The sequence below is a fragment of the Anopheles marshallii genome, chromosome 2 (assembly GCF_943734725.1).
Source record: "Anopheles marshallii chromosome 2, idAnoMarsDA_429_01, whole genome shotgun sequence".
NCBI lineage: Eukaryota > Metazoa > Arthropoda > Insecta > Diptera > Culicidae > Anopheles > Anopheles marshallii.
This window is the reverse complement of record NC_071326.1, coordinates 77,323,426-77,451,631: the sequence shown is the minus strand read 5'-3', so window position 1 is coordinate 77,451,631 and position 128,206 is coordinate 77,323,426. Positions and strand designations below refer to the sequence as shown.

At 45.9% G+C, this 128,206-nt stretch overlaps 2 protein-coding genes across 2 annotated transcripts; one reads left to right on the top strand and one right to left on the bottom strand.

Annotated features, from left to right (window-relative positions):
- Positions 1-4,836: 4,836 nt before the first annotated feature.
- Positions 4,837-7,628, top strand: LOC128708687 (transmembrane protein 145-like). Its single transcript, XM_053803666.1, has 5 exons — positions 4,837-4,935; positions 5,008-5,157; positions 5,231-5,957; positions 6,022-6,300; positions 6,361-7,628. Exons 1-5 carry the CDS (start codon positions 4,837-4,839, stop codon positions 7,626-7,628), a joined length of 2,523 nt encoding a protein of 840 aa, XP_053659641.1.
- A 6,937-nt stretch (positions 7,629-14,565) lies between these two features.
- On the bottom strand, positions 14,566-102,005 carry LOC128710260 (ecdysone-induced protein 75B, isoforms C/D). The gene is made up of 5 exons (XM_053805306.1): positions 100,853-102,005; positions 59,649-59,737; positions 36,405-36,549; positions 20,143-20,378; positions 14,566-17,412 (listed from the first exon to the last, which is right to left on the bottom strand). Exons 1-5 carry the CDS (start codon positions 102,003-102,005, stop codon positions 14,566-14,568), a joined length of 4,470 nt encoding a protein of 1,489 aa, XP_053661281.1.
- Between the last annotated feature and the right edge of the window lie 26,201 nt (positions 102,006-128,206).

Genomic DNA, 128,206 nt, shown 5'->3' with positions numbered 1-128,206 from the left:
ATATATAAATATATATATACACCAACTCAATAATCAGTAGAACGTAGGGATGTGCGCTGCTTAGTGAATAGCACGATCGAGGCGTCCTTCACGGTTTATTACACAGATCGGCCAAAAAACAAAAATAACACCGAACGATATCAAGCCACGCAACGGAATCGCAAATGAACGTAGAAAAAGGACGAGAATCAGCTCTTAAGATCAACTCTCTTAGCAACAAGCAACAAGGAAGGAGTTAGGAAGCGAAAAGGTGTGCATAATGACCGAGAGCAAACGAAACAAAACGAAGGGTCCCAAACCAGCAGCAGCAAAACAAACAAATCAAAAACATATGACACAACAACAAAAAAAACAAAACAAATCGACCGCAAAGTATAATATAGAAATGAAATATTATATCAACTGTGATAATGTAATTGAAAACAAAACAAACAAAACTCTAAACAAGGGATTCACGCGGAGGATAGAATGCACAATGCAGCAGAACTTTAAAAGCGAATCGTGCGCCCCAGGCATGTTACTGACCTGGTTTGGGCGTTTGTCGGTTCGGTGTCGTGTGGCATGTTCGCTGCAACCCGATTCGGAAGCAAACTTGAATCGTTACACCTCACGGGAAGTCCACAACCACAACAAAAAAACACATCCCAATGTTATTCTTTCCCGACCTTGTGAATCTCACTCGATGTAAGTTAACGCGAGATTGAGTTATGCACCATCACCTGCGTCAGCAATTTGTAGAGCTGGTGTGTTGTTTGCTATTTTTTGGGCCGCAGTAAGGAAACCGGAAAACAAAATGCTAAACTGAAAATTGGACTACTTCTGACGATGGTAAAAACAGTACACGGAGGAGCACACAGGCGCATTTAACAACAGCTAAACATTATGCATTACACATATATAATAATAATAGTATTATATGAATTAATTTACTGCCTTAAACAAAACGTAGCTAATAAACGACGAGTGTGTGTGTATGTGCGTGGGACGGTGAGAGAACAAACGGCCATGAAGAAAAAGCCAGTTGCATTAAACAGTGTACGATCGTACACAAGCGCTTGTTTGATATAGAATATGGAGGGGAAACACAAAAAAAGGATACAGATTTGAAAGTTTTGAGCGTTCAATTTTTGGAACATATTTCGGAAACTTTTGCATGTGAAAGAAGGGACGAATCAAACACACAAAAACCAAACGAGTGCTGTAAACGATCAAGGCAAATCAGGCAAACAAGGTGCGCAAAAATCGACAAGAAAAGGAAAAAGAAGAAAACTGAAATGCAACCATAGTGCATTGTCCGCAATTGAAACAAAAGCATAATAAACTAACCACAGCCATAGGGAAACTGGAGCAAAATGGCGAATGCAAAGGGAAAATGAAAAGAAATCAGACAAGAGACTAAACAACCGGAGGAAAGTCAGCGAACACACAAAGGAGTAAACACACAAGAAAGCAAGTAAACTCAAGAAGACTTATTTTACATCATGATTATTCTGATTGATAAGTATATTATTACCAACCTAGTGGATGTATCGTATAGGGACCGGCATTAGAGCTATAAAAGGGACAGCATTAAGCGTTCGGGAAGGCTGGCATACAAACATAAGACAAAGTTCTCGAGGGTAAACAAACAAACTTTATGAGCGAGTAGAGACACGCCATTCTGCGAACCGGTCAATGCGGGAATGGTTGCAATCGTACTGGCAGCACAAATAGGGAAAGTGGTAGTGTTAAGAAGCCATGCTTTAGAAAGCCGACAAAACGTAGCAGGAAAACGGAACAAATCAAAAGTAAGCCAACAGACCGACAGCTCATATATACTTGCATGCGTTTAGCGAAACCTTTAATCTTTACCATTAATTACGAAAAGCGAAACTAAAACCAGCCAACAAAACTATTTATGAATCCTAATCATAGTGCGCCATTAACGAAAGCCATTACACCCACTATCAGACACGTACACACATTTGATACGAATAGGAAAAAGGGGATGATCAGCGTGAAGGAGCACGAAAGGTCTTGTGCCGTGGCCGACACACCTTCCAATCCAGTCATAATCCAATCAGTTATTAAGATACTACCTACCTTTAAGAACGTTGCATAGTCCGCATAATTCTATACATTCTCTTGCCTCTCTAAACTAGAACGCGCGTATATTCCCCAAGAAAAGAAAAACAGTCAAACACATTCAAACAGATCACACTAGCACACTCACAAAACTGGAGGTAGAATGAACGAAGCACAAAAGGTGACTTTTTAGTGTTTGTAAGTGTTTAAGTACGTTGGATTTAAATTATAATAATTTTCCTTACGGTAAATATTAGTTTTACAAACCTGTTCATAAACGTCTAATGATTTGAATCGATTTACTGCATGCCAAAGCCTCCATCATGTTGAAATGCCATTTTTATCTGTTTCGTGCTTAGAACTATGTGCCATAAATTGATTTATATTGATTTAAATTTACACACTCACACACACACTGCCTGTTTGCATGCAAACTTTGTGTAGAGTTCGAATTTCGGAGGTAAAAGAACAAAAGCCAAACAAACGAGAAGAACGAAGAACAAGTATATACGAAAACTGAGGAAGAAATCATTCATGAGGGCCCAACATTGATTGACTATAGTAGCGTTACTGGTAGTGAACGAAATGGAAGGAATAGCATAACTTGCGTGAAAGCACATTTACAAACACCCAATACAAACAAGCACACATTACAAAACACATGCATACTCTAGCGCAAATTTAATCTAATCCCGAAAGTAAATTAAAAGACGACAAAAAAATGAGAAAAAGTAAGCCATTGAGCGAAGGAAAACATAACCATAGAAGTAAAAACAAATAAAAAAGAAACAACTCTATTCTCTTCAATCTTTATATTTTTTTTCAAAAGTATTTCGCTTTCTCGAATCCGCTTTTCTCGCGCGCTAGCGTTTTCTCTCTATAATCAACCGAAAACAAACAAAATGGAAACGAATCGTTAAAACAGAACTATACCTACCTAACGAGAAGTCTGTAGCAATACTTGGAACACTGAACCAAGAACCGTGTGGACGTGTGCGCACCAAGCAAACAGAGAAAGTGCGGTTATGGCATCAGCATAAGCAAAAGAAAGGGAGAAAAAACAAAAATGCAAAAACAAAAGTGTTATGAAACATATAATGCAGCCAGTTCACTTTAGGTAAGTAGCGATTAACAAAACCAAAACAAAACAAAATACGGCGTAGAAAGGAAAACATGTAGTGTGTAAGCGAATAAACTAGTAGAGAGAGGGAAAAACGAGGAACAAAAATGGGAGAAAAGGGAAAAAATAATCAAAGAGATGCAAAACAAAGGAAAAAAACGTTTTTTGGGCCATAATATCGATTAATGATGTTTCGTTTGTTTGACCGTTCTGTTTTTTGGAAGTAAGTAGCGAGAGTATTTCCTCTCCGCCCCCCCCCCCCACAGAATGCTGTGTAAAAGTCGCAAAAGCAAAGCAAAACAAAAATGAAAAATTAGACGATAAACGCAAATTAACAAAAAAAAACGCAACTTTTTAGATGATAGTTTTAAAAAAGGCGTACCGTGGGGGGATGCAGTAATGCAGAAAGCATTAGGAAACGTAAAGCAAATAATGGATAAACCATCCAAAACACAACCACCCACAAACAAAAGACAGCAGAAAAGAGTAACACAGAAAGGGGAAAGCACACACAAAAGACAAACAACTGAGCAAAACATACGAAACATACAGTTCGGAGTGGAAAAAAGCGGGCAAACCGGAAACTCCGCGCAGTACAGTACGGATAATAAACTAAACTAATACAGGTGCAGCGCCACGGTGGATAACAGGCAAACAAAACCAATCCATGACACACGGAATCAATCCTATCTCTTACAAACATAAGTAGAAATGCAAAATGAAAACTCAAAACAGTCGAATAACCCAAGGAAGGAAGCGAAAGCGAGCGAAAGGAGGATGGAAACATAACAGCCACAAAACAAAGGTGAAACAAAAGTAACTAGAGAAAACTAATAATGAAGCAACAAAACAGCATCAACATGAACATATAGTAATAAATAAAGAGAAACAAAACAAAATGAGCAGGTTAGCAGTTTTCCATTGAAAAAAAGTAAATAAAACACAGATTTTTGCGTATTGGTTTTCGCGGGTCCAAAATGTCCGAAAAATATCTTTGTTATCATTTTCAATAAATGCGCCTTTTTTGTTCAGTTTTTTTTTTAAATTTACATAAAACGTGTAATTAGGGCTTAAGGTATAGTAGTGCGAAAATCCGATAGACGGCGCTAGCCTCAAGGTGTTTGCCTATATGACGCCTTCAGTATCAAAAATAGTAAGAAATAATCTAAAACTCTAAATTTAATCTAAACTGAAAATTTAAACTGATCTAAATTTGAATAATTATTGACTTTTTCTATCATTTATCAAACGAAAACAACATGCAACAACAATGGATGGGGAGCTGGAGCAGAGCTGGCATACACCTACCGTATACATCGGCATGTTTGTCGTTGCCCCTGGCAAAACGCAGTAATCAATCGTGGAACGTGTACGCCACAAGAAAACAACAACGTTGTTCCCTAACAACCGTCTCAATGGAAAGAACGCAAACAAATCACAACACATCGGGGGCTGTTGCGACGATGCGTGCATGTTGTGTGTTCTTTGCGCCACTTTGCCAAAGCATCCAAGAGCCTTCGGTAAAGCGGTACTGGTTATTGTTGAGTGAAAATCGCTATTTGTAGTTCTTGGTGGTACGGTATATTGTGTTCATGAGGACGTGTCACACCCCAGATCAAGCTTGTGTGTCTCAATTGTACAGAGTGTAAGCAATGTCGTTGCTAAGGATAGGTATCGTGCTCCTATTCACCAGCGGATGGGTACCGATTGGTCAAGCAAAGTATGTCGAAGGTCATCTCAAAACATCCGACGTAAGTGCCTAAAAGGTTCCTGCATGGATACATTCATTAATATCGCCTCTTTTGTCTCGGTATACTCTTCAGAACTGGGCATTCCTGGCTAGGTTTTGCTTTCTATCTGGCAAAGGAAGGTACGAGTACCTGATCGAGTACGAAAAGAAGCTGGGCGAATTGAAGTTGCTCCTGTACTACGATGATCGAACACAGTGGCCTGCAATCTACAAAACAGACAAGGCAAGTTTAAATAAATTCCTCCCATTCGAACAGGTACATCCTTAACCTTGTTACGTTTTTTTCTCATCATCAGACATGTACCGAAAAACTGTCCGTGCTACACCCGGAAGACAATCAGATCGTAACGCTTTCCCCGCGTACGCCGTACAATCTCTACTCCGGCTGCCATCTGCGTACACCGACGGCGAAAGAATCACCGGACGATCCACTACCGAGAGGTAGTGGCATTACGACGACACGCGCACCACCAAGCGGTCGAGGATCTCCAGCCGGGCCGGGAGCGTCAGGAGGCGACATTAAACCACCGGACGATGATGCACAGTACTATGATCAGTTCCTGAAAACAAGCACCACAGAGCCAGAATTCGCCTTCGAAGAAACCACCGGAGGCAATGGGACGGAGGACCCACCGTACGAGATACTACTCACATCGTCGAGCTCCATTCAAGGATTCGTCGGCGATAATGGTGAGGTGAACTTGCTGGAAAATAGTACCGATTATCGGCTGCTGGTCGAGCAACTATTCCCGGGTGTGGATGTTGCGGTTGGGGAGCAAACCGAGCGGCCCACCAATGGAACACGCCTGCGACGTGCAGCACCGACGGGAAGGTACGAAACACGCCTCATAGTGAGCTGTAGTAACTTCGGGAGCTTTACAAGTTCGCGAGAACGTTGGTGGTATATAGCGGTCGCTAACTGTGATGGAGCTGGCAAAGGGCTCGACGTTAAGTACCGGTTCCGGATGACAAACGGTCCACCGGGAGATTTTTGGCATGAGCATTTCTCCGCCGATGAGATGTGTAAGTACACTGGCTAGACGCCTGGTAGGAGGACTTCTGTGATACGATTGCTCCTTTCTTGCAGACATTCCTCCCATTCTGTTGGCCGAATCCATCGCGTATAGTATGCTGCTGCTGGCAGTATTCATCTGTGCCGTTGAGCTAAAGGCACGTCACCTTTACCATTGTACCTATCGTCTGTTTACGCTGAGCGTGCTGTTGCAGTGGTTCGGCATATTGTTGCTGAGTGTCACGTGGACCAAGTATGCCGTGTCCGGCATCGGTCCATTTCCCAACTTTGGCGGTATCTTCACGAGCGCTAGTGAGATCTCATTTCTTCTACTGCTGCTGCTGATGGCGAAGGGTAAGCAATCGATCTACTCCTTGAGCTACTGGAACTCATCACAAGTTGGATCTTTTTTAGGTTACACCATCACAAGGGCACGGCTGAAAACCTGTTCCACGGTTAAAATTACCATCTTCATCAACCTGTACGTGGTGGTGTACGTGTCGCTGTACATCTACCAGGCGGAAGCATTCGACCCAGGTGAAGTGCTGAACCTGTACGAATCGCCGGCCGGGTTCGGTTTGGCCGGACTGCGATGTGCCGGTTGGGTGTTCTTCATGTACGCGTGCGCCGCTACGATCAGGAAGTTCACGGAGAAAACACCCTTCTACTACCCATTCACAATGCTCGGTTCGCTGTGGATACTGAGCGGACCCGTCCTCACGCTGCTCGGTGTTAGCGTGCTCGATCCCTGGGTACGTGAATCGGTCATGCACGGTGCGCTCGGTATGGTTGCTTTTGCCGGCCATTTAGCGTTTCTCTGGCTGACGTGGCCATCACGTGCCAATCGCAGCTTTCCTTACCATGTGCGCACGAATCACGTGGGTATATCGCACGGTGAGGACGATGAGGTCACGTACCCGAAACATCCCTACGAACCAACTACGCTGGTGCATCATCACAACCATCCGCTCCAACATCAGTATCCGATTGCTCCGCCGGAAACGGTGCTACAGAATGGGCATGGGAATGGTTTCCTGGTGCCACTGTCCCGGGGCGATGGCCTGTACGATCAGTACCTTCGCGAGCGCGACATCTATCACAGTACCTCGACACCGCTCAGTTACGTATCGTTCCCGGCACCGGCATCAAGGGAGAATGGTACCACAAACGGCGTACATAGAGCGGAACCAACACGCAACGGGACCTCGATAAATAGTCCGGCTATGAATGGGAATGCCTTGAGGTCGGAACAACCCGAACCAGTACGGTCGAACAACCGAAACTCGCTGGCACTGGAGGTTGAGGCGGATCTTTCCGGTCATCCTTCGCTCGAGGTTGCGGAACAAGTGTCGAGTAATGCACCGCTCAGTGGTAACGGATCGATCGCATCTGTACCGATCGAGCGACAATCATCCGGCGGTGGTGGAGAACGGGAAGAGAAACGACCGTTCAATCCCTTTTTGGCCGGTGCTAGCAGTGGCGGCCTCGGATCCGGTGAAGGAAGTCGCAAACCGAACAAAATTATCCTACCCAGCCTGGAACACGGTCAGCAGCAGCAGACGGCAGGTCCGGTAATAGTGGGAACCGAAGCTGTGATAGAACAGCCAGCAGCAAATGACAGTGGTGGAGGTAGTAGTAACACCGTCCCAAAGCATCTCTTTGCGGCAAAGCGAGATCCGTGAGGGCGGAGTGTCCAACAAAAGTGGACTAACCTGTCTGTTATCGCACATATGCGTGTGTGTGTGTGTGTTTTGTGTCGTGATTTGCCACCTGTATTCACACTCTCTTTCTCTTTCTGGTTCTGGGTTTTCAATAAGTTGCGTGTGGCACAGCACCTGGCAGCACTGGTTTTTGTGCGCTGGTCTAATGTTGAGGTTTTTCGGATACGTGATACGCGTTTGCCTTACGTAGCGCAGCAATAAAGATGCAGAGGTGCAACTCGATTAGATATATCACACATCTGGAATTGTTGCTCATGGTCTTGAGAAATTCACCCCAGCGATCTTCGTTTCTAACTACCGAATCTTTAAAACTTCGGGCAAACCCACTCGATCAAACAAGTCCGTGCCTACTGCGTTGGAGAAATTTCCCACAATGTCTACTAAGACGGTTAACCACTATTGTTACCTTCAATACCATTTTATTCATCTCGGATGTTCATCGAAACTGTCGAAAGTTTCACACCGCTTGTCACGCTCCTTACCGCGTGCTATTGAGCGATTCTTCGAGGCAACTGCATTACTCAGCCATTGCTCCATCTTCTTAAACTTCCCGAGGTACTCCGGCGTGATGTCCATCCTAATTCCAAGCTTCAACATATTGCGCACCAACACATTCTCCTTGAGATGTACATTCATCCCCGAACCGAACATATTCCGCAAGCAAGTATACTGATGGTTAATAGCCCAACTGTCTAGCAGCAGTGTTTCATCTGCAAACTTGATTCGAATTTCAGGCGTTACATCTTCCTGCAGGTAATGCAGCACGTCCCGGAAGATGGAACGTTGCAGTTTGCAAGCCTCTTTTGCCTGGAATCGATATGCGTCTTTCGAAAGGCCTTCAATGGTATCTATCAGATCAGGGAGATCATTATGAAGAAAGTTTGTATCGTGTTGAACGCTCAATTCGTACACCAAGGCAAGTGTCTTGCCGCTTGCAGTACGTACTGTCAGGCAGGTACTTTCAAGCATTCCAACGAGATAACTTGTAGACAGCAGAACACCATTGCTTATCTGCTCAACGATGCTTACGGGCGTTAGGAGTGTCAGTAGCAATGACCAAGAATTCATCACCTTCGCGTAAAGATCACCATTTTCACCATGTTCAATGCTACTGTTTTGAAGTACCTCTTGAAGCATTGTCATTAGTGCCAAAATTTCTACCGCGTCATCTTCACCAAAGAAGAACAATAGTCCCAAAACAGTGCAGCATTGTAGTCGTGCGTTGGAAATGACCACGCTACAATCTTTCACTATAGGTATCAAAACCGGTTTCATCAGCTTCACGATTTCAGTAACGTCCTCTATCGATGCACTCTGGACCATCAACAGTGGAATGACATTAGCAGCGCATATTAGTTCTTGCTGCTGTCCCTTTCTGAGTGATCTTTCTATAGATGCCACCAGCGCCATCTTACGGTTAACGAGCGAATCAGGGATGTAGTAATGCATCTATATCTCACTCATGGTGTCGTATGCGTTGATACGCGTTTGTTGTCGCTTACAGGACACATCCTCGAACGCTTGCACCAATTTTTCCCGAAGTTCAAACTTACCGGACGCCATTTTGGTTTTTGAGCAATTTCTGTTCCTTTTACTGTGAAATTCTCATTCAAAGGTGGGAACCTGTCAAATCACGCAAGGTCAAAGCCTACTAAGGCATGTTTCGGATTAAAAACAGAGAAGAAGCGAAGTAAAACACAGCCTAAAACGAATGGTTCATATTAAATGCAACAATGAAGCAATATGTTAATACTTTATTTTCATTTCCTTTTCACACATGTTTGGTTTTGTTTCATATCATTGTTTTTTTTTGTTCCGTATTTCTCAAAACTATACTTTATCTGCAATTCTGTAATTGTTCTTCTCCCCTTTACTTTATATATGTATTTTTTTGTTTCTGTTTTCCTGTTTTACGGGTGTTTTCAAGTTGCTTTGTTTTATTTACTCTTTTTTGTTTAGTTTTGTTTCACAGTGTTGCTCTCAGGTGAAATGATTTGTTCCATGCCGGTCGTTTGTTTTGTTTTATTGCATATTAATATTATTTCCTGTTTCTTTTTTCTTTTTTTTTCTTTTTCGTTCCCATTTCTTCATTATTATCAAACACTACCTTCTGCGTGCAGGTCCTTCCACGTAGTAACATTGTCTTTCATTGTTTTGTTTGTGTGTGTATGTTTTTCTGTATGTTATGAAGTGTTTGTTTTTACATTTCGTCTTTTTTCCTCGCTTTGTTTCATGCTTTCAAAATGGTCTCTGTTGCTTCTCGTATCTAATAATAGTTACACAATATATCCCTATTTTATAGTGCCTTAACTGTAGTTTTAATATCTTCCTCTTTACCTTCTTTCAGTTTTACATACATGAGCGTGCTCGTACTGTATCGCTTCTTCGATTTGGATTGTTTTTTTTGTTTCAATGGGATTTTCTTCCAATCTCAACAAAATATGCTGCCTTATATTTGATGCTGAAAGAACCTTATAAAGTAACAGTCTCATCATATCTCGTCCCACAAACCGTTTGCCGTCTGTCATCTCGAGTTAGTAGTACAGTAATTAGCAGCAGCAGTAGTAGTTGTGTTCCCTTTTTCCCACCAAACCAAACCAAATCAATCAATTCGATGCTTCTAACGCATCTGTTCTGTTATTTTTTTCTGTTCTGTTGTTAGTGCCAACCACCTTCGTTTTTTGTCTTTTTTGTTTTCTTTCCTTTTTCGTTTCACTTTTTTCGCCTTTGTCTATAGTAACAATTTTTTCTTTCATTTTATTGCCCTGTTTTCATGCCCCTGAAAACGTAAAACGCACACCCACTTAGAGAGAGAAACATATCACTTTTGTTTTTCAATGCTTATGGTTTTTTGCTTGTTTTATTTGTTTGTTGTATTAAAATCAGTTTATTTTAATTGTCTTATAGTGTATAAATAAAAAAACGCACATTTAATCAATTAAGGAAACTCATTTTCTCTCTCGCTTTCTCTTACTCCCTTTCTCGCTTCGTTTGCTGCTCTGCTAGGTTGTTTGCTGTTTACTTAAAAATTAAAAGTAAGAAATGGTTCTTTTCCGTTTTTTTGTGTTTTTTAATTATCTTCTACACATAATCCCTTTTTGTGTGTGTGTGTAAGTGTATGTGTGTTGTTTTGTGTTTTTCTTTTGATTTGCTTTTGCACCGGTATGTGTTCTACTAGCAGCACGCACGCACACACACACACACACACACACACACTCATACATTCAGCAACTCTTTTTCATCACTTATCATTTGCTTCTAGTTGGGAGTTTTTCACTTAATGGTTTGTAACTTATCTTAAAAGGAAAAACAAGGAAAAAACTCTTAACACAAACCTAACCTCACTTACACGATAGGGGGAGGGGCTTTCTGTTTTCTTTTTTTTATGCAAAAATGTACTTGTTTTTCTTCTCGTTTTCTTTTTACAAACACACACACATTTTATTCGATCGTCCTCGCGCTCATTTTGTTTGCCGCTGTGTTGAATCAAATTCGAAGCTATCCAGAAGAACAAAATCGTAAAATTGAGCTAATAAGGGAAACAAAAACAGAGGTAAAGCAACAAAGAACTGAACAGACAATAAATCTATACGAAAGATAAAAATAATGGAAAATAAAACGATACAAAGATAATAAAAGCAATTGGGTCTACACAAGTTATATAAAGGCCTATTAAAACAAAACGCAGCAACAAACCAGACTTCTCGTGAGTCTGGCTTTCACAAGCAAAAAAAAAAAGATGTCAATAAATAAACTACAATGTACGTAAACACTAGACACAATCGTGTGTTATGCAAATTGAACAATTATAGAAACGAATTAAGCAAAGAAAAAAAAGGCATAATGTGAAACGATCGTTCTTTTTCTGAAAAAGAACCACAATTTGATTAATGTAACCCTAGTAAGAGAAAGGTAAAAAAAAACAAACAGTAGATAATAAAACTAGCTCAAAACAGGATAAGAATATGAGAGTAAAGGATAAACGAAACAAAACGAACAATGGGTTTTTCCAAAGTTCTAAAAAGGAAACAAGTAAATTAGAATTTAAAACTTGACTTCAACCCTAACCTTTTACACGCACACACACACTCACTCATTCGCACGACAAGAGCCGCTATTTACATATACGCACAAACTCACACACACACACACGTAAATATATCTCGCACTTGTTGGAATTAAAATTAGAATAAAATTACAATAATATATTAATTAATAAGAAATGATGCGCTACATTAATATGCTAGGCAATCGCTATCTCTCACTTAGCTGATCGATCTCCCGATCCGGCTACTAAAACTGAGGGGAAGTTCACCTTCTCTTTGTGTGTGTGTGTGTGTGTGTGTAAGTGCGTGTGTTTTTGGAGGGGTGGAAAAAGGGAGTTTTCAAAATGAAAATGACTGCAAGAGAACAGAAAAATGCTTAAGCAAATCAGTTCAATCTCATTTCTGCTCTCTCTTTATCTTTTCCCTTTCCCACTCTCTTTTTTTCCTTTCCACATTCACTTGTGTTGTTTTGTTTGTTTCATTGTCTTGTTCTTGAGTGTGTGTGTGAGTCTGTGTGTAATAGTAATAGTGTTTGTGAATCTTTTCATTGCTTTCTTTTTTTAAATTCTTCTTCTCCCCGTTTCTGCATCTACTTTCCTGTAAGAATCTCATTTTTATGTGTTTTTACTTATGCCTTGTTTACCGTTCTCTTCATAGCTCTTGTTTTTTTTTCTCTAATCTTTCCTCTCTCCGGCTCTTTTCCTTTTTTTTCGTATCACACGCACACATGCTTACTCACACACACACACATACTTTCATATCTGGTATTTTTATAACGTTTCGTTAAACTATTTTTTTCTTTTAATCTGCGGAATTATAGTTTTTTCTTCTTCTTTTGTATAATTATTTGTTTGCTTATTTTTGTTTGTGTTTTCTTCTTCTTCTCGTTCCTTTTAATCTCTTGGTTTTTTCTTACTTCCTCTCTCCCTCCGCATGCGCCTGTGTGCGGCTTTCGTTTTGTTCTGTTTTTGAATATGTTTAGTTTTGTTTGTCACCTTTTAAGCTCCGCTCCGCTTTGCTTTTCTGGTTCTTGTATTGCATTCTTTCCATCCACCGCACGTTCACTATATCGCTAAAGAGCTATTTACAAATAACGTATTTCCATTTCCCTTTTTTGTTGTTGCTGTTGTTGTGTGTTCAGTTTGTATGTGCCTTTCCAGAGCTAGGGTATTTGCAGTTAACATTGTTTGCTTAGTATATTTCATTTGCATTTTCTATTCTTTACCTTTCTTTTTGTTTGTTTTGTATTCTATTTCATTCAATTGCTGCCTTTTTCGTTTTACCTGATTCTGATTCCAGTGTTGCATCTTCATTAGACTTTGTTTTTTCTTCCTTTTTTGCTTTGTTGCCTACTCACCAGCGCTGTGCTTTTAAATCATCATTTCTTTTCGTTAAAAAATCGCTATTCCATTGCATTGACAAAGGACATAAATGACAATTTCTCTGATCCACTGTTCTAAATAGTTTTCTGTATTTCTTCCCTCCTTGTCTTCTCTACTCCCATTCTCTCTGCTTCTGGCGGGTGTGCTTATTATAATGTTTGCCTTTTGTTTTGTGAGTGTCTTGTATGTGTCTGTTTCAAACCGCTTCCACAAGGGATAATTGGTAATTCGTGTGTGTGTGTGTGTGTGTTTGAGTGTATTTCTACTTCCTTATACATATGTTGCTCTTGTGCCACGCTACGACGAGGGAAGGGGTTTGCTACTGTACACATTCTTATCAATGAGAGTGAGTTGCGTGTGAGTGAGTGCGGAGGGGGTTTGTGTATTTCTGATGTCTTGTTTAAACGGTTCAATCTGCCGCCTTTGTTTGTGTTTTGTTTTATTCGCTTCTCAGCTTTATAGTTTGGCTGTTATTTAATCAATTTTTCTCTGCTGTGTGTTTTCTTTTTTTTTTGTTGTGTTTTAATACCGCCTCGCGCACACATACGAATCGAGCTGCTCGTGTGAGGTTTCTTTTTCCCATCTTCTTAATTCTAATCTCTTTTTTCCCACCTACAAACTATTTCTATATAATGCTACAATCTTTCATCACTTCCCACACACACACACACACACACACACACTTGTAATCACACTAGGATTTCTTTTTGCACCGATCTTGACACCGGCCTAAGCGCACCGGAGGAGTCACCCGGTGAAGACATGCGCTGGTTAGTGCCCATGCCTTCCCCTCCCCCGCCATGGAGAGCCTCCGGGCGGCTTTTAGTTTACATCATTGAGTTACTGCTGTCGACTCGCGCACGCACACACACACACACACACAGCCTGCCTGATTCTCTTGTCTGAATTCCTACGAACGGGTATCGATCGGTCGGTGGAAAGCTTTCTTTAATAAAGAAGAAGAAGAAAAATATCGAGATCTATTAAGAGGCCACACATTGTGCCTCCTCCACCACAACCCACCCCCCATCCCTAGGCTCATCTCCGCTTACTCTGTTTTATAGTGTTGGTTGTCCTCCTAGTGCGCCAGCAGTTTGTCGCTTTAGTGCTGTTTTTGGCTTCACAATTGTATTCTTCGCTCCGTGTGGACACGCACACGCACACGCACACCCTCACCAACCCGTTTTGGTCGAGAACACTAAAATACTATAATACAAACCACCACTTTGCTGACTGTTGCTGACCGCGGTTCTTGTATGATGTTTTGTTTTGTGATGGGGTGTGGGCGTTTGCGCTTTCCTTTGCGCACTGTTAGGCTTCTGGCCGCTTCTTATCTTTGTCTTAACGCATTAAAAATTTGTACAGGATGTGTAGATGTCAGTTTCGTCTGCTTGCCCTCGCCTTCCATCGCATCTGGTCTGCCTCTTGTTGGTTACTTCGGTGTTTTTTTTTGTGTGTTTTTGCGGTGTCTTACGCCTCGAGTAGGATCTTGTGGATGGTGGGATTGGTCGCGGTGGCACTACTGCTGTTGGGGCTACTGCTGCTGCTGGTGGCCACTACGACCGTGGTTGCAGCCGCTGCCACCGGTGAGATGGGTGACGGTGACGTGGAGGAGGAGGACGAGGACGCGGTCGGCACCAGGGGCCGTTGGACGACGGACACCACGCCGACCGGTGCCGGCGAGGGTGACTTCTTCGACAGGTTCAACGGTTGCTGGCACGGATCGAGGGAGGTGACGATGGTGCTACCGCTGCCGGTCCCGCTGCTGCCAATGTCGACCTTCAGCTCGATCAGGCGTGGGGATGGTGTGAGCGGTGGCGCAACGACCACCGACGATGGGGACGCCGGTGGTGCCGGTGAGGTCATCGTGGAGTGGGGCGACTGGAAGTAGCGGATGCTCGTCGACGAGGAGGAGGACGGCGAGGCCGCGGACGGTGGTGACGAAACGACCGAGAGGGATGAGGAGGAGGACGATGAGGAGGACGTGTCCGGCGGGGTTAGGCTGCCGGGGGAGGGTGTCTGCTGGGCACGGTGCCCGGTCGTGGTGATGACGCTCGCCGCGGCACCGCCCCCGTGTATGACCTGCTGCCATCGGCCGGCCGTCGCCGACGTGGAGGACGAACCACCGAACGGACACCCATTCGGGGCGGACGACGCAGCAGGACTGCTGCTCGATGACGAGGAAGAGGTGGTGGAGGAGGAGGACGGTGCCGGAGATACGGCGGACACGGTCAGATGGGGCGAGGCACGCTGAAACACCCCGCTAGCGGTCGGTCCGCACACCAGCAGACCACCCTGCTGCTGCTGCTGCTGCTGCTTGATGTAGTTCTGCTGCTGCTCCTGGGCGGACTCGCGCATGATGTAGTTGTGGATGATGTCCGTGCGCTTCATCTGCTCCGGCGTCATGCGCGGCTCCTCCATCAGTGACTTGGCCAGCACGGAGTGCGTGCTCGAGAGGGACGAGTAGGTGTGGTGATGTTGCTGCTGCAGCTGTCCGGCGATCGGTGGCTGCGGACTCGACCTGGCGGAGGACGACTGCAGGAAGCCGGAGCCGGCGGTACTGCTGCTGCTTTGGTGGGACTGTGTCTGAGGTCGCGTTAAATGCATGTGCAGCTGCGACTGATGGTGCTGCGGTGGCGATGGTGCCGCCGCCGTCACTACGGACGACTGCTGCTGCGGCTGTACTGCGGCAGGTCTGGGTGAGGAAGAGGACGCAAGCACTGTCGCCACGATGGGCGAACTGGAGGCGGAGGAGGAGGAGGAGGAGGAGGAGGTGGCGGATGTCGTCGAAGAGGATGCCGCTTCCGCCTCACTCTCGCGGTGGCGCATAGCGCGGAACTTTTTGTGCGGCTTGTACGCCTCATCCATCAGGCTGTTGGTGTCGTACAGTGGTGGTGCCTGCAGCACACGCTTCAACACCGGCATATTCTCGACGCTCGCATGGCGCGCCAGCGATTGCTGGTGGTGCGCCTTGCCCTGGTTGTTGGTGCTGCTGCTGCTGCTGTTGTTGTCCTCCAGCGTTGGATCTTCGAGCGATGACCGCGGGCTGGAACAGGACGACGATCCGCTGCTGACGCTACTGCTGGCCGGCTTCGGATGGAGCAGCAGGTGGTGGTGTGGATGGTGCGGCGGTTGTTGCTGTTGCTGCTGCTGCTGCTGCTGTTGCAGCTGCTGTTGCGGTGACGGATTGTCGTGCTTTTCGTTGCCCGACTCGATGCCCGAGTCGGTCGGTGAGTCGAGCTTGCGGTACCGCGACACGTGATGATGGTGATGATGGTGCAGATGGCTCGAGGCAGACGAGGCGGACGACGCGGTAGAGGAGGAAGAACCCACCGACCGGATGACCGGCGTGATGGTGAGCCCGTTCTGTGCGAGATGTTGCGCGGTCCCACCGATCAGATCGTCCTCCGCCGACGATCCCGAGCTCGCCCGGTGCCGTATGATCGGGCAGGCCCCGGACAGGGTGGCGGCCAGCAGCGGGGCAGCGGCCGAAGCCGCGGAAGAGATGCCCCCGTTGTGGTGATGGTGGTGATGGTGCAGGTGGTGGTACTCGGACGACGAGGAGGACGATGACGAGGAGGACGTTTCCGTCGATTCCGTGCTGGACACGGAACTCATCGGGCTTTTGGCGATCTCCACCTCGACCTGGTTCCCGTCACAGCTCCAGCTGGCCGGGCTCTTCGCATCCAGCACCGCACCCTGATCCTCCTCCGCCGACCACATCTGCTGCCGCAACAGCTCCTTGTGCTCCGTCCGGAACACCACCAGCTTCTCCGTGTGCAGCGTGCTGAGCGTGCGCAGGTCCGGCATCGTGCGCAGCAGCTCCTGCATAAACTCCGGCTTGTCCGGCCGGTTCTGGGTGATGACCGTCTGCAGGCACGCCTTCAGCTTCGTGTACATCCGCTCGATCAGCTCCACGTTCCGCAGCCCGGGCCGATCCGGCGTGATCAGCACGATCGCACAGAACAGCCCGATCTCCGCGTCGGTCAGATGCATCGAGTTCATGCGCTCGGCAAAGTTGAACGTCGAGTCGACGAGGAAGCGCGCGTTCGCACCGTTCTGGATGGTGTCGCGCCGCATCACCTGCCCGTTCAGGCAGATGATCGAGTTGATCGTGGTGTCGAACATGCAGATGAGCCGCACGAACAGCGCATCGAACAGACCCGCCTTCAGCAGCGTAAACTTGTCGTCCTGCGTCAGCAGCTGGAACCCGGGTATCATGCCGGCGAAGTCAATCACACCGCGGATCACGTGGGCAAACCGCTGACTAAACTCCTGCTCCGACTGGAGCTCCGGGGCCGGGTTGAGGGGACACGCCTGGAATGAGGAGGGGGGAAGGGCGAAACGGAACGATTTGATTAGTGCACATCCAAATCGGTTTTGTGTTTGGCAGATCTTAACTACTTCCAAGTCGTCTCCCCAATCTGTCACTTCAATCCAGTTATGCAAATCATCTTCCCGACCTCACGACACGCCCTGCTGCTAGACATACAGGGGAAGTTTCAAGGTCCATCCGCCCAGCGAAATCTTGGAAGATGCTTCCAAAAAAAAAATCGCCATTACCGTTCCCAGAGCTCTTTCGACCACGCACCGCGAGTCGCACGCTCCAATATTTGCCACAAAGCAACCCACCGAGCTCAACGAGTGAGAAAGACAGAGAGAGAGAGAGTGAGTGTGAACGGTGTTGCTTTTATTTTTTTGGCAAACAAGCTACTTAGATGAAGCTCAATATTTGTTCGGTTTGCCGCCTTTCCAAGGTCGACGAACCTGGTGAGTTCAAGGTTTCGCAACGCTACATTGTGCTGTGAATGAAGCCACACGCATGAGCAACAGAGAGAGAGAGAGAGAGAGAGAATGATGTATACGCAGTTGTCACGTACGGTACGGGTGATAAGCGAAATAGCAGACAGATGAGCCGTTGACAACACAAAATGGAGGACACTCCAGTAGGCGCTGCTGCCTAGTTCTTGTAATGCGTGAACACGCACGCGGCTACCTAACCACGCTACCTAACCACTTTGAGGTTAGGTAGCGAGACAAAAAAAAAACGCGTTTTTGGGCAATAAAAAAACCACGCCAAAAATATGAAAAGCCACCAGCATTATCAGTCACCGAACCCGGCAGCCATCGCCGCGCGGCTGGGAAACCGATTACGGCTACGGGGCAGGTTATTGACTTTCTGCTGCTGCTACGATGACTTAACACGATTTGTTTGAATTGGTTGTTTCAGCGTTGTTGCAGTGTTCTTTACGTGCCTTGTACTTTGCAACACCCCTTAGCACATTCCGCAGCACGGTGCGGTGCGATTAATTAATCTCAGCAGGCGGCGACTCGCAGCCCCGTCCTCTGCCGTTCACTCATGTTGCTAACCTTTTATCGGTCGTTACCGGTCACGTTGTCACGTCTGGGTGCCACAAAAGATGGCACGCAGCCGTTGGCGTGTTTGTTTTGTACGGTAGTTTTTTTTTTCTTATTCCCCCCTCCCCCCCCCCCTTTCCCCACCCTCCCTGTCTTTCTCACGTATTCTTTACGACTCGATACGATTGTGTTTCCTCGTGTGCGTCACGGTCACGGCATGAATTGTTGTTAACGGTGCCTGAATGTTTCCTCTACCCCATGTTTCTCTCTCTCTCTCACTCCCCGTCTCTCTCTCCCTGCCGTGAACTTCAATTTTCAAGGACAACAACAGAACCGTTACCGGGTGTGTGTGTGTGTGTGTGCGTGTGGCGGACTATTTGCGCGACACTGGTAGCGATTCCCTTCTTCCTCTTCTTCCTCTTGCACACACACACACACACATACACAGTGGGGTTTAATTGTGTCCACATGGTAACGTTTGTGCCTGCGCCTGCAAACGGGTGGATGGACAAGATGGAGACGCATGGCTGCTGACGACATTGAACTGGCTGCGTTGCGGTGTGTTCCACTAGCGAGCTACACGCGTTTCGCCACATTTGTGTGTGTTGTGTGTTGGCAGCACTCAAATTAATTCTATTTCCGCATTTTCGTACCGCACATCACCGTTGCTAAACCATTCCCGTTCGGTAACCTTCCAACCCCGCATACCGGTGTGTGCGTCACGCAAAAACCCACCTCACCACCACCCCACCCGACACGTGCGGAAGGCGAAGGGGTGGGGGGGGGGGGGCTTCTCTTATCGGTCATAACGGGGGGTAGAGCAGCAGCAACACACCCGTGTGCCCGTTCCAGTCGCTCCGAATTGCCCCTGGGCAATGGCATTTCTCGGAAAAACGTTTCGATCTGGCATGAACCTGAAACAGGGTCGGGCGGTGTTGCGGAGGGAGCGGAAGTAGGGGGTGGTTAGTTTTGCGATTGAAGCAACAAGATTTCGTCCCCTTACCCACCGACAGGGGAAAAAGAGAAAGATGTGGACGAGGGTGGTGGGGGGGGTGGGGGTGGGGGGTGTAGTGTGGTAAGAGAATATATAAACAGCACACAACAGGAAGTCGATCGTTCTCGGGAGGTACGTAAACCACCCCGCTTGTGTGAAAGACACACACACACACGCAAACAAACATGGCACACGAGCGAGCGATTAAATTAGCGAAACACAATTTCAAGGTTATCGCGCAGTCTGTTTCTTCCCCCTCTCCTCCCCACCCCCCTTGTTACTCCCCTCCTCCCTCAGCCGCTCTTCAAACATTCCATCCCGCCGTCTCTGCTTCCCACACACACACACACACCGCCGGGGGGGGGTTTGGGGATTTTCTGTTATCGTTTGCGAAACCCCACTCCGATAAAGTGAGCGAGGGAGAGAATGAGAGACGATGAGTGTGTGTGTGAGAGAGAGAGAGGGTATCAAATGACAATTTGTGCGATTTGTGTTCTGGTGGTGAGATGATGATGAGGAGTGCTCTGAGTGCTGCTTCGCGTGAGTTCCGCACACACACACCGGCAAATTCCAATGCCGTTGACCTTGAGAAAGGTTCCCTTCCGTTCTGTTCGCCTTTTTTTTTCGGGGCGCGGAACATGCAGTGCGAAGAACTTTATTCCCGTAAAACGCCGTACGGCCAAAAAAAAACTTACCAAAGTTGGCATCGAGTAGCTCGGGCAGTCGCGGGCCCGCTGACGCATGGCGGCGACCTTTTCGCGCGTAAACTCGCACGTTTCGATGTGGGCCTGCAGTACGCTCGCCAGCAGACGGGGCTGATCGTCCAGCTCGCTGGCAAGGGCCCGCTGGTTGCCCCGGTTCTGTGTGCTCTGCTGCATCGCGGCCAGTATGCGGGCCTTTTCCCGCTTCGGCACACGTCCAAACCTGACGGCTGTTGGGCGGGGGGAGGGGAGAAAGAAGAAGAAGAAGAAGAAATTAGATTATTGTCGATTTCCATGGCAGCATTGGCAGTTTGTCGTCCAAGCTCTTATATTAGAAACAATTGGTACTGTTGTGTTCCGGTTCCTCATGGTTATTGACCGTGCCGTGGGTCGCTCGTGCAGAACGGACCAAACTCCTAGCATCGTTTCCTATTCCGATTACCCTTGCTGCACACGTGTTCCGTTTTCCATACGTGCCGAGGGCATTCTACTTCCGCTCCGCGAGACATCCGGACCATAGTTGGCCCCGCCGAGCAAACAGAAAATGCACTGAACGTCCCTGACCTCTTCCTATGGTGTGTGTGTGTGTGATGGGGGGAGGTTTTTGTCTCTCATCAGTAGTCTCGTGGACATTGAGAGTGCAGAAAATGCAGACAGGCAACAACAAAAATGGCGGAAGACGTCCTTCACAACACAGTCCATGATGTGTGCCATGAAGGCAACAGTGGTGTAGAGGCCTCCTCTACACCATTGCCTATTTGTCTCTGGTTGAAGGTTAATATTTACCGATAGTTATAATCGATCTATCGCCACCACCACCAACAATCGATCGATGACCATGGAAAACATACGATTCGAGTTCTCGCTCTCTCTCTCGCCCCGCACTGCTACGAAATACGATCCGCGATCGATCACAGACGGGTCAGTGCCGGTTCCAAGTGCGCTGTGTAGCTTCCGCATCAGTCATCGGTGTGCCCCGTTCTCCCCGCTAGGGAAGCAAGTGTGTGTCACCTCGATTTCTCGAACAGATACACACACCGTTGTGACCTCAAATAATATTGAAACACAGCGTGAAAAGGTCTGCAGACGCAAACCCCCCCCCCCCCGTAAAATCGCATTTATTTCACGTCAATGGACCACTACTGTCTCAAAGCGGTCTAAAACTTCCGTGGCGCGAGGCTTGAGCTAGTTGGGGCGAATATTGAGGGCGCAAGCTGGGACCTCCGGCCTCCTCAGCCAGACTCGGATTGGTGATCACACTCTCACTTTCCGAAACGCTAACCTACTTTAAACCCTCATACTCTCACTTTTTCCACCCCTTTCGGGGTCCCGGGAGTCGTCCGCCTGATCCGCGGGTGTGTGGCTATGGGATCATATGAACTTTTTTTCCGGTTTTACGAATGGCGGTGCTTGTGCTACATTTCTACCACAACAACGCACACGATCGAGTGTGTTCGTAGGGGTCGAGAAAAACGAGCACACAGCGAGTGGAAGGTGTACCACCCTTATGCAGTTGAATGACCCCGTTCATCCTTTCTCCAATTCACACACGCACACATGCAGAAAGGGGAGGGGGGAAGGCTCGTTATTAAAAATAACACCTTTGTTTGCCCTTCTTCGGAGATGTATTGGGCGAAAGAAGGGAAACGAAACCTCACGTGAAGCTCATTAACAGTGTGACATTTGTAAGGTTCCGTTAGTGTATGTTTTTCTGTTTTGTGTGGTTTTAGTTTTGTTTTTACTTTTAATTTGTTTTAATTTGTCTACTTACTAGTTTTTTTTTATATCGCTACTGTTTTGTATTAAATAATTGGTAATAACTCACTATAAAGTTGGTTTACTCTTCTTTTACATTTTTTTTGTTGAAATTTTCTCTTCCTCCTCCTGTGCCTGATCCCAATTTGCATAGGCAACTGTCTGTGACTGAAGCTGTTTCACTTTCTGTTTTTTCTTCGTCATTTAATGAAAGAAATGCACCAAATGCCAGACAGTTGATCGCGCTGTTGCTGCTACCAGGCATGATGGACTCTCGTTAGTAGGAGAAAACAGTCTTCAAAGTCGCTTGTTTCCAGTGGAAAAAAAACCCCTCAGCTGCCGAAACACGCGCGCGCACAGCTGATGTCGGGGTAGAGAAAGGCACCCGTCGAAGAAAAAGTAGGTGAAAATCGTGGCCAATTCTGCACCCTCCCTCCCCCCTCCCCTTTTCCATCTGGCGGAACTCCTCACCCGACCGACCGAACGAACCGAGTGGAAAAGAAAAGTGAAATGAACCAACACACGGGGGGGGGGGATGGTAAGTTGGTGTGGTGTGGTGTTGTTTTCGTTAAAACAATGCAGCAAACAACATCGTAGCACCATTATCTCCTTTATGGGGTTCCGAGTGGATCGGGAAAAAGCAAACCGGCACACGCGCCGCTGCAGCAACAGTACCATCGCAACGTACGGGTTGCGAAGAAAGCAGCAAAAGCGAACGCAGAGCAAAACATGCTCTCTGTCCCTCCAATGAAGAGGCGGTTTCTTTTGGGGCCGCGATCGAGTTGAGAGAATGCACAAGCAAAGGAGAGTGTGCACGGCCTGTTGTAAATGGATGGACGAAGATGAAAAAAAAAAAACGGCCCAGTGTACACAACAGAACGGGAGGGAAAATAAAAAAGGAAAAGTGTGTTACTTTCTTGACACCGTATCATTTGGGGAGGCTGAGGGAGAAAAGGTTAAAGAGATAAAGATATCGGTGTGAATAAAAAAAAATAAAATAAAATAAAACGTGGACCCATTGCGGACGACGGGCCACAGTGTGAAAAGTGAAAAGTGCTATCGGTTTCTTGGGTTGCTTATTTATTGATACCATTTAAAAACTTTTTATTGTGAAAAAAATAAAAAAAATATAGAAGTCGCTTTTTTAAATTAGTAAGATAAAGTTTCAGATATATAACTACTATATTGAACCCCAACGAGCATGTAAAACACCAGATCCGATTAAAACAATCGCCTGATCACGTCGAAACGAAGCACGAAATACAATGGACGAAACAAAACAACAGAAAAAGGCACACATTACGCCCCATTTAACTGTCAACCGAACACCTTTCCGTTTTCCGTTGTACAAGAGCAGAACAATTGAACACAGCGTGTAGGTGATGATGAGTGTGGGCGACAAAACAGGAGAACAAAAGCAAACAATCGCTCGAAAGTGAAGGTGAAAGTTGAACAGCCGCAACGCGCGTATTGAGATCAGACGCACACACACACACACACACAGTATCATTTCAGCGGTTCAAACCGAACTGTGTCGCTGTGTTTGATATTGTTTGTTAGCATTTTTTTTTTCTATTATTCACCAATTCAAATACAATGACCCTGGAATGGGAAAGATTCTGGTGCTTTCGTGGAGCATGAATCTATTCTTTTCTGATTTTTTGTCGCCACCTCTCTCTTTCTCTCTCTTCCCCCGGTTACTCTTCTGTGTGCTATTTGCTCTGTTAACCTCCAGTGACCTTTTCGTTTGCATATTTCCGCCCGATTTTTTTTTGCTACTTGTCCAGCTTACCATAGAACATCCACTTTCTAGCGGTTCGGAACAATGAGAACAGTCTCTTTCTCTCGTTCTCTCTTTCCGGTCAATTTACAATGCGTTATACGCCCGATTCACTGTGGTCCCCCCCCACCACCATTTTGTGCGCTCGTGCCCTTGACCCTAAATGAGTGACAACCTGGCCCCAGTCGCCGTCGTGTGAGTGTCTTTGGCCCCGCACAAGCTTGGGTGGCTTCCCACCCACCAGCCATGCTCGCCCCCTTTCACGCCCTGACAGAAGGGCAAAAAGGGGGAGGGGGGCTATGTGGGGAAATGGTAAGAGTAAAGAGAAAGCTCTTTAGAAAGCCAACTAAAGATCGTGTGCACTCGTTCACTCGCGCCGACGATACTCGGGCGCGATACTTTCTCTCACCGCGGTGGTGCGCCGGTGTGCGCGCTTTCGCTAAAATCAAACACAAAAAAGGGAAATATACGCGTCCACACACCAACCACTGCCCTCACCCTCACCCACCCGGGTTGGTAAGGTTATTCCCGGTGACAATGTCACGGGCAAGCCCGGGGTTGAGTGTAAGCCATTTTGAAAGGTCACACACGCAACTGCTCCATCGCGCGCTACACATCTCATCCCTTATTTACCCTTATTTATTAAGGTTAGATAGTGAAAAAAGGGAGACAGAGAGAGAGAAAGAGAGAATAGCGTGTATATGTATTTAGACAGCTTGTGAAAGCGAACACTCCATAAATGGTTCCAAACAAACGTCAAAACCAACCCCGGAGACCCGGAGTTCGAAGTGGAATCAAGGTCAAAGATCACATTAATTCTGACATCTCCCCGAGTTTCCCCGGTTCAAGAGAGCACAAACCGTAAAGAAAGACAAAAACCAACCGTATTTGATAGTCTCAACACTCACTCTCTCGCTCTCGCTCTCGCGCCAGTGTTCGCCTCAATCAATGTAATATAATTTAAAATGAAATTAAATAGCAACAAAAGGACACAAAAAAAATGGTCAGGATAATGCGCAACGGGTTTTGCAAAAAAAAAAACAAATGAGTAAGAGCAAAAACCGAACGCGTAACGCGACACCTACGTGCATTGTGATAGGAGACAACTCCCTTCAGGATGCCCTTCAGTATTGGTAACTCTTCGGCCATTTTGGGCTAACTAATATAGCGGTGATCAAGCGATGGTTTTGTTTTGTTTTTTTGGTTTTTCCTGTTGTTGCACTTTTAATACTTTGGTACCGTTTGGTACTTTGCACTTTCACTACAGAATTCACTGCTCGCAACCCCGTTGGCCGTTTTTCCTTTTTTTCCGCTCCGTTGCGGCACACCACTGTTTTGCCAACTTCTATTTCCTTTCCTCTCTATATTTCCTTTTGTTTCTCTTTCACTTTCTTTCACGTTTTGTCGGCTTTCATTTTGATTTTCGGGTGGGTTTTTTTTTTGTTTGAACTTTTTTTTTTACATCACTTTCATATCGTTTGCACTTCGGTTTGGTAAAGCTTCACTCTTGCCGAACTGCTGCACGAAGTAATTAATCCTATTGAGGAGAGGGAAATTTTTGGAATACACGATAGAACTTGCACTGCCATTTGCTGCAAATGTACAACACTTTCGCCAAAGGGCGCAACCACCGAACTAAACGCTTGCAGTCGGGCGGCTTTCTTCCACACTGTGATAACCTGGTACGCAATCAATCAATGCCCCGGCACCACGCGGCAAAGCGGGGGATGGCATTGAGATAGCAAAAACCCACCGCACCCCAGGCCGTGCCACACACCGAACCGAATCCAACCCAAAATTTCGCGTACACGGTCACGGTCAAAACGCGCAACCCTCGGCGCTACAAATGCCGACCACCGTATGCGCAGCCGGGACACCCATCTATATGTCGTCTGTCTTGTGTGTGTTTTTTGTTGTTTTTGGTTTGCTTGTGTGTGAAGCACACGGAGCACCCGCGTCCGCGTCACCGTCCGAATGGTCGAATGACCTCGAACTTGTACTCGCTGGTCGCTTCACGGTGGGTTTCTCTCGCTCGGTCGTGTTTCGTGTTTTATCGGTTTATTGTCACGCGTCCGTGTGTGCGGCTGTGTACAGCAAAACACGCATACTTTTAAGCGTGCCAGAGCAAACCGAGCGACACTGTGATGGAGAAACCGAAAAAGGAAGAGCACTAATGGTACCGGCCAGCCACCCACCCACCCAGCGGTGTAAAAAGGACATTTACAACCCACTCTTTGCAGGGTTTTCCAACTCAGTTTTGGGCAGGCTGCACACATTTCATTTCAAAAGCTCATAGATTTTGACAGCTTGCAAGCCGTGAGTTTATAGCCCGCGTGTTGAAAGGTTGATTCGAATTAACTGTTTGTTTTGTGACAATTTTCCCATCATTCATTCTTCTTATCATTCTAACATACGGAATCGATATTAAGTTTTATTTCAAATGTCTTTTTAAACCCATTAATTTAGACGTTTCGGGGTTGAGCGCACAGCTCCATGGTTTTTCTGCTATCCACTTAGAAAGTTTAGTTTATGAAATCCATTCCGCAAAAAAAGGCTTCCGATTGTAATAATATTTGAAATCTTATCACTTAACAAACAAGCAATTCAAGTAATCAATCTTTCCACTCGGAGGTTATAAACTCGTGCCCTGAAAGCTGTCAGACGTTAATCGATCACGATCACAAATTCTTCTTCCTGCCGCTAACAAGGCACTCGAACATGACCAGCCAGTCACAACTAAATTGAGCAACCCTGCATATCCTGCCATCGTCATCATGTATCTGCAGCGGAGCATTTTATGTACGATGGTTGTGCTCTTTCTCATTCTCTGTGGAATGTCGGTCCTTGGCCGACCTACACACACACACACACACGGAACTACCACTCACAAACACACACACACTCATACACCTGGTAGGGGGTTAAAAAACACCGACTGAACTGTGCGGCGTTTACGGGGAGGATATGATGACCTTCGCCTTGCCACCCATTCAAAAGGCCAAATCATCACCATCCAAAGCGCCACAGCCAAAACCGCAACGCGCTTCCGTTGGCTGCAAAGTGCCGATATGCGCACTTTACGGCGTTTCTCGCACCCACTGTGTCACTTTGTTGCACATTGCCAATACATTTTCCAGCAAACACTTTTATGTTTTCGACGGCGATTTTAAGCAATCTGCTTCTCCAACTGTTTCCCACCTGTACCGCAGGATTATTTGCAACTATGAAAAGACAATTCACCTTCTGGTTGCTTCCTCCAAAACCTTCCTTTTTGCACAACACATCGACGCACAATATTTGCACATTCGCTCCGGCTTTTGGGAATGGTTTTCCTTTCTTTTTATTCTCCCTTGACGTTTTAAACCCGAAAACACAACACTTTTTTCCCTGTTTGGATCCACCAAAACCGCACAATGCAGGCAGCAAAAGCAAAACAACGCGCTACGGTTGACTCGTGAAACCGTCTCGTGCGTGTATGCCCAGTTCCGCAACAGCAGCACTAAGGTGCACGGAACAACGAGCAACAACACACACACACAGAAAAAAAACCCGCACGGCCAACGGCACACACAAACGCGCGCGCGCTCTAAGGTACGAGGCGCTTTTGCTCTCCTTTTTCGCAGCAGCCCGGTTCAACGTCTCATCGCTCACTGGCGGGCCGGCCACCAGCTAGCGTTTGGTTTGGGGGCGCCTCCACCGAAATAAAACCGTGCGGCACTCACACCGGGGCGGTGAGTGCCGCACACCGAACGCGCGCGCGGCGCGTTCAACCGGGAAGCGGCGCATTGCTGTGCGTGTTGCGGTGTGGCGGCGAGCGAGTTTTATCAATGTCACCCACACACGCACACACGACGTTTTGAAGGATTTTTTTTTTTTTTCGTGCCGAGCTAATGATGATGGACAATGAGCGTTTGTGGAGGCCACCGGCATGACCGGTACGGCCGCGTGCGGGCTTCCGTTCGGGGCAACTGGCTACTGCTGCCTGCTGCTACTGACCTCAACCATCTCTCCACGTGGCTTGCTTTGGCATGATGGGGTCACTCATCCCGATCGAGTCACTCATATTTATCTGATATCATGATATTGGCACTCAAACAGCAAAACGGTTAGGATTGAATGAAAAATTGCATTTTGTTTAACTTTTTCTTCAAAAAACGTGATTGATTTCATTTGTTTCTGTAACTGTTTGTAGTTCCAGCATGGGAAAATACCCCATGTTTGTTTCCCTGGGAGGATGAGATAGAAGGAACTCAGCGACGCTCGCGCGTCAACACAATTTTGTGTCGTGCGCTGTCGTGGTGTTTGGCCTTGAACTTATCCGAATTGAATGTCGAAACGCCCCAAAACATGTACTACGGGGAAGGATGGGGGAGGGGAGGGGGGTTTGGATGGGAAGAAGAACACCGAGGGAAGGGTGGGTGGTATGATACGGTGCGCGCAGAAGCAGCACTTTATCGCACACGTCAACGGCATCGAATGGCAGAGCGGGAAAGAGATGCTTGTATATGTTTAAAGTGCAGCAGGAAGGAGAAAGATATTAAAATCTTCTTGCTCTGTGTGTGTGTGTGAGGTAAGTGGGAAGGGTATGGGGGGGAGGAATTTATTTTTACACACACGTCCATGACCCTCCTCTGTATCTAGCCCTCAACCATCAACCCCCCAATCTACCCCACACTCAGCAACCCAAAAAAAAAAAACCAGGAACGCCAATGAGCCAAACTAACACGGGAAAAACTATACGTGTTCTAGAGGGGAACCCATTTCCCACCGCATGGGGATTTTCTCTCGCCTTTCTTCCCTTTGCAACCGCAAATGGCAGTTAGCAAACCTGCCCCGTGTGCTGTTGTGTGCCACGTAAATTAGATTGGAAAATTGCGCGCCTATACTTCGTGGAAAAAGGCACCCCCCCCCCCCCCCATCCACCACCCCCTACCCCCACAAACCCATTCCTCCCATCGGAGCGCAAGGTCAATGGTGGTGTGGCGGCATACGTCTATGGCGTTTTAGATTTCCTTTCGCTCCCTGTGTTGGCCCGGTGGAAATGGAAAATGTGATGTGGAAAAAAATAAAAAAAACCCCGAGTTTTCCATCCACTTTTCTTCATTTTTTTTGTCTATTAGTGACCGACCTTGAATGTGGTGGAAAATAAGGAAACAAAGCGAAACGATGAAAAACTATTTTTCCACCACCAGAAGTGGCAAGGTGTTGCGTTTTTAATGGTGGCGGTTTTTAGGGATTTTCCTTTCCATTTTCTCCATTCCGTCGGTTTTGTTTTGAGGAGAGCTTGCACGGCCGGCAGAGTTTGTCCTTGAGGTGGAGCAAAAATGGTGAAGGTCGACCTTGCAAACAGGGTCCGTATTGGTGGACAGGGTGGAGACGATTCAAGACCGAGGTGGCTCTTGGTGCTAATTTTATCCACCAAGAGCGATAAGCGCCTTTTGCAAAAGAAAATGGAAGGAAAACCCGCAAAGAGCTTGAGTTGCGAAACTAATACAATGTAATTACAATGTAAGCAAAGGAGTTGGTTTGCGTTTTTTTCATCTCTTACCGACATTTTTCAACTAATGGAGCCGAAAAATAGTCAGCCTAAATTGTTTTCCTATCAGAAGATTCACGTCTAATTCAAACAATTGCAACAATTGCATCAGAAGATCTGGAAAACATCAGCGAATGGAGCAATGCTCAACCTTGTAGTACGTTTTTTTTCCTTTGTATCTTCCCTTATTGCTCATCCCCAATCCATCCAGAACGCAGCCACAGTTGGATACGCTCTGGAATGGAGCCGCCTGGCCCGTGTCCTTGACTCGTGATAACCTTGATTCACCCTCGCTTCGCTATCTCTGTCGCTTATATTCTATTCCGTACCTGTTCTTGCTCTCATTCTTTCTCATTTGCATCTCGTTCTCGCTATGTGCTGCGCTCTTCACGCAATGAGTGAACGTGACTTGTGCGAGAGAGAGAGAGCGAGAGCAGAAGCACTCATTGAGTGAAACTCAATCGATCACTCACGGAAAAGCTTGCCGCGGTAGTACCGAAAGCTTACGCATAGAGGGCGCTTCAATCGCGTGCTTTAAACGGTGTATTGCCCAACATACGCGTACGTTTAAATTGTTTTTGGAGAAATTTGCACTTTTAATAAACAAACGAAGCAAATAAATAGAAAATTATTGTTAAACAAAAAAAAAACTAAACTCATCTCGGTTTGTCGTGTTGTCTCATGTTGCAAACATAAATATTAAGTGTTCTATGTTGCACGCTGGCCTGCCGAGAACCAGCACGACCAAAGAGAAACCCGTTACAGTTCAACGACACGCTCGGTCGGTTCGGTGTGTTCGTGAGTGGGTGTCGTTCTGCTGCCAGAGTTCAACGACATTCGTACCATTTTCTTCGACTGCTACCGTTTTGCGCGATGCCGGGAAGACATTCCGGATACGAGTCCCCCCCCCCCCCCAACGGTCAGTGACTTGTGTCGATGGTCTCGATGCTATCGACCCCTTCAAATGTGACCGAGATTTTCCGGGGAGGAAATTCGTAATAAAAATTCCACTCCCCGACGCGTGGTGTGTGAGAGTTAATTGAGCGATTGCCTAATGAGCATCCGAGTTCAGTGTTTACGGACGCATAAAATATGCCATTTATCGATCAGAACGCCCACCTCCGTGTAGGCTTAATGAAATTTTGCCATATTAATAGCCTTAATGACACACATGGATGTTTTATTCCTTCCATACCATGGTGAGTCGTTTAGCTCCTTGAAACCATTTATTTTGAATATATAAATATTGCTTTGCATCCTGCTTCCCACGGGGGATTTTTTCTAACCCCTAAATGTAGGCTTTGACAAAAATTTGCTTTCGCTTGAAAATTCTCCCCACCCCATTTGGCCGTTAAGTACAGCAACACCACCTAAACAGCCAAATACATCGATACGGGAACGTGAAGAAGCGATGTCTTCTAGCGTGAGAGCGCGTGATCGTACGCGGGCAAGTTCATTGACCGACGTGTAGTTGCCGCACATCGGGTTACAAATCATAAAATGACCTACTTCTGTGACGCGGTTAAGTCTCCGTACCGCCTCTTTTTAGCATTAGGAACAGTGGCAGAGTGGCGATGAATCGAACCTGCGTTACGTTACGGAGAAGAGCACAACTTTCCGTTTCGTTTCACAAATAAAAGTGTGAAAATTGATGTTAACACAACAACATTTTGGCATGACTTTAGTGGGGGGGGGGTGACATGTGTTTACACATTGAAAATAAAAAAAAAGTTTGTAGGTTGTGTGATAAAAAAGTGTACCAAGTGTATTTGTATAGGGAATAATTTCACAAGTTTTCACTTTCTGCAGACAGAAAATCTCTACAAAGTGCACTCCTAACATCCAAAACAAACCATTTTTAATCATTAAAGATTGAGGAAATTAATAATAAAAACTTCCCTTTCTAGATCTTTTGCATTACTAAACAGCAAATAAAATGTAAAATTAAGTAAAAAACAATAAATAAAACGTTAAAACATATATTTATGACCGTGCGATAAACGGTTTAGTGAGCACACGGGCAACAACTTATCGATCATAAACGTGAACCACCCCGGAGTAAGTGAAAGTATTATTCAGCAGCAGCAGCAGCATATGCGCTTTGCGGTCGTTGGAAAAAGTTTCACTTCCTGCTTCGCAAGGAAGACGCCGTCGGTCACACATTTTGCACGCACGGATGGGCTTTCCCTCCGTGCCAGGCAGTGCGCCGCGATGTGACGATGTCGGCCAGAGACCGAAAAAAAGGGAAAGTGAAATCGTGTCTATGTTTCCCGTGCGTATGGGGTGAGGTGTTTTTTGGGGGGCGGGTGAGACACATTTCACACATAAATGTACGTTTGTTTCAAGTGTTTTTTTGTGATTGATGGGCTTTGAAGCTGTTTAAAATTTTACACAAATTTTGAGTTTGCAAAACTTTAAGACAATCTGTTCCGGTTTATGATACATTTTAAGCGGAAAGTACATCCTTTGGAGCAAAGCAATGCAATTCAGTGATAATAATAGAACATCATATACTGGTGAATCATGCAAAAAACGGTAAAAACAGTTCGTTTAAATTGCCACTATTTGCTTATTTGCAGAAAAAAAGCACCACAAGCACCACAAGCGACTGTCTCATTTCAGCGAAATGGGTCATGATTTCCTTCGTTTTTTTGTTCCTCGCTGCTTCCAATCTGCAAAAAAAAAACAACCGAGCGCCTCCACCACTATATATATGCACAGGGCTGCGTACTTTGCATTGACTCATGCGCTCGTGCCATCCCGCTCACACCCCCGCACGATCGCGATCGTCCGGGCGCTTTTTTCGCCATCGGTCCGAACCGTTCATTAGCTTATGCGGCTCAGCGTACACGCGACAACGATGACGATTGCTCAAGCATTACCACCCTCGAAAACCTACCCCCATCTTCTCCCTTTAATTTGCCTCCTCTGGCAGACCCATCCACGAACCCCACCAGAAGCGGAGCGGATCGGGTGGTGCTCCAGATTGTCGTCCGCTCAACAAAAAAAAAAAGCCGGGAGAACATCACGGGATGGAAGGCGACGAGACCTATGAAACCCGAGGACAACGACCATGCAACCTAATTTTCAGTCCAACCAGAGCAACAAGGGGTTGGGAAGGGGACGGCAGAAAGGAAACAACCGTCACCCTCTAACCAATGGTGGCGTCAAGAGCTGCAAATCCACTCCCGCGTTCGTAGACGGAAGGAGGAAATCAAGGAGAGAGAAAAAGAGAGAGAGAGAGAGGGATAAACTCCGGAGAAGCAGTGAGAGGTTCGCCGTCTGCGCGACTGTTGCTGTCGCGCCTGCTGTGTCATTTGCTTTGTGCGCGACTGCTGCTGCTGGTTCGCATGAATTGTAAAACAAGTGAACGACCTGCATGACCGAAATAAAAGTCAACGAACCCCCCTGGGGTGGAGAGCCTGACGACGAACGACGGCGATGACGAACCCGTCGATTAGCGTTTGGTGCGAGCGGGAAAGGGCGATCGTGATCGTTGGCCGGTCGGGCCGCGGCTCGCACAACAGCGATGCGAATGCGAGACAATGGCGTTGCGCGCTGCACGGGAGGAGCAAGGGGGAAAGTGGGGAGGCACAACACAACAGTTATCGGCAGGGGATGCAAAAGCCTTGAAACTCGCATGAACCAATTCCACCCTTCTTTTTCTGCGGATGAACGTGCAACATGAACTTTGCGATTTCATGTGTGTGTGTGTGCGGGAATGAATTGCGAAAATGAACCGGATGCGGTGAGTTAGGCGAATAAAATTTAATAATACTAAATTTTTTGTATACATTTTTTGATTAAAATTTTGATAAATAATTCGATTTAATTTAAAAAGTAAACAAAAATTTCCATCTTCTAATTGGAACTTCACTGTGTTCGTGTGCGTTCCGGGACTAATCCGATCGCCCGTTACGATCACTCGATGGGAACTCACACACATGCAACCGGCCCCCTGCTTGTGTGCCCGGTCGTGGAGCACACGATGCATGGCAACCCCAATGGAGTAAAAATAGAAAACGAAAGTTTTCCTTCACTAAACTCCGGTACGGTTTGCAACAGAGGCCACCGGCAGGGGGGGGCTGCGGTTTGGCGGTGTGCGTGAGATGAATTTGGCACAGAGCGGGAACGAGCCGTGGACAGTGTCCCGATGCTGGTGCTGTCTGCACGATGCGTCACTTATCACCTACTGTGCGCAATGTGAGACTGTAGTTGATTAAAATTCCCTTGCGCTGGGACAGCAAAGCGGATGCCTGCCACAATCGAGTTTGAACCGCGATTACGAAACACATAATTCATTCCGTGCGCGGCGACCGACGGCGCACGGAAAGGCAAACGGAAGCGATTTCGCCACGGTGATTGAGAGACGGAGAAGAGATGCATGTCTCGTAAAAGCATGGAGATAACAAGGTAAATGGTGCAGAGTAATATACGGCTCGGTAGTAATGATAACCACTGCGTACAACACACATTAAACCCATCATCAATCTTCTGCTCAGATTAATCAAAACGAGCAACAGCAGAAAAAAGAAAATGCCTTACTACCAAAATAATGTAAAGTAAAAAAAAAACAACCCCTCGGTACGGAAGGTGATAATGAGCCTCCTCCCCACGCTGGTTCGCCCGGTGCCGGTTGGAGAGAAAGTGAAACTCCATCCCAATCTCCACAGCCCCCCCAAAAAATAAAAAACCTTCACGCACATCAGGCTCGATCTCCTCGACCCAGTAAAATTCCGTGCAGCGGCTAATAGGCAAAATAGGGGATGGAAAGAAGGGGTGTTGCGTGCGGGACACACATCGGTCGAGGCAACTCGGTCCGGGGTGAATGCACTCCGATTTGGAGCGGAGGTCGTTCATAGAGCGAGAAGACATAATATTAAGCGCGCACGAGAGAGAGAGCAAGAGAGCTCATAGTAGTAAGGGTTTCTCTTAGTGAGCCAAACAAGGCATCCCACCAAAGCCACAAACAAAATGGAAGGGTGTCTCATGAAGGAGTGATCGAAATGGGAGAGCATGAAATCTATGCTCCTCTGAAGGGGTAGCGACACGATGGATGAACCGTACAGCATTACCTTGAAATGGTGCGAGCGAGACCCTAACGGGGGGGGTTCGTCGCTTACTCGCTCTGTCAAGTAAAACATGGCCGAATGAACGCACATGGCAAAAGGAACGGTGAGTGTGAAGCGAGAGGAGCGCAAAGGGCGGGAACCCGGGTAAGCGGAGGGGGGGACACAAACTAGGCCGTCGTCTCATCCCCTCTCCCGCACCCCTTACACCCGACAACCCCCTCGCGCTTTTCTCTCTTTCAAACACCCTCATCCCTTGTTTGCTCACCACGAGCGATGAAGCTAAACGGCGACTAAACGACACTCGCTCGACGACACCGATCAGCTCCTCTCTCTCTCTCTCTCTCTCTCTCTTTCGCTCATGCTCACCCCGGTTAGCTAGTCCGTATGTAGGAGGGGAGGGGGGGGGGGGGGGGTAGGTTTGCGAGTTTATTTTTCTGACCTAAATAAAGTTCAAAATGATTATGGCCCAGTTAGACGGTCGTTGAACTCGCTGGCGATGGCCTCGCTCGGGCCTCGCCACACACACGGGCGAGTGAGCAGGCGCACCTGGGGGCCGGGTAAAGAGCAACCGAGATGCAGCAACACCCCACACACGCAACGCGGGCGCGCGTTTTCGCTTTCGGTGTATGACGTTATGGCGTTCGTCTTCTCGCTTGCGTCGCAGGGCGACTGTTGCGCGCATGCGATGCGAAACAGGCGGTTGGGAAGGTAGGTGAGGGGGGAGGGGGGGTGTGTGGAGACGGAGGGTGTGCAAAGGTATTTTTTTTGTGCTGCTTTTTGCATCACTCTTTCCCTCCCATTTAAGGCACTTTTGTCTTTTTTACGCTCGACGCTCGCTGTTCGCGTTGCGTTTCGCTGTGGTCCACACAGTTGCAGCAACAGCAGCAGCGTGGCCCTGAGCGTTTTTTTTTTGGTGTCGCCTGGCTACGTCCAGCATCGTTCTAGGGCTGCTATTACTCGAATGATGTGTACCTTCGCTTATTCTGGGTACTTTCAGTTCGTTCGCCTAAAAGGAAGAACCTGACGAGCAGATGCAATCTTCACAACTATCAGTTCCAGATCAAACATTCTGACCTTCAAAAAAGGCATAAAGATATCGAGATCATCATTGAGAAGGTGACCCCCATTCCGCTTCTCCAATGGATTTTGGACACAAAAAAACAATTGAAGTCATCACCTTCAACAAAGTTGAGCCACTCCCTCCCCACAACTGGACCAATTGTCCGAACGCCACCGTCAATAAGCTTCCCTTTTAAACGATTTGCCGAAGATTAACGCACCCGCGGCGGACACAGCCGCGACCCAAGCGGGACATAGATAACGAACCGCACGGCAGTAAATTATCTCAGCATGTCCGCATGACACCGCCGGGTGGGGGGAGTGAGCGAATTTCTGGACAAAAAACCACTCACATCCATCCGCAGAGCGAACGGGAAGAGTAAGGGTAGGAGGCACGAAAGGAGGGCGCGAAAGACCCTCAAAAAAGTAGAGCACTGACCGACCGGCTGGGGTGTCCTTCACACCCGAAAATTTCGGACCACGATGCCAAAACGAGGCGGCGCGCGGTGGCGGAGCGCGCGCGTCCCTGACAGCCATGTGCAACACACACCATTTTCGATCTTCTCCAATTATTTTTTGTTTCGGGGTTCGCTCCGTCTCGCGCTGGTGGATGGATGGCACCTTTTTAATGGGCCCCAGCAAGTCTCGCATTCGACCTTCGCGTGTGGAGAGGAGATTTTGATGGCGCTTTTTTTTTACTTCTGTTAGAGTTATTTGGGGGGATTGTTTTTTTGGAGGGAACTGATGAACACTAGGGTCTGCTTGTAAGCCGTTTGGATGGAGGAGTCTTGAGCGGGAGTAGTGCAAAATGAGCTCGTGGTTTGTTCAAGACGTTATCTAGCCGGAAATTGACTTGATGCAATGACATTTCCAACTTACTGGCTTTTAAACATCCAATTGAAGATATCTTCACGTCTATTGTGTAGATCAGTTGTAGACCATTTTCCTCAACTTCCATCGCTTTATGTTCGAAAAAGGGGACCCCCTATTCAACCAGTACCAATATTGAGCTAAGCTTGGAAACAAAGAAAGGATTGCCATAAGGTCGACTTACCGTCACGACTCATGCCGACGGCGATGCACTTCTTCAATCGGCAGTACTGGCAGCGGTTGCGATTTATTCGCAGTATGCTGCACTGCTGATTTTTCGTGCACGGTCGGTACTGGATCTTCTGCTGTATCGACCGTCGGAAGAAACCCTGCGGAATGACGAAAAACAGAGGGGGAAAATATTAATTAGTTGTGAGGCTTCGCGTTGGGCTAAGTATTTTGAATTAGGCATTGGTCATTGTAAGGAAAATGTGATCGCTTTGGTTTATAATCGTGCCACTTCCGGCTCCACTCGCGCTAAACGTACGTGATCTTCGCAGAGGTTCTCCTCAAACTGCTGGCAGAGATCGTTGATGAGATGGTCGGACGAGCAGGTGCAGCGGGAGGACGCGGAGGACGACGACCGCTCGCCGGACGATAGGCCGCTGCTGCTGCTGCTGCTCTCGTCGCCGCTGCTGTTCGGTTCTGGTGAGGCCGCCGACGAAAGGGACGATTCCCGGCTGCGGCAGGAACTGTTACCGCTGCTACTGCACAGGCTGCTCGAGCTGCTCGAACTGCGCGCCTTTTTGCTTGCCAACCGCCCCTCCAACCCCACGGCCTCCTCCTCCTCCTCCTCCTCCTCGTCCTCCTCGCATCCAGCCTCGATCGCTTCGTCCTCGTCCATGGCGATCGGGTCCGGCTGCTCCTTCTTTTCGATGGCACAAATGACTACACGCTGCTGTTCGTCCTGCTGCTGCTGCTGCTGTTGTTGATGCTGTTCGTCACCCTCTAACCGGGGTGCCAACACCACAACGGACGGTGGCACTACCACCTCCTCCCGCTGCTTCACACCGCCCTGCGCCGTCAACCACTCTTTGGCGATCGTTGTCTTTTTCCAGGGACAAAAATCAATCTTCGGCGTGATGGCCACCACCGGTTGGGGGGCGGTGACCGCCGGCGGTGTACCGCCGGGGGTGGTTGTTTTCACAGCGTTGAGTGGTGCGGATTCGAGAATTTTGACCAGCGCACTGTGACTCGTTTTCAGACTCTTGGGCTGAGGTAGCGATGATGGTGGTGGCGGCGGTGGCAGCGGTGGGGCAGATTCTTGCGATGGCGGGGTAGGAACCTGCCGCACGATAACGATCGTGCTGGCCGCGGACGGTGCCATCGTTTGATGTTGCGTTTGCGTCGTACACTGTCCTTGGGTAGTGGCGCCTGCTGTTTGCTGCTGTACAGCGCTGCATCCCATTTTCCCTTCTTATACGGTTTGCACTTGATTTTCCCTTACTTTCCACCCTCCACTTGGTTGGCTTTTCCCACCCTTTCGGAACGCTCAATTCACGCACAAACATGCACACCGCACACGGGGGCTCGCGGGGTTTTATCTTAATCCAGCGCACCTGGATCGGGAATAAGATGCGTAACCCTGCAGCTTGCCGTACACACTCACACACGCACTCACGCACGCACCCACAAGCACGAGACGAGCACGGTGGTTATTCCGTTGTGTTAGCCGTCGAGCACGATGGAGACGCCCGGTGTTTTGTGAGGTTTAGAGTGAATTTTCCATCTTCGTGACGTTACTGGCGAGTGCTGGCAGGGAGGAAACTTTTGCACCGATGCAACACACGCACACACATACGCACAACATTGATTAAATGCACTTAAAAATGCGACCGGGTGCGCTTGCCGGGCATTTGATTTTGAAAGGGGAGGGGGAGGTTTCGCTTCCTTGGAACTTATTTCCCGGTGCACCGCGGTGGAAAAGCTTGGGAAATTGTTCTTTTTTCTTTGCAATCGCCTTACTCTGCCCACTATCACCACACAGCACAACTTCGGTACCAGAAGGGACAAACACTTAAAATATCACCCTTCCGACCGATCCCTTTCGTCTCCCAACTCGACGAAAAGAAGGCGCCCTTTTTAGGGGGGGGTGATGAGTGAGCTGCAGCACTTCACTTGGCTGGAAACGAACTAAGCTTACGAAACGGCCAAGCTGCACCTTGTGCCGGGAACACCAACGGGAAACCCTTGAACGATTGTTTCTTTATCACAACACAACTTTACCCTGCACAACGTCCCGCCGGGAGGTGGTTTTCCTCGGAACAAAAACAACACAATCGGGCCCCTGACACTAGTGACCGATGATGGCGGAATTTGTAGGGGGTTTTGGCTTTCCGTGTACTAAAACCGCTCTGCAAAAGCTTGCCCGCCGTTCCTATCTTTTTTTCTTTTCTTTTTGCTGTAAGCCAGCTGCCCGCTAATACACAAACCCACCACGGGACGACGACGACGGAGTTACGAAAAACGATGCTTTCGCAGGCGCGTCCAGTTTGCGAATGAATATCAAACGCTCCGTCCGATCGTCAGTCGGGTTTTCGGTGCGAAATGAACACCAAAGGGGTCCCCGCCCGATTCGGTAATATCGTTACCGTGCGTGCGAACGAGCGAGATACACTCTCTATAGCTCTTTCTCTCTCTCTCTTTATTTCATTTCTCGCTCTCGTACGGTACGCCGTTATTTTTGCTCCTCAGCTTCAACCGAAAAGGGACGACCCCAACACACACACACACACACACGCGCGCCCGTGTACACGCAACCCCCCTAGTTCAACGACCTGTCATTGCCGATGGCCCCCCATTCGCCACACACCCACCTGCTCCACTAGCATCGTTTTCAACTCTCTCTCTCTCTCTCGCTTCACATTTTCAGCCACAATTCACTTCGGCCTCACGCTTACTCGCTCACGCTGACGCCCAAAGCTCTCTCGCTCTCCGTCACGGGCGCCCCAACGTGTGTTGCAATCGAGTGAACGCCGAACCGACCGAACCAGATGAACGTCAGGTTTCGGAGCATTTCGCAGGGAAAAGGTACGTGACGTGCGCCAGGGAGGCACACAGTTGGTGTGTGGTGAGTTTTCTCGCGCGCGCGAGTACGAGAACCATTAACGGGGTGGCGTGTGACGGTCCGGAGGGTGGCCGTGTTGGTTTCGTGACCTACTTTTTGGTCATCCACCCCGAAAAAAGCGACGGGGCCACACTATGCTCACACACGCAGCAGTAGCAAACAAGGCCCTGGTTCGGGCTTGGGTGCACGAGAGTGAATGAAATGGTGGGCGTGCTCGCGCGTGCGAAGGAGTAAGAGAGAGAGGGAGACAGGTCACTACATAACGCATACACGACACAAAACCCCGGGGTTGGCACGTCGAAATCGGTTCGTAGTACTACGAAACTATCATCGGCGCGCCATCCATCCAATAAAGCTGGTCGCATTGTATGTGTGTGTGTGTGTGTGTGCAGGGCACTTTTTACACACTGGCCAGATATTTTTTTACAACTCCGGATCACACGAACCAGGCAGTGTCGAAAGGGAGCGAGATAAAGACGCTTTTTTTTGCATTTTCAAGCATTTTTCTCACCTTTCCTTTCCCAAAACCACCCCTCCCACCGTCAAACTAAAAAAGGGATTGGTGGTGGGAGGGGGTGGAGGAAGTGAGGGGAGTGTTATTTTTCTTTTTATTTCTTTCTTCGCCGGGCAATGAGGGGGTTTCGTTTTGTGGAACCGCGTCATCGTCTTTTGCTTCGGCCGGGAAAGAAAGTGAGAGGAATTTGAAGCGAGGCCAATTATGATGAGCCTTCACACACACAGAGTGTGGCACCTTCAACCAGGTGGTGGTGAGGAGTAACAGCAAAAAAAAATGGCAAATGGAGTAGAAAAAAATTCGCGTACGTTTGCCAACACAACAAACCACCCCTCCCCCCTTGTTCGGAAGCCGGGAGCCGCTCCTATTACATGAGGCCATTTTGTTTACCTGGTCTTTTTTTTTTCTTCTTTAAAGTTGCACCGAGGTGAGCGTTTTATTGTACGACAAAACCGCACGAAGAGGCCGGGGGAGGGGGGAGGGGGGAGGCGGGGTAGTTTAAAGGAAATCGTGAGAAAAGTTTTCCTTCCAAAATGGTACGAAATTTGAGCAATAAGGAGGGTAAAAACCGCCCAATGGAAAGTTGATGCTGATGGGTGGGGAGTTGTGGGAAGTCAGCAAAAACGGGGGGGGTTCGTCTTCCTGTCACTTTTTCCAAAAGGAAAGTGTGTCTATACTTTTTTTTTTTGGGGGGTGGAAACCAATAAAACAAAAGTTTTGTATTCAGTTACAAAAATTATTGCGAGGGTGAATCATTGCGAATTCGAATGAAAATCTGTCGAAGTTGCAATCTTTTTTTTTTGCCAAAAAAAAAAAGGGAAACAAAACCACCCTTTCCCGCGCGCGTTCGATGATAATGGATGATGAATCAAAAGCAAGCAGCCACTCAACATTTTTTGGGAGGCTTTTTTTTTGTTGTTTACGTTCCTGTGTGCGCGGGAATGATTCAGCAGCGATTAAACAAAGAAAGAAAGGATTCGCATCGGGCATCGGTGACGCACAGCGAGACGGTATTGGGTCAACTTCCGGCAGGTTGGGTATTATGTTTGGAAATTTCTTTGTTGAAGGGTCTCAGTTAACAAGTTTTGTGTTTACTGTTTGGTTTTGTCAAGATAAATGCATTTAAATATATAATTAAACGGGTTTGGTGGCCCGTCACCCAAAATGTGGGTGACGCTGGAAGAAACTATTCGTATGCACTTTTCGTGTACATTAAAAATGAGCAACAAAATAGTAATTTAAAGCTTTTTTTTATAAGTAATGTAATTCGTACTGTAAAGTATGTTGTTTTTGTCGCAAAATGTTAAAAAAAAGCTTCATCTTTGGTGGTGGTTTGGGTGACAGCAAACAGACACTGTATTGTTATAGCCCTTTACAAGTACTTTTACGGTTAGAATCATTCATATATATGCAGCCAAGGAAATAAGTGTAAAATTGTCGAAATATAAATAAAGTTGTTCTCTTTCGTGCATCTTAAGATGCAAATTGCGATGGCGAAACAAGTGAAACTTGTTATAAACAATTTAGTTTACTAATTGCCTGCTCCCCACTGAAGGCGCTAGATCTTCATACATATCAAACTAAACAAAGAAGATGTCCACGGGCCGAGAAGCGTGTTTTTTGTTTCTGCGCACATGATCTAAATACATCGATTATAAATCGCTTTAGTTTGTCTGCTTTTCGCAATCCGTGATCGTACCGCTACTAAACTCGACGTAAACAATGAACAACACACACACACACGCGCGCGTGCAACTGATCGTCGCCAAAGAAGATGATCTTCCACTCGCGAAAAAGCATCACAAGTGGACTCGAGCTGCTCTCGGGTCGGTCGGTCGGCCGAATCGGTCAGTGGCCTCCGCGAGAACGTGCACATACGAGTGAAAAAGAAAATAGCCCAGCAAACAGAAAGAGCACGACGACGCCGATGACGGGCGACGACGTCACCGACGGATTCACCGTAAGCAAAACCGTCATCGACCCCCGGTAATGCCGGGGAGCGCCCGGGAAACGAACGCGTACGGGCGTCGCAACAGTTCATTGGCCTCGGCGAGGTTCTGTGGCCGGGTGGGTGGACTTGGGTGGGTTGCGGTGGTGGATGCGAAGGAGGACGACCTGAAACGAGAATTTACGCTCACCTCAACCGCATGCTCGTCATCAGCAATTGCACACATTACACACTTTCGTACCGAAGTGCGGGGGGGGGGGGGGGGGTGAGCAGAATGCTGAATTCTGCACCAGAGGGTGAAACTTCCGCCAAAAAGAAAAGCTTCTGCTGCACACATTGACCACATCATAGCCAGGGGGAATTTGACACTGACTCACAAAGGAGTGCCATTCCAAAACTTTTGGGGACATCTTGCATCAGGGCATTGTTATTGGTTTATTTATTTTAATGTTAATAAATCCATTCACATGAGCAGTTCGGTACGGAAATTCCAATAACGAGAGAACGACCACGACGCTGGCAGTCGGGAAAGAACCATGCGTCACCATAGTGTGGTCCCGCGTACGGGAAAAAAGGTGAATGAACGGGCTTATACACAAAACAGGCCTGCCCGGCACATGGTTCTCGCTCGCGACCCACACCCACCCCCCCTTCCCGTTAACGGTCCAGCCAATTGTTGCAAGCACGACCAGGCAAATGTGTGACGTCAGCAACGGAGAGCGACACCGAACGCGGGAGAAGTTTGCCGAGACAGGTTCTCAAACCGTTTTCACGAGCGAGAGAACACGTCCAGACCGGGTCGCGCAACCCCTTCACGGAGGGGTGAGTACGGTAGAGGCCGGTAGAGCAAAACGCGATTTCCTGGGTCCAACCATCGGCGTTATGTGGCTGTGGACGGTAGATTTGCATATTTTACCTCGTCCACAACCCCCCCCCCCCCCCCCCCCCTTCCCCCCTTCGCTCGCGTTTCCCCAACTCCGCATGGCCATTTTGTTCAATCTCATTCATCTTCCGTCACGAACAATAGTTTGCTGAGAGAGTTCAATGACCGTTTGACTCAAAAGGGTGTACGTGCGTGTGTGTGTGTGTGTGTGAATGTGGAGAAGAAGCCCGATCTGGTTTCGGTCGCGCGATCGTTCCTGATCTCCGTTACGTTTTCCCGTGCGTGTATGTCACCCTGTTGAGGGTTTTTGTTGTTGTTGGATTCCCAACTCTTCTAACCTCTCGCAGAATGTTTGAAGTTTTCCCGATGGGGAGTGGAAAACTTCGGAACGCTCCACAGACCACGCTGATGAACTCGGAGTGCTTCGGCGTATGGAAATTCTTATCCCCCACGGTCCCAGGCTGCTAGGACTTACCAGGGACTCCGGTGTCTGAGTGTTTAATTAGGTCAACAGCACAAGCCACACCGCCCGATACGTCGCCGTGTGTGCACGTTCGTGTGCTCGGCGGGGTGGAAATATGACCAAAAAGGGTTGGAAGGGTGGAACCGAATGGCGGAAGGTTAAATGAGTTCGTTAGCAGACCTCAGAACCTTGTTGGCCCACTTGCCACCCGCTCGTCGGGTGGGTTTTTTTTGTGTTCTTCGTTCTCTTCCATAGTTCAATGACATTTTGGTTGGAATGGCTAGCGGTGCAACATTACAGTTCTATTGCCTGTTTTATACCTTCTTCCGATTACGATCTGCGTTTGCTTAAGTTCACCACTGTTTTGGCTTGATTGTTTTGATTTAATTCTTATTTTTTCTCTTTGTCATTTACATGGTAGTTATTTAGTTTTATCTTTTTGCTACTGTTTTTATCACTTTTTTAATACTTTTTGTCTTAATCTCACAAAAACTAAAGAATTGCTTATTTTAATTAAAAGTTTTTGTTACCATCCGAAGCATTTCCATTTTCATTACTTATATTTTTCCTTTTTTTTTTAAAGCTTCATAATTTTCTTTTTTCGTAATTTTCTTTTATTTGTTTAGCTTTGTTGATTATATTATTTGCTTTATATTAGTTTTTTGTACTTCTTTATATTCTTTGATTTGTTTTGTTTTGTTTTGTTTTGATTATTGTATTTGTTTCATTAGTTCGATATTGTTTGTACCTGTTTACACCTTCTTCACAATCATAGAAGCTTTTCGAGTTGTACTGTTCAGTTTTTACTTCTTTTTGTATGTCTTACTTGTAGTTTTATATTTTTGGTAATGTTTTCTCTTTGGCTATGTTTTCTTCTGTTGTATTTCTTTGCCTTTTCTTTATTTGTTCTATTTCGTATCCGTTTGTTTGCTACTATTATATTTGCTTACTAAACTTTTTAAACGTAACATCACAACTTTAATGTTTCCATTGCATTGCACCAGGTACGCAACGCGATGAATGTTTTAACCGTTTCGCGCGTACTCAACGCATGCAGCGCGTAAACCTGCGCGTGTTGGTGTGTCAAAGGCTGACTATTTACAACAACGGCAACAACAAAAAAAAAACAAAACCAGGAACCTGCAAAGAGGAGAAGCAACAACAACAAAAAAAAGGCCGCAAATAGGGTTATAGTTCCGTGGCGCGCACGACAACGGTCAACGAACTTTTCTCCGAAACTGAAAGAGAGTGCTGCTGCCGTAGTTGTTGTTGTCTTGCGCAACAACTTCAACTCCCTTCCCCGGTACCTTTCACTCTCTTCCTTCCTGCTATGAACGAAGAGCGCGCGCGCATTTTTGTCCCATCGCACGCGCAAAAACGCGCGCGCCCTGGGCTTACATAATTTTTTTCTCACCAACTTAGCACCCTCCCGGTCACCCCGGGCTCGCGATCAAGTGTGGTGTCCGATCGTCTGTAGTTTCTGCGCTCATGTCCGGGTCCGGCGTGTTTATGGTCAAAATGCACACACAGCGAGGTCCCCTGGAATGGGGCCGCGTTTCAGTTGATTCCTCCCGCTACTGCTGGCAAACCCCCTGGAGCCACCGTCCTCCAACTCTCTCCCTCCCTGCTTCTGGGGTGGGTTTATGGGGACGTTACGCTAAACTTTATGTCCGCTTAGATGTCCGCCCGGTATGTGTGTGCCGCTGTTTTTTGTCGCCCCACACACAACATTCGTACGCAATTTCGAACAGGCTAACGGGTTGTTTTGTGTTCTCTGTGTTCCACATTCTTACACCCATGCCCTCCCATGCCACCAGAATTGTTTGTTGCGGGTGTTTATGTGCAAAAACAAAACCAACAAAAAAAAAAAAAACAATGGAAACAACAAAAAGGACAAACAAATGTTTGCTGGAATGAATTGACATTAGAGAGAAAAAAAAATGGGGGCCCCACTTTAGTACGCAAACGTGGGTACTATGCTGCATGTGACAACATCATGTTGTGACCCAATACCTCCACAGGGAACACAGGAAGGCTTACGAATTCATATACCCGCCACCGCCAGTAACGCTTTCCCGCTCCGCCCTTTTTCTGGGACCCTCTGAACTGCTGAAGTTGTTTTGGTGCTCAGTGCCCGATGACGGGTTACAGTTAGAAGTTAGACGAACCGCACACAGAACTGGTGGATAGTTGGAAGCATGATTCTGCCCTTCTCCAGCCTTGTTTCCTCCCAGCAAGGGGGGGGGGGGGGGGGGGGGGGGTGGCGTTAAGGGGCAATTTTTCACACTTTCGGCATTGACGTTAGAATGTGCTGTGAAGGTACAGCGTGCAGGGGGTCATTGGCCTTTTCGTCAACAGTCCGTCCGTTTTGGGGGGAGTGATTCACGTATCGTGAATCAAGTTCGAGGGAAAACTGGTTCGAGAGATTTCGCCCAGCTCAGCTGGCTAGAATTGGACGTTTGAGCTTCGGTAATATTGGAGATGACTAATTTGGAACGAACGATAAATTTAGTTTAAAAGATTCTGCTTTTATTATCTATGAATCAAAGGACTAATAGGTCTCTCATAGATAGGTCTTTATCTTGGGAAAAGGATACAATTATTTGTTATTTAAAAACTGATAAATACCTATCAAGAAATTAAGCAAAGACATACACTTTTTAAAGTCCAAATTTTATCGATTTACATTAAATTGGTTTGTACAGCAGTACAGTAGCACAATAACATTGAGCACACATTGATTTAACGCCGGTACCGTCGGCCCAGAAGTAATGCAACAATAAACGGGCGCCAGAATTGGCCAAACAAAGCGTCAACACCGCCAAAACCATGCCGCCTCGGATTCCAAAGCGCAAACAAACGTCAAAATGGTGGTAAACAAAACCAACAAAGTACCGAGTGCGATACAAGCGACGAACCGCGACCGCGCCGGAAAGGGAAAGGCGCGCGGTGCAAAGGTTGGCTGTTTGGAGCAAGTGAGCAAGAACAATACGCGGGTGAGTTCACTGACACCGGCGCTGCCGGCGGCAAATGGCAAACGAAAATGGAGAACAACGAAAAACAAAAAAAGAAGGCCGGGAGAGGTTAGCACATTACACCTCGCCGTCTGTCATCTGTCTGTGACGGAGGGTTTGAGCGAGCAGGGGTAAGCAAAACACCACCGCCATTTATCCGTTAGATATACACATTCAAATGACAAAAAAGAAAAAAAAAACATGAATGCTCTCATTTTGATCTGCCAGAGTGTCACAGTTAGTGGCTTCAGTTGATTCAGCTGTATTCTCGCTTATCCTTGCCCAGACGTTCCATCAGGATCTCTCTATTTCAGAGCCCCCATCGCCACCAGCGGGGTGTCCCATAGTTCACTGGAAGCGGAAAATCGGTCACTCTTTGTGCACTTCAGACGCCAGTTGCATTCGCCCGCTTTATGTCTACGGAGCTGTTTTGCAATTCCGAGCGACGGGGAAAAGTTCGAGAAATGGCAAGAATTCGTTAGCATCCCTCCAGACGTTTGCTTTATTGCGATCTGCAGCACGCTGCATCCTTTGTGTGCATTTCTTTATCTCCAAACGATACTGAACCGGTCCATCCTAAAATGGGGTCACTTTTTGGAGGTAGCAGGTTTACACCGTAAAAGGCACAGAACTTGAAGATGCTCGCAAAAAGAGAGATGACTTCTCTAGAAGAACTGGGAAGATTTCTCACTTTATTACCGCTTTGGGTACACTTTACCACAAGGAGTTCCCCCCCCCCCCCCCCCCCCCCCCCCCGCTTGGGGACGGTGATCAACCCTAGCAAAAAAACAAAACAAAAAAAAAACCCGGACAAGTCATTGCCCTCCACGCCGTGCACGTCGTCGATGTTCTTGTGGAGAACAGAGAATGAGAACGATTTCGCTCACGGTACGATCGTTGTATTGGTGAGGTGTTGGACAGATGGGGGGGGACGTGGGGGAGATACGGCGAGATAAAGCGCACGTAAGATCGAGAAGTGGGATTTTAGTCCGCCGACCTATAATTACACACACTCGAAACCTCCGCTGTCTGTCCCACTGTGCGTGTATGTGTGTGTGTTCACGATCGCGTCCCAACTGCCGGATCGGAAAAGAAAAACCCGGTTTTTGCTGGCGTTTCTCCACTCGATTTCCTGCTTCCCCGATCCCATCCTTCCACAGTGGTGGGTAGGGGGGGAGGGAAAGGGGGAGGGGGAGTAGTTTATTTTTGGTCAAAACATGTCCCACTCGCAAACGCCAACCAGATGGCCACGGTGTGTGTGAGAGAATAGAAGGAAGTGAATGACCGATCTCGTGCGCTTGGGGGGAGGGGGAGGTGGGTTGTGTCCGCAATCGACACAGCTTCGACACGCGCGACGTCATTTCTCTCCAGCCGAGCCGGGATCGATCGGGACCACGATCGGGCCCGCCATCGTGCGGTTGCAATTTTACCCACTGCTCTCTTTCTTCCATTTTCTTTTACTCGATATCTCTCTCTCTCTCGCTCTCTTTACTTGCTCTCCCGTTCACACACGCGAGCGTGTCAGTTGGTTACGCAAAAATAACTGATTGCCCACAGTGCTTATGATGATCGAGTTGGCATTTCCGCGTGATATCTGCCACCTTTCTTCTTTCACTCCTTTCAACGCTTGCAACGTTGCGCTCGGTCTCTGTCTTTCTTCTTGCTTTTTTTCTATCTGCCTTTCTCTTTTGCTCCCAACAGCGTAGTGAAATGTACAGTCCTGATCGTAATATATAATTCACAGGCGGACGGAAACGGTCGATTCGGCAGCGGCTCTGACGCTGGCGACTTGATTTCGCGACGTCGTTGTGTGTATTATGCAATTGTGTTAACTACTTACTAACACACTCGGATGACCCGCGGGGGGAAGAGGAGGGGGGGAGGGGGGAAGGGGGAGAAGTAAAACTAGCAGCCTACGGTACCGGAGCGTCCATTGACCTCACGCCACTCGAATACGGGGCGGTTTCCGATGGAGCTCGTTCAGAGAAACAAGGCGAGTAATCACGACGTGGTTCGGGGGGTTTTTTTTTCCTATGCGCGGACAAAATTTTGATTTCTTTCGCCTTGGTGTGGCCCTCCGCTGCTCAACAACGCTGTTTCGATCGTTCTTCGGTTGCTTGCTTTCCTTTTCACGCACTTTAGCACGGTGCTGCTTCGTCTGTTTTCTGGTTCCTGCTTTCGGTATTACCCTCGGTACACGTTTTTTTTTGTTTTAATTTAGATGTTTTGTTTGGAGGTTTTTCTTTTCTTTCCTTTTCGTTTTGTTTTGATTACGAGCATTAGAAAAGCAGCTCGGAACAATAAATGAAGGAAACGAGAGAGAAAAAAAGAGAGAGGGAGAGAGAGCAACGCAAAAAAAAGGCAGCATGTTGTGTAATGTGGCCCCGGGTCGGGTAATGGAAACTTCCACCGGGTGGAATGTCTGTTTAGGAGTTTTGGTTTTGTTTTGATTTTGGATTTTTGGCCTTCTTTTTTTCGCTCCCCCTTCTTGGGGCTTTCTCTCTGGTGTTTTTTTCTTCTCTCGCCTCTTTTGGCCGCAGAGGTAAATGAACGCATTAAAGCTCGAAAATTGGGTGGGATTTTTCCTACTTCTCTTTGCGCTTCCTTTCCAAACATCTTACGAAACATGGCCGTTTGCAATGTGGATTACTACCCTTAATTCCCCGAGGGGTAGTACTTTTATTTCTTTTTTTTAATGGGGTCTGTTTACTTTGTTTAGGGTTTTTTTTTACTTATTTAGGAGCAAACCGCGATAGTTTTTCCTTCTCGCTCTTTCTCTCTTTTCATACTGTGCCTACTTCCTTCCTATGTTTTCTTTCTCGAAGCTGTCTCTCTCTCTCTCATTTGGAGCTGAAGATGAAAATCATCGACACTTTCTACCCCGCGCTGCCGAATGGTTAGTCTTTCGCTTCCTGCTCTTCCCTTTTCTGCGTGCCGGCACGGATCAGGTGAGAGATGCAAGACCCTTCATCACAAAAGGTTGTTGAACTCCACCACCCATTTCGTGAGTCGTTTGTTATTATCCATTTACCAACTTTGTTACTTGCACTTTTCCCTATTTCCGCAATCTCTTCGCGCTTGTTTTCATTTCCATTTCTACACGAACCGTTGCGGTTGGTGGATGAATTTTCTTCGTCTCTGTTTTTTTTCTGCTGCTTTCTAGATGTTACTTCCAAAAGGTAAAACAAAACGTAAACAATGCTCCATCACGCACGGGCGTAAACAATTTCGTAACCACGCGCGTACCATCACCACCACCGCGGGTGTAAAGTGATTAGATAATTTATTGTCATGTTTTTTTTGTTTTGGACAAACTTTTAATTAACATTTCGCATAAAATGTCAGTCACCTCTACTGGGTAAGGGGAAAACTTTTCCAAAAACTGGATTCAACCACCGTGTTGATGATTTATGTGTAAATAGTTCCAAAGAGTTTGACTCCCAGCCCGATGAGTCACCGCCGAGAGTTCCAGTTTTGCTGCGGTAATGATAGAAACTGGAATGTCCACTTTTTGTTCGATCCTGTTCTGGAGTGGCCACAAAACTGTTCTGTGATTCATACCTTGGGCCTGCTACTTTTTGTCCCCACTGGCGGGTGCTCGACATTCGAGGCTTTTGACCCCAGCGTTCGATTTGCTGTTCGCCACTGCTACGAGTTGTGTATGCAAATGAGCCCAATAATAACTACCAAAAAAAAAAAGGAAACCCAACAGAAATTACAAACAAATTCCCCCTTTTTCACAATTAACAGTTAAATGACAGTTACAGTTATGCGCGACGACGGCCGGGTGGAACATTACGCCACAACGTGGGTGTGAGCGATGGTGGGGAATATTATGAAATTGTTTTATTTTCGGCGATGGATTGTGTTTATTCATCTTCCCTTTCGTGTAATGCACTGCACCCTCGTAAACGTACACACACGCACATGCACAACAACACAAACGTCATTAGCATTAGTGCAAAGCATAATTTAAATTCATCGCTTGCCCATCAACAAAGCGGGAGTTGGAACGAGGGGGACGCGATGTGAAGATGGGCGACGACAATGACGGCACGTAGAACAGTTACGAGTCAATAGCCTTTTTTAACGCAAACGCACGCGCTTGCTTCACGGCGTACGGTAGCTAAAGGAAAAAAAAACTAAAGCACGCGGGAGCCAAAGTAGCCGAAAAGCGGGAGGGGGGGCACTCGCAGGAATGGGGCGACGAACTTCAGAACTTAATGTGCGATGGCGATCTAAACAAACTGACGTATCGCGCTGGTTGTTGGGCAATTTTGAGGCCTGATTATGATAAATTGGAAGCGATCTGATAAGAACAAGGTAGGATTATGACAGTTAGACATCAACCTATGGGCGGGTTTCAATATTCTTCAAATTTGTAAAAAAGGTCATTATGCGAGAAGAAATCATATTATATTTGTGTGGTTTTATTACATTCTCACACTTTAGCCCACTTTGCTTTGGGGTATTTCCGATTGATGATCAGTACATGTGTCAATTCGACACAAGTCACACACGATATGTTGCAATACGCTCACACCTTAGTCACACACGCGCATAAAGGAAAGCGCGAGAAAGAGAAACAACACTCGTCCCGTACACTCCCACGAAATGATTGCGAGCGCTCATTCCGTATTGCTCAATCCGGCGCTCTCACCAATTTTAAAACGAGGTCTCTGTTTACAGTAGTGCGCCACGTGCTTTTTTACCACGTACCATGCGTCTCCATCAGGTTTTTTTTTAATCAATTTTTTACACCCTTTCGAGTGCCATAGGTGCAGTGATTTATCTTCGAAAGCAATGTTAAAATGGCGCGAGAGCTTAATAAATTTGTTAAAAGGCTTCAGTTGGAGTTCATCGTTTGAAGATCAAATGGCTAGTATCTGAGAGCATCGAATGTTTAGTGAACTTTTACAGACAAAATTTAGTTTTGGGTGTTTTAGGACTTCTTTCATAGTCATTTTATAACATTAAATCTTTTGTGTTTATGTCTTTTATATGGAGTTTTAAAAATATTTTTGAAATAATCGCGTTTTAATATGTAGTTTCCAATTGCTTAAGTATGTAACTAACATTTAAAAACTCATGAATAATAAAACTCAAATCGTGTAGCTCGTTTTCCATATCGAATGAACGGTTTCATTCACATTGCTGCTTTGCCGGGCCGCTCCGGTTTCCCTCGTAATTTCTAGAAACGACTCGACCGTCTGAGCCCTTCGAACGCACACACACGCGGCCGTGCGTTCTCTTCTCGACGCATTTTTCGTCACCATATGGTGGTGGTTCTTGCCATCGGTCGCTTGTAAAAAAAACGCTCACCAACACCGTGTTGAGAGAGAGAGACCGCTCCGGAGCAACGCGCTAGAAGCCAAAACAAGCGAAACCCCTTCCCGCGCGCTCGGATAGCATTGACACATTAACAGAGCAAAGACCTTTGGCGTTCGTTTCTTGTGCCGTGTGTCTCGGGTCTTTGGGTCTCTTTGTGCACCGACAGTGTGGTACGGGTGGGGAGAAGGAGGGTGGAAATGTTGGTCAACCACCCAGCAACAAAACGCACCGTCACTCATACACGCAGCAGCTAAGTTAGTCGTCTTTGCGGTGTACGTTGTTGCGTGTGACTGAGTTTTTAGCGAGCCAACGGGAGGGGAGGTTTGCCATTTTTGTTGTTGTGTTTTTTTTGCATCGTCCACCCAAATGCAGTTTTCGGTGGAGTGTGGCCATTGTGTACATCTTTGTCGCGGCTTAGTTGTTCGGGTTGCTGTGATGTTATTGTTCCCTTTTCCAGCGTACAAAAGCATCGTGAATATAATGGGAAAATTATTTTTTTTATTTAAAATTCAAGATTCTACATGAATATATGACTCTGTCCCTCGTAAGCATATATCGAGAACAATCGAATATTCTCGAAACACCAACAAATAGGGCGCCAAAAAAAAGCTACCTGAAAGATACCACAACGTGGAAAAAATAAACAAACAATCGATGAGCAAGTGCAAACAAAATTTTTACGCACAACTTCACAACACGCGCTACGTTATTGTTGTCACCAACCATGGGCCAAACGCATTCGTGACGCAATTTCGCCTTTTGTTTGTTTTCCCCGCTAAAACAGGATGTTGAGTTTATGCTTTGCAAATGTATGGCATGCTCCTAATTTATTACTTTGTTTTTATAGTTTACTTGAACTGTATGCTTTTAGCTACCAGAGGGTGGTTTTTTGTAAAGAATGACTAAAATGCGCCAAAATAGAGGGCCACCTCCAAGGCGAAGATAAGGAAATAAACATCAAACGAACGATAAAAAATGAGATAAACCGAACGGATCATCGATGACCGACATTTAAGCACAGCACAGTTCTCGCTCCAGCCCGGCGAGAAGCAAACGTCGCGATGCACTTCGACGCTCCGTGCCGTTGCTGCACTTGGTTTGCTGCGGTCCAACAAAAACCACCCCGAACGCGAGATAAGCTTCGCACAAAAAAAAAAATGCATCCATGATCATCTCATTCCCGCAGACAAAGCAGCAGAGAGCAGTGCAGGACCCTTTCTGCTTGTACGGTGTATGATAACGGCGCATGGGACACGCGAGGGACTTAAAGGGATGGAAACGAAAGCAGAAGAAGAAACAAAAAAAAACCACCAAGCGACGGCGCTTCGGTGTCGTTGGCCTCAGTAACCCACATGCAAGGTTGATGACCTAAATTGCTTGCCTTCCCTTTGAATCGTTCTCGTTCTCTCCCTGCTCGCAGCCTTTCCCGCGTCCTGCGGCCGCTTCCCGCTCGTGCCCATCAATTCCATGGTCGTCGACCTCATCCATCACGAGTCGAGGGGGGGGGATGGGATCGCCTTTTTGTCCCGTTCTTATTCAGCCTTGTTTGCTGGAAATGAACACCCGGCACCAGTGTTCATGTTCTGCCATGCTCGTAAATGGATTCTTCAACCCCTTGTCCGACATTCGGTTCTAGGTCGCGTTGCATCCAGGGGAGCAATGAACCATACAATAACATTATTTATGCGACTTGTGATTGCACATTAAAAAATGTGTACTACTAAAATACATTCTTTAATAAATTTCCACTTGTTTGTTTATACTTTTTATCAGTGGTGCTACTGTTGGTAAAACGTTATCACCCTCAAAAAAAAAAAATGCAGGTCGGACACATCCGGCCACCGAACAATGAATGCGCGACAAAATGAAGCCGAAATGAACTTCCTAGCGCTTTTCTTTCGAAACAACGAAAACGAACGTCCACTCCGTAGAGAGACCGCTAGAGCGAGTGAGAGAGATAGTTAAAGCGAACGTGTCAGAAGAGTGGCGAAGTTCTTACGCCACACGCATTTAAAGGGTCCGGAAGGGAGGAGGGAGACACACGCTCTCGAATGAACACCCTCGCGGTTCATGCACGAGTGTGTGCCCCGGATCGCGTAGTAAGAGTTCAACACTCTCAGCAGCAGTACGAGAGTGTGCAACAGAGTGAGAGAAAACTCACCCCACTGTTTTTTCCTCTCAAACGCAGCCATCTTTGTTTGTTTCGCGCTCTTTTGCGCTCACACACAGATGGGAACGTTTTCGCTCTTTCTGCTTGCAGTCATACACTCACGGAGTGGAACGAGCTGCTACAAAGCCACAGCTGGACGCATAAAATGGACGTCATACGACGTCAGGGTGAGAGTGAGAGAACCATCGGGTGAGTGAACGCGGCTGAGCGAGATACTATGATATGAAGGGTGCGAATAGAGTTTAACACCACCCCCGTCCCTCACTCCAAGGGGTGGTTTTGGGTGGTGGGTGGTTGGTGGTGGCCTCATAAAATCTCAAGGCCAATTCCCCTCCCTGCTTCCCATACTTCTCATTCTCACCCCTAGATTGTCCCACACACACACACACTCTTCCTCCCTGTCTCTCACACTGCTTTCTCGTTCTAACTCACAAAAGGAACAACGCTCGCATTGCTATTCTTTTGTGGGGGTTGTAAGATGCGAGAAGAGCGCGTGCGATCGACGACATTTTTAAGGTTCTCTTCCAACTCGTGCGGTGCGCGCTCCACGAGGTAGACACACACACACACACACACACACACAGAAACGCACGCGAAGCGAACGTGCAGAGGGTGACAGATAAAAGAACGAGGCCACTCGAGTTCATTCAACCCTGTGGTTCAAGCTACCGGGGCCCGGTGTATGGAGTTCGGAGATTCGTTTTGTTTTTTTTTGCATACGATTCGCAGTCCGAAGGGTTTTTTGTTTTCTGTTTGCAACCATCACACCCAAGAAAAGTTCTTTTGCGGCTCACCCTCGCTGTAGTAGCCGAAAAACCCCGTGATGATAGGGGTTCTTCACTATTGCTTTTTCATTAATTAAATAAGTGCCGAACGACGGAAGCAATGGTCCATCGGGGCCGTAAAAATGTCGAAACACACACACACACCGAGCGAGATAAGAAGGAACACATTAATTGACGCACAGTTTATGCTGTTGGCGCTCAACTCTTGCTACTAAACGCAATGCGGTGCGGTATAAAGGTGGAATGATAAGTCGCTCCCCCTCTTCCCTTGTTTAAAAACAAAAACCATCCCCAAATAAGCATATCTTGACGGTGCGACGAAATTCGCATCCGCGCCATAGTGCGGCCAGGTGAATGACCCGGCCAATCGGTGGCATGCGCGTTTTACCCTTAAACAAAATCACGAGCAGCCACACACACACACATGATACGAGACCGTTTAACGACTAAAAGAAGTTGGCCAGTACGTCAGATAAAAGGAGCACGCACCGTGTGGGAGGGGGGGGGGAAGGGGGTGGTAGGGGGAGTGCAGCAAACAGCAACAATAACTATGAAGCTTGAAAAAAAAACCAGGGCTCCCGATTTGAAACCGAGTCAGTGTGTCACTCAGCTGCTCCTCCCACCCACCGGGGCCCGTGAAGCTGTGGCATGGTACGAGAAGGAAATGAGTTTGGTGCAAAAATACCATACAGGAAGCGAGAGGCAGCAAAGCAACACGACACGCTTCATTTACGAAGAAATTGATGAGGGAACCTCATTTAAATGAGTGGAATATCTCATTTCGGTGTGGTTTGTTTTGACGCAAGCGGGCGCGTGTGTGTGTGTGTGTGTGCGCGCTTCGCATCGATGCGAGAGATATGGGTCAAATGATGGGTCTATTTATATTTGCAAGACAAAAAAAACACGATGCTTCAAACAACACATTTCAGCGAGCTGCGAGCACGCACGGGCTGTGTCGCGCCAACCGTTCAAAGGGTGGAGGGTCGGTTTTTATTTTAATACGCCATTTTTTTTTTTTGTAATCATATCCACCATTTTTTTTTTTTGCATAATTACAACAGCGTGAGTGAGTGAGTGGCTCGCCGTTCTTTTCACTCACGTGGTGAGAGTGAACTGGGATGAGAGAAATGGCGCCAAACTGTTGTCAACTTTGACACTTTTGACAGTTGGACTTTTTGAAAATTTAATTGTCTAATCGGACCTCAATAAAGGGTTTACTTTTGCGAAATCGTTTGGTGGCAGCAGCAACCAAATGCTGTCTAGCACACCCACCAAACCCCAGCAAACTGTTAGACCAAAACCTCCGCACGGTACCGAAAGTCAACCGTTGTTTGCGTCACCTTGCAGATCACCAACTCCAGGTGTTCAGTCTACCCGGCCGTGTGTTGCTTGTCCTTGACAACCGCAAACACACACACACACACCCGTACCGTTACAAAAGCAGGTAGGTCGACGACTTAGGTGTACGGGGCCGCCCGTATCGTTCGCCTCTGCAGCTGGGTGCGCGTCGAAATCGGGAAACTGCAACGACGAAATCGATCCGTGTGGCCATCTCGTTGGGCAGCGCTGCAGCTGGGCCACGTTCCATTGCACCGTCAACCCGCGAGCCCGTACAATGCAACATTGCACAACAAAAGCGCAGCCCGAGATCGTATCGCTGAAGGTGGTTCCAATCGTGGCAGAAGTTGGAAGTGTTACGATGCTTATGTGGCGGGCTCTCGAAACCGACTGGATGACCTTCGCGCGTTGGCCCTTTTTTTCCGGCACTCCAACCCGCAACGGCCCTACTCGGGAGTGCTCTGTTTGGCGTGTCTCGTAGGCATCCGTATTTCTCTCAAAGAAACGTCAGCATTGTTTGGGACGTTCAAATAATAATTGAACCTCTACAAAGCTCCCGCATATCCGATGGTTCCCGCGAAGGTCGCATGCAGTTTTGATGGGTGAAAGGATGAAACTGGCACCGGTGGCAGCAGAGAACTAGGTCGCCGGGCCAGGTGTTTCGGCACCGCCGCACCAAGGTTGATGCCCAGGCAGAGTTCAACAACCGAGCGCAGCTTCAAGACCAACTCTTTCAACAGGCAGCCCACCACCAACGGCGAGCGCCAGACTGGAGTCGATTTATGAGCCCCAACCTCCCTCCATCCTCTTCTCGCCTTTAAAGTCACAATGCAGCAAAAACCCTTCTCTCCACTTCATAATTATGAACCACACGCACACACACACCAAATGTGCCCTTGTACCAGAAATTGAAATTCGAAAGGATTTTTCTCGCTTCTTGTACGAAAAAAAAAACCAACCCACCCGAAGGAGAAACACGAGCGACAAATTCCACCGTTCCATAAACTATGCAGCTGTTGATTGTTTTTTTTTTCTTCTCCCCTTCTTCTTCTTCTTCTTCTTCTTCTTCTTCTTCTTCTACAGTCCGCTCCCGTTTGCGGGCTGGCCCACGCGCCGCTTATGCTGAGCGAAACCCCGGTGGGAGGTTTGGTGGGAATTACAACACATCCATACAGCGTCCTCCCTTCTGTGTGCCACACGGTGGCGAAAAGAATTCACGCAACTTTGGCTTCGCGACTTAACTTTCAAGGACATAAGCATTCGAACGGCCCCCCCCCCCCCAACGGGTTTAGTGTGTGCCGACGGGGTTTGCGGGGACTTACGAAAGCCGAGTGCAGTCGCCGAGATAACAGAGCGACACAGCGGTGTGTGGGTGAGCGGGATGGCGAGCTGTGAAAACAAGGCCACTCGCGAAGCAGAGCAGGACGGCGACTTGGAAGCTCCGAACGGCACTCCGAAGCACAGAAGTCAATAAACTCACCGCTTCGCTAAAAGGCCATCGGCCACGCGGCCATGAAGCGCAGAAGGGGACGGTGCGTTCGACTACTAAGAACGGAGCTTTGAGCACCGAGAGCGAGAGCGAGCGCGTGTGCAGATTCTAAAAGCACACCAAAAGCTCACCATTGCTGGAAAGCTTCACACTGGCGCACACTGTCAGCTTGTATGTGTGAGTGAACGCGGGACTGAGAGAGAGAGAGAGACTGCTAGGGGTCACTGGACGTATCCAATGTTAGATGTCGTAAAGTGAAGAGGTTGAAATGTCAAACCTGTCAAAAATGGAACCCACGGTGCCAATGAGTGTCTTATATCACCCTGTCACCCATCGTTTCAAGGGTAAAGCGACACTTCAAGCTGACTTTAAGCTCAAACTGTTTTGGTTCCTTTTTTCCTTTGGGCCAATCTTTTGCAGCCTCTCTCTCTCTCAGCATTCGTAATTCGTATCCGTGGCCGAATGCTGATCCAGCTAGAACTGTTTGCTACCCCCGGCGAGTAGCCCCGTGCGGAGGGTGGAATCCGGTTCTTGATTCTTCACCATTTGCTTTCCCACTTTGGTCCGGTTCTTGCGGCCTCTCACCGTGAGCAGCAGTTCGAGCAGCGTCTTCGGGCGCAACGTTACGACCGTCCGCAGTCATTGACCGATCAATGAAGTTTATCGGCCTTTTGCGCGGTTCACTCGGGTGGCGTGTCATTCGGAGCACCCGGTGGCCATCAGGCGGGAGTTAACTCGCTGACGGTTTCTTCGAAGACCTGCCGGTGGCAGAGGGAACTCCTATCGGAGGCGCCCGTGTTGCCATCATCCCGCTCGAAACCTCGTGCACCTCGAAACGTGCTCATTCTAACAACAGTTACAACTCCCCACGTCCATCTAAAAGGTGCTACCGAACATAGAATCATGCAGCAGTAGGTTAACACAATAGCCAATGTTATTCTCTATCTCCATCTTCCTTTCTCAACCACCGAACACTCGGTGACTCGGTGGTTTTGTGTTTTTCATTCTTCATTTTAGCTCCATTTCCACCATCGCACCTTTATGGAGGGGGGATGAGGTTCTAAGGCAGAACGAAGATGGCTTTGGGTCAGTCACCTTTTTTGCTGCTGTGCCACCACGAGTCGGCACCGCCACATACCACAGCTGACCGGCTGTATGGTAAAGGGCAAGAGGAAAGAAGGGCTTAAAGCAAGAGCAAGAGCAGGCAATGACGATACGTACACCCACTCCCTCATCAGAAGCAGCTGTTATTCTCGTTTGGTAGCTTTTCTTGTGCTGTTGTAAGTTTTTTTCCGATTTCTTTCTCTTGCTCTATGTCTTTCACATTCTTCTTCTACGGTTGATCGTTCTTTTCACCTTTGTTCGCACGTTTCGGTGCTGTTTCTCTTCACTTATCGCTTCTTGCATAATCATTTCTTTACTGTTGCTCGTTACCTTTCCACTCTCGTTTCGTTCCCTAGCTGTGCGCGTTTATATGTAGCTATTTTTAGATTAACTCGCCTCCGTTTAGAACCATTTTCTATTCCGCTTCTATTTTCCACAGCAATTTTCCAGTTACGCTTGCTGCTTCTCCATCAGTGCGGGCTTTCGATGATAGTCGTGTTTTTCTTTCCAACCGTTCCTGTGCGCTCTTTCAAATCTTTCGTTTGCAAACTGTGCTTTTTTCTAGCTGGTTTCTTCCTGCTTTTCTTCTCCTTTTTTTTTGCAGTAAAACCAGAATAAAAAGGTCACTGAACGAAGAACCTGCTTCCGGGGGCGCAACACCGTACGAAGGTGAATGGCTTCGGTAACCTGTGTGTGTTCCCTTTCGGTTCAATACTTCAATCTGGCACTGCCTTCAGGGGGAGTAACACACAAAACCGGGGGGGACCTTAATTTATGAAACCTTGCTCCACCTGGGGAGGGACTTCACGATGTGAATGAACCCTTCGGCACCTGGGCTAACACGGGCAGCGAGGCAGAAGGCTTCAATTCGGTGCCACCGGCGCCACCATCGTGCATTGGAAACGTTCGGAAATTTCGAAGGTTCTTGACCATCGGACCCCGCTGATTTCCTCTGTTTTTTGCGGTTACACTGAAGCCTTTCGCATGTGGCCTTTTTGTTGAGGTTAGCGCGAGTGTCTTCGCTAAAGGGGGTTTCAATCGTTAGCACATGTTCATGGTCGTAAGAGAAGGGGCGATGGCTGGTGCTGAAGGTGTTTTATTTCATAGGGCCGGTTGAAAATGCCACTTCCGGCGTGGTTTGGAAATTCATGGCGCGTACATCCGCACCATACAGTGAACTTTGGTGATGCTTCGAGAAACTTCTTGCCCATTCCGGAGCGTTCGTACAAATCTTACCCAATAAACCGTCATTTTCATGCGCCAGCGATCACAATTTCCTTACCTTACCTTCGTTGCTATGTATGAGATAAAATCGCACTTACCTTGCATCCTTCGCAGGAATGGACACCGTAATGGAACCCGGACGCTTTATCACCGCACACACGGCATAGGACGGTTGTGCCATCGAATTCTGGGGGGGAAAGAAATGTCGAAACGTACCATTAGTTGCAGTTCTTCGTGCCCGATATCGTCCAGAAACTTGAATGACCGATAAGCAAACCGGGTGAAGGCCACTGAACTCGTCCGCTTATCGCGCACGAAACGGAAGATAAACCCGATAGCCCTAGCAGGGGTTTTTTTTTTTTGGTTTGTTTTCGGGGTAGATTGCAAAACAATCCCTCAAACCACCCAAATCTTTCCCCGTGACGCAGATCACATTGAGGATGTGCAGTCAGATTGTGTTCTTGGTTTGTGCTGTTTTTTACTTGTTGCTCATGTATGTAGCAAAGCACCGACTCTTATCGATCAGCGTCTGTAACAAAGCCTCTGTCCCCTAGTGACCCATATTGTTATGCGTATAAGCCTCTTGGGCGACACCGGGCTGATCAATCGTCCGGGTGGATAAGTATGCTGTCGAACGAAGCGGCCTCATCACGCAAGCGTTTACATAAATGCGCGCTCGATGGCTTTTCCGGGAGCAAGAAAGCAAGAGCGAGAGCGAGAGAGAGAAACCTACCACGCGGTCAATGTCCGACGTGTATAAGACCCGGTGGTTTCTAGTGGAGAAAGTTGCTAATGACGATCATCGGAGCAACGATCCGATCGTTGCCCGGAGCCATTGCGGCAGAGGTTCGCTTTCGGTGGATGTTTTTTTTTCGCGAAAAACATAAAACCAAAACAAAACCACCATCCGAACGAGGAACTGAAGGGAGAGATAGAGTGAGAGAGAGAAAGAGGGAGCGAGATCGGTAGCTAGTAGGTTCAGCTCGAAGCGCTCAAAGTTGTGCGTAATTATACAATCGTTGTATAATGCAAACCAAAGCACAACCTGAAGCTAGTAGCGTCCGGCTTCCAGAGTGAATTCGAGACTTGCTTTTCTAATCGACTTTTGAATAATAAACAACAACGCAACAGTGCGCGGTACGAAAACCGAAAGCATCGCAAAAGAAATGGCTTTCGAAAAGTGCCTCCCCGGTCCGGCATTGCAGCATTTAGGGGCGATCGGGCCCGAATGACCGAGCATCACCCTCGTGTGAAGGGTGAACTCGGTGGAGGGCTGGACGAGAAAGTGAGTCGTTTTGTTTTCGATTAGATTTAAGTGCATAGTAAGGGGCTTTTGTAATTGACGCTTGTAATGGCGTGTGGTAGGGAAAAAGTAGTAAAACTTTACTTTAAATACGACGCTGCAGTAAAATGTGCCGTAAAATGTAGCATATAACACAGTAAAAAGGGAAAACAAACGTAATAAACTAATAACGTTTGTGAGAGCGTGAGAAACCGCGAAAGGAAATGTAAAGGTTGGTAAAACATATCAAACATGTTGGAATTTCAAATAAAAACTAGTAAAAAAATAGTAAAACATATAAGAAATAAAAAAATTGAAAGAAAACACATAAGTAGTGATAAAACTAATTAAAACCAGTTCAACATAAAGTCCAAATGTATCAAAGAGTTACAATAAAACTGCACAAGTTTGATATAGTGTCAAAAACAAAGTAAACATGACAATAAAAACGAAAAATTGAAAACAAAAAGCACAGAACTAGTGTACTAGCAATGAAAAACTAGACTAATAATAAACCAGCAAAAGTGAAAGAAGGTAAAAGTTCGATGTAAAAAACTAAAACAGGAATATTAATAATGAAAAAGGAAAAGAACAATTTAAATTAAGCAAAAGTTTTAAAAAATGTAAAACATTACAACACAATACATTTGTAATAAGAATAGAAAGTACCATCATACCGAACATAAAGACACACTTATAAAGAAGCAAAGAAAGTAAATAATGATAATTAAAGACGCTTCCATTGCATCACGTGGAATCAACAGTACGGTTAATTTAATTCTCCTCTTCTATTTACTTTCATTTCTTCATCTTCTATCGTGTTTGATGGAAAGATTGATAGCCAAGAAGTGGATGAAGCCCTACATTTTCTGTTACTTTTTTATCATTCGACCGAAGTTTTCTGTGTGTTCCGAGTGGCAGAGCTTCGCTTCTTCTCACTGGCCGAGGTTAGTGACTTTCTTTGCCCACTTCCCACCAAACGGCGAGATGTTTGGCTTCCGCCGTTCCGTTTTCGGTTGATTATTCGTGCTCGTTACGTTTCGATTCCGTGACCGGGATCCGCAGCCGTTTTGCCGGATCCGTGATGGTGGTACGTTGTTTTTTTTTTTGCTTTGCTGTTGCTGCGCCGTATCGTGCACTTTCTTTTTCCTCGAGTGAAACCAATCGAAGCGAATGGAAAACCCAAATGCCAAGTGTGAAGAAAAAAAAAACGGAGCGAAGGAAGTGGGGGAATAGTTTCACTTTCACTGATTATCGGTCGAACGAGGGAGATGGAAAAGCTCGCCGGCTCTAGACATGGTTGAATGACCTGGCGGATGCATATCATAGACATGGGATACCGAAAGCGAAAGCTTTTCGGCGGTGCGGGATAATCTTCTGCTCGATAACACTTCCCTCCCACCCCGGGAGGGCAGTGTAGCATCGCTCCAACCAGGCCACACCGGCGGAAACTGGTTCATTCGATCATTCACCGTGGGGAGGAGTGCTTGGAAAGCATACCGGCCGTTGACCCGGACGGAACCAGACCGGAGAGTGTTTTGTTAACACTTTCCCTTTTACCTCCTTGCCAAGCGAGCGCAAATAGCGAACGATCTGAATGAACATCTAAATTTTGTACTAAATTTGATGTGTGCATTTGATGTACTAAAAACCCTAATAATGCTCAGAAGAATATTTAAAATATGACATTTTGCAATCAAAAGCTTCCTGAATCAGCTATGGAAATTTAGCAGGAAAGCAAGAAAAAACAGCATATAGCAAAAGACATGTCCTGCAGAAACGAAAATGAATTTAGTACTATAGTACTAAAAATCCTAATACTCGCAATAAATGTATTTAGAAACTAAAATAGAGCCAATATAACAACTCGAAATCACTAACTGTGAGTTAGGTTTTGAGTCATCTAGAAAAGTCTAGCAATTGTACGAAAGACGCGGCCGTTTCCATCACTTCCGGGGCTACCATCACTTGGTCCCGATGCAACCCACCTGGTCAACCTCAACTTCTCGTGACACAGTTGTGTTCCCAAACCCCAGCGTTCCTGAGCCTGATAAGCTTGTGATAAGACAACCCGCGGCTCGGTCCGCCTAGTGTTTGCGTAAGCAACCAGCTGTGTACTCTGACTACACGGAAAACGTGACATTGCTTTGTGTTTTTACGCCCACACTTGGTGGCCAGTTGGTGCACACTTCAGACAATAAGTCCCCGTGGTACGGACGGCAGGGCGAATCATCATCCGGGCGGGATTTGATGTCGCTTGCTCACTTCGCAAGCACACCTTGCTGGGAAGAAATGAGGTCATAGCGAGGATTTCCTGCAAAGTGAAGTGCAATTAAAAATGTAAAGACGATTGCTCCGACGATAGCATCGGCGGGACCTTAAGGTGCCTAATAGTTTTAAGGGAAGATTATCATTAAACTGGTCCAGGTTCAATATTTTCTGACTTTAAAATAGACCTCTGTCCAAATGTAATAAAATCCTGTTAAGAACTCACAAAACAAATAAGATTTCCTCATTTAAGAAAAGGCACAAAGAATAAATTAAACAAAAGAAATTGACGCACAAAAAAAGGAATCTGAAAATCAAAAAAACATGACCCCAAAAATATGTAAAAGACATATTCATTACAGTAAAGAAAGATGTCTATCGAAAGTAAATGAAACACTAGGAAAGTCTCACGGTTTCGTTTCCGTGCGTACCACCGCACCAACGCAAAGGTCGTTACACTGTAGCAGTGGAGCATTAGACCGAAATGGGATGAGCAGCTTCTTCTGCAAACGCCCGGGCCAGCCATTTTGCGTCTGTTTCCACCCAATAATTGCATCCAAAATGGCACACCGCACCGAATGGCTGGACGGGGGCCAAAGTTAAATCACGTTACCCCGTTTTAGGAGAGGATGTTGTTCGGGTGGAAGTTTCACTTTCTGCCCGCCTGAGACGGTCCAAGACGAGAAGGGGGGAAATGAAGCGGAGGGGCGAGATGCATGCGACTTTCTCGCCCAACTGATTATTATTGGCTGAGTGAAGGAGTAAGTTCGTTGACACCGTTCATCCCAAAAGGCCAACCAGCGGCACTCCACTAGCGAATGGAAGCAGTAGTAACAGTAGTAGTAGTGGTAGTAGTAGTAGTAGTAGTAAGGCTACCAACGTAGCATTTATGCATCGAAACCGAAACGACGGTCGAATAAATTCGAAATCCCATGTCCTCATGTTGAAGTTGAAAGGGAAGGGAAATGAGGGGAAACGGGTGGGGTGAGACAAACGGTGGGGTCTGTGTTGCTACATACACACGCACCCACCAATCATAGCGAAACGAGCGAAACCAACCAACTAGCCTACTGTGAAGTTCGTTAACCCAGTGCTCGAATTATGCGCCACCATGCGAACAGTCGAAGGCGAACAAGAAAGCAGCATAAAAACGGCCCACCCCTCCTCTCATTGCGCTACGTTCGGGTAAGTGACTTGTGGCCGCTCGTTATGTGGACGTTTCGAAATTACCCTCCCAAGCCGCATCTTCCCCCCCCCCCCCCCCGGGTCCATCTCTTGGTTGAAGTTCCACGCACCACGCGGTGCAGCTGCTCTTTAAAAAGATGCACTCACTGTACGTCGTGAAATTCCACACGACAACAAGACAACTCCCCAACCCCGCAAAGGACAACGGGACCGGGAGTGCGTTCAGCGGCGCTCAATTGGAAGATGCTTAATTTTATACCGGCTAGACCGCCACACCGCCGAGCGTAGCCGAGGGTGACGATGGCAACTGATCACCTCCAGCACCGAAGGTTGAGCGTTGTGGTGCGGTGACGAGTCGTTCACACATATACGGGCGGAGTGATACGTACCGAATGTACGTACATCGCACAAAAACACGCGTCGAACAGGTTCAACATCCGCTGGATGCGATGAAAGTGAAAAGTAAAAGTTTCCGCACTGTCCCCCGGGGGTTTGCCCTCTGTGTGTCGCTATGTAGATGGAGTGGATGTAGATATCCTAACGATCCTCATGTTAGAGTGAGAAACTCCTTTAAATGGAAAATTTTAGGACTACTAGCTGGAGGAGCACTTCGAGAAGTATTGAGGATGAATGTCTTATTGGATTTTTGACATCCAAGTTACTCTCGAACAGTGACTGCGACTGCTCCAAGATTAGACGTAAATAGCTGAGCAGGTATAAACTTCACAAAATGGATTGGATTTCTATAGAATTACCACCTCCAGACTGTGAGATTTCACCCAATAAAAAAGATCCACATAACCGAACCTTCCTTGATTGATTTTGATACGCTTTTCAATAGCCGAGGTACCTTCCCTCCATCGCGCTAATTACATGTTGCCGCTTTTTCGCGCACTGCTAATAGACAAATCGTGAAACGATGAGCGCACGATCTTATTCTCACGTGACTCGGATGTCACGGGGCACACAAATCTCCCTTTCAGCCCGGGGTTCATTGTACCGGGCCGTGCCGGGAAAGAAAGTCGAACGCCGGAGCCGAAACGTTTTCACTTTCAGCCATCAGGCGCGGGCCAGGAAATTTCGGAACGATTCGAACCGAAAAAGACGAACTGGTGGGGAAACGGGTTCGTTGACCCGTCCCCGCTAAACATAACATCCTCCACCGAAAAACGCATCCCAAACCACCCCTTCACGCGGCCAGCGTCTTCCCACCCGTTGGCGGCCGTTTTGTTTGGTCGAAAATAAACAGAGTCAGGCCGCCGGGTTCCCTTCCAACGCGAACCAATCGACCGACTTCGAGGTCAACGGACCCTCCGCTCTTGCGGTGTGTATGTGCGCTCGCGAGAGCATAAAAGCCGGAACTATGCTGCACCGGTTGTGTGTTGGTTGTTTTTTTTTTTTTGGTCCGTGTGTCTGTATTTATGCTTCTCCAAAAATCGCCTGGAGTGCAAGCGAGACGGCACGCGAACGAACGGTGGCAACTTTCGAACTTCATCCGCCGCTGTCTATGCGCGGCTGTGTGTGAAGCGCAAAGTCGTCACCCGTCCACGTTGTCTAGGTCATGAGGTAAAAGCGCTCCGCATGCACAAAGGGCACATGGAAACGGTCCCTTTTTTTTCGCTGCCATCTACCACGGTACGGTTCGGTGATCCATTCCATTACTTTCTCGAAATCCCAACAAACAAACAAAAAAAAATATGTCGAAAAAAAAGGGTGAGAAGAGGTCACCCTCGCGTTTTGTTTGAGGATTTCTTTTCGTGTTTTAACGTCGAGCGAAAGCGAAATCTTGGGTCGTCGAATTTATGCTTTACGTGTGCCTTCGAATGTTTGGCAGGCAGGGAAGGGTGCAATCACACTTTCACTGTTGATTTCCCCCATAGATTTCGTTTAATGGTAAACACCCGCAAGTGCGTAAGACACCACACGTTCGTGAAGGATGTAGAGGAATACATTTGTATAAAATCGAGCCGAGGAGAGTATCCCAGTCTAATTAAAACTGGGAGTTGAAGATTTGAAATCTCCTCAATATGACTCTTTTCACTTCTACCCTTAATCGCAGTGGCACTTGTAATGCTTTAGTTATGTGCGTGTACTCACAAATTAAATTCTTCAGTTTATTTTCTTCAAATGGATTAAAATAAAGCACAACACGTCCGAAAATCCGTGAACTCTACGCGCAGACTCGTCTGTTCACACAAAGCGTGCGACGCTGATTGCAGAAATTTAGGCGCTTTTCTGCAAACCGTCCGATTTGTGGCTCACTCGGGCGCTCACGTGAGGTGAGCGAGTTCAAGGTTTCTCACTACCGGAGCGTGATTGTTTCAAAGTGATAGCGAAACGTGTGTTTTATCGCACGCCAATATACGTTTTTGTGATTAGAAATATTGCACCTGAAGGCTGCCACAATGCAGGTGACCGGGGGGGGATTCGAAACGGACCAGAATTGAATGCATTAATGTGAACCTGTTGCTTTGCGCCGAACGCAATCTATTAACTGGTGTGTAAATAAACATGTTACAAACATCTGCTTTCAATTCAGCTCTGCTCGTAGTGTTTTTCTTGTGCCGGCGAAATCAAGTAAATGAAAACGCCACCGCAAAACTGCAACAGAACTGCCCTTTTACTTCGAAAACCCAGTCAGAGCGTTCCAACGCCAGACGACAGCGTCGACGACGACGACCCCGCATGCGATGAGAATGCGATGTGAAACGGAAAAAAGGTCAACGACTTGCGCCAGCGAGGGCATTGGCATGAAAAAGGCGCGCACATGGCGCGCGTGAGGCCCACACCACCATCATCAAAACGCTCCCGCCACACTACCCGGAACCGTCGAGCTGCACCTTCCAAACTGCGAGCAGTGAGCAAACCGAAACGAATCGTTCCCACTCCCTCTGGCGCTTATTAATGTTGCTTTGGTGAAGAAGCCCGGAGCGAAAGGGAGTGGTGATCATGCTCACACTATCCCTCCTTAGCATTGGAGCGTTGTAGCAACATTAATTCTGCTTATTGAAGAAAAAAAAGAACACACACCAACGGCACTCACTATTTATGCTTTACTGCGCGCACATCATGATTGCTCTCACCATGAACTCACGCTGCGAGAAAGAGAGAACAGACCATTGCGCTCTATCACACTCTTTCAATGCTGTGTTTTCTCTCTCACGCACTCTCTCATCTCAGCGTCACTCACGCTTTTCATAGTGAGAAAGAACTCACCCACTGTGGCGGGCGAGCGAAAGAGAAGGCCAACTCACGTGAGTGCGTGAGTTGAGCGTACAGTGCGAGCATAAGCGCATGATGAAGGGCAATGTACTGTTTTGACCGTGTGCCTGGTGTTTCACCCCTGTACCATCCTACACACATATAGATGTACACTTGCGTACATTCCCAATGGCTTCCGACATCGGACGCTCTCGCTCTGCATTTGCCGCTCACTCACCTCCAGGGAGTTACACATTCTAGGTTCTTTTCTAGCCAAGGGCAGCCAGCGAACAACAGGGGAAAAAAGGTCAACAACACATGTGCGATGTACAGTTGCATAGGGGTCCTTTCCCCCCTCCCCACCCTCCCGTTCCCGTCTATGCGTTTTATGTTTCCCCCTATATTTTATTTTGATTAAAAGGGCATTTTTCACCGATTGACTGTAGCAAATGGAACACTAGCAAGGGATCGAGAGAACACATGGGAAGCTAATGCTAATATGCAACTGCACACACAACCACGAAGGGAAGGTCAAATTAAACGTGATGAATTAGGGACAAAAGCAGGAAGACGAGTCAGGTGAACCGGCACACATAATTATCGCCTGTCTACCCTTTTTTTTCGTGCGTGTCCTCGCTCCTTGCTGTGCTCTAGGTCTTTAATGCTCTCTCGCTTTCGCTCCATAGCTGGATGTACTGAACTTGACACCATTTGACAGCTGCAGTTTTTACTTTCCAGCTAGGTTTGACGGGGAGTAGCTTTGCATTTCTATTCTACGTATGCTAATTCTGCTAAGAATTGAACGATAAAGCCAAGCCAATATCGCTTATTAGACCGTAAAAGAGTCGCAATGACTAATAAGAGATGGCTAATTGGGAGGAACTCAATCCTTTATCCGGGACTATGTTGGAAATGGTTACCTATATTTAAATCCGGTTCCCCTTTCGGGCCGGGCGAGCTGGGTGCGTTGTTAACGCCACCTCCAACCACGCCATTGCTCGAGCTGGCAACACTGTTATCCATAATGACGGGCGGTGTCGTTGGCGGACTGCCAGCGGTCGTCGTGGTGGAGGACGCTGACTCCTGCTTCGGCACAACGACTACCACCGCCGGATGCTGCTGCTGAAGTTGATGCAGATGATGCTGAGGGCCCCGCCCGTACACCGACAGCTGATGGTGGTGATGGTGATGATGCGGGGACGGCGGTTCCAGCGTGTCCTCCGACTTGGCACTGGCGGCCACATCGGCCGCAATGCTCTTCATCGAGTGCAGGATCTTCGGGTGGCTGGTGTACACCGAGGAACCGCCACCGTGCACCGCGTGGTACGTGATCACCGGTGCAGGTGAGGCCGGATTCGGGCCGGCGGATACCTTCGGTACCTGCAGTTGCCGGTCGGCGGGGGGAGTCCCCGCGGGGGGCCCATCCGGCACGCTGCTCGTCGCGATAGCGCTACTCGTGGCGACCGCACTAGTCGTGATGGTGGCGGCCGCATGGTTCTCCTTTATCACCGAGCTCGGTGGAGGAGTTGCACCCGAACCGACCGGCACCGGATAGTGCGGCGGATGATGGTGGTGGTGCAGCGCGATAGGATGGTGATACCCGTCCGACAGCATGGCCGCAAACCGTGGCCGATTGGCTTCGCAAACTGATGGAAAATTTTCCGCGTTTCCCAACCCCTGTTTCGCGCTTTCCACGCACTCGGGCGTGACACCACGGTGTGGATGCAACTCTCGCTTTTCCTTCGTCTGCTTTCTTCCACTCCGCGTTCCAAACACAAACGGGCACCGGTATTGTTTGGCACACGGGGCCTAAGGCTAAATACTGGAGAGGGGGTGGGGGGGGGGGGGGGGGGGGGAAGTTGGTAGCGAGCGCTTTTCACTTTTCAATTTTCACCAACCAAACCGAACCGAACCGAAGACGGCAAACGCAAGTGGGAAAACACATTTTTGCCATAACCTTCTCTCCCTCTCTCTCTTTCTCTCTCTTTCTCTCTCGCTTTTGGGGGCGCCCACCCAGGTGCACAATATCTTCACTTTTATGCTGCCACTTTCTTTACCCCGTGCACCAAAAAACGGAACGTTTCACTATTTGGATGCGCCTTTTTCTTTAAAAATGGATTTCATGCACATGCACCGAACGCGCGGCGATAAGGCAATGCCACGCACCAAGGCCAGATAGGGTAGGCCGTTTTCTATATTTTCAACTTCCCGGCTATCGTTAAAAAAAGCCGCCCAGGATGACCACCCGTACACCAGCAGCAATCACGTGGGAGATGTTTGCCGTATTCCTTTGTAAAACTCCCCTTTTTTGAGGCACTTTCTTCCAAACTCACACCCAAACACACGCCGAACACACGCGCTCTAGCACCAAATCACACATAATAAAATGATACGAGGAAAACCATTCAGTTTTCGTGCAGTTTTGGGCACTTTTCCACCTTCAGCAGGCTGTCACTTGTCACCAGCAGCCGGAAAACTCCACTAACACCGCCGACGGGTTTGATCGGTTGGTACCTGCCCAAATCGCGCTGTGTGTGCGGTGCACCACGGTCAGGACTCAGTTTCGGTGCTCCGTGTGTTATTTATGAACTTTTCTATTCGCACAAAAAAAACCCACCCACCAACACACTCCGCAGCACAATGGTGGCAAATATTGCAAAATATTTACGCGCTCCCGGCACGAATAAAACACAAACGCCAGACGGTTACGTACGGGTTTTCTGTTTTGCGAAAAAGGAAGACACGGTCGCGCGCGCGATGTTCGAGACACGACCGACGCCAATGAAAGGAAAATCGTTAATAAAAGTCACTCACTCGCGGCGCTTCCGAGTCGAAACCGTAGCCGTCGAAAATTGAAGGTCATGAGCGCGCACCGCAAGAGTGGGGAGCGCCAGAGCGGCAGCGTGAGCAGTGCGAGCGAGCGAGACACCACTACAGCGGTGAGCTGGTGCGAAAGAGCTGCACAGCGCCGCATTATGAAATGTGTGGCGGTGTGCGCACTGTGAGTGACCGATCTTTCTCACTCCGCAGGGGGAAACATACGGGGTGAGAGCAAAAACCTCATCTGAACTCCCCCCGGCGAAGGGTGGGATTTTTTACCGGAATGGAGTATGGGAAAAAGGGCGATCAAATGGAGTAATTATGATTTTTGTTATTTCTGTTTCAGTTTCAGAATTATTGAAATTGTTTAAAATATTAAAAATATAAACTATTATAGTCATTTAAAAAAATATATATAACAATACCCATTATTGCTATCGTTGAAGTTACTTGTTTCGATCGTCTTCAATTCAACCTTACTTTATCGTGTTGTTTATTATCTTATCAATGCTTTACAGTTTGTGTTAATTAAACAAAGAATCGAATCGAAATTGATAAACAGAGACAACATATCCTTGTACGTTTCATTCACCTCAAAGCCACGCGGGGTAAGGTAGATAACCGGACAAATCCTTCGGCAAACACATTCCCAAAACAAACTCTCCGGTTTTGGGGCACATGTTCACCTTCCCGGTGACAAACACACCGTGCCAAAAAAAAAACCATCATCCGCGCCGAGAACAGTGCACGCGGGCGCGAAGAGCACCGGTGGCTTCGGATGAATAATGTACCCCGTCACGCCGGGGTTCGTCACCATCGGCCGACTCTTGAGGTCAGGAGTCCCAACCGTAGAGCGAGCGAATTGGGGTAGTCGACCCGGTGAAGGGCTCGGTCACGGTTATAACGCCACAATGCATCATAAACTGCGCGGAAAGCGAGAGAGCGAACGCGACAGAGTGAGAATTTATAAAATAAAAAAGTATCTCAATTGGTTGCGATCATGTTAAAACGGAACGACCACCGAAAAAAAAAACGACTTCTACCCCCTTCTCCCCCCCCCCCCCCCCAAAATTTAACAAATAAAAAGTTGTGTGTGTGTGTGGGGCGAGAAGGCGAATGGGAAACGGTCGACAAAATCTCCTCCCTATGAAAAGAACAACCCCTCACCACCTCCCCCTCTTCAACGGTCTATGTTGGGGGGGGGGGTTTGTTTTCGCGAACTTCCTTCTACCGTGTGTCAATTCCTTTCGCAGAACAAGGTGAAGGTGAAGGCGACACACCATCATACAAGTGGCCGACTGTAGTGGTCACAATGGTGATGACTCTCCGGCTGATGGTGGGTGCTAAATGTGTCCGAATTCAAGGGCAGTAGTAGAAATGGGTGCGCGCGGAAAAATAACGAAGCGTCGCCTCCTGCAAGCGAAGAACGGAGGTGGAAGTGTTCCAATTAAACACGCACACCGCCAATTCGGGGTGATTTAGCGTTCAGATTTGTTCGCTTGTGGCACACACCCCTTGCCGGGGATGTAAATAAAACTAATATAAATAAACACGATTACATGGGGACGCTTGGTGGACGCGATCAGCAACGTCCGCAGACCGCCTGATGAAAAATTTGTTATTTTTTAAACAACACAAGTTTGACAACAAATGGCGAGAATGAGATTACAACACAAAACGGATCTGTTTTGCTTTGTCACTTAAATGTTTGAAGGCCATCAGTCGTACTGCTTCATTGGTCATTAATATCCCATTTTTGCCTGTTCTCGATCGTCGGATTCAGTTCCACGCGATGAACTACGCGCGCAAGCCAGGTGGCGGTTTTTCTTCCTCCAATTTGGGGGGAGGGAGCTAAAGAAGTTAGGGGTAAGAACAAAGGGTGGAGGGAAATGTGCTTAAAAATACAAAACAACAGTGTGAAGCACACTAACACACTCAACTAAGCTTGATTAAAAATAAAGCGAACCAAACAGAGAAAGATAGAGCGTGGAGAGAGATAAAGAGGGATGATTTGGTCGGAATGATTTTTGGTCCAAATAAATTTGCCTTCACCCAACCAACCCCCCCGGCTCACTCTCCACAACAACCCCCCGCCCCAACTGCCCTCCCCTTCTCTCTTCTCTCTGTACCACATAAAGGCAGATGCTTCATATAACGGCTTCCATATGATCATCATCAGCAAGACCACGAGACGCACCAATACAACGATCAAATTTGAATGAATAAAGAACGAAAAAACGGAGCCCCCACCAACACACAGCCGCACATAAATTGGTGGTCGCAATTTTTTGCCATGCCATTTTTTTTTGTTGGACAACCCCACACGAATGAAACAAAAAAAAACAATCAGCAGTGAAACACAGTAAGAGAATGAACGTGAGCATGAAAGAGAGAGAGAGAGAGAGAAAGAGGGAAACAGTCGAGAATTTCAGGTTCAAGGGCAAACATGCGACGCAAGCAAAAATTCACATCGCACACACAAACACATCCAGTTGGCTGACCAGTTCTGCGTGCGTGTGCCCAAATGGGGCGGGGGGGGGAAGGAGCGTGTGGGGGGGAGGGGGGGGCGAATTCAGTTTTTTTTTCCTGCTGTTGTTGGTTTTTTGCACACTTCTTCGGCAATATATATTATTGCTTCTTGACGCAACGCGGCGAAACGATTCAGAATTAATTAACCCGCTAAGAGAGCTTCGTCAAATGTGTTGCGATTTTATGGACGTCTTCATACGTACATTAGTTGCTTTGCTTATTTGACTGGTTTTATTTGTTCGTTTTTAATGCATTTTTTTTTTTTGTTTATTTTAGGCCCAGTTATTATTGGGGCAGATCGCACTTTCAGTGTAAGAAAGCTTAAGCTTTAAGACGGCATCTGTCAAATAATACAGGTATCAGGACGATTGAAACGATCCTTTGTTAATAAAGTCATTTAGATGTTATTTTAAAACATCATGAACATATTGATTTCATGTAGTGCTTAAAGAAATGTCAAAAGATTATCCAAAGCAAGGTAAATTTGTTGCTTTCTATGTAATATGAAAAAAAGGATAACAAGATTAAGTAATAGGCAAGCTCTTCATGAAGAGTTTCGAACTGAAACATAATAATTTATAACAGGATAACAAACATTCAACTTGAGCACTAATCATTGGCAATCGTGAAATTGTGAATTCAGCCCGATGCTTTAAGCATGGCACAAACAAATCCAGGCATTATAACTATTCTCATTGGTTCATAGACTGGTTCATTGATTTATCTTGAAGTTTTTTATACCTTTAAAATTCCTAACATTTTCTACTGGCCGTTTTGTTAGTCTTTTTACATTTTTGTACACTTTGTGTTTCCATTATTATTGTCTTGTTTTACAATGTTTTTCACTATGTCTTATCATTTGCATACATCTGGTTTCCTTATCTTATTATTATTTAACCTTTGTATAATCTACATTTTACCAAATTTACGTTTTTGCTAACATTTAAGCTCCATTATGATATGTTTTTGCGTACTTTATATGCAAAGTTGATTATCTAGATGTTGTTATTATGATCTTCTTCGTCGCTTTTACCTTTTCCAGCCTATTTTTCAAGTTTAGTCATACCCCATTTAGGACTTCAGGGGAGTGGGAGGCTCATTTGAATGACACGCTCCGCCATTGGTTGAAAACGTGAAATGATGTAGAATGAAATTTGGCGCTTGAAAAGGACAAAAGCACACACAAACAAACGCGCAGACACACACTCAACGATCGAATAGGCCTGTCAAAGAGGTCAGGGTCAGTCGGTGACTTGGCAGTGTGACCAAACACCCTTCCAAAAACGCAATTCCGCTCGATGGATGGCAGATTTGTTAGGTCGGTGTTGTTGCCCACTTCCCAAAACCCCCCATCGCACGCATGTACGCACGCAATCTCACCAAATACGCACCAACAAAAAAGGGGAAGTAGAGAACACGCACATCAGTACATGTTTTCTATTTTTATTGCGTACCGGCCGGTTATTCTGGCCCGTTTTAAAATCATATTCAAATCGGATTCGCGACCGTTGCGTATTGCCTTGAACTTCGAAAACACATTCTCCGGGGTGTTTTTTTTTTTTCTTCAATGTTTCGCTTTTTCTCGAGCGTTTCTCCGTTTTCAATTGTTGATCGTTTCCCTTTTGTCGGGAGGTTCGCTTTTGCGCATCGGGGCGGCTGTTTTACGCAATCCTGGCTCGATGGAACGGCAAGAACGTGCAATCGTGCTTTGCGCCTGGGACGTAATTTAAACGCACCGAAACGGCAATGGAAGAAAAACATAAACAACACAGCACGAAAAGAAAGCTCCGGCAACGGAAGCAAGTTCTGTTCTTCGTTTTTTGGCCATTCGTTTTGTTACGTTATAATTTTCCGCTCCCTTCATTATACCGAGAGGCACCAGCACATACGTAAACACTTCTTTTAGTAGCTTGCTTTTGTTGGTTGAAAAAAAAATATAATAATACAGAACGCTAACATTCCACCAATCTATACAAAATATGCGCAAGAAGAGGAATGCAGCAAATAAAGAACTTTGCTAGAAGAACTTATAAGAAATAAAGAACTTAAAGCAGAAACGAAAATAAAAAAATTCAGTAATATTAGCTATTAACAAAAATATAACAAAATAAAACACTCATGTACAAAAGAAGAATATTTGAACACAAAGCAAGCATACAAGCAAAACATAATACTTAATAAAAGCTAAATAACACATGATAAGAAACACCAAGTAAAAAAAAAGAGAAAAAATCCATAATTGGAAATGGCGAACATAATAAAACGTCAGACGAACTTGAAAACTTGAACTTGAAAAAAATAAATTTAATGTACTTCATAAAACTTTGGGTAGTTTTTACTCTCGAAAAGTAGCAAATATTATAGTTACGCTTTTTATCATTCCCAAGGCAGTATTTAAATGCAAAAAAAAAAAGTTCATCAATATCACAGTAGCGCAAACCATGAAAACCTGACAAGTAACATGTAACAAACATCACACACAATGAAAGGAACAAATGTAATGCGCAATTCCAAATTGAAAACTTCTAAGAACAAAAAAAAAGCATAAAAGCCACGAACTTGAAAACAACAAAGAATAAAACAAAACAAAACATAGAAGCAGCAAAAGTGGAAAACAAGTTCAACGAAACGAATGCAAAGAGGTCAACACACCGCACCGATGGGGTCCGAATGCGAAAAGCGTTTGTGGGTAGCGGGGAAAAAGGAAGAAGCATTCCCCTCCCAAACGCGTTCTCCACGTTTCCGAAACCACCAGGGCAACAAATATGTGTGTGTGTGTGGTTTGTTCTGTACGTTCTTTTCCCAAATCCGCTCGGTTTCTCTTCTTTCCTTATTTCTACATTTGCATTCACCTCATGGCCCCCGGGAGTCAAGCAAAGAATGAAGCGCAAGAGCCAGAACACAAGCGCACGATCGCTTCGTCCAATTCCCGGTAACACGGCGCGAAGTCATTCTCGAGTGAAAAACGCTGGAAAAAGGGCACAATTTTCCCCTCTTCTTTTATTATCTTTTTTAATGTTCTCGTTACATCTTTCATATTGCGTTCTTGTGCTGTTTTTTTTTCCTTTATATTGCTTTCCATGCTCACTTTATTGCTCTGTTTCTGTTCGTTGATGTTATAGCCAGTAGTTATTTTCGCTTCGGGTTCAGTTTAGTTAGCCGCGTTTTCTTTAATTCCCGCTTTGCTTTTTTCCTCACCAGGCTGGCCCCCTCCTAATAGTGGGTAGCCGCTTCCCGTTGACTGACTGACTGGGAACACGCGGGTGACTGACCTACGACGACGATTTTATTTCACCTTCCGCGCGGTCGAATGCCTTTTGCGGTTTTGCGGTTCTCACTAGCGAGCGAGCGAGATGGTACGATAAAGGCGAAAGAGGGACAGCAGTGCTGGGACTGTTTTAAGTGAAGATCATGCTAAAGATCTTCCAGCAGAGCGAGGAAAAAACATGAGAAAAGAAGAGAGAGAGAGGGCGAAAGCATCTCATCTCACGTTGCGAGATCGTTGAACGATCGTGAGTGTTCGCTGTTTCAGCGCTCCGGATCGTGGGTCGCTCACGGTCTCATGACAACGCTACAGATCGCCCAGATAACGAAGATGAAAATATATTTTCTTTCCAAACCGGCCAGCCACATTGCATTGCAATGCGGACGAGTTGATGGAAGAAAGTGAGAAAGGAAGATGTACGGTCGGTTGCTTCACTCTCTTTCTCTCTCTCTCTCTCTCTCTCATACCGATGGGAAAGTGATAATGCTCCGGTAGACCACCGCTTATAGAGATTTGTGGCGCTGGAGATCACCATTTTTCCAAGACCGTCCGTGGTGGTCGGGGGTTGTAAGAGAAAGGAAATCCCACCCACCGAATCCCACACGGCCTCTTCACTCCATTCCGCTTTCGCTACCAGGGCAATACGATCGGGAAAATCGTTCAACCGGCGCGGATAATTGGACGGTGAAGGTTAAGTCATTGACTCTCGCTTTTCCTGCCTCTTTCTAACGAGGGAGTCGGAACATGGAAGGGGGGTGGTGATGGTGATGAAGAAATTTTAAAACGTTTGAAACTATAACTAATCGTAAGGGAAGTTGGAAACCAGAGCAGCTTGTAAATTATTAAATTGTAGGAAGCATTGTAGGAATTTTTTGAAAACATTTTTGTTATAACGTAACGTAGGAAGTAAGAACAGTCAAGTGAGAATAGAAATAAAAATCAAAATTTGAGTTTTAATGCTGAAGGTTTATTTTTTTTAAATTTTTTTTACAATAAATATACAATAAACCGAAAGATAAAATATCTCTAATTGAAATAATGTAATAGCAATTTAATTATTGAAACAAACTTTAAGCAGAAGTAACGTCCATTTGGGGACAAATTCCAACTCTCACAGACACAGAAAGTTCACTAACCGACATTTTCCGTCCCCACCAAACATTTCACCACCACGTTAACCTCCCCGAGTTCAAGCAACAAAAGTAAAACAACAAAAAAGTTCATTGGCTCCGTGTGTAGCAAAACAACAGCATCAAAACTAGTGCAGCTTATCTTTTCACAGCGGTACGCATCGAAATGGTTCAGCGGTGAAGAAAATAAAGTCTGAGACACACGCACTATTTTTTGCATTTCGCTTTCCTTCTGCCTTTTTACCCCTTTCTCATTTCACCTTTTGGCCACGCTGAACGACAAAAGCGCACACTGAAGGAAAATTCATTTCCCAACGCACAGTACACGAAGTTTTTCGGCGTACGTTTGTAATTTAAATCGTGCAACGACCCATAAGACACGCCACGATGTACAGTGTTCCCGCCGGTAAGGAAAATGTAAGTGGAAAGCAAATAAACTTTTAGATAAGCAGCGGGATGCGAAGGAAATATTCGCTTTTTCGAGCAAAAAGCGAAAATGACGGAAAGAGAAGCAAACAGAAACGCAATTGCGGACGCATGGGATGAAAATTTTACACCAAAAATGAGCAAGAAGAACAAGTCATAAAACCAAAACACACACACACCCACAAACCAAGAAGAAAGTAAGGAAAGTGGACACAATAATAATAAAAAAAAAACGTACGGCATCAAACAACAAAAGGGAAATAAAAATGGGAAAATGCAATCAAATTGTCACGGGTCCGCACCCCCTCCCGTGCCGGGTGAAAACTGTGTGAGTGGAAAACTTTGTAAAAGCGAAAACTGCACCTCTGCATGCCTTTTCCCTCAACACCCCCTCACCCCCTCCCCACCACGCTCTAGTGTTTGTTTGTTGTTGTTTTGTTGCTTGGGTTTTGGCGAAGAAAGTTTTCGACCACTAGCGGCGCTGCAAACTGTTACGATTATGACGGCATCGATTGTTGCCCACATTTTAACCATTAGCTTAGCCTGCAAAGCTGAACAAACGGGCAATGCAACGGTACCGGTGGGCCACCGATTGTGGGGAAAACACAATAAATGGTTTCGATTACTGTGCCCGTGCCGTGAAAAGCTGCAATCAATTTGAAGCGATTTGAAAGTAACCGCGTGTGGGGGCGAGTGGGTGGATGGGAAAAAGGGAAACTATCGCGCTATTGAACGTATAATGAGCTTAACGAAAAACGTGTAATTTAATTGTGAATTTGAAAAGCGAGAGAGAAAGGTAAAGATACACCGCACACGATTAGTTCGGGGGTGTTCTCGAGAGTGAAACTTAAGATGTCTACGAGACGTTTGGAATTTAATACAATTAATTTAACGGGTAATTTGATTTGATATGCCTATCGGATTATACTCTGACACCAGAGACATTCTTCAATAAATATTAAAAAACTAACGCCAATCAAATTGACAGATCAGTACGAAACGTTGACAGTGAAAGTGAGAATATATCTCATAGCTTTACATGATATTCTGGAGTAACCTTCCATAATAATATCCATAATAATCCATAATAATGAAAAGCTGCATTTTTGGCATCCTCCAGATGCATTTCATCACTCTTGAAAAAGAGATAGCCCCACAACATAAATGTCAAAGCTGCCATAAAATTCCTCAACAAGACGTTGACGTTTAGATTTCCATCACGGCACGGGCTATATTAGATGATTTAGGGGTGTGCCACTGCTTCCCCATGCACCTACCCTGACCGGGGGAGGAAATAGAAAAAGGAGCCTCGGGGAGCCCAAAACAACACTCACAGCCACATACGTACGAAACCATCATCCGGCAACGAACTCTGCCACTAAGGTGACCAGGTCTTGGCTCGGAGCAACACCTCGCTAAGGTTCCCACTTTTTCCCATTTTCTTCTCTATTGCTTCGTGCCAGGGCCAATGACTTGGGCCCCGGACACTGCACAGCTCCGATGGCTCGCGGAGTGAACAGAGGTCAATGGCATGCGGTAGGCCTATGTCGGTGCCATCGTACGACGAGAGTTCCGAAAGTTTCGTTAGAAAATTTCCACATCAAGCGTCACGAGCAAGATGCAAAATTTCTTCATTTTCAGTTTTTCACGTTTCTTTTTTAATTTCTGTGCAAAGAAAAAATTGGTTTGTTTTAACATTAAAACAAATATTAGAAGAACTAATGTTTTTGGTTTTTGGATAATTGAAATTTGTTATTAACCTTTTTAATATTTCGAGTTTCCAATGTTTGTATGTTATTTTTGAAGAAATTACCTTCTCTTTTTTTATTTTGTCTGCTATTCCAAATTTTCTACAACTTTGGTTTTATTTTTAACGGTTTAAAGGAGTTCATTAATTAATTTTGAATGAAACTATTAGTGTATTTATTGGATTTTGTAACTATCATAAAAAGTCGTATTAATTTTTATTTTATAATCAATTTAGATGTATTTCTAGCTAAATTTTATATTTTTTTATTTTAGTGCTGTTAAATTATTCATTATTATTTTCATATTATATCATGATTTTCATTTTGAATGATGCAAAAAAAATTATTAAGAGTTAAGATAGAACTCGAACGAAATATTGATATATTTTTTTGCCTTTTCCTTTACATACGCTTATTTAAATTTCACTACAGAAAAATCAGAGCAACGATACAATAACTTCTTACTTCTTACCTTTAAATTGCCCCTAGTGAGACTTAGAAAGGGATAAAACTCGACTAAACCTACTTAGAAACAGTAAGTGAGCAAAGAAGATCCCACCCAACTGGGATGACGCAAAGAAGTGCGGTGGAAAAACTATGAAAAGGAAATTGTAAAAGTAAATAAACTGTGGTACATTAACCCGCAATCAAGAAGCCGCTTGAGAAGATCGTTGGATTAACCTTTCTCTCTGTCGCACTCACCAGCGCCAGCGAACCTAATCGCCATCTTGCACCGTTTTGTCGCTCGATCCGGCTTAGCCTACGACGACGACGACGTAAAGGGAAATTGAACACAGCAAACGCAATGAAAGTAAAGGAAAAAAAATGAAACCAAAACACCAAACCGAAGCTACAAACGGTTGGACCCCTTCGGCGAAGAGTAACGAGCCCCATATTACCATGGAAACCGCATTAACCGGAGCCGTGCGGAGAAATGTAAGCTCACTTAACACTCCCGGCCCCCTCGCCACATTCCCAGCTTCCCATCCGTGTGCGGTGCGGGTGAGTGTCCGCCAGTGAGTGACCGGCTAGGAAGATATGCAGGGAAAATGGAATGGAAAACGAAAATATCACAACAAAGCCAGATATTCATCCTTCAGCATACTTTCAGTGCACCGGGCCGTAACGATTGGGCACCGGAGACGGGAAAAAAGTAAAAGAAAGAGAGAAAGGGACAGGGAAAGCGAGAGAGTGAAAGAGATGCACCATATCTTTCGCTCTTTCTCGTGCTGAGCGACAATTCGAAGTCGGTTGAGTGAAAAGAAAAGAAAGGCTCTCTAATTTGCTTACTTGCTTTCACTCTTTCACGCTCGCTCAGCGGAGGCCAGCCACTTCCACGATGGCCGACGGGGGCTATGACCTTGGTTTCCTTTGAGCTCACCCTGATTATTATGCAGTAACGGGGGTTGAGGAAAAAGCAAACAAGATGATGGTTCTAAAGCTCGGCAAAGCAACTTTAAAAAAGGGGGGATTTATAAATGTTTTCATTTCTCTTCCAATGCCTTAACTCCTATTTCAATCCCAACACTATTTATGCTTCATTTACCCTCTCTCGTACAACGTGCAGGCAGTGTTTTCGATGTTTGCAATTCCAGATCAAGACCAAAGTAAGCCGCTTTGTGACACATTTGTGCACGTGTAAACATCGGGCGCCCTTCAATATTATTTCCTTGAAACCATTACCCCGTTTTTCACGCCCGAGAAAAGCAATAAAAATAAAGCCAAAATATGTGTACCTCATTATAACACAGAGAGAGAGAGAGTGAGAGAATTCTTTGGGAGCGGAAAATCGAACGAGGCATTAATCAGCGGCAAAGGGAAAATAAATTACCCCGACGAAAGAACAACAGAAGATCAAACTTACAACCAGCAGCAGCAACAAACAAAAAAACAGCCGCCCTGCACAAAAACGCACACACCGGTAAGCGCCAGCGAACGGCATTCTTGTTCCGAAGTCCGAACGCTCCCTCTCCCTCCCCCCCTCACATCCTCCCCCGCAAGGAGCCCGATGTGGGTTACCAGTTTACCCGATCGACTTCCATCTCGTGCCGGCGCTGCTGCCCCACGTGAAGAAGTGGAGCAAACGCGCGCCCTGGTGAGATACTCTCTAGCGTGAGCGGTCACTCACGCGCCGATTTGGTGAGCGACACACGCTGAACCCGCAGCCTACGTGCGTCTCCATCGATTTGCACCCCCGGCATGGCCGCACTCCGCACATTTCCGTCCCGCTCCCCCTCCCCGCCGCACAAACCCTTAATTCGTCAATAGATACAACGAGTGCGAAATACAAACAACGGAGAGGAGCAGAAAAAAAAAGACAGTGGGAGGAAGCAAACCTCTACGCGAATGCCGCGGTCTCTTGGAGCGTACGGGCGAGTGTTGCGACTGAGTGTGCGCACCCGCACGAACGTGTAGAAACAGGTGGGGGGGGGGGGGGGGGGGGGCGGCCCGGGAGAGCGACGAAGTCAATGACCGACTAACCTTGAATTCATATCAACGGACGCGCACTCGACGACCGAAGCTGCTGCTGCTGGCGTAGTTGCGTATTTTGTCCGATTTGTTTCAACCCATCCCGCTTTTTCGCACTGCGACCGTGCGCAGACCGTGGCGTTGATGAGACAGAAGGGAAGATATTCACGGTTCGTGCGTGTTCTTCTTATTGCAGCACCACTACCAACCAACCCCCCCGGGGTCGCATTGGCCACCCGGGTTTTTGTGTGTGTGTGTGTGTGCTGTTTCGCGGATCGCATTACACCACGCGTACGAATTTCGTTCGCTGACGGTTGCTGCCGATTCTTTCTCGCACCGTCCGTCTTTGAGCATCTTCTTCGTGGAGATGATTTGATGTTTAGTCGGTTGGTGGAGGCTATCCTTTTTAGTGCAGCGGAGGACATAGCCTCAGGAAGTTAGACAAGCTCGGGAAGGGGGGAAAATCAATAAGCAAATTTTGCGTAACGCTTTGTTGGAAAAGACCTGACGACAATAACAGAAGGAGCACGCAAAATTATTTAAATAATCTGTAATAAACAAGATAAAAAAAACTTGCAAAGTATAAAAGTGATAGAAAGAGTAGAGAAAAAAATGAAGAAAACTATAAAAATAAAAGAAATGTAGTAAAAGAAGACAAGAGATACGAAAGAGATAAAAGAAGACTAAGCAATAAGCAAAACATCACTTCAACATTTAGAAAACAAAAGTTGAAAACATCAGTGAAACAAAAATACAACAAACAAAATGACTCCACCTGAAGTGGACAGACGAAATCCATCCCTCGATTGCGTCACACCGAGCGAATTAACCGAATCGCAACCACATTAGACCGAAATAAAAACACACACATGGTCGAATATCATCACTTTGCATCTTTTCGCATTGCGCTTTTGCCAGCCCCGGTATTGCAGGCCTCGAAATATCTCCGCTCATCGCATCACGGTCGAAATAGGTCACCAGGAGCAAATTTGCTGCTGTTGTTCTTATTTCACACTATCAATCCACATCGATTGCACCCAGAAGCGCCAAGAATTGGACCGAAAGCGAAACAGCGAGAGAGGGATAGTGAGAGAGAGAGAGAGAGAGAGAGGGATCGAGAATGCTTCAAATATCATTTCTAAATTTATACCAAAACACTGGCCCCCTAGCAATGTGCTGACGGTGCTCAATAAAGCAACGAGGATAAAGAAAAAATCGGTAATGAAGGTAGTAGTGGCACAGCAGGAGTTGGCAAACGGTTTTTTCTCCTATTTTTGAGGTTATGATTACGTGAGGTATTTTCGCAGGTTGAAGTGACACATGATGCAGAACAGCTTTCTGGTATGGTATCGATTTTCCTTCCGCTTCTAAATATCTCAGTATGCATACCCTACGGATCTACCATAGGTCACTACTCTCCTCTTTTATCGGCCGTTCTACCGTCGAAAACGGTAGACGATTTATTGAGCTTTGCTTAAGTTGGCTGCCCTACCCACCTTGAACGGTTCCGAACCACGCGATGAGGATGGCGGTCATCGAACAGTGTCAGCAGGAGTCCTTCGCCTAAGACTCTGCCCCGCACAGTCGTTTCGCCACCGAACGACGCCATTGCTACGGTGTCAGCTCAAAGCCCCCAATGTTTCCCATTTCCGGAACCGGTTTGATCGATTCCATCGAAAGTACGCGCCGGGCACGATCTTTCGCAACGGTTCAACTCTCCGCAAGGGTTTGCGTCCTAAGCACCGAACGGCAGTGACTTCTTGCCCGGACACAGGTGTGCCGACGCAGAACTGTCAGTGCGGTAGTAGGTTGGCAACAGACCCTGAGTAATGCCGGATGACATTTAGGCTGCGTACCGTCTGCGCGGCGAAAAACAAAAGCCCCGAGATACAGCACAGCGAGTTCGCAAGGAGCAAGGTCTTCTTGCGGTTTGGTGTGTTTTGTTTCAATCACGCGTCACCTGGACAGCATCACGGTCTCGCTCCAACACACCTCCACGACTGTTCGAAACGAACGGCCATGAACGTGAACGTGAACGCGAGGCGAGAACGTGCGCGGCACAGATACAGGCAGCCATCATGCTTACCTTTGCGAACATCAAAAACACACATACACACACAGTCAGTGGAGGTAATTCGCATTGGGACAAACGATGACGTACGTGGTAAAGTACACTATCATCCTCATCTCTCTCTCCCTCTCACACACACTTATTACCCTCGTGATACACTAGCACCGTTTGGGACGGTTAGGCATCGGTTTGTTTGACTCTGCCGACTCGATTTTTGGCACACTGGCAAGGCTTCAGTACACGTTCGGGTTTCCGGTTTTTGCAGGTGGTATAAAAGTTTCGCAGCACGAAACCAAAAGCAAAAAGAACAAAACAATGAGGCAACAAGAATAAACAGAAGGAACAAAATAATGAGCAGTTGTTGCCAAAAGAAAGCAATGCACATCAGAACAAGAACGTAGCAGTTGATAATCAAACAAAATCGTAATTTTGCTTTGTTTTTTCTTCTTCTCGTGGTTTTTTGTTTCTTTTATTTTCAGTATTATCACTAGTTCGTACTTTCGCATGTACATTTTATGTTTTGCGATGCTTGATGTTTCATTTTTTCGTTTTTCTTTCATTCTTTTCTGTTCAATTTTTCAGATTTGTTTTTCTTTTAAGTGGTTCTTGTTATTGTTTTTTACAGTTGTTACAGTTACAAATGTTTCAGTTTAATTATTATTTTTTTCTAACTTCACTTTCAACTCTTTTTTAACTTTTTATTTTCAATGTTAAACCAACTTTTCACATGCTTCAAGGCTAATTGTACTGTTCCGCCAAATATATGTAAATTATACATTTTTTCTTATTCTTTCACAGACCCTTGTAACAAATAATGCAGCACGCTGACATATTTCAGAACATGCCCCGAGCTCATTCTGACTCGGGTAAAATTGGGCAAAGCTTTTAAAAAGCATCCAAAGAATAAGTCAATAATTATTCCCCAATTATGTCTTCCCTCCGGTCGTACCAGCTTCGTACCGCACGCATCACGCTGTGACGTCAAATTGAAGTGCGGGAAAAAGAAAAATCTCAAAACGCTCCCATTATTAGTGACAATGTTAGTGCATCACACGCCAAGTGGGCAGAACGAGCGTACCAGAATCGGCGAAATAAACGATCGTACGAAAACAAAACCTCTGTGTCAGTGTGTTAAATACCAGCGTGAAATGACGAAACACACTGGTACAGCAGCAGCTGGAAAGCATTAATGGTTTAGCGAGCAATATTTAATGGCCGACCCAGTCATTTGGTTCCCCCCTGCGACGGTGACACTCATTAACGTATATTTTAAGAGTGAATAAGAGCGAATTAGAAATGAATTAAATGCCGGTTTTTTTCTCACAAAAGTGGATGTTACACTTCTGTAAGGACAAAATTTATAATTACTATATTAGCAAATGATTGTGGGTGGTTTAAAACCCCTTCTATTTAACACAAAACATATGCATTTTAATTAAAATTTACATAAATCTTATAAATGAGAAATAACAAGAGATGACATTGAATTTGACAGATGGATGACACAAGCAAACATTCATGTCGATTCATCTGTATGACAATTCACACTTGTCCGGCCTGTGATCTTCTGACTGATGCGAAACTCTCCCCTGCTCATCGCTCTACTCAAAGTCGTTGCCTCAAGTCTAGATTCGCAGTTTCGCCCAGGGGGCTCGGTGAGTGTGTGTTTGTGGCTGGCAGTTTGACCTTCCGCGCGTTTATTGATCCTCCTTGCCTAGCTCTCTTTCTCCCTCTCTCTCTCTCTCTCACTCGCACGAATCAAACTTGCCGCTAGCTGCATCCTTGTTTGTGGCTGTGTTGTCCGTACGAGTAACTTCCCGAGTCTAGTAGAAGAGGAATGTGAGCACAACGGTGGCCCCATCTTCCTAGCGACGGCGTTTGATTTCCTTTGCTTGCTTTAGGGCCCAACGCCAACTGTCGGTTCTCCGTGTGAGCAGGATGCAAAAGCAAAAATTCGCCAAAATAAGAAAGAAACAGATTTTTTTTACAGATTCGTCGTTTGGTAGCTCCACCGGAGCAAATAGGGGCCGACTGTGGGGACACTGTCCGGGGCACGACGTAAAGGTTGATTATTATTCAATCGATTGTACGGTGTGTGTTTTGTTTGTTACATCCACCACATTCCCACCATTAAATGCCACCCAATTACTCCACCTCCTCTCCGGCACTCTTCTGTGACCCGCGTGCGGGCAAAGCAACGCTTATCTTATCGTGCCGCCTTCACCTTCGCCTCGGCCAAATAGTCGATGACCGACAACACGAGCGACATTGAGGGAAAAAATCGGCGCATATTGTTGCGTTCATCGACCAACGGAAAAGAAAACAAAAAAAAACCGTTGGAGGATTTGTCGATTTTTCGATTTGCCTTCCTGATGTCACCGACGATAGCTGGTTTATGAGCTTTACGTATGCGCCATTAGTTGCCGCATGTCCTTGGGCGTCGGTGGGTGAGGGGTGGGAGAATTGGTGGCCTTTTGTGTCCGGGCAAACGTTAAACACTCCAAATAAATGCGAGAGAACCCCGGAAGCGAACTCATGCTCCGACGCGTGGAGCCGTGTTAAGCCGCACACTGTGACATTTACTACTACGGCCACTAAAGGCCCGGTCGGGTGCTCACGGTGCGTCACTAGCTCACTATCGAATATGCGGCTGTGTGTGCTCCAGTGCCACACATTTTCGGTGCTAAGTAAATAAACGGTGCAAACAGGGGTGGAAAAAAATAAACCTCTTCCCCCTTTCCACACCATCTCTTCCCGCATCCACCCCGGAACCCCGTAGCATGCGGTGGCCGTGCGGGGAGGGGCTGTGTCTCGGCTGGGATGTAGGTGAGAAGGGCAGTGAGTCTGGTGATTTTTTTTTTCGTTGCTAATTGAAAACGGTGGGTTGGAAATGCGAGAACCGGTGGTTGACCTTGAAATGCGACGCAAAAAAAACGTATTTTAAAATTAAATTTAGAATCCGTTCGGCCAGCTGTGGGAGAAGGAACGAGAGAGATATAATGCGCAATTTCGAACGAGTTTTGTCTTTTGCATGCTAACAGTACAGGAATGATCGTGTTTTTTTTTTTTTGGTTGGTTGGTTGGTGACCCAAGCGACGCGGAAGGATGGAAGTGCTCCCGTCGCGTAGCATCTGAGCCGGGCCAGGCCGATTGGCACAGGGGGCAGGAAGTAAAAAACGGGACACAAACACTGCACACATTTGCCTTTGTGTCACCAAGGACAATCATTACGTATTATGCCACCCCTCCCAAAAACCGGGAAGGGGTGAGCCAAACGCTAATATCTGAAATGTCACGACTTCTCGTCGCGACACCACCTTCACCGCGCTCCACGCCGATTACTCAATTACAACAAGAAGAAAAAACTGTACACAGATTGGTTTGCTGTATGTCAAAAAGTTCTATCGATATTGTGTAGGTGTGTGTGTGTGTGTACTGGCTATCAGTACCCCAGTGTGGGACACAGTTTATCATCTTCCATCGCGCCACCCACACCGGACTGGGTGCACCGTACGATATGAGCTGCCTCATCCAATTTCAAGGGCAAACATGACACGCACATGTGTGCGATATGAGCAGCAAATAATAAAATATAATTCAAACGGCCTTGTGGCCTTCGTAATCTCAACCCCCACCCCGGGCCACAAACAATCAACCCGGACATTTAGATGTGGAATGCTAACGCGTTCAGGGTGTTATGTACAGAGTTGGATGTGTGCGGCAGAGTAGTTGCAGGTACAGTTACTGCCAGGGTTGATGTAAAAGTTTGTCTCGATTTTCGACACCTGCGATTAGTAGATGCTAGAGGCAAAACAACACATTTTTTGACAGCTGTCAAATCCATCCTCTCAGGGAAACGGTCTGTCCAAAAGTAGCCCAGCAATAAGTCTTATTATCAGCTTATTTCTCCGATAATTTGACCAACATGGACACAAATGACATAAACCAACAAAAGTGCTGATGCTGCTGGTTTACTGACACGGCACAAACATTAAACCAACTTATCATGTTACCTACTGCCCTGACTCTTATATGCTTGAGCATCGCACGTTCGAGCGAAACAAACACATCTCAGCCCAAGTACATATTCCAATGAGTAACAGGAGTCGGGGATGAGATTCGGGAATCGAGGAGGGAGCCTTATTTCTGATAACGATAACTTACAATCTACCAAACCATCTCGCCCACCGTCACCCAGGCTCCTATTACCAGCTGGCGTTATCGGGCAGAGAGAGAGATAGAGAGAGAGAGAGAGAGAGAGAGAGAGAAGTTGTATTTGTGTTTTGTCCTATCCCATTACAATCCAATTCGTCTTCATAGGCACGCTGAAACAAGGGGAAAGGATGGTCGGAAGGGAAAAACCAAAAGGGAGAGAGAGAGAGACGCCGAGTGGGATAAGGTGGATGTCAACGACCGAGATAAAGTGCTGAACTTTCTCAAGGATACATCCCCGCAACGGTCCGAAGAAGCCCCACTATCGGCCCGATTTCCTGACCTTCCCCTCCCTGTTTGCCAGTCAATGATCCAGCGCAATGCCACACATGGGGTGGAGTGGTACGCACGGTACGTTTGTACGAGGTCTAATGCCACCTTCACAACACTGCACTGCACAATGTAGCCGTCGAACGTCAGCAATCGGGCACGGCAGATAAGCAGCTGCGGCTCGAAGAGCATCGAATGCATTCTTTTTATCACCCTTGTTAGTTGGTGGATGTTACACACGAGCCGTTCACCTACTTTTTAGCAGCACTTTACACTCAATTATTGTGTGTTGTACTGCATGCGAGCTCTACTGGTAGCCAACAATAGAGGTTTGGGAGATAAACGAAGTCAGATATTTTGGCATAAAATTCAGATGAAAAATAATGCTGTGCTTAGTGCATTTTTGAAGAAGAGATTCATTCATACGAATCTTCAATTAGAAGTCATTCAAATCATGAATCGACTCTCTAAAACCTCAAGAATCTGAAAAGATTATGGAATTCATGAACTCTTGAAGCTTTATGTAGTCTGAATATGCATCATTGAGGACTTAAGAGTATTTGAGGTTTTAAGAATCTTTGAGGATTAATGAATCTACGAAGATTTCTAATTCTTGAAGAATTTAAGTATCTCTGAAGATTCTTATATCTTCAGAATATAGATTTGGAGTAATACTCTTCGGATGATATGTGCTGGTGTACTAGGAAAGCAGGAGTGCTGGAAGAAGTTCACAGTTGTATTTGACTAATTGATTTATTATTGAAAAAGAAATTAAGCATATTGTTTTTCAATCTCTCAACATTTGAATTTGAAGGTTTGAATTCGGTTACCAGAATCAACGATGACGTTGAGATGTTTCTAATCGTGATGTAGAATTTGGACCTTAATTAATAATTCAACCACAATCTAAGATTTACTTCACATTTAAGGAAATGCTTCAATTTACGGAGTAGATGATGTCTGCTCCAGGCTTCTCATTTTAATATTTCTTACTTGATTTCCGCTTCAAAATTTATATAAAGAAAGTTGCATGCCACACACTTTATTGCTATCCATCGCAATAGAAAGCCAAAACTGCACTTTCAAGCAACGAAACGACCACAAAAGTTAATGTCTCGTCTATACGTTCGCCATAACATACAAGAGAAATGGAAAGAAATATATAAAAATAAAAAAAGCGATACTCTAAACAAACGCCATATCCCCAGTAAGACAAGGAAACCCAATCTCAGGGAACAACACACAACAAATCCACTGACCAAGTGAAACAACAATGTAATAACACACTCCCAAACTGCTTCCAGTAGCAAAAACTCACCTTAAAAAACAGACGCCTTTTTAAATGATTTTTTTCTTCCACCCCGAACCGTGTGGGTTCATCACCCTCTGTGGGGTTGGGAAGGGAAGAAAAAACTGGGTTCATGTACCCCATTTTGGATGCACGATCGTCATCATCGGCCGTCGGAAGGTGAAACCCACGATCTACTGCTGTCCGGATCACCGAATGCAAAAGCTCCCCACAACGAAAGTGTGTGCGCGAGAGAAAGAGAGAGAGAGAGAGTGAAGCAGTGCTAAAGGAAGACAGAAAAACAGCCGGAGCCGTGTGCAAGCTGCAAAGAAAGCTGCGAAGAAAGTGCAAAAGCGAACTGCCGAAGAAAGGTAACACTTTCGCTCGTTGAAAGTGAAGGTTCGGTTTGATCTTTGTTTTTTTCATTCGCTGCTGCTGCTTGGGAGAAGTATGCGAGAAGAAGCAACACGTAGCATAATGTTGCGGTGCTATGCAAGATTTCTTTCTCCTTTTTTCATCTCTCGAGACCCACGTGAACAAAAAAAAAACCGGGGGCTTTAAATGTGCGTCTGTGAGGTTTCTTTCTATTTTTTCTATCGAAATTTTGGATTCAGGCAAAAAAGAGACACAAATGCCACGGTTGGAAAATTGGACAGACGGGAAAATAGCAACGAAAGTGAGGTTGCTTTTTTTTGTCAGGGAAAGTCGAGTCTGGGGAAAATCAACTAGAGACACACGGTATGTCAACAGTCATGAAGAAGTTGTGGAAACAAATGTGCCCAAATTTTATTAATAGTTTCCCTCGCCACATGGCGAATTTATTCAATCACCAACATCAGCTCTGGTTCGCCACGCAAACAAATGGCTTCATTCGTATCGCTGCTCTGTCCACGCGGAAGTGATCATATTTAATCACCTTCGGTGGTCGATTCTTGTGCTAATTGGAGGCCATTTTAGTGTCGTGTTCGAAATCGAACCCCATTTTCGGATGGCTCTCCAATGGCGGGTGATCCACACTGCCGAGATCATTGGCGGGCGTCTTCAGCGGTACGTAAATTTGCGCGACCAAAAATGCCAAACCGCTTTGGCGGTGCTTGGCGATGACCGTGAGCATTTGTGCGATGGCAGCAGGTTGAATGAACCTCCGGAAAAGGTGTACCCAACTGAAACCCGACCGCCACCGTGTTGCCAGATCGTTATCATGGAGATTAGTTTGCTCCGTTCGCTACTTAGGTTGTTCGCTTTTTTTTTGTTTTTTGGGAGTTAGATTTGCACCAACAAAAGTAAATGAACATAGGAGAGATATTTTAAAAATTTTTTTGGACTTGGAGTTAATTGGAGTATAAAATTAGATTAGTTTTTTTCTCTATATCAAACAGGCATATTAAAAAGCCTTAAATAGCATGTTTTGTTTTGCAAAATGCGCCGTAAAAGATGTTTTTGTCACACGTATTGCATAACTTTAGGGTAATTTAACCAGAAAAGGCTCAAGTGATAACACGCCTTAAGTTATGCAATTCATGTGCTACATTTAAGGGTTGGAATCAGTCGTGGATTATTTACTCTTTTCTTGGACCTGTCATATGGATATGTAACTTCCTTCTTAAGTCGAACATCTGGAGTGCGTCACACTTTTAAGACGCATGTGAACTAACAAGCCGGCTTGAAAACAGAACTCCCCCTCCAATACACACAATAGAACCCCCAAAACGGGAAACCTGCTTTAACCATTTATGTGCTGCTCAGAAAAGATCGCAAGATTCGACAAGAGCCCGAAAATTTGAATTGTCTCCAAGAAGCTTTCCATCACCGCACAGCGTCAAAAGAATGGAGGAACAAATTAAAAACCCGTTCGGATTGTGGTTCGACTGTTTGCTTTTGTGTTTGATCGCAAGATATACTAACTATAGGGATGGAAAAGATCGAACGAAATGGTGGAAATGATTTTTGGCCCATATTAGGCGCGTGAGACCAATGGTGGAGTTGGTGGGAAGGTGTTCTTACTGGCTACTACTTCTTCCAAAAAAAAACCTTGAACGGTGAATCATGACTTAAGCGCGATCGCCAAGCCAGAACCAATCGGATGATTCACGCAATGCTCCACGTCGGACAATCGTTTCCAGTTGGAAGAGAATATTTACTATAAAACACAAGCGTGTCAGAGAGATTGCGAGAGATGCGCGTTATAATGCACAGACGAAAGGGCACTGGCACTGGCTCATTGCTAACCGTCCCTCAACCCCTCAAAAGGTCTTTATCAGTTACTGCTTACTCATGGCAGGAGGCCTCGCATACTGAACCCGATCTTACCGCACTAGAGTCGGTCATGAACCTAATTCAAGCTCAGCGGGCGCAAATAAAAAAAACTGGGTAGACATCCTTCCCTTCTGTACCGAACGTATACTGCTGCAGCCAGTACGTTCCAGCGAGCGTCATGTGCAAAGTGCAAAAATGTGCACCAAAGCTGCGTGTACGGGCTGGCGGGACGGTGCAGAACGACAATGCTGGCGGGCGAGAGCACTATTTCCATCCCACCATAGTGATGATCGCTACGATTGAGTGCGACAGAAATCGGTTCCAGCGAGAGCTATATGTTAGGCACACTCTTCTGACTTACTGCCCAGTTTTTTTGCGATCGAAGCGGTGAGTGTGCGCCCTTTGCAGGGGTGCGCAAGGGTGCGGAAAGGGGGATGAAAGACACGATCATTTCATCTCGGTCATGAACCTTTTTAGCATGAAGTGGCTCCGAACCACGGGGAGAGGTTGCATATCTCGTGTGGGTCGCCGTCCACCGCTCGTGGTACGATCTCGCGACCGTCTCAACCACGGCAAAAAGGGTTCGTTGACTCATGGAGGGAGGGCCCCACGCGTGCGAGGTTCGCCTTTGTGCCGCTGCCCTACTACAGCCATGCGTTCGACACAAAGCGATGCAGTTTTAGAAAGAATCGCGCTGCTTTTGTTTTCCCGTGCCAACAGTGTGCAAATGATGTTGGCATTATTTTGCAACATTATAAACCCGTTGCGTAAAATACGGGCACGCATAAACGACACATTGAGCGGCACATAATGCTCGTGTGCGCATCAGTATTCGTCTGTGCGAGCATAGTTTCTAAGAATAACCGAGGCAACCAGAACCAAGCGGTCCGCGAGCGGCACTATGAATACGTGATGCATCTTTGCACGCGAAAAATGCATCTTAAGAATGCAACGCGTGATCTGCTGGCATGCAAATTACCGTCAGGGAGCCAGAGAACGCAGCGCAAAGAGCAACGCGGCTAAGCGTTATTTGCTTATTTCTCACGTTTTGATTTGTGGACGATTTAAATTGTGTGATGGAAAAGGTTGTTAAAAACAATTGCAATATTAAAATGCATGTTTGCATTATTGTGTCTAATTTAATTTACTGCTTCATAATAAAATATTTTACAGAATCACGTAGTATACGCCGATTCAGAGATGAATGAGATATAAATTTAGAATTTATGTATAGTTTTCCACTTGGAACTCAATTCTCCGTACGTTACTATTCAAATATATTACAAATTAACGTCTAATAGCAGCGCTTATGAGCTAAAGTGTTAAACTTAAAGCTATTTCTGGATATTTTCCAAGTTAGATTGGAACTTGTAGAGGAAATTTGTAGAATGTGGAGATTTTTTTCGAAATTTGTCTCAAATATTATTGTTCCTACAAAAAAAAACTTCCTTTAAAAGAAATGGATATTATTTCGACAAAGTTTCAGAAAGTACTAGAAATTCCCCAGATATCCCTATAAGGTCCACTTGAGCCTGAGAAGGACTAAGAAATAGTTTCCTGTACCTCGAATTCGTAGAACTCTTATATTTTCCTAACTAATAACCCATTATATTTCATGGATTTGAAATCTTTAACCAAAATGGCAGTTGCTAGGATTATCCCAAAACAGACAGCTATGAGTATTATTTTCATTTAGACATTTTCAAAAGATGCTTCAGATAACTCTGAAGAATAAAAATTCCATTTTTACGCTTCATACTTCTTCAGCATTTCAGTCGAATTTTGTGAAGTTAATTTCTTCAACTCAATTTTACTTGTATTTTGCATACTTTAAACATCAAAATGATTCACGAAATGTTATTGACAATCTCTTTCAATTTTGGTCAATGGTCATGGTCAATTTTTGACTTTTAAAATAACTAGAATAACTTAAACTAATAACTATTGATAACTTTTTATTGCTAAGTGAAGTAATTTTAATGCAATTATTTTTTTTTTAATATTGATTAACCTAGTTTGAAGCTTATAAAATGACGAAATAAAGGTAAACATTTTATTTTCGAGTAGCCTGATATGAAACTTTGTATAGACTTTAAGCTGAGATGCTACATTCACCTTGAGGGTATCCTTCGTACTGAGTAAATTAGTATTCGATACGTCAATATGTAATATAAATGACGTGTCAAACGATATTCGAGCTATGCAGATGTGTATATGAATTAACTCATTATCAGTGTGTCCCACACTTCTGTTAACAATACTTAAGTAATCAAAAGAAACATAGAAAATAAAATGTTTTCTAATATTTTCACATAAAATGTCACAAACATTCGATATACCAAACATTATTATCTAGAAAAGAGTTCTCCAAAAGAAGCTGGAAATTGAAACTGACAAACTCAACATTCGACGACAGCAATGTTAAATGCTGCAAAACAAAGAAAAAATATGTGCCAATTAAGCGAACGATTTATTTTCCATACAATCGACCCACGGAGACGAAATGTATATCACTTTCACTCGGGACCAAAATGGCAAATATTTATGACCCAGTCTCCTCCTCTATCACTACGTTTCTCCTTTCCCTTCCTCTACCCCTTTCCCTACTAGCATAAAGTTTTCCACTACTTTTCCCAACTGAAGCAACCAAACCATCGTAATCGGGTTGGTGAATTTCGCCTTCATTTTCAACGTCCAGTGTCCTATTTTTCTTTAACATTCGCTTGTTCCTTCATTTCTTCCAACTTCAATTCAATGCCCCCAACGTGGAGATCGCGTGGGTGACGCTGGTAGAGACCTTCACCGTGTGCAACGATGTTCCTTTCCTTGTTTTTTTTCTTTTGCCCTGGAATAACCACCGGCAGTTATCTTGGAGCGTGATTTCGAAACGAACCAGTGAAATTGGCCTTGGTCGGCGCCGGTGTCGATCGGTTTTACTTTCCAAATGTCACCTCGCTGTGTGGTGCACAGCGTTTGTTTTACTTTTCTTCTGGCTGAGCTAAAGGAAACTCTTACCAGAGGTCAACCATCTCGGCAATGTTTAAGGTCTTTGGCAGCAGAGGACTGTAGAGTGTTTGTAGTAAGCGCTCTTACCTTCTGCCGTGCTGCTAACACTATCCCGCCTGTTTGTGAATGGCCGTTCGGGATGCATTTTAAGCAAAATCAGTGATAAAAGTCACACACCGAAAGAATTTCCTTCGCCACTGCTTGCTGCATTTTTTGTCCACCTTTCTCTTTCGTGGGTTCGTCGTCACGCGTTCATCTCCGTCTCCTTGGCAACGAGCTGATCGAGTGGAGGTGAAAGCATCAACTTCCCTCGGTCGACGATCGATTGATAGCTTGATCGAAAGCATAATAATGGCTGCATGTGTCGAACATGCTGTGTGCAACAATTACACGATGAAACCACGCAACGCGATGGCAAATGAACTTTAGGCATGAGGCGGGACACATACACAACTTCCAACTCCACACACTTTCACACACCTTCACGTGTGTTCCGTGTGCTCCACCACGCAAACGACACATTTGCTACCCATGACCCACTGGCTTCCTCACCCACCCGATAGTTCAGAAGACATTGCCGTACCACACACACACATACGGTGCTCACAGTCAGTAACCCTACCTTTGCGCCACCATATTGCAACGGGTTTCCTCAATCAAAACGATGAAACGCGTGAGCCAAAACTGGTGGGAGACAAAAATGCCACCAAACTGACCGGCCCAACGTGTCCGAAACTTGGGTGGAACACTTGGTGGCCGTTCAATTTCTCTTGCGGTTCATCGAACTTCGCACCGCACACTACCCCTCATTTGGTGGGGGGCGGTTTCCTTCTCCCCTTTATCGCACACACACACACAAATACTCATTCAACCCACGTCCAATTTCTTCTTCCCGTCTTACCCTTTACACTTTTTCGTTTCGAGTATCGAAAATATTACATTCCTTCTCACACTCTTTCATCGTTTCTCCTTCTCTTTCTTTCAGCTCTTGCATTTCACTCTTTCTTTTTTCTTTCACTGTGCACTTCTAAATGTTTCTTGTATGGTTTTACTCATCTTTCTCTTTTGTTCGACAGTCTTAGACATTTGTATCATTTCCTTTTTATTCAATTTTCTTTAATTTTTTTTTAATTTAATGTATTTTTAGTAATTCCTTGCCTTAGTTTATATCTTTTTTGAAGTTTCATATCTTATTAAAATTATCGAAATTAAAATCAAACAACAAACAAATTGGCCAAATTAAGCATGTTTTAAACAATGATCAATTAATCAAACATACAACTATAAATAACATGCACAGCAAATTTCAATTATGATTTTGAAGGTATTGAACATCGTCTTTGATTCCTAAAAATGTTGAGGAAATTACAAAACTTTGTATAATTAAAAAAATAATAAATAGTAATTAATTTGTACATGCCTTTAGGAAAATTATTAGTTAATAAAATACAATACATTGTACTGTTGCTTTCTATAAGCCCTAAAAGCTCCAAATATTTACAAAAATATTTAATTGAACAACTGAAACGTACTTAGAAACGTTAAAAATTAGAAGAAAAGAAGTGACATTGCATTTGTTAATGATAACAATGATTAAATACTTAATGATAGAAAATATAAAATTTTCATCAAACTTATAACAAATCTTGCAATGAGTTTTTAACTGAATAATTAGTCTTTGGAATAGTATTATCCCAACATAATTGTATGTCCACGGACATCCGAGCTTTTCTGGAAGCTTTTTCCCCGTTCAAACCAATCCACCATCAACCGAAGAAAAAAAGAAAATGGCTAGTGTTAACGCCCGTTTGCTTCGCTTCCCATTCGCATTTCTGCTGCGAAGTTTTCCATTTTCTCATTCGCTTTCATCCAGTTGCCGTCGCCCATTTTCCCCACATTCACTGCGCCAGTGCTGCCATCTGGGAGCGAATGGCGGAAAAAGTTTTATCCACAGTCGCTCCCGTGCCCGTCCAACAGAGGGCGCTGTACGGCTCGAGTGAAATCAAAAACTCCACTTTCTCCCGTTTGCACAATGGCTTTTGCTCACGACGGATTTGTCGATAGTGGTGCGATAGGAATACCTTCTTCACTTATTTGGCTTTTACTTCTTTAAACCAAGTAACAAGCGTGCAAGTTTATCACAACAAGACCGGTCGGAAAATTTCATTGACACAAAAAAAGAAAACAGAATGGAACGAAAGACCAACTTCAGAACGAAGCAACGACACGTGCAGCTTCAAGCTTTTTCTCGCCTAGTGGGAGCAATTAATCTACGAAAGAGGTGGGGTGGAAAACACTCTCGCACGCCAACGGAGCAATAAGGCACCGTAGGTACGAATCCTTCAATCCTCACGGTAAAGGTCAAGCGCAACACACAACAAAGCAAGCGCACGGAGCGTGCTGCCAGCTGTGCCAGCAAACGAGCAAACGTGCAGTAAAAAAGCATCATCGCTCCGCTTCACCTTCTACCCAGAGCGCGTCGGTAAAAGGGCGAAATGTCAAAACAATCGTCCCGGCAGCAAAAGGGGTTCCCCAAACAACATTTCGCAAACAACATGACCTCGACGGCAGGCGCAGGAGTTTTGCTGAAAGTTGCCAAAATATTGCTGCCAAAAGCGTACCCGCGGTGCTCGATTGTTTTTGTTTCAAACCCTTTAGCACCTCGACCCGCGGCACCAAAACAATACCGACTGGGTAACGGTGGATGGGTGCCGTGTGTTGTGGGGCTGTGGGCTTTGACAGAAGGTCCACGCGCAGCACAACAGACACGTTGATATATTAATGCACTTTCGTGTGGGGGTGGGAAACCGGGTTGCTCTTGGTGTCTTTTTGCTCTGCTACCATCACACCAGCCACCAAAAACGCACGATTTATGCGCAAACCGCCCCTTCGTTTTTGGGGTGGCGTGGTGCTCAGGGTGACCATGCTCGGGGTCGTCACGAAGGCACGCACGAAAGCCACCTTTGCCAGGCATTTTGTTCCCTTTCCGAGCCCCTTCCCTTCCTCTCCCAAGGTCACCCCGCACACCCATCTGCACCATCGGAGCATTAAGGCCACCCAAAGTCAAAGTGAAGGCCATCGTGGTTCGGCTTGCTGCTGCTCCAATCCAAGTGGGACTAAGAATAATCCTCGGCCCACAAAAAAAAAGGGACAAAAGCAGCACAGGAGATGGTGCCTGCGTTAGAAAAAGAAACACTGCGCCACCCCACGATGGTGAGCTACCCTGTTGTCTAGGGGGTAGTGTCCCTGGAAGTGAAGGCGCATGATTCGAAAGAAAGGGATGAACGGATCTCGGCACTCCTGGCACACCACCGATGGGGTTACGGAACAAGGAAAACCCCATCGCAAACACGCCAAGGATCAATAGCCATGGTGGTAGTGAGCGAGAAGGAGAGAGAGGCAGAATGTGTGCGAGTGTCTGTGTGGGTATGAATGACCCTGGGGTGGAGGATAATTATACATATTCCAGCACCGAATGCCGGGCTCGATCCGGTCCGGTGGTACACTGCACACCTTTCGTTCGTCCTTGGTTTGGAAAAAAGTTAATTTCACCGGCACCGAGGTGCTTAAGGGTCAACGCCGCAGCTTTTCAATCACGGAATGTGTTGGGAAGCAACATTTTGAAATCGGTTTGAAAATTAATAAACTGCCCACTTTAACGGTTGATTGCGTAAGTTTCGTTTGTGCTATGAAATTTCATCGTATTTATTACAGAACATTGAATCTGTGCGTTAGAGATCATCTGATAAAAGAGGTAAGTAATCGTGTCCGGCTACTAAAATACCAAGTAAGGACATCCTTTATTTTAATTTTGGTAATAAATAGTCTTTTATACAGTGCTATTCGAAATTACAGAGCCATTAGGAGTTTTCGATGTTTGTTGTAAAATGTTGACGAAAGTTTTAAAAATGTTTATTTTCTCAATAATATCAAATAATTCTAATGTTTCATCAAATGTTTAAGAAAAACTCATTTTAATTATTTTGTTAATATTGGTAGCGACTTATTATAACCTCTGCCTTTAGTTGTTGTTCTTTGTTATACACTAGGGAATCCCATAAAGAGTGCTAAAGTCGGATCCATCCATTCAAGAGTACTTCTGTCGAAACTAATAGGCAATTGTATAGAGTACTTTGTTGATTAAACTACGATGTATAAACGGACGAATAAATAAAGTTGGGTGTAATTGTCAATTTGTAAATATATTCCATAGGATCAAGTGTTAAGAGACTCAAGAAAGATTGATACTTGACTGGGTAATAATGTATTGAAGCAATTAACTCCCTTAAGTATTTCTTAACCGAGCATACTCGGGATAAAGCAATAGATGAGGGGGATATCGCCTTGATTAATTTGTACTCTCTGCAGTCACTATAGGACTAATAATACGACTAAGAGCCGTTGTAATTATATTAAATAAATAAGAAGTATCTCTTTTAAAGAGTTTATCTAGCGTATGTAAACGCTACTCAAGCCTTTCCAATTGTCAGAATCCCACAAAATGTGCATTCGGGTTCGTGGAACTCTTTTCTCGTGCTCCACTTTATTTGGGATTGTTGGTTCAGAAGCTGCTCAGACCAATGTCCTCAGCTAACCAATCGTTAATGTACTTGTGATGGCAACCTCTGGTTTAAGATTTGGAATTGACAACAATAATACCAAAGATCTTCTAACTGAGCACTTTGAAGAATCCTATTGAATTCGCCGAAAAACTTGGTGGAGTTACCGGTACCAAGGAAAACCATTCTACTGATGAAGATAGGAGGTAGAATTCCCAATCTCCAGTAGACATTCTAAAGGTATTGAAGGTAAAGAATATTAATTATTTGTATGTTACCAATCATTATTCTGACGGTACAGCGCGAAGCTCAGCAAGTGTATGTCCTTAAGTCTGAGGGTGGGTCTGAGGCCAATCCTTGGTCTAATAGTTGATCTATATTAAAGAATTGGCATAATATTGCTCTTTGAATCAGCCTTGTTTAGCTATGGAATAAATCCCTTTATTAACTATACAAATTGTATAGAGGAGTCTCATATAACGAGTTTTTCGAGCATAATGGGCAAAACACTTGAACAGATTATCCTCGTTTTAAGAATGCGAACTGAATAATTAATTGTAGGAGTTTTACTCCAGGGTTTTCATTGCAATGAATGTAGTTTAGATACAAAATATTAATTTAACTGAACTGTCGGTAAAATGTCCTATAACAGTCCAAAGGACTATTTATCATATTAGGGTGATATTTAACTCAGAATATGACAGCACTTGCTTGTAATAAAATCTTGTGGATACATCATTTTATGTACAGTTTTAGCATTTTATGATCTAAAATTAATCTTTACCAGTCATAATCGATATAAATAAATGCATAGATGTATATTACAATCCTCTAAGTGCACAAAACAAAAACATTCCTACTGACGTAATTCATCACGTCCGCCATTTTTTGTTTTCTTTTGCAAAATTTGCAACCCCAGCAACACAAAAAGTCCCACTCTAAGATTATGCACAGAACAGCAAAAAAAAAAACCCCCGCATTTGGCACATCACGTTCGTTAACGCGCGCCATTATTAAATACTTCCGCAATCGTATAGGTGAGACGGACATCATCACCGTCACCTTCACGGTGTACCGTCCTCCTTTGGCGACGTGCCGCCCTGACGCGCACACCACGATCGGCAACGGTGCTTGAGCGTGTTTGATCTGCTCGTTAACAGTTGCGATCGTTTGCGATTCCGCACACCGATTGTGACCGAATGGAGCCGCCTGGTGCTTTGCCGCCAGAGAAGACACTGAATTCTTCCGCGTGGCCATTGGATATTCCACAGAACGCCGAGCTCGCTATTTTCGCTTTGCATGCCCCGCTGTACTTACCCAAATCTGGCATCGAGCTGGACGGTTCCTCGTGTCCGCCGCCGCCCTTGGACAGCTTCAGCGGTGGCGGCGGAGGTGGAGGCTGCATTGAGGTTACGTGCCCGTGCTGATGATGATTGTTACCGCTGTGTTGCTGCTGCTGCTTGCTGCTTGAAACCGTCGTTGTAGTAGAGGTAGCCTGCGTTGCCGGCTTATAGCTGGAAGCACGCTCGTTCGACACGAGTATCGTGGTCGTTGTCGCGATGCTGCTGGAAGTGTGCGGATGCTGCACCACCGCCACCCCACCACTTCCGGCAGGTGAAAGGCGTCCTTGGTGGGTGGTGGGTGGAGGTGGTGGTGGGGGCGAATTGTGGCCACCGTTCGTTACGATGATGCTGCTGTGTTGTTGTTGCTGCTGGGCCCGGTAAGATCCACGCGAAGATCCTTCGTCCAGCAGGACCACGTGGTCCGGGTCCGGCCGGGTCTCCTCCTTCTTGACGTCACAGCGCGGCGAATCTTCGTGGCGCTGTTGCTGCGGGGACGCGGCCGCAGGTTGATAGAACCGGCCGTCCCTTATCACGTGCACGCCCTGTCCGCCTCCCCCCACCAGCACCCCGTTCTGTACCGGTAGGCCGTCGTCGCACGCGTGCTGGTGGGCCTTGGACACGATCTGTATCCGCGCCATCATCCGGTCCGCTTCGTCGGACGTCCGGCGCAGGGTCAGTGGGGGAGGCGACGGTTGTCGGGGTGCGGCCGCTATGGTCGGGGGCGACATTGCCGATCCCCGCAGTCCGAGGGCCAGCTTGAGCGTTTTCTTCGGTGGCAGATGGGAGACGGGCACCTGCTGGAGCGTGGACGTGGGCAAGGATGGGGGCGTGGTTGGGGCCGGCGGCCTTGAACCAGCACCGTACACGATGCACTGATTCTCGCTGATGACGAACGTTCGCACCTCCGGCCGGCCCGTCTGCTTCTTATCGTCCGCATCGCACCCAACCTGACCGGTGTGACACTCGCCCATGCCTTCCGGTGGCCTTCGGTCGGTGTCGTGTGCACCGTTAACGCCATCCCCATTCGCCACCCCGCGTGCATCTTCCGACTTTATCAGGATCGTTCGTTCCACACCACCGGTCGCTCCGCCACCACCCACGGGTCCGACACTTCGAATGCACTGCATTGCCTTCGCAGGTCGAGTAGGGAATTTTCCAAACCGAAAATTTTCCTCGGCTTTTTTTTTTGCTTTCGGGGGTGGGAAAATGTCACAAACACACTGCGCCGGAAATGGACCACATGGACCAAATTGGGCAATTCACGTGAACTTCACCAAAACTTCCCTTTTCCCACAAATCGTTTCACCTGTTGCCTTGCGAATGGTTCCACCACGAAACCACGTTTTTGCTTTCTGTTTGACGAATTTTCCTTCACTTGTCAGTTGCACATGTTTTACTTTAATCGCACTTGTTTTTTTTTTTTTTTTTTGAACAATTTTACTTCTAACACTCTATTGCTTCCGTGACAGCGAACGGACACTCATAAGCCACCTAGCGGGGAACACTAGAGCTGGGACACACTTACACATGGCGCTGCATCTGAACACCCAATCGTACACAGTTGTAGTAGCCCGAGTGGCAACATTGCCAACATTCGATGACGCACACAAACACACCGACATCACTTCTGAGCACTTCGTTTCACAACACTTCCCCCGCCTGAGGCGATTGTTATTCTACACCTGCAGGACTGCTCACTTTACAAAACCTCCTTTAAATGGGGGGAGGGGGAGGTTTCCTTTGCAGTAAGTTTTGCAATGACTTTCCACTCATCAAACATCGTCTGATGCACTCACTAGACCACACTCACACACTGTCACGCATCCTAGAGAGACTTCCACCGGTGAAAAGATGCTGGCCGTTTTGGAGTTTGTTGTCCGGCAAGCGGCACACAGATGACACGGAAGTTGTAGGGGACACACACGAACTAAAAAAAAACACACACCAACTCAAGGTCTACTTGGTCCCGCACACACACACACACACGTTGCCGTTGCGAGGGTAGCAACACAGTCGCAACGCACACGTACACACATTAGTAGGCGGCGGTGTTCTTGTCACTATGTCAGGTGTTGTTGGTGTTGTTGTTGCAGTGCGCATTGTTACTCCGGCCTGCCACAGCACGGTACGGACGTTTGCAGAACATTGCTGTGAAAGAGTTGTGCGAGGCGAAGGAAGAAGAAAAAAAACAGAACAGGGGAAGGTGAAAAATTATACTATTTGCTTCACTTTCACTTTTTTTTTTGCGTCCCCCCCACCCCCCTTCAGCCCTCTTGGCAGATCTTGAGCTGGACTGTGTGAGTGCCTTTCCGTGTACCGACGGGCCATTTGACAGTTCGACTCCCGTTCGCTGATTGCCTACCTTAATTTCTGATCCTTTACCACAACAAAAACGGAAGATTTCTTTCTGCCTACTGCGGTTGAATGTCATTCGAGAAAAAGAAAGGTATAGAACACTTCTTCCCTTTTCTCTCTCTTTCTCATCCGTGCTCTCGCAAACACACACCACGTGTTATGGGGTTTGTTGTTATTTTTTCCCAACCCCGACTGCTGGCTATTGCTTCGCTGCTGCAATTGAATAATATTCGCAGCAGTGTTCGGGCCGTGTCGCAGCACAAACTAAGCATTGCACAGCAACATTCACCACACCGTACCAGAGAGCGCTGTGGAACGGTTTTTCTTTTGCGTCAACACAACAAATCGAAACCCGCGCGCACACACACACACACACTCAGCAGGGGGTTGATTATGGGTGTTGGGAAGAGGTGAGGGTAGCGGGACGTCTCACCGACAATCTCGCGGCCGAGTTCGCTTGTCAAACGCGGCCGAGTTCAAGGTCAACATTTTCGGCAATTCAACTGTACGCCGGTGGGGCACTCACACCACGACGGCGAGCTACGGCCCAAGCGGCACTCACAACGGTGACTCTTCCGCATTTTGTGGTGCGAGCGCGAGCGGGACCGCACTAGCATGCGGGTTGCGCGAGCGAGAGCGGGAGAAAGACCGTGGCCGTGAAATTGAAACGCGCGCGTTCGTCGCCGGTTGGCGGAAGGAATGGCCGGCGGTGGGACGATGAATGAGTGAGCCCCCGGTGCGGTATCGCTTTCCCTCTCTTTTTCACCCGCTTTTCATCCCGTTCTTGCGTGGTGCAATAATATGGGTGACGCACTCATTCGCTCATTTCAGTTTTGAATGAGAGAGGAAGAAAAAGAGGGAGAGGTAGAGAGAAAGAGAGAGAAAATATTACAGCCAATTTTGCTACGCTAATATGTCCGATCGGGTGGCGATTTATTTGGCCTACTGCCTTGCAGAAGCGCAAAAAAAAACAAACGCAAAGCAAAATCCTCCCCTTCCCGTGTGCGCATCCAGCCGAGTTCGAACAAGCAGGTTTTGTGTGCTTCACACCCATCCTGGCTGGCGCTGCCGGGGGCATGGGATTCATGCAAATTTCCTGTTACACCCCGTTACACGGTACGAGCGGTTCCATCGATCTTCGCGCGAAACGGGTGCTCTGACGTTTGTGACGCGTGTGCAGGCTACAAGGCCAACCTGACCGCCATTGCCATGCGGGGCACACACCGCCGCCGTGTTCGAGGCAGTATTGCTAAAAACCTACCCTACCCGGATTGTTTGAGTGCCTGCCCGTTCCCGTGCAAGGGGGAGGTGTTTGCTGTGTGCTATTACGCCGTGTTGTGCTCGTGTGTTGGTGTCGTTCCCTATTGTGACGGTGTGTTCAACCCGGAACATTACGGCACTCACGGGTTACCCAATGGCCTACTCTGGTGTGTTTGGATGGATGTCTGTGTGTGTAAGTAATGCGACTACACAATGGCAATTGTGTGAGCAACTCCGTAACCGAGACTGCAGGCACAAACCATCCACTTTTGATCATCCATTGCAGAGCATGCGAGCTGTTTGCATTTAATTAAATGTGACATTTGTGCATGGGAGAATATGTGTTAATATTCGCTTTAATCATCACATCACTTAGCATCGATGAGATCTCGCTGGACCGAAAGCGCACGTTTAACGCACTTCCTACCCGTTCGCAGAACTGAAAAGCAATAGAGCGGCGACTAGCGAAGCAAATAAACCATAAACACACCAAACAAACACCCTCCAACAGGCGGGAAACAAACACTCGAACCCCGGGGAGGAGTTGGACCACGGTGGCCCGTCGTCGTCGTCATCGCCGTGCATGGATGGCGTCCGTTTGGCCTTGGAGCGGTACGCGTCACGCGCCACAGCGGCTGTCAAACCCATATGCCCGGGGCTGGAAGCGAGAATGCTAAGCGCCCCGGTGGGCACAGTCGGTCACACGGTAACTGTAAATGTGTCATTTACTCGCACTTCAGCACCTACTGACTAGCGAAAGCTTAATCATTGCCGCGGGGTTCTCCAAAAGCGGGACGTGTTTAATGTGATTTACGATTAAGCAAATGTAAATCGCTCTACGATCATCCCTTAATTATTGCCTATTATCTGGAACTTCAAGGAAATTATGTCGAAGGCGTTGCGTTTTGTATGCATTTAGTCGTTTGAACTTGGACCTGTCAAATAGTGCAGTTGGTAAATCGCGGTTCTACATCATGCTCGGCCTGGGTTCAAATCTCGATTGGAGCATGATTTTCTTAAACGGAACCATTAGGTATTGCCTGGCCCCGAGATCGACAGCTGTTTTCAGCTCCAAATAAGATTCATCCAAGAACTTGACTCTAATATTATATATAAAGCAAATCGTGAAATAATATTGCAGGGTTTCCAAATAGACATTGATATAGCAATCATAATAATAGTGTGATAAAGCTCGGAAACTGTTCAGGCAGTTTTGTACCAAATAATTGATAAAATATTATATGGCCATTTTGATATTGAAGCAAAAGGATTCGATTGGTTTTCATTGAAAATTTTGCCTTGCTTTTTTGTTACATGCCGAAGCTTTTTTTCAAGAAGAATTTTCAAACATCTTTGAGCAGTGCTTCGTTTGGACATTATCATTTGTAAGGAAAATAATCTTAAAGCTTGAACTTACTGCTTTAATAAAACTAATAGACTAAATCGGTTTATCATTTTGTATAGAAAACTAGCGTCGTTCAAGCCTCCAAACATCAAAACTGGTCAAACTCCAAAATGGTCAAAGATATCTTCACATCTACTCCTTCACGGCATCTTAACTGTCTAAACTTAAATCTTCAACAGGAAACATTGCCCTGAACTCGGGGACGAAAGCCACTAAAGTAAATAAAGTCCAAGAAAGCCAGACATGGCAAGCCTCTAAGACCTCTTAACGTTGTTGTGTCAGTGAAGAAGAAGTATCTGCCTTTAGTTGATTGAGAATTTGTTTATTTGTCGCTGTATATTTGTTTTTGCTAGACATCAGTTATTCTATAAATTCTTCGGGGAATTGGTCCTCCATTGGCTCCGTCAGAAGATCTTCAATGATATGGTTGTCAAATTCCAATCTCAGCACTATTGAATTTCAATGTTCAAAATTTCGTCAATTTTTTAAACTTCGCCAATGAACAACCAAATAAAACCGAGTTCCAGGAATCCAGAAGGGAATTTGATGGGATTTTGCACCGGCCCTGTCGTGTGAAGACCAGCGCCCCTACCAATACACCACCGGGCCGCCCCCTATTTTAAGATTAATTTAGAATATTGGTTAAAATTTGGATTGGATATTGCTAAGTAAACCAATTATTATCGATCAAGCAAAAAATAGTTATACTGTCTTTTCAAAAGTTCACAGCAAACTCATCGCAACAGCATTCTACCGGCGTGGGCGACGTTCTTCAACGGCAACGGAGCTAGATGTGCATGTATGTGCGTGCATGAAGTGAAATGTTACAAGGATTTGCATACTATTTGACTGTATTAAAAGTGCTTAAAATAGGAAAATATGTGGTGCTAACTGTTGCGGACTACCAGGACGTCTTGATGTTCTCCTTGGAGTGCTTAGAGCAGACATTTTACGCGTGGCCATTGCAGAAACACAACAAGCCATTCGCTTATGGCATCCAAGTCGCTTAGAAGAGCAGTTAAAAACGGCAATAAACAGTTTGTGTGTGTATGTATGCAGTAATCAATTTTAATTGTGTTGTTATGATAAATAAAGTAAAATCTCAATTGCATCAAATAATATAGAAAAAAATGTTGCATAGTGTGAGCCCAACAGGAGACAATCTTTTTCGTGCCAACTTCGGCAATTTTGCTCCCTGGGAGGGGGAGGGGGGACGCACGTTGTGTACGGGAATCGAACCGTTTTCCCGCATGCAAACCCGAAATAGAACCGGTGAGCTCAGTGAGTTACCGGCACCCACCCATACCGATACCATCATTTCCGATACCAAACACACACACACACACGACACAGTCCGGGAGCGCGCGCGGGAGAACGAATTCTATAAAAAGACACGGGAAACGTTTTTCATGGTCAACATTTCACCTTGAATGCGGGTTTATTACTTTGCCACTGATGGCGTTGATTATCAAATGTGTTTGACATTGTTGCCTGCCGCTGGAGTGTCACCGGGGCCGCGCAGTGGCCTTATCAAATGCTGTCAAAACACACACACACACCATGGAACAAACAAAAAAACCACCGTGTACCGGTCGCGTTGATAATGGTTATCACTGGGTTTATTCAATAAATTTCATCTTCGCCCCCGTTAATCCTCACCCGGTTCAGGTGAAGCTGTTGGGCAGGATTTGTATCACCACAGATGCGTTACTTCTTGCCAGCGACCACCACAATAGCTCCCATACACACAACAGTGTGGCAGTCCGCGCCGGGACACCCAACCAACACAGCACTACGTACCCTCAAAAACTCACACCCCATTCCCGTGGTGATGGGGCTGTTGTGCCATTCTGCGCTGGCCGTTTTTGTTTGTTTTTCAGCCATTTTTTGCGTTTCCCTTTCGCGCAACCGGGAGCACCGTGCCCGCGGCGAGGCGCTCACTCACACGACCGGGCACGGGTGTACCGGGGTCTTTTTCGTCTTCTGCTTGCGCCGTTTTCGTTCTTGTTCTCACACGCGGCGGCACCGGGTCAAGGCCCTGCCGGAGCAAACTCAAGGCCAACACACACAACACGACAAAGCGCGCCGCACACTGAGATCTTGGGGAGGCACAACCACACACACACACGCAGCGAAGTGCGATGAAAGCAAAGCAGCGTGAAATGATGGAGGAGACAGAAAATCATAATAATGTCGAGTGGGTCGGTGTGAGTCTGGGGCAGCTCTTTCTAGTGGTTATCCCGATTTTTGTTCACCGATATAGAACGCGGTGAAGATTTCCCTTTTTTGTTTGTTTCGTGGTGTTTGACACAGCTGGTGTTGTATGGTTCCAGTCCTCACGGCCCATTAACAAGAGCCTGCTAGAGCTGCCTGGTCACCTTCATTAGAATTAGAACAACTCTCTCCGCTTGCGGTGTGTGTGTGCGGCCGTTCGATATTCGATTAGATTGCTTCGATCGGTATCGCGGCGTCTCGGTCGCTACGGGTTACTTGCAATCACTTGCTTGACATTTCAACTGTCAAGTGGCGAATCAGTGCAGCCCCGCAGATATTCCCCGGATTGCAACGGATTGCCGGTGCAACAGCCACTTCACTTGCTAATCAACTACCAATTTACTACCACTAATCACACCCCCGTCGGCCATCTGCGAGCGATTCTCGAGTACCTTCTTTAGGCAAACAGCTTGACAGGTGCGTCGTACGTTTAACCGTCGTCGGCGAGAATGTTGGTGGAAATAAAAAACCACACGCGCAACTACGGGCGACGACACAAACAATTTGAAAACGAAAACAAACAACAGCAACAAAAAAAGGGCCGCTCGAAAACTCCCGGAACAGAACGCTCTATCCGACGTGACACCGACAGAACTCCGGCAGAGTCCGCAACGTCAACCGTGTCCAAGCCATTCGAAAGATTTCCCTTAACTGATTTCGCTTTCATTCGGCTCGAATGCGTGATGTTACCCTCCCGTATACGAACGGCCCAACCGGCAACGGGCGCACACCGTACTCCCAGTGCGCGCTCGCGCTTGTGTGTGTGTTTGTTTCGGTTCTCGACTGCCACCGTCCCCACCATTTCCAACCCCTTGTGGCCACCCACAAAACAACCCCGCGCTGGGTTTAAGGGCTCGTGTTCCTGGGTATTCCCGCTCTCTCTCTTTCTCTCTCGCTCTTTCTCTCTCTCTCTCTCTCGTCTCCGATCTCTTTATTCCTCGCATGCGGGTTAGTTAGAACTTTTGCGGTGGTTCGTTCCAGTGTGCAGGGGCCTATCTCCCCCCCCCCCCCCCCGACGGGCTTTGCGTTCTGTCGACTTTGACGGGAAGATGCATCTTCTTCTCGCGCTCTGCTGCACATGCGGCGCATGACACGGTGGGTTGATGTTGATGTTGGTGTTTTTTTTTTCCGTTCGTTCGTTCGTTCTTTTTACCCAACTGTTTGGCCGCTTTCTTCGTACGTGGAGTGATCCTACCGACGGTGGCAATGGCTCTGTTCGGTTCCGTGTCGATGCGCTGGCTCCCCATTTTGCGCCCGAAGGTTTCGGAATACACAATTATGCTCGGTTTGCTCTGGCCGTAAACAGTGCGGGACTGGTTTTAGCGTGCCGGCAGTAAAGTTGAGGTTGAATATATAAACTACTGTGGAACACCGATTATCCGTACTCACCCTCATGGGCCCTGACCGGATAAACAGATAAGACGGATAAGAAGAAAATAGCTCCTTTTGATAGTAAATAACGTTAGACCGCAATGTACATGGATGAGATATTCTTAACTCCACGGTTATTTATTGTGTTTTTCTTAAAATCTTCAGTATTTGTTTGAGCTACTTGATTCAGCCTTTTTTTCATTACTTTTCAAAGCTTAATCCTTCCATCAGCGATTATGCAGTTGATGTGTCAAATCGCCTTTCATGTCCGCTCTATTTACTGAGTGTACTTAGAATTAGTGGAGGGAAAAAAGGAATGAACCTGGAGTTAACAACAGCAGATTTAAAAAAAAATATCGCTCTTCAATTCCTTTCTGATACCGCTCCAAGTATCGCTCTTTTGAACGGCGCTCCAAATACCGCTCCTTTCTAAAAGTGAACGGATTCGCTTCGCTCCTTTTTCGGAACTTTTCTCATCACTACTGAGAGCGTATCTCTGGAACTACTTGCCTTTATACTACTTAACATTAATCTAAATTTCGACAAAAGATAAATATCCCTATTATCCGTGTCATCTCGGTCATCCGGTAACTGTCGAGCCCCGATATGCACGGATAATCGGCATTTCAATGTAAAATGAACTACTCAGAATATTTAATCTATGTTTTGATTTTTTTCAAATAATTTTTTATAATGTTTGCTAAAGTATTCTTGCAAATTATTGCCCAAATTGCTGAATATGGTACGAGCAAGTAAGTGAATCTGACACTAAAACCTGCAAGTACAAGGGATCCCGAACCTCTGATATCCGTTTATTGTTATTTAAGGAATATTTGAATAGAAGAAATAAATTTCTCTACAGCATCGAATCATCCTAAATCGGTTAATCTAAGTAGTGTCCGATACGCATGACACATATTGAAATTGATACCGGACAATCATACACATTTATATTTATCTTTGCGTTGTTGTTTCATTGTTCATTGTTGTTTATTGTTTTATTTTCATAGTTTCCAAAAAATAATTCTACCATCTTACTTTTACAAATAAAAATTTTGAGTAAATGATAGCCCAAGGATTTATACGGACAAGCACTGTTTACTCCATAAAAGGTTCAACTCTCTCATACACTATTTCGACACTGAAATCTTTCTCTCTCTCTCTCTCTCTTTCTCTCTCTCTCTTCTCATTACCCGAATGCCTTACTCACACTCATTTTCCGGCCGGTTCGGCCACTTCGGCACTGTATCCTGCCGGTGTCCCTTACCTACTCACCTACTTCCACCACTGCCGGGGCCACTTTTCCCAAGCACCTGTTACCGGGATCATCTTCCGTTTCGTTACGCCTCAGGAACGACACTATATATGTATGCGTATGAGTGTGTATGTTAGCAGACGATCCTTTCCACCCCGGTGACCCTTGAAGGATTGCACCCGAGTCCCGATTATGCTGGCTGCACTCGATTATATCCAATGTATGTGTGCATTATTATAGGGATACAGGAACGCTTCCTTGTGTTCGCTTTCCGCAGCCGCAGCGTGTGCCCGATCCTGTCTCGGGTATTTTGCACAAGTTTCCCCCACTTCCCGGTGCGACGACACCACCGGAGAACACACAACCACAACACGGTGCATTCGGTCACACGCACACCAGTATCGCGAATCGGAATCGCGAATAGTCGGGGACTCTCTTTCCGGTTTTGTTCCCTCTCTGCCCGGTTCGGGAAATGGCTGGAAAATTCCAAAAGGATGGAAATAGAAGGGGGAGGGAGGAGGGCAACGAACATCGATGACGACGACATCAACCTTCCCCGTGTCTAGGCGCTACAACCCGCCAGTTCCCACACCACCACACCACCAGTGGAGCAATTATCCTTGCGGCAGACGAATCCTGGAATGGGTGGGCTGTGTTTTTTCTTCGTCATGGAAAGCCACCTAAGCCGGTAACTTGCTTCCTTGCTTCCAGACATTGGCAAGAAAATGGTGTTTGGCTGTATGTTGTTGTGGCCGTTTTTTTTTTGTACCGCTCCATCGTCCGACTCTATTTCTGTAGCTTGTTTGCTTGCTATTATGTGAGCCACACAATTATGCTTCCTTCCACTGGACACACGGCCTACGATAAGGATCCTTAAGAGGTACTCCAAAAACTGATTCAAAAGAAGAAAGAATTATTATGCAGACAGAAGGGCTAAAAGAAATAGAAAAAAAACTCACACTCAACAACACACCAACGTAGGACATTGTGGGGATACGGAGTTTTGCTTCAGTTTTGGAAAGGGTTTTGGCTGTGTCAATTTTGTGCTATCCCTGTCCTAGCTGTTCGGGATGGTTTTTACCGTTCTGGTTTTGGTCCGTGGTACGGAATCTGTACCTAATATCGCAGTTAAGTTTATAATTTTAATTGCATTAATTTAATGCGTAGTTCGTTGAATAAAAAATTTCATTAAAAAAGCGCCTAAATGTAGACAATTTAAAAGCACAACATAATTATTAGTCTATTTACCGGGGGGGAAATTGTTCATTGGAGGGGAAACATTGAGCCCATTAAATATTCCACTCGTAGAAACAAAGCATTTCTTCGGAATTCACCCTCACTCAACTTCTGTTGGCAAAGTTTAACGCAACTAAAATAGAATGATACTCTACGTTTTCTTCATCGCTCACGTTACTGCCGATACGACCTTCCCTAACAGCGTTGATTACGCTTGACGGTTTAGGTAGCTATCGAAACTATGTTTATCGATCCATACATTAGGCCAACGTCCACCGGTGACTGCGTTACGTGGCACAGGAAAAAACCTTAGGAAAGGGCGACCCGGTACACGGTATGTTCACCCGCGCATTAACCTTACCCGAACCCTTGGACGAAGGTTGAAGCGAACGAGGCTATTTTTTGTTTGTTTTCACCTTTTCCACCTTCCCATAGTGTTCCCAACCTTTTCACATGCAAATCGAACCAATAGAACAGTCTCTTTTATTTGTACATATATAAAACAAGCGTAAAGTTCTGCAAACTACAGCAACTGCAACTGCCGCAAGCGAGCGCAAGTGCAAGGTCAGCAATGTACGTCATCCGCGCGTGGGATAAACGGGAGATCTCCGTCAGTCTGCGTCGTCTAACGCCATTGCATTGATGGTTCAATCAAAGGAGGAAAGTCGACAACTACGCGATCACGTAACCTTGTTAGGGGAACGTTCCGGTGGACACCCGCGTCTCGATCAGCATCTTTCAGCAAACCCTCTTGCCTCGGTCGCAATGTTTGTGTCGTGGCTAGTTTAATAAACTCGTTTGACAATGTTTTTTTTTTCCTTCTCCCTTACTTATACTGAAATGGTCACATTGTGTAGCGGTGTGTGCGGCTGCGATCCAGTAGCAAATGTGCAATAGTAAGCGTAATCGGGTCCAGCGATCAACAACGGAATTGAACGGAATTGTGTTGCCGTTCGACACTCAACTCTCCTCCAGTGACATTTTATAAGTATTTTAAAATGTCGTTTGAGATTTGTACAACAGCAACAGAAAGTTGTAGGACACACAACACATAAGCAACAAGCGTAGACAAGCTTTGTGAGTGACCTTTTCTCAAGGTTTTGCCGAGGGAGCATGTTGCCATTTCTGGAATATGTTTACTATTTTTCAAAGCATATTCCATAACTCTCTTTAGTGTGCTAGATAAAAAATCAGGTCTGGGAGTTAAAGAATCAGTTTTGATAAATTTTTGAACGTAAGTTTGAATTTTTATCACAGTCACTCACAATGTACTACCTCGAGTTGATCCCACCATATGTACAAACGTGCTTGTACAAAGGTCCTTAGTCGTAGGGTTAAAGGATTATGTTAATGTGACAAAGTGAGTGTACTGATCGTACATGATAGGGAAGAATAAAAAAAGCCTAAACTCGATCCGATAAACGGGGAGATCCCAGCAAACACAGCATCATTCACGCGATCTTACCTAATGTGCAACGTTTTACACAAACCATGGACTACGACATGTTTTTGTTTTGCTGCTAAACCCTTCATCTCTCTCCCTCTCCCTCTATATCATCACGCACACACACATACAGACTTTACAATGCACTTTGCACATTGCAACACCGCGCCAGGTACACGTTTTACCGTTATGTCGCGTGGAAAACCTTGACGCGCCAAATCGCCGATCGCGGCCGCTATATTTATCAACTACACCGATGCCGATCGCTCGCACGCGCCTTTCCGGCAGCTCCACTCACACACACGGGCACAAAGCGGCGAGTGAGCAGCAAAAAAAAGAAAACCAAACCCCCCGATAGCGTTGCGGCAAGCGATTGTTGGTGGTTGCGTTAGAATTAGAACGCGTAGCTGCTTTCGAAAAAAAAGAAAAAGGGAAAGTTTGCTCGATCTCCACGCTGCAGGCGCTAAGGCGAAGCTGCCTGGCTGGATTGCGCGATCGGGCGCAAACCGGGTGGCACCAACACGGACGGACGGACGTGTAAGATCTGTGAGCGTACGCGGTGGTTGAAGGTCGTCTAGTCGAAGCCCATTCGTGAATGAGTGCGCAGAACCGTAAATCTTCCGTCGGCCCTCGGGCCTGTTTGTTCGATGCGCCTAACGGGGGATTTTTTTTCCTTCTGCATTTCGTGACTTAAACCCCCATTTTTTTGCTTTCGGTTCCTGGGTTGATGTCTTCTCGGACGAAGAATTTAGGTCTTCCGAAGGGTTTTGCGTGTGTTTTTTTTTTTGCTCTCTACCAGGGTCTGTTCCACTGTCTACCGTTTCGGGTTTCAAGGTCCTAAAAGCAGTTAAGCGGTGACGTGGAGAGGCGATTGTTTAAGAATTCGGCGAACGTGTAATGGGGATGATCATTAAACCGTTTCAGTTGGTTTGTGTGTGGACCTTGAAGATCTTCCGAGCTGCGTAACGATCTCATTCCGGAACCAGGTCATTCCGAAGTGTTCTTTTGCCCACTGAAACAGCTTGCAAACCGTGAGGCTGTCAATTAAAATGTGTCGCTATCTAAGAACTGCACACCCGAAACACGAAAGAAACACTTCGCATAGGCCTCTGGGTGAATCGCGTCGTTCATTCAACGCATTTCAGCAATCGTCGCTGCCCTTTACGTGCGCCTATCCATAATTCACCGGATTTCGTCTTCTCGTGCTCCGGCGAGGATACGCCGTTACGCACACTTGGGCTGGCCCGTGTACAGCCCGAGGGCATGGGGCTGTGTGCGTGTGCAACATAATTGCAGCAGCGCAGGGGAAAACCACGTAACGCTTGTGGACGATGGTGCAATGGCGGACACTACATGAAAGTGCTCTTGTTTTCCAGCATTATCTCCGGTGTGTCCCGGCGCTTTCCGGCCACCTTCATGCCGTTGTCCTATTTCGTGTTTGGCTGGAAGTTACAAGGGAGTAGCGCTGCAATGGCTGGTGAGACGATGTCATCCCGGAAGGAATATTGGTGGGTGGGGTACTACGCAGTATTGGATCACTTTTTCCACCACATCATGCCTTACCCCTGGTAGAATCTCTCCGAAACTTCCAAAACTCTTTTGAGTTGCAAAAAAAAGGGCCAAAAATTGGATATCAACTTTGAAAAGACTTCAAAAATGTCTCCCGCATGATTACTTCCTTTGCGTTCTAAAGAAACCCACGAACAATAGCGCCATCTATGAGGAAATATTACGAAATACATCACCCCGACCCAGACAGACGCTGGCGTGGAGCGGGGATCCCGGTTAGGCCTCGGGTAATGCAGACAGATGCAGACGGTAAAGAACAGGAGCAAGTTCAACACAAAAAACCCCGCGAACGAACGGTGCAGAGCGGTGCGGAAGGATTGAGGTTCCCTGGCCTATGTAAAAGTAGGTCTTTGGGTTGGGGTTGCAGAACGCACCCGGTACTGCTTCTGCCCAGTGGTGGTTCTGACCGGATAGGCCTACCGGCTATCCGGCAGCCACGGCAGTTTACGGCAAGGGTGAGTAATCACCAATTCCGGAACAAGTCTTCCCACAGTGCCGCTCCCTGACCACGTCCAGTAGAAATTTTCCAACAAAAAAAAAACTATCGTCAAACCAAGGGATACTGCCGTCATCGAATCACACTCCACTTCCCGATAATATCCAGGAGTGTGGTTGAAATCCCGCTCCGGCAATAGCGCTTTCGAATACCGCCGGATGTAAAGGACGACCGTTGGAAGGAAGGTGAGTTGTGAGCAAAGCGCAACCCACCCCTATATTTTCTCGCAACCAACTACGGGGTAGCATGCTGCAGTTTTCGGTGCTGATGGTGTTGGTGCGTCTAGTATATAGGCATAGGCGAGAGAGATAGCGAGCGGGCAGTGCACAAGGGATAAATAACCCAGACTGCATGGACCGGGCCAGACCAGACGCCGACGGACTGCTCCTCGGTAGGGTCTGCTCTCGAGTGCGCATGTTTCGTATGTCCTTGCCCTTGGTACAGGTTCATCGCTCACCGGTTTGCCGGGAAGTTGTCGCGCGGACTCCATCCGTGTGTCTAGTGAAGGGAGTTATATGGGGGATTGTTTTTTTTTTCCCTGCGAGCATATTCCAACGAGACAAGAGAATGTTGCAAAATTTTCAACAGAAAAAAATTCGGAATTCGCCGTCTGTCCAACAACTTGGGGCTGGAAGTGGAAAGCATTCGTTCTCATTTCAATTGTCTGACGATATTTCACTTCGATCGAATTATGCGATGCTGTGATTCTCCATCGCTCGTTGTATCTTCATCATCGGGTCACGTAGCAGAGCAGACGTCTCGACAATAACGTCCAAACGCACATCCTCCCCCGGGTGTTCATCGTCCCTCGCTGATGGCACTGATACCGCACTCCACGCACAACATCCGAACAGAGACGCTTTCGAGTCGATGCCCTCGCCAGGATGTGGTAAACATGTTCCACGTCAAAGTCCGGTGCAGACATCGCACAGGTGAAGCGGCCGGCCCGATTCCCGGTACCGGTGTGATGTGAACTAATTTCTCGATCCATTTGCTTCCCAAGCGCCTTCGCTCGCGCGTCCCAGCGCCTGGCGTTGCTTGTGCGAGCAGGGAGACATCCACCCCCGATGGAGCGTTTTCTCGACGCTTCTCGACACTTCTTCCAAAACCGGCGCAAGGGAATCGAATCGACCGATTGTCCGGAACTGTAAATGGCACCGTAAAGTGCACGGGCACGTCAATAACCGAAATCTAGGTGGCTCGTCCTGCGCAGACACGGAATACCCCGACCCGCTTCGTCCGGCCCGTTTCGCACTGCCACGGTTAGGTGGTCAATGGCAGACAGACAGACGACGACCTCTCAACACCCATCCGTTCACCCTCGCGGACACACTTGTTTGGTGTGGGGCGTGCTTTTTTCCCTGTTGCGGGACCTTATATTGGGTCCTTTTTTTGCGCACGAATTGAAAAGCGCATCCGGTCAACCTGATTATATGGCCGTTCACAACGAGCCTCCGTTCGTTGCGAGAGATTTCCTTACTTTTACGGTCGCTCGTTAACTGGCGCGACGAGGTGTGCGGTGTGCAGGATGGTGGGCAGAGAACCGAGTGTCCTGTATATAACCGCTTGCAATATAAATAATGTGCCATGAGAGCCAAACATCAGTGCAGTGGGGACAAACATAACACCGAAGCGTGAATTCAACGTACAACCAAACACCACCCCCCAGCAAGTGTCCTAGTTACGCTCGTGCCGGACTACATGCGACTACATTCGCCGCTAGAGGGCGCTTCGCCACCATGTTCCCGGAAAACCACGTGGCATAAGGGCATACAAAAACCGGAACGGGAAGTGGCGCTATTTCGCCGGACCGGCCGCACCTATGCACAAAATGGTTGATGAACTTCGCCCAGCGACCTGTTTATTCGTTGACTTCATGGCGCGAATCTGTACCAACCAGCTTCTTTGTCACCGCGATGCGGTAAAAGGTCGACGAACAGCTTTGGGGGGGGGTCTTGGGTAGCCGTCTTGGTTAGCCGAACCGAGTTCAATAGCATTCCCAAATTCAGCCACACGGCGGAGGCTGTACGCGCCTTCCCACTCGCTGACGAGCAAATGATGAAAATGTATTGGGCGAATGGCTCGGCCGACTCGAGAGGAACGGCCCGAGGAAAACCCGGCGGCAAGTGTGCTTTGTTCTTGCTGTCGAAAAGTTTCCGAACGGAAATGGTCTGCAACAAATCTGCGCGGAAACAAAAGCAAAACAAGATTCTGGCTAGACAAGATAAGCTCGCAATGGTTTGCCTTGTCTGACGTGGAGTGGCGTGGATTGGTTTTTGTTTGTGCAATATTGACGTTCACGTCACGTCCCCGTTCAATCTTGTATGAATTTGATCAAGTAACATTTTCGGCAGCTAATAAGAGTTTTGCGCCATTCATAATGAGCTTTAATAAATCGCGGAATTGCGAAAAAAAAAACGGACCTAGAACAAAGAGAATAAGAGTGATGACATACCAACAAGCAACGTTAAAAGATGGCGACATGCTCACAAAAACAAGAGCAATGACTTGCCGTGGGGTGTTAGTTCGTCACCTTATTATTTAGTCTTTGTTGGCTGCGGAATTTTCTGTTCCGCGGTGTTGCCTTATGTTTTGGGTAAATAAGGAAAAGCTGGAGCGCTCTGGTAATGGTGTCAGAAGTATGGAACATGTATCTCTTTTTTTTGTATATTTTTATGTATAAGCTCTTTATTTTATTCGTGACGTGATTCATGTGCGATGTTTTTATTATAACCTATTTTACATTTGTTGTGATTGTAGTGTGTTAAGTTAGAATGATTGAATAACCGATTTACTTAGATGTACAATCTTTACCCGTGTTACGTGATTTTGTTTTTATCGGCACAACAACCTCAAGAGGTCTACGTCTGCCATTTCTGGCGTTATTTCACTTTATGTACTCGTAGTTCTGCGTACTCGTAGTTAGGGAGGCCCGGTGGCCCGGTGATGGTAGCGGTGCCAGTCTTGATACAACAGGACCGGTTCAAAATCCCATCCGGACCAATCCCCCGTACGCAGGACTATCCAGGCTACTGGTAAATAAAGTCACAGAACGCCAGAAATGACAGGCCAAGACCTCTTGAGGTTGTTGTGCCGACAAAGAAGAGGAAGAAGAAGTCCTGCGTACTGTGAGGATTGGTCCAGATAGGATTTTGGACCGGTCCTGTCGTGTTAAGACCGGCGCCACAAAATTTGACAGTTTGTGAAGTTTTATATGAGATTTGAGAAATTTCTAATCAGTCGAATCTCAAATATCTCATTAAATTTTAGTATTATAATATTTATTTTTATTGAATTTCACTTCAATTGTTGATTTAATTTTGTGAATGCTTCATAAACGGAAAATAAGTATTTGTTCGCTTAATAAAAAATGTAATTGTAGGAAATTTGAGTTACGCTGACATTTGAGTTACAAGAATTTGTCTGGAACGCATCACGCAGGTAACATGGGACTGACTGTGAATCTGTTTCAGATTGATGAAGTTAAACAAATCTTGGAACTGAATGAATTAATCTGAATTATTATTGACAAAATTCATGATTTCTCAGATATTCACAAATACTTAAAAATTTATAATTCCTCATAGATTTACCATACAATTCAACAATTACTAGCTAAAACATAAGCTCGATCAATCCATGCAATTAAATTCTAGCATTGTTTGTACTTAATTCGTTATAAAAATGCTTATTACTTAACATGAATCTTTTGAGAGTCGAGTCCTGATTTGAATGATTTGATTTGACTCCTCACTAAAAATTCATACAAATGACTCTTCTCAAAAGATTCATTAAGCACACCACTAGTAGATGGAGCTTAGAATTTATAGTGCATTCGGAAATAATAACTTTCAACCCTTGAAGTAGAAATTATAACCTGATCTATTTAAATTGATTTAGAATGAATATATATATATATATAGCAAATTAAAGTGAAATTTTTTTACCATTGGTGTAAGATTATTCTTAAGTTTAAAAGTAATTATGGAAATCAATACAAAAGCGTTTCGAAATTTGATTAAAAAAAGTTTATTGTAAAAACTGTTGCTTGGAATACAATTGAACGCTTTTTAAGTGCTGCTTAAAAGTCCCGAATACTTTGATGCTACTTTTCTGCACTATTTGGCCTAAAAGATCAATTTTATTAGCTATTCCAGATGTAGTGAGAACCTTAATACTAAATCCTCATTTAGATAAAACATTTCAAATATATGAAAACATATTGGAGTATTGGAAATAACTTTTTTCGTGATTTCTATCTTAAAATAAATGTCATAACGTTCCAAATGCAATTAGTAACTTTCATGAGATTACTACAAATCATGGCTGGTGAGCAAGTGATACTTTTTTTGATTTTGTTTAGGTTATCTGTACACGATCGAACACCATTATGCTACAATTCATTTTATATCCTATTACCCGAAGGAAAAATTAGCATTGCAATGCGAAAAGTACATCGCAACAAACGGCAAACACACATCGACCAAGCCCGGCATTTAGCGATCATAAAACCCCAGTTTTTTTTTCTTATTTAGGCGGCCACACATCGGCCGGGACCTTCACCAAACCGTGCCCTAAGATGCAATCGGTTCGCCTCAAACCAACCGCTCGCATAGAGTATCCATCAGCGGGCCCTCGCCATTCTTCACGTGCGCGCGTATGCAATGACCTCCGTGCTGGAGCAATCAACTCTGACGCGAAGCGATGCTGCCCGCATACGTTTCCAACGCCCCGTGCGCATGCCGAAGGGCATTTATGCTGGTTCTAAGTGCTCGGAGAAACCGTCCACCGGTGCCGCACCACATGCATTAAGCCTTTCGCTGCACCCGCAGTCCGATGTGGCCCTCGGTGGTAAGTTCTGGCGGGACAGCAGCAGACCAGCATTGAATCGGGAATAGTTTAGCGAATGTTGGCAAGAAAGATGCAAAAAAAAACAACACAACAAGGGAACGTTGCGTGATTGCTGGACGGATGCGCTACGGATGATGAGTGTTGGGCACGGTGTTTTTGTTTTTACACCACACCGCACACCTCGCGCCCAACGCAGCCGGACGCGGAACTCCGGAGCATAAACATTGGCCTTCGCTTTCGCATTTGTTTTCCATTTCTTTATTCCCTGCCCTTCTTGATGTGCTACTTTTGTGTGTTGGTTCGCCAATTCCTTTCACGAAGGAGATATAATTTGGTCTTCATGTGACGCTCAACGCTGCTGGAAACTAACAAACGCAAACTAACGCAAAGTTCGATTAAATTGTGCAGAAATTGATGTTTACACAGTTGATCCACAAGGTGGAGTAATGAAAAATATTCAAAAAAAAATAAAATTTTCAAAAAAAAGCAGTTGAGGAGAAAAATTAAGTAATACAAGTTTAGGACATTGCAAAACATGCAAAACAATTTCGTTTATATGCTCTAAATCACCACTACCGATTTATAACTAAACATCAACAATTAGAAAAACATATCATTAATCGAGAAAATTCGACCAAAGTCGTCATGCTGGAATTATAAAATATAAACATAATAAATATAAACAAATTATATTTAATTCTAAAGACTTTCGAACATCACAACATAATGGACTTTATTTTAAAATAGTTCATTTGATTGCAAAATATCACAAACATTAATAATGAAGCAAAAGTTTTGAGAGGAAAGTAAAACATAAAAAGTAGCAAACAGTATCAGAAGCATGATACAAGCATTTCAGTATCAATACATTTGATCCAGCAGCTCCAGTATAATCCAAGTAGTCACAACAAGCCTGCAAATAATTGCGGATCTTCTGACAAAAACCATCATTAGAGAACGTCATACGCATACCACAACCAGTGCGCAGACGGGCAGAATCGCAACACTCCCATCCCACCTGAAGGCCAACCGATGGAAAATCAGCAACGCGAAACCACGCCGAACCACGAGAAAAGTGAAGCAGGAAAAACAGGCGCAGGCAGCCGGGAGAGTGTTCGCAAGGTACGTTAATCGCCGGTCGGTTGGGTCGGGTCGGGAAAAGCCGGGAACGGTGAGCACAATGTTTCATCTCGCTCTCACCCGCATCTCACTCACTCGCATCTCACTGTGGTGCCTTCTCACCTTGCCCATCGTTCTGGTCGCGCTGTCTCGCTTCCGCTCTAGACCAGACGGGTTTTTGTGGTGCGGCAGGCAAGGAAGGAAGTTGCCACGTTCCAAGGTCAATAGACTTTCCACCCTCGGTAAATCGACACGATTCCGGACCGAAGTGTTCGTACGTACGTACGGATGTGTTCTCTGTGGGGCGATGCTGTTGTTGTTGTTGTTTTTCTCTTTCATTTTGTTACGTTTCGTTTTCCTTTCTTTGAACTTGTTTTGATGTTTTGTCTTTCCATTTGTTCTCATTAGTGTTTGATTTTCCCTCTTCTGGGAATGTATTTCTTTTGTTGTTGTTCTTTTTGTGTTTTCATTAAGATTTTAATGTTTTAGAAAACTTTTATTATGTTTTTAAAACTGTAAACTGTTCTTACACAAGAAAAAAAGGAATGTTTTGAATTAGTTTAATGAGCAAAACGTTAAAACAAAGATGTAGGTAGTTATATATAGTTAGTAACAAAGTTTAAAAAATATAGAAATCAAACAAAAACTATACAAAAAAGTGTTCTTATTTCATTTTTTTTTTCAACTTTCCCGTTGGTTAAAAATTTTCCATTCCTGGTCGTACTTTTCCATCGCAAAAACTCACACTGCAGAGATTCGAGACGCATCGAATTCGCTAGTGTGGCCCGAAAATTGTCCCGAATCCCTTCACCCGGTCGGTGTCTGCGTGCATTTTATCGATTATTTTGCCCGTGTCCTGTATGTTCCCGAGGGATTGCGCCATCGTGCAGAAAGTTATAGCAGTTGCGTTATCCGTTTCTTGATGGTGCGCATGAAATGGAACGATGTGATGTTGATGGGGAATGTTCTATTGGTGTGGGGCGAAAATTTTTACTCCAGGGACGAAACCGGAAAAGGCAACCCACCTCCTAGTGGCACAGGAAAAGGACTCGTCTCCATCGCGTGTGTGTGTGTCGGAGATTTTTTCCGTCTATTTATTCTTCCTGCGATTGTCCTGCAAAATATAGTTCGGGCTAGCGACCGGGTTGTTGTTTTCCGGCCCGGTCCTTAGCCTCCCTCTCTCTCTCTCTCTCAATAAATTCGCCGGATTGGCGGAAATTCGAAACGTCTGACGGCCGGGTTTCGATCGGAGATGAATGCCGCCTGGAACTGACTCGATGTTTGGGACACAGTGGTGTGAATAATTGTCAGTGCAATAAACAGCATGGTTTTGTGTTTCCTTCGATAAATAAACTCATGCCAACTTAATTCTTGCCAAAAAGTGCCCAAAAGGTATGCAATTTCACGCCTTCTCACTCACACACTTGCGCTAAAAGCGTTCTTAAAAATGCCGATTGCATACTTTCAGGCAGCGTTGCTATCGCGGGTTGAATCATGCGATAATCCCGGGGTTAGGCTCATTACAATGTTGGCCACCGTTCATTTAACGCTAAGAAGCGTTCAGCACTTCACTTTCCAGACTCTTATTTGCTACAGCCAAGGGTTCGTGGGTCATTCATTCACCGGTGAAGCACCCTCTCTCGTGCAGATAACGATTCATGCCGGCGCTTCCTTGCCTTCTGCTCCTGAGCGCATTCCGCGAGTCGACCGTTTGAAAAGCTGCAGCACAAATGACATGTCAGTTTCCCGAACGACGGATGGAGAGAGGCACGCAAAAAAAATGGTGCTCCTCTTCATAGCAAATGCGGAAAGAATGCACGAGTGCAAGGATCGGACATCAGGTGCAAAGGATACACATTGCCCGTATGTGGACAATGGCCAATGGCGTACGATGAACGCGATGTTCGTGACTACACAGGGAGCAAAACGCTAACCTTAAGCCATGAAAACAATCACGGATAATGGAGTTTAATGGTTTTACGATTGAAATTCTGAGACGAGAGGCTATTTTGTTTTATTTATGATGCAAAGCCACTTGAGTCTAGACGGCTGGGGTGAAACATTGGGATCCTAGAGAACTATCCACTGTAAAAGACAATGGCCCATATGATGGCTTAATGAAGGGATTATGTGAAACTATTTTCATGTTCATCAAAAATCCCCAAAAAATACTTCTCTTTCCGCTGTACTTTGAACAATTCTTTCCAATTAATATGGACATTTTATTGAAGGTGGTAAATCAAGTGCTCGTTACAGGCCACATTGTATCATGATGCATCACAACCATTATCCAGCGAGGGTTAGTTAGGGCCGACCATTTACGACACACTAAAGTACGCTAGAAATAATGACCCCGTCCCGTTGGTACACTCCGTCTTTGGTCCTAAACCATTCCCCCATTTTCGCGCTGGTTGTACATATTTTTTGCACAATAAATACCGGGCAAACCGGAAGTGTGAATGCAAATTTTTCGGGGTACCGTAGCACCGAATGGGTGAAAAATCACGTCAAAGGACTAACTGGGAAGAAAAGAAAAATAAATAAGAAGGAATTTTAGCGAGTTTGATATTGTTTGCTTGCTGCTTTTGGTCCTGTTTTAGTGTTTAGCAAATGTGTGTCCTGGGGTATTATTTCGGGCAGAAATGTTTCCCGCTTTTTCCCCATTTACGGTTTTTCAACATCTCCAGTAATAGGGGGAAAGAAACGTTGCAAATAAACCTGTCCCATTTTATGTTCCATTTCGAATACAAAAAAAAATCGTACTTTTGGGTTGTCACCGAATTTTTTTTTCGAGTTTGTTTTGTCCATACATCACGCCATATTGAGCACGTTTCTCGTGATGAAACCTTTTGATGCGATCTCCTAGGTCGTAATGCGAGGGGTTTTTTTTTATTAAAAAAAGTTAGGAATTGTTTGGCGTAGGGGAGTAAAAAGTGTAGAAGAAAAAATACAACCTATGTTAGTGCAAAAGAATTATATACAAGTGTGTTAACATCAGTTTACCAAGAGCAAAATTTATGTTATGTTATATCTTAACTATACTTTACTGTCAATTATTATAAGTTATTTAGACTTCACTGTAACATTCCATTGTAATCTAACTGTGTCTTTTTTTCGGAGTAAATTAAACAAACTGCAGTTAGAATATAAATAATATGTTACGAAAATATAAAAGAATATGTCAAGGTATGTGACTTTTATCCGCACTTTTCTACAAAACGTAAACAAAATTTAAAAGATGAGGTATTAAGCATTTGAGCTAAAACAAGTGATTCGTAAATACCAAGTAGAGAATTATTTTTGGATAAATAACCGAACAGAGGAAGAAAGAGAGAGAGAGAGAGAGAGAGAGAGAGAGAGAGAGAGAGAGAGGACGAGAGAGAGAGGGAGATCGATATGCTAACGGAGAACATAAAATATTAAATAAAAATGTTTGAAAATATGTTTCAAATCTCTTCTAGAATTTAGGTTTGTTTTTTAGCAATAATTTTTAGTTTTGGTACATCGATCAAAGTATTTTAACATTTTCGTTTGCATACTTCCTCATTATTTTTCTTAAAACATTGTTGTATAATTTTGTAAAAACTAGTGTGTTATTCCACTCCACTTTTATTATCCTCTTTTATTATCCTCGATTAAAGTATTCTTTTATTATTTGTTCGTAAATTTTATCAAAATTTACGTTGAATATTCAATTCCTTTTTCCATTTTCCAGATTTCTAGAATGTAAAACAAATGAAGGAAGCATATTGACATGTTGGTAGGTTATTTTCTTCTTCTCTTGTCCGTGTTTTACAACTGCAAAATATACTGCCACATAAATATTAAACAATACCCACACATACACCACTATCGTTAAGCGTACACGGCAACATTGTCGTAGGGATGAGTAAGTCTCCTTCACAACCGGGCCTCTTAGAAAGTAAAAATCAAACAACAACCCCGTCCCCGTGTTACTCCAATTTTCCTTTCCATCCTTTTGTTTCCTTTCGGTAGTTGAAAATAATTATTTTCCATTCGCAATGGACTGTGAGGGTGAAATAACGAGCAAGAGAGAAAAGGAGACGAACCCTGTCGACTAGTAGTTGCCCTATCTTCCACCTGCAAAAGGGGTTGGGAAAAATCGTCCGCAACGCCTACTTGGCGTTGGCGACCATCACCGCACGGCTAAACTTTCGATCGGGCAGCATAAACCCCGGGAAGCCGTAACCAACGTGCCCAGGCACCGTCATCCCGGTGGCAAACAAGGAACAGGGAAACTCACCGTGAAAACGGGAACAAAATCCCACTGGCCAACTAGGCGAACTACGGGGCCCTTTTTGGGGTATGAAAGGCCCGCCCGCCCGGCCGGTGTGGGCTGTGTGAGCCGAGCGAAATGGAGCCATTTTGATGGAAAGTGAATCTGTCTGCAAACGCCAGGGCCGGGGTGGTGGAAAACAATCTACCTCCACGCACACAGCGAAGGTGTAGCTGGAGTTGTCTGGCTGTAGCAGTTGGGCACGGCCGTGTAGTAGAGTGGCATCAAGCGAAGGGAATTTTCATTCGAGTTCTGGATTCCCCCCCCTCGATGGGGATGAAACGAGGCCGGTATTTAGCTCAGTGGGTCTTGGGTGCTGAGGTTGGTGCGTGGGTTGGGAGGCCATGCGGGCAAAATATAACACCAGCCAGCCTATCCGTTGGGTGACTTCTGTACTTACCGGAAGTGTGATGATGTTGCAGCGGGAAAGGCACGGTGTGGAGCGGTGTAAAGCCGGGGATGGAGGGGATTGCTAAAGACATGCTTTTGTCTAGACACTAAATAAAGTGTGATGCGGATGAAGCAGAACGTCGGTTTTGTGCTATTATCGGCGGGATAACACTACGGAAGCAAGATGTTATATTTTTGATACTTATGCTTAAACTTTTTAGTAGGTTTCAAAACATGCTTATTATAAATTTCATCAATTGTAAGTCTTTTAAACTTTATGTAAAGATGAGATAAATATAGGCAGATAATTTTATTTCATAACCACAAGATTATTTTAAATCATTTAGCTTTAATGGAGATATAAATATAATTATTATAGCATAACATAACCTCAAAAATAATCATCTTTACATGGTTTTGCCATTATAAGCTAATACGGCCGGTTTTAAAATGTTCTGACTACGTAAGACGACGATCAGAAATTCTATAGAGGCCTCCCGTCCACGACGTTTCGACAGTTCGTGATGAGAGTCGTGATAGTCGCTTAGCGTACATAACATCCCCATTCCAGGTTGAGTGGGATAGGGTGGGGGAAGGGTTCATCCCCATTCCACTTTGGGAGGGAGGCGAGGCTCGAAACATGGATCGCTCACATTCCCCGCTGGCCGCTGGATTTGCTTTTACTTTTCCCGTTCCGGTGGTCGATTTTTCGGTGGCCAGTTGGCTGGAAAACTCACAACACGCACACACACACACACACTTCACGGACAGACATACTACGCTACGGGGTAATGAGGTTTTATTTTTTGTTTGCCCTACACAACCAACGAAGTAACCGCGAAAGCCCCTTCATTGCCTACTGAAACACATACAGACGCAGACACACGAATGGCACAGGCCGACAGGCCAGACGCAGACCCTCACACACGGGAGGAAGCCCCAGTTGCTATGTTCCTGCAGGAACGTGACTAAAGAAATGGGTGGAGAGTTAGTGTTTTTTTGCATTTTGTTGTTGTTGTTGTTGCTACTTCTATCCTTCCTGCCGTCAACCGCAATCGGAATAGGCTTCATGTTCGACGTTTGCTGTCGTTTCCGTGGAAAGCTGGAACACTCGGTAGTCGGGAATATGTTGGGGAAACTCCAAACGCCTAAAAACGCCACAGCCAAAACACACCGTCTGGGACTATCGATTGTTAAATCCTCGTCCTTTGTCCCCTTGGACGCTTCGACGACTCGATCTCATCCCTCCAGCCATCCGGGAAAATTGCGCTGAAACGGTACCGATCGCGCACGACGGAATGGTTTGAGATTGGCGCTGGCTTTTTCGCGATGAGTTTGTAAAGCCCCACGCCACGCAGTGTGTGAAGAATGGGAAAATTGAAAATTAAATATTAAACTGTGAACTATTTGTAGAGCGAAGGAAAGTTTCGTGCTGCTCGCCGAAAGGAAAGCCGGCTCGTTTCGTGTTTGGAATTTAGAAACGCGCGAATGTGTTTTTTGATGAATTATTAACGTCTCACCCCGTACACTGTTAAGCCAACTGTCATCGCCTATCAAACGTCAACGATGAACGTCTTATGTTTTTGACAGTTAATAGCTGTCAATCTGACATTAGTAGTTAGTGTTAGTAAATTGTTTCTAGCACTCGCTAGTGTGTGGGATACCTTTCTGACCGGGTGTCTGATTATCCGGGCTTCTCGGAAGTAAAGTTTTGAAAAATGATAATTTTGATTTAATATAATTAATTAAACAAATCGCGCCAAATAGTAAAGACTTGTGTTGTGCTTAACGAATCTTTTGAAAAGTGCCATTCATATGTATCTTGCTTCGGATCCTGCTCTCAAAAGATTCATGGATTCTAAGAGCACGGTTTGACGGATCAAGCCCTTTGGAGGCCCTAAGCGACATGGTAGTTTGGCCACCGATGACCGAATGTAGGGATGTAAAGACTTTAATTGTGGGTACTACGATAAACTCAAATTCTAATTGCTAGTTGTTCAGTTTTA

What these genes read in the sequence shown, in the direction of transcription:
- LOC128708687 (XM_053803666.1), top strand. Translation starts at nt 4,837, where the DNA reads ATGTCGTTGCTAAGGATAGGTATCGTGCTCCTATTCACCAGCGGATGG. An exon ending in GTCATCTCAAAACATCCGAC is followed by an intron (nt 4,936 to 5,007) that starts GTAAGTGCCTAA and finishes TATACTCTTCAG; the next exon opens with AACTGGGCATTCCTGGCTAG. An exon ending in TTTCTCCGCCGATGAGATGT is followed by an intron (nt 5,958 to 6,021) that starts GTAAGTACACTG and finishes CCTTTCTTGCAG; the next exon opens with ACATTCCTCCCATTCTGTTG.
- LOC128710260 (XM_053805306.1), bottom strand. Translation starts at nt 102,005, where the DNA reads ATGCAGTGCATTCGAAGTGTCGGACCCGTGGGTGGTGGCGGAGCGACC. An exon ending in ATTCCTGCGAAGGATGCAAG is followed by an intron (nt 36,550 to 59,648) that starts GTAAGTGCGATT and finishes GTCATTCCGCAG; the next exon opens with GGTTTCTTCCGACGGTCGAT. An exon ending in CGTCGGCATGAGTCGTGACG is followed by an intron (nt 20,379 to 36,404) that starts GTAAGTCGACCT and finishes CCCGCCCAACAG; the next exon opens with CCGTCAGGTTTGGACGTGTG.